Here is a 118,747-nt window from a genome sequence, read left to right as displayed (position 1 = left end):
GGCCCACTGTCCCTATTTTACGAAGCAGGAGCACCTTAGGTCCCTAGCACGCCTTTATCCGGCCACTACAGAAAGTCCTGAAAGGGGAAGTGGCCGTGGGCGCCGGTGCAGGCAGGGCTACTCCACCGAATCCCCTGGCTGGAGGCAGAACCAGCTCCATTCATACCTTCCCCCTTCCACCGACTAGACCCCCTCAGACCTGGGGGAAGGGCCGAGAATGAGGTCTAGATCTGGGGGGTCATAATGCAGATGTCACTCACTGAAAAGGGATTGGAGGAAAAAAAAAGAAAGAAAAGGGATTGGGGGACCAGGGCGCGCCGCCTGTACCGCAGCCGACCCGCACTCGCGAAGGTCCCCGCCTCGACCTACCTGAAGCCGTACCCAGGGCGGCCCGCAGCCCCGGACGCGCGAGCCCACGCGGGGGCCGCTCTCCCAAGGCGGGAGCTGGTCCCCGCCCCGCCTCCTCGTGGTGCTGGCTGCAACCGCGGGTGCTGCGGCCCCTTTAAATCCCGGCCGCCCCGCCCCGCCCCGCGCCGCCGACTCCGCGGTGGCCCCGGATCCAGGCCGGGCCGCGGCTCTCGCCGCCCAGCCCAGTCCAGTCCGGCCTGGCCCAGCCGCGGAGCGAGGCCCCGTGCCCGCGACCCGCGCCCAGAGCCCCGGAGGAGCCGACCCCAACCCTGCCCGGCCCCGGGCCCCGCCCCCCCCTGCCCCGGGGCCGGGGCCCCCGTCGCCCCCCCCACCTGGCCCCGCGCCCCGGCCCGGGCCTCCCGGGCCATGCGGCCTCGGCCCCGCCGGCGCCCGCCGCGCACCCGAGGAGATGAGGCTCCGCAATGGCACCTTCCTGACGCTGCTGCTCCTCTGCCTGTGCGCCTTCCTCTCTCTCTCCTGGTACGCGGCGCTCGGCGGCCAAAAAGGTGAGCCCTCCCCGCCGGGCCCGCGCCCCGCAGCCCGTCCCGCACCTGGGAGCATCTGGGGGCTCGCGGCCGAGCGGATCCGGGTCCGGGCAGTGGCCGCGGGAGGCGGCCGGAAGCCGACGCGGGCGCCCCTTCCACGCCCGCTGGCGCGGGAGGACGCCCCTCCCATCCTCGCCCCCATTTGTTTGTTGCCGGAATAACGAAATTCTCTTCTGCCGGGGTTGGGCCACTTGGCCCTGCAGTCGCCAGGTTCCCCATGCGGCTCTGGGACCCGCCTTCGTGAGTACAGTTACGCACATGCTGGGGGTGGTCGCTTCCACAGGCCAGCTGGGGCTTGGAGTTCTCAGAGAGGGACAGAGATACAAGGTCACGGAGGTGGTTGTGCCAGGTGCTTCCCAAGGCATCAGCTCCATGCACCTGGGCTAGAACAGGTACTGTGTTCCTGAGAGAGGTGTGAGGGGGCAGCCAGACATCCAGGCAGTGCCCTCCCCCTCACACCACCCGTCACACCAAGCCACTGTGGGTGCTGCTCCCTGGGGCCTCCGCAGCCCTCCTCCATGACATCTGGCCCCAGGACAGCTGCACAGGGCCCTGGGTACTGGGGCCACCTTCCTGTGGCTGCTGTAGGAGTGCATGGAGGTCTCAGAGCAGCCAGCGCAACCCCAACTGTCCATTAACTCACTTTGTGTGGTCTCACTGGGGCATCACTACCACCTGAAGTTTGGTCAACCTGGCCAGCCCACCACCATGGCCCTCTGAGTCTTGCCAGCACACTTGGGGATGGGGGTTAGGGGAGGCAGGTCCCCTCACCCCATGGCTGGAGTTGCTTGGTGTTGTTTGGGGTGGCTGGGGTTGAGGAGGCCCTTGCAGGCCCTTGTCCACCCAGAGGGCAGCACAAGAGGCACCGGGAAAAGTGGCTTCCTTCCTCCTCCTGGACTTCCTACAGAAAGAGTAAGCAGGGTCTGGCTGAGGCCCTCCCACCTCCTGCTTCCGTTTCCCTACACCACACTACATGAGGCTGGGGAAGGAGCTAGAGCCTACCTGACCCTCCAAGCCCCAGCAACCCCCCACCTGGCTCCTGCCTGCTCAGCCCAGCCTACTGCAGTCCTCCTGTTTAGATGGAGGTCAGGGGCCCTGAGGGAATCCCCTAGGGCTTGGTGCCAGGAGGGCATGGCTGTGGCAGAGCCTCTGTAGGTGGGGTGTGTCACCCTGGGAATGGTGTTTTGGACCCCTGAGAGAGTGACCACATAAGCAGACTGGCATGGAGGCCCAGGTAGGGCCGTATCTGATGGGCTGGGGCCCATGTGTCCGCTTGTGGGAGGGATGAGCCCCTGTACCCTGTCGTTGGCCAAGCCGCACTTCCTGTGTGACTCCTGCAGCAGCCACAGGCCCTCAGTCTGATGTCAAGAGCTGCAGCACAAGCCCCACCAGGACACCTTCTCTGGAGGCCTGGCTAGCCACAGGGAGCCAGTGTCCCTGTGTGTGTTTGTGTGTGTGTGGAGAGGGATTCCAGTGGCCTAATTTAGGGCCGACTTTCCCTGAGGGGAAGCTTCAAGGAGGCTGGTATCCAAGGGCCTGGGAGCAGGAGAGTACCCCCAGCCAAAGATTCGTGGGGCTCAGATGCAGGGGTCCTCATCTCTGAGGCACAGAAGCCCAGGAGCCTGTGAGGTGTGGTCAGGGTGTGACCTGGGCCTTTCTTATCGAGGGCTGTCACTCTTTTGGGGGTCTCAGTAGGGCCAGGTCTTTGAAGGCCTCAAGAGAAGCCTGAATCTGGGCTAATATGACCCCTTCTCATTCTTACATGTAGACAACCGTATTAAGCCGGTGGGAAAGCCAGACTAAGCCAGGCTGAGGCCAGACTGGACCCTGGCTTCCAGTTTGCAGCGAGTGGGGAGCTCAGGATAGGATTGGCCCAGGCACTGATACTTAGGGGAAAGGTAGAGGAACCCAGATCTGCAGGAAGGGAGAAGGTGGGCAGTGGGCCAGAAAGGAAGGAGGCAGCAGGAGCAGGTGGCATCCTGGAAGCCCAGGACCAGAAAGGACATGTAGGCCTTGGCAAGACGGGCCCTGGATATGGGTTTCACATCCAGTCTTGACCACTTTTGTGCAACAGCTCTGCTAGCGCTCAGACTGTAGCCCTCAGCCAAGTGTCTGCTGAAGGCCCGTCCCCAGGGAGGACAGCTGACCCTCCTGGGGGCTGGCTTCAGCCACACGGCCCTCCCCAGTGCCCCAACAACCTGGACTTCAGCTATGATGAACACCCCTCTTGACCACTGGGAGGGTAGGTACAAGTCCTGGAGGGAAAGAGAACACCTGCCCCCTCTCCATGCCCCGCCCCACCTCCCTGTTAACAGCAGACCTGCCCTGAGCCTGGCTCTAGCCTGTTCTCTTGAGCCAGTTTTCCCTTCCCTAGGTACAGGGCATGAGGTCTATTTCTTCAAGAAGAGACCTGGGAAAGACTGTGGTCCATGGGCCTCAGGTGTCCGGATTACTCTGCCTTCAGGTGGGGGGAAGAGTAGGAAAGCTACCAGTAGTGTGGCTGCAGCTGCCGTCCTTCCTTGGGGCCAGCTGCGCCCAGGGGCAGGCCCCTCACCCCACTTCCCTGGGGTAAAAAGCTATGGATTGAAGGACAAGCCAGGTTTCCTCAGCCCCAGCTCCCAGGAACTTCTGCCCTGTCCCCCAGAGGCCAGGGGCTCCCAGGCCTTTGTCCATCACTTGAGCTGCCTTCCCAGCCTACTCACTACTTCAGTCCAACCGCCCAGCCCATGCAGCTTGGGTGCCAGGAGGGCCTTGCAGAGCTCTGGCCTAAGGTTCAGCATATGGGGAGGCAGTCAAGAGCTTGAGGTTCTGGCTTTGACAGGCAAGAACAGAGTGGACCCATGAACGAGAAGCCAGGGATGAGGGTCAAGCTGGGGACCATGCAGGTGGCAGGCAGGGCAGGAGCAGGGGCCTGCTGCCGAGGGACCGTCTGCAGTGTTCAGGGACGTGACAGAAGGGTCAGTGTGGGCAGGAGCCAGGCCCAGGAACCCCTGGGGCCCATCATCTCTTAGTATACAGGAAGCTCAGGACCTAGGTGGAGGGAGGTCGCTGGGAAGGACAGCCAGGGGAGGGAGCAGGCTGTGCCCAGGCCTTGGTGGTCAGAGTGATTCAGGGCAGCAATACCTAGCCCTGCCCACGTGGCCTGTCCACCTGGGCAGGCTAGCCTACTTAGAGATCAGAGGAGGTGTAGGGCGACAATGGGCAGTAGTCAGAGGGGGGATGAGGCCTTCTCAGCCTCCCCCTACTTCACAGAGGGCCCCACTGCAGGGGGCTGCCTTGGGCAGGACTCAGTGGTTCCACTGCACTGGGGTGGGCAGCAGGGAGCAATAGGTAGGTGGGTAGGGACTCAGGCAGGAAGGAGGCCACCTGCCATGTCCAGGTGTCCAGGTGGCTCTGAATTACCCCCTGCTGGGCCTCAGCATCTCCAGCCCCCACACCGACCCCCTGAGGGCTGGCCCTGAACTTTGTGTGTTGGCCACTCCCATTCAAGAGGTCGGGTTTCCAGGGTAACCTGGCCTTGCAACCCAGCTGCAGTGCTGGCAGATCCAGTAACCTGATTCTCCCCTCCTTGCCCCACCCCCCAGGGCTGTCCCCCAGCTCTGAAGCTTAGAGTAGTGGCCTTTACCTTTAGCCCCAGGTAGGCTGGGTGTGGTGAAGGAGATTGGGCAAATTGGGTGTGGAGTGCTGCAGAATGGGGTATGTCCTGAGGTGAGCAAACTTTGCCTTGGCTGTGACTTCTGGTACCCACAGCTGTGGGGAGTAACACCATCCCAGGGCGTTCTGGGGGCTGTGACCCCACCAGGGATCAAGGAGCAGAAGAGCTGTCTGGGATGAGAAAGGAGTTCTGGAAGCTTCCTGGACTTGGAGACCAGGACTTGAAGGCTACATGGATGTTCATTTGGCCCAGAGGAGGAAAGGGGTCCGGGCAGAAGAGACCATAGCATGAGTGATGACGTGGCCATTAGGCAGAGACAAGGAGCCGTGTGTGACAGCAAATGAAGAGGGCAGAAGTGAGACCAGAAAGGCCTGGAGTGCACAGCCTACCAGGACCTGCTGTAGCAGCCACAGGCAGAGATGCCACTTGTCTCATTCTTGTCCACTGGCCCTGTCCAACCAGTGGCACCAGATATGGGCACCCCAGGGACCCCTGTCAGCTGTTAGGCAGCACCACCTCTGTGCTGCTCCTGGCCCCTGCACCCCAGTGTCCACAGCTGGGGCCCAGCTGGAGGTGGTGACAGGTCTCCAGAGAAGCAGGCCTCAAGATATTCGGGGCTGGTCCCCCAGGGCCACTGCCTCACTGAGTGACCCTGGACTAGTTTCTCAACATCATTTGCTCATTTGAGCACTGGGGCTGTAGCTGTAGCAGCCTCCCCTGCAGCTGGTGTGATGCTGAGGAAACCCAGAGGTGGTGCCTAGTGCAGGTTGCAACCAGTGACCACCATGAGGACAGTGATGGATGCGCGTCAGGGGCACACTGTCACTGACCCTGTGTGCAGGCTCAGTCCTACTCGGAGGATGGAAGGAGAGTCCCGGGAGGTTGTCCATCCCCAGAGCTGCCTTGAGGATGGGGCTGCCTGTGATCTCCTTTGTGAAGGAGGGTGGGAGTGCAGAAGTGGAGAGGAGGGAGCGGGGAATGCCGGGCACTGAGAAACTCCTCGAGGAAGGGCTGGGTCCTCGTGCCGTGGATGGGACCTTGGGTGTCCTATGCCTGGAAGGAGCAGATGATGCAAGAAGCCAGAGGGGGTTCTGGGAGTCACTGGATGGAGAGGATTCAGCCTCAGACTATTGCAGCCCCTGCTTAGGATTGTCCCTCCTGGGGCTAGAAGTGGTCCTGCAGCCCTCCCACTTCAGATGCCTCCTCAAAGGAGAAAATAATGGGGTAGGAAGAGAGTACTAGAGAGGGCTAATCCCCCAGTGGAGGCTGTCTCCCCCATATGTGTCATTGTAACTTCAAAGTGACCTTTATGTAAACCCAGAGAGCTCCTAAGTGGCAGGCAGGGGCACAGATGTAGATGGGCTGTCGCACAGATTGGCATGCACACCTATGCGCTGACACCCTCAAAGGGCTGTAAGTCAGCTCTAGGCCGCCTCCTGGTGACAGCGTGTGGACCACCCACAGGCGATGTGGTGGATGTGTACCAGCGGGAGTTCCTGGCGCTGCGTGACCGGTTGCACGCAGCTGAGCAGGAGAGCCTCAAGCGCTCCAAGGAGCTCAACCTGGTGCTGGACGAGATCAAGAGGGCCGTGTCGGAGAGGCAGGCGCTGCGAGACCGAGACGGCAATCGTACTTGGGGCCGCCTAACGGGTGAGCAACGGAGTGGGGCTGCAGGGCAGGAGGGGCTGGTAGCAGGCCGCGCCGTCTGACTTGCCCTTTCCCGACTCACCCAGAGGACCCACGACTAAAGCCGTGGAACGTCTCACACAAGCACGTGCTGCACCTGCCCACCGTCTTCCACCACCTGCCGCACCTGCTGGCCAAGGAAAGCAGCCTTCAGCCGGCCGTGCGCTTGGGCCAGGGCCGCACTGGAGGTAGGGGCGGGCGGGAAGGGGCGGGGCGGGGGCGGTCCGCTGTGGTGCCCGATCGACCTCCCACCCCCACCCCCTGCAGTGTCGGTAGTGATGGGTATCCCCAGCGTGCGGCGAGAGGTGCACTCCTACCTGACCGACACGCTGCACTCGCTCATCTCGGAGCTGAGCCCGCAGGAGAAGGAGGACTCGGTCATCGTGGTGCTGATCGCGGAGGCGAGTGAGCTAGGGCGCGGGGTCCGGGGCGCGGGGCACATTCAGAGGACATTTGGCACCAAATAAGAAGGAGAAATGAAAAGAGAGCAACATTCCAGAGGGAAAAGCTATCAGAAGTTCAGTCATTCACAAATTTATCAAGATAAAAAGTTAAAAGGAAAAAACATTTTAGCACTCCTTCATGGAGATGCCAATTACCTAGTGTACCCTACTCCATGGCCCAAGAGACCCTGAAGGGCTTTTTCTGAGGCACCTGTGGCCCTCAGGATGGATGGCTCACTCTCTCCATGTGTGGGGTTATCTGAAGCCTTAGCCCCTTCTTTCAGGCCATTCGGGGTGGCAACCGGCTTAGGGAGGGCACTTGGTCTCCCCACAGACTGACCCACAGTACACCTCGGTGGTGACGGAGAACATCAAGGCCTTGTGAGTACTGGCAGCCGGACACAGCTGGTGGAAGGAGGACCCTTTGCAGGGGGTGGGGCAGGCAGGTGCCTGCCTCCCCCACAAGATAGTGCCCTGTCTGGGGGAGGGTGCTTCCCCTATTGGCTGAAAGACCATGGGTGTGCAGAGGTGGCCCAACCCCTCCTGAGCCCCACTGACTGAGTAGGCTGCCTGTGGTATGGACTGGGCCTTCCTGTCCCCCAGGTTCCCCACAGAGATCCATTCCGGCCTCCTGGAAGTCATCTCCCCTTCCCCCCACTTCTACCCTGACTTTTCCCGCCTCCGAGAATCCTTTGGGGACCCCAAGGAGAGAGTCAGGTACTAGCACTGCCTCCTTCCCGTACCCCCAGCAACCTTCCCACCTGTGCAGAGAGCCCAGTCTGTTGGCTGCAGTGCCTCCATTTCTCCATTGGAGGACCCCTGCATGGGGGGAGGGTTCTGTCTCCAGTACAGCTGTGGCAGCCACACTGGAGGCGGACAGGTCTGAGCTCCTGAGGCCCTGCCCCTGGCCCACAGGTGGAGGACCAAACAGAACCTCGATTACTGCTTCCTCATGATGTACGCGCAGTCCAAAGGCATCTACTATGTGCAGGTCAGCACTGACACCCTGCTCTGCCCCGCCCCCACCCCGGCTGGGCCTGGGGGTGCCCATTCTGAGTCCCGGCCCCCACCTGCCCCCCACTATGCAGCTGGAGGACGACATAGTGGCCAAGCCCAACTACCTGAGCACCATGAAGAACTTCGCACTGCAGCAACCCTCAGAGGACTGGATGATCCTGGAGTTCTCCCAGCTGGGTTTCATTGGTGTGCCCCTGCCCCCATCCCATGGATCCGAACAGAGCCCCTCAGCCCCACAGCCATCAGCCCCCATCCCGCAGCAGCATGCTGGGAGCCTTTCCTGGAGGGGCCACTGCAGTCCCACCTGAACTGTTCCCACCCACCCTCTGCGACCATCACTTCTGCCCCCTAGTGCCTTCACCTGCCTGCAGCCTGCCACAGGGTTTGCTGTGGGCCTCCCCAGTGGCTCCCACAGGGAGTAAAAGGAAGTTGGGCAGAGCAAAGGTGCCCACTCAGCACCCCTTTCCCCTCACTCCTTCCCCAGGGAAAATGTTCAAGTCGCTGGACCTGAGCCTGATTGTGGAGTTCATCCTCATGTTCTACCGGGACAAGCCCATCGACTGGCTTCTGGACCATATTCTGTGGGTGAAGGTCTGCAACCCTGAGAAGGACGCGGTGAGCAGGGGCTGCCCAGAGGCGGGTAGGGTGGTGGTGCACGCCACCCCCAGCATGCCTGTGTCCACGGCCGTCTGGCTGTGGGAGGCCCTGTCCTCAGATGCAGGGTTGCACTGAGCCCCACGGTGCTGCCCCCTCCACTCTGCAGAAGCACTGTGACCGGCAGAAGGCCAACCTTCGGATCCGCTTCAAGCCGTCCCTCTTCCAGCATGTGGGCACTCACTCCTCCCTGGCGGGCAAGATTCAGAAGCTGAAGGTGGGCTGTGCCCCATGTGAACCTGGCTGAGTCCAGGCAGAGCCCGGGCTGGGACGAGGGGTGGGGGTGAGGGGGTGGCAGGGCAAGTCCACTGTAGTAGTGCTCCAGCACCGCTGTCCTTCCGGGGCTGCAGGACAAGGACTTTGGGAAGCAGGCGCTGCGGAAGGAGCATGTGAACCCGCCAGCCGAAGTGAGCACAAGCCTCAAGACATACCAGCACTTCACCCTGGAGAAGGCCTACCTGCGGGAGGATTTCTTCTGGGCCTTCACGCCTGCTGCGGGGGACTTCATCCGCTTCCGCTTCTTCCAGCCCCTGCGTCTTGAGCGGTCAGTGCCAGCACCCACATGTCCACCTTGGGGAGGGGTGGGATGGCTACCAGGGCACAGGTCTTGCCACAAATTTTTGTGACCCCCATCAAATTAGTCAACCTCACCATGTCTTAGTTTCCTTATCTGAAGAGTGGGGCTCATAACAGTAGCTACCTTGTAAAGACTATGTCAGGCAGTGCCCAGAGGAATGCAGTGACATTGCCTATCACCATTGTCCCTATGAGAAGTCCCTGGTGACCTGGCACAGCCCACCAGCTGCCCCTGGTGGTGGCCAGCCTGGCCCAGCACCTGGGGCTGAGGCCCAGTACTTTGGCTGCTGGGCCATGCTTGGGTAGTGCCCCACCCTGCAGCCACTCACAGGCTTGCCTGGCCGCAGTTTCTTCTTCCGCAGCGGGAACATTGAGCATCCAGAGGACAAGCTCTTCAACACTTCTGTGGAGGTGCTGCCCTTTGATGTGAGTGTGGCAGGGTGTGGGTGCACACAGAGACCGGCCCTTCCCACAGCCCCTCGCTTCATTCAACCCCTTGATTTTGCCCCCAGAACCCTCAGTCAGACAAGGAGGCCCTGCAGGAGGGTCGCTCAGCCAGCCTCCGGTACCCACGAAGCCCTGATGGCTACCTCCAGATAGGTGAGTAGGGTCAGGCGGGGAGAGGCTGGACTGAGCAGGGGACTTGGGGCAAGCTCTCAGCAATGCCCTCCCCCAGGCTCCTTCTACAAGGGTGTGGCAGAGGGCGAGGTGGACCCTGCCTTTGGCCCCCTGGAAGCACTGCGCCTCTCCATCCAGACAGACTCGCCGGTGTGGGTCATTCTGAGCGAGGTGAGACAGGACAGGACAGGGCAGGGCGCAGGGAACAGCAGCTATTCCCAGTAGCTAGATGGGGCCAGCTCTGCAGGCCCTGCTAACCCTGAGCCGACTCTTCCAGATCTTCCTGAAAAAGGCCGACTAAGGGAGGGCTTCTGAGGACTGGCCCTGAAGCCCAGGAGGCCTGGGATGTCTTCACTACAGCCCTGGGAGGGTCAGGCGCAACCGACCCAACCTGAAGCGTTGTCCCTGGCACTGCTCAGTGGCCTGGGGTTGCCGCTGGCCCGGAGGCCCCAGGAGCTGGTGCTGCCCGCCCACTGGGCCGAAGGAGGAGGCAGCGGTCCCCACACTGTGCCTGAGGCTGGCCTGTGCCGCCCAGAACCGTTCGCAGCCGGCAGGCTTGAGCCAGGCCGTTTTAGAAGAGCTTTTTCCTGGGCGCCCACTGTCTCCGGCGCGAACACTGGAATGCATATACTACTTTATGTGCTGTGTTTTTTATTCTTGGATACATTTGATTTTTTCACCTAAGTCCACATATACTTCTATAAGAGCGTGACTTGTAATAAAGGGTTAATGAAATGTGTGCCTCACACTGTGCTCTGAGCTTCAGCTGGTGGGGGAAGGCCAGGCGCCAGGTGATGCCACCCCAAACCCAGCTGCCACCTCTGGGCAAAGCCACGGAGCCAGACTCTCCCCACACACAGCTCATGCCCATTTCCCCAGGACCCTCCAGTCTAGGCCTGGGCCACCTTGAAGGGTCTGCATACTCGACGTTGGAGCCGGCTTGGAATCTGGGTGTGGGCTTCCAAAGCCATCCAGCTCCACGAGGTCCACCCCAACCAAGCGCACCCCCAGCTCTCATCACCCCGAACTACTAGCGGCAGAGTCTCCCAAATCGAACCCATTCTCACCTCATTCCGCCTCCTTCGAGGGTCTCAACCCTGCCCTCTACGGTCCCCAAGGCCCCATTCATCCCCCGCTCTGACACATTTTAGGGTCTCCTGCCCATCTCAGGGCCTTTGCCCACACTGTTGCACTGCTTGCAAAGTTCCTCTGCCAACTCGGCTAAGTCACCTGTTGAGGGATATTCTGCCCAGACGGCAGGCCCTCCCGGGGTCTGGCCCTCCAAGGCACCCGGACGTTTTTTTTGAGAGCGCCTATCACGACGACACTGACCGTTTTTGTCGTCCCCAAGGCTCCACGGCAGGGTGTCCTGAACATCTACACTGTTCTAGACGGCAGAGAACGAGTGCTGACAAGAACGGGTCCCTGGTGTAGGGTTATGAAGGCCAGGGGACATGTAATAGAGTGGCTGAGGGGCAGGCTTCAGAGGAGGGAGGCAGACAAGGAGGGTGCGGGCAGCAGGGAGGAGCCGTGGGGTGGGGGGAGGGTGAACCTGGGCGGGATAGGGCGCCCGCGGGCCAGCCGTGTTGCTCCAGGAGCTGAGAGCGGGGCGGAAGAGGAAAAAATCGAGCCCCTGTCCAGTGGGAGGCCCCTTTCCTTCCACGGCCCGGCCCCTACCACCCCCGGGAACTCCACCCCACTGCTGTGGCCGGGGGCTGAGTCCCTTCCAGGCTCCACAGCCCGTGCAGCGCGACCCCGTCCAACCCAAAGAGCGTATTTGGCGTCGGGTCATAGGCATTTTTATTAGAGACTGGGACGGTGGGCGAGCACCCTCCTGCGTCCTCCAGGAGTCTCCGGCTCTTCTCCAGCTCCGCCGACCCGGTTCCTCGGTCTCAGGCCCTAGGCAGCAGTGTCCTGAGCCGTCCCAGAAGCGCAGCGCGCAGCGCGGCCGGGAGAAAGTGGGCAAGCAGACCAAGTGCCGCCAGAGCCACCAGCAGCCAGAGCACGCGCGCGCTCGCATACAGCGGGGCCAGCCTGTGGGCGGTGCTCAGCAGTGGTGAAGCCAGGCGGCAGCCGGGTCCCCGGCTCGCGGCCCCCGCCCCTCCCACCAGCCCGGTCAGGACTTCCACCAGGGCCCCGCCCCCCCACAGGACCCACCTCCCACCGGTTGCCGGGTTCTGCCCGCCAGTGTCTCCGGGCCCCTGCAGTCAAGACCCCGCCCACCAGCCTCCTTTCCGCGCCCCAGTTCTCACCTCTGCTGCGCCGAGCACGAGTAGCCCTGAAAGTAGCGGAGGCGCGCGAACAGGTAGAGCAGGCCGCACAGGGCCGCCGCACCTGGGGGAGGGACGAGCGGAGTCAGGTGAGCGCACTGGCTCAGGGACCCCTGGGGTTCCAGTGCGTGCGTCCCTGCCCCGCGTCCAGACCTTCGTGGAAGAAGATGCCGGCCACCCAGAGCGTGGCGAGAAACAGCGGGAAATACTCGCTGCAGTTCACTCTACGGTAGGGGCGGGGCATCACGGTAGGGTCCGTGAGGGAGCGGGCGGGGGACGTCGGACCCTGCTCGCCCCGGGCTCTCTCGCTCCCCGCCTAGCGACCTCCCGCCACGCCTCACTGGGCTCGGTAGACGCGCTCGAACTCAGGCGGGCCGGTGGTAAGCGGCGGGGACACGCGGAAGGTCCTGCGCGCTGAGATCACCTTCAGGGAGAAGTAGGCTGAGGACGAAGGAGACGGGAGTCAGGTCTGGCCGCCGGACTCCAGCCCCTTCTCGCGGGCCCCGCCTCTCATCTGGCCCTCACCTTTTCTCCTCCCATCTCCATGCTTAGTTTTTCACGACCCCCCTTGAAAGCCCTCCCGAGGGGACCTCCCCTCAACGCTCGTCTCTGGGCTCGCCCTCTGTCCATGACGTTCAATGGGCAAGGCAGGGTGCGGGCCTGGGGTGCCCTGTGAGTGTAGGGGGAGGAGGATACCGGTCACAGGGACACCTGCCATGGGCGGGTCACTCAGACTTTCCTTCTGAATCATTTGACTTGCAAAATGCAGGCAAATACCCAGCTCCCTGTCTCTGGACATGGACCTTGGCTTTGGGGTCCTTAGACAGGGAGTGCCACTAGACAGAACCGGCTGCATTCTTCCAGTTGCAGGGCAGCACACACCCTGTTGCTAGCAGCCCATGGTCCCCCACCTACAAGGCCTCCTGACCCTGCCTCAAGCCAGAGTCACTCAAGCCTGGGTCCCTGTGCCTCCAAACTGTGGCATGGCCTCCTGTCTCAGTTTCTATATTCAGACACTATGGACCCTGGCCTAAATCTGACAGATACACTCTCCCCTGCCCCCAGGTGGTTGCAGCTAGTAGTCTTCTAGTCTAACCCCAGGTTCCCAAGGGCTCTGCCACCCTTCATTCCAGCGTGGGTGGGTGCCAGAGTGGGTTTGCCCTAGGGAATCTGAGTGCACAGGGGCCCTTCTCTTAACCCCAGGCCAGGCCCTCACCACACACACAACCCCATGCTGGGTGCCCCCAACTATCTTCCCACAAGTCCTGTGGCCCTGGAACCCTTGGTGCTAGGCCATCTGTGAACATATCACATCCCACGTGCACTATGAATGCTAAGGGTGGCCATGCCAGCACAGTGTAGGATCTGTGGGTACATGAGCAGGGGCTGAGGGCCAAGCTTGCTGGTGTGGCTGGAGATGAAGTCTGCTCAGCCCTCCAGGCCCTTCCCCAAGCTGTACCTTGTCCTAGCCCGTGTATGCTATGGAGTAGTGGTGTCCCAAGCAGTGGGGCTATCTGGCCTGGGAATGTGTCCTCTAGGGCCAGTCTGAGAAGGGCTCCAAGCAGGCACCTTTGGGGCACCAGGGGAGCAAGTTCCAACCATGTCCAGCTCCACATGGTCCCAGCATGATGAGGGTGCCTTTGGAGACAGGGTCAGGGGATAGGGCTTTCCAGAGAGGGGACACCCAGAGAGGGGACAGTTGGAGAGAGCAGGGACTGGCTGGAGCAGGGCTGCACCAGGCCCATGGCTGTCCCACTTCTGTACCCAGTACCAGACTACCCATTCATCCTAGCACACACCCCCAGGTCCCACAACCCAACGCAGATGGATGCCTACCTACTTCCTGAAGCCCCTAGCCTCCTCTGGGGCCACCACCCCAACCCCAAGCCAGGTACCTGACATGCCTACTTCAGTCATCCCTCAGGGGCTTTTTTCTATTTCGCAGCCCCTATCAGCCTTGGTCCCTCTCCAGCATTCACAGTTTGCCCTGCAGACATTCCTCCGGGGCTTGCCCGCTCCCCATCTGGGGAAAGCCTCCAATGGTAGAGTCAGTGGGGTCAGAAGAATTTGAGCACCAGTTTGAGCCAGGGGCCCCACCTCTGCCCCTCACCTGGGCCTGGGCCCTCCAGTACCTCCCCAGGGCTTGGAGGGCAGAAGACAGAGTGCAGGGGTCTGAGGCCCACCCACCTCCTAAACAGTAGCCAGCCCACCTTGCAACAGGACTCCCAGGAGGGTGACGGTGGCCAGAAGAGCTACCTCGTCCTTCATGGTGCCGGTGGGTCTGTCAGGCTGGCTGGTGTGTGAGAGGGCTGGCTGCAGAGCTCTTATCAGCGCAGGCCTGGCTGCTGCTCAGAGAGGGCTGGCCCAGGAGAGGAAGACTGGCAGGCTCTCCCCGCCCCTTCGCTCCTTTGCAGTGTGTGTGTGGGGAGGGGGGGAGTTAGGGGAGGGGCATGACCATGGCCAGAGAGAGCCAGGGAGCCTGGTCAGACTGAGCAGGGGCGGAAACCAGACCAGATGGAGTCTGGGCAGGAGAGAGCAGCTGGCTGGGATAGCCTGGCCACTTCCTCCCAGTCCTTCTAAGTCCTTCTGTGCCTAGCCCTGTGCTGAGAGAACCCAACCTGCCTATCCCGGCGTGCTCCAGCCTCAGATAGGTCCAGCCCTCATGTTATTCCAGTGTCCCAGACCCTGCGTCCTCAACGGGTCCCAGTATGCCGTCCAGACCTCCCCTTGTCCTGGGTCTGGTTTCAGGAAACTAGAGGCTCCTACCCTAGTGCCCACTGCCACCACTGCCCATCTATCCCCAAATCCTACACATTCTCAAAGACAAACCCCAGTGACACCTTCCAAGCCCCAGCCTGCCCCAGTCATATCTCACCTGGGAACAGATCACAGGTTCCTTATGTGTTCCCAGCCCTGACCTGCCACCCACTTATACACACCCACTTATCTGTTTCCCCGCCTCCCAAATGGCTGTTTTATAATATGCAACTCTGACTGCAGGGCCATCCAAGCACCCAGCCCACATGGCACAGCCAAGTGTTTTCTTTGTCCCAGGAAGCCTGATGCCCGCCAGCCCCACTGCTGCCTGGGCTCCATGCACCTGGATCATTCCGAAGGCTGCCTGGCCTGGCAGGGTGGGCCAGCCCACTCAGGACAGCTGAACCTATCCTTTCTGGGGTCTCTGACTCTGGAACAGTCACCTGCCACTTCCGCTTGCCCAGCATTTTTCCCTCCAGTCAGGTCCTGTGGTTTGGGGAGAGTTGTCTCCACCTCCTAAGCCTGTGGGAAGGACAAATGAGCCAAAACACTGTGGAGTCAAAGCTGACTCAAGATGGTGAGGTGCAGTTCTGGAAACTTCCTTAGAGCTTTGGGGAAGAGTGTTCAGAGTGAGGAGGTAGATTGCTGAGGGCCGCTGGTGGCCGTACACTGCCCTGAGAAGGATGGAGCCTATGCAGGGCCACCGTGACAGGAGCGAGGTCACTCATGTCCTGAAACCCTGGGGCCACCTTGCCTGGAACGCTCTCCTGGCTGTTCAGCTTCTCCGTGTTGTAAGATGGCCACTTCTCCTTTTGGCTCACACTGGTTTGAGGTGGGTCAGTGGTGGCGGAGTCTAGACAAGGCCACAAGCAAACACAGGCCATGCCGTGGAGGCGCAAGAACAGAGCAGCTGGGTCTCCGAGTAACTACTGCTGGAGCAGGTCCTAGGCCACTGTGGCAGCCTGGCACCCCTCAGCCTCCGTACCCTCGCCACCCACCTGGCCTCCTTCCTTGCTGCCCCAAACCCAGGTTCCAGCCTGAGGGCTGTATTGTCTTCTGGATTCCCCAAGAACCACTTTTACCCTCATCACCTGGCCAATGCTCAATGGATGCCCTTTAGCCATCCTCACGCTCCCCTCCCCCTGCCTCAAACCAGCTGCTCCACAACTGAGGGCTCTGCAAGTTCCTCAAGGGCAGAGCTGGGTCTCCAATCTGTGCCCTTCTTTGGACCAGGTCTGATGGCAGCAGTAGTAGGAGCTCAGTGACAGAGAATGACTGATAGATCTTCAGAAACAGACTAGAGCACGAGGAGGCAGACACCCGATGCATCAGCCCTCTTCTTCCCTGAAACCTGCCCTGACCACAGCACTTGTTCTGGGTCACCTGAAGGGTGGGACACATGCTGGCAGGAAGGCTGTGCATGGTTGTGCATACATGCAGTGTTTTACACCCATGTGTCTCTCTCAACACTCCAGTGCGCTCGAGTGTACCAGAGCTCATCCATGGCCCGTGTGTGTGTCCCTGAGTCCCTGCATGTGTTCAGGCCCTCCTCTCTGCCAAGCTCTTGTTTCCTCTGAAGCCCAGACATCCGCCCTTCCGAGCTCATCCCCTGCCCTGGCAACAGGAAGCTGAAGCCTAACATCAGCAGCTTCTGAGGAAGTCCCTGGGCATATTTCCAGGCAGGGACTGGGGTCTCAGTCCCTGGAGTCTTCCTCAAACCCCTGGGTCTACAACCCCCTCCCTCTGAGCCTGCCGAGCCTCTGGGGTTCCTTCCTGAGCTGGGCCTGCTTAGGCTCACAGAGGTCCAGCCTGAGGCTCTCAAGGCACCGGCCATGCCCCCACCCCCTGGGCAGCCCTGGAAATGCCAGCATCCCGAAGGAAGTGCAAAAGCCCCCCCCTGAGCCCCTACAGGACGTGCTTCTGTGACTCAGGACCCATGCCCTGGTACTGCAGCCCCTACATGACCCTGAGGAAACTTCTGGAAGCATATCTCACCAAGGATCTCTGGGGAGTGCAAAGTCCAGCAGAAATTACAATTTCAGGATGATAGGCCATCATGAGCAGTGCACAACTCAGACCCTAAGCTTAAAAAACAAAAAAGATTTATTTTGAAATTATTTTAATTACAAAAAGTTGCAAAAATAGTACAGTTCCCATATACCCTTCACCCAGCTTCTTCCTCTAATATTAAAGTCTTATATAACCACAATCCCATTATGTAAATTAAGATACAATACTATCAACCATTTTACAGATCTTATTTAAGTTTCACCAATTGTCCCACTAAAATAGTATAAAGACCTCAAAAACATTATGCTAAGTGTGCCAGACACAAAAGACCACATATCATATGATTCCTTTTATATGAAATGTCCAGAAAAGGCAAAACAATAGAGACAGAAAACAGATCAGTGCTGGCCTGGGGCTGTGAGTGACGGATCTGATTGCAGTGAGGAAAACGTTAGACCTACACTTTGGTGATGTTTGCATGACTCGGTAAATTTACTGAAAATCATTGAATTATACACTTAAAATGGGCAAATTTTACGGTATGTAAACTATACCTCAACAAAGCTGTTTTAAAAAGAGTTTTACAAAGGCTGCTTATATAGATAGCTTCAACCGTTAGCATGTTATATAACAGCATACATGATTAAAACCAGGAGAGTAACTGATCCAAGACTATTAACTAACCTATAGACCTTATCCAAATTTCAGCAATTGTCCCAGGATGTCCTTTTTCTGGTCCAGGAACCAGTTCAGGATCATATGTCCTGCGTCTTCTCCAACCCAGGATGATTGGACGGGTCCTCAGTCTGTCTTTGTCTTCCATGATCTTGACGCTGTGAAGAGCACCAGTGAGTTCTTCTGTAGATGGCCCTCAATTTGGATTGTCTGATGTTTTCCCATGAGTAAATGAGGTTATTCATTTTCGGCAAGAATGCCACAGAAGTGTTATATGGCCTTCTCAGTGTCTCACTTCAGAAGGGACACATCTTTTCACAACCCTAAGCTTTCCACGCAAGGAAATAACTACCGTGATGAAGGCACATCTTGCTCCTGACTTAATCCATCTTGTCCCCTGCCCTTTGGGCACCTGGGCCCCCATGCACCCCCAAGACGTATCAGCACCCTTCCCTAGCAGCCCTTGTCCCTCTCCATTTTCCTTTTTGTGTTTCTATGTCCCCACACTTCCAGGAGTGCCTTGGAGGAGATGATTGTCTTCTGCCTGGTCCCCAGGCCCCACATGTAGTAGGTGCTCAGGTACCTATAAATGAGCAAATGAACAGCTGCCCAGCTAGCCTGGCTGCCCTCCCTCCCCTCTTCCCTGGGAAACCACTGAACTGTGTCCATAGTTTTGCCTTTTCCGGAATGTCATAGTTGGAATCATACAGTGTGCAGCTTTTTCAACTTGGCTTCTTTCACTTAGTACTATGCATTTAAGGTTCCTCTGTGTCTTTTCGTGACTTCATAGATCATTTGTTTTCAGCACTGAATACTATCCCATTATCTGGATGTGCCATAGTTTCCTTATCCATCACCTACTCAAGGGCATCTTGGCTGCTTCCAGGTTTTGGCAATTAGGAATAAAATCCATGTGCAGGTTTTTGCGTAGACGTAAGCTTTCAGTTCCTTTGGGTAAATACCAAGGAGCACAACTGCTGGAGCCTATGGTGAGACTATGTTTAGTTTTATAAGAAACAGCCAAACTGTTTTCCAAAGTGGCTGCACCATTTTGCGTTCCCACCAGCAATGGGTGAGAGTTCCTGTTGCTCCCCATTCTCTCCGGCATTTGGTGGTGTCAGGATTCTGGATTTCAGCCATTCCAGTAGATGCATCGTGCTATCTCAGTGTTTCTTCATTTGCATTTCCCTGCTGACATAGGATGTAGAGCATCTCTTCATACGATCACTTACATTTATATATCTTCTTTGGTGAGATGTGTGTTCATGTTTATTGTCCGTTTTGAAATCAGGTTGTTCATTTTCTTGTTTAATCTTAAGAGTTCATTGTATATTTTGGATAACAGTCCTTTATCAAATGTTTTTCCCAGTCTGTGGTTTTTCTTCTTATTCTCTTGACAGTGTCTTTCACAGAGCAGACATTTTTTTATTTTAATAAAGTTCAGCTTATCAAGTATTTCGTTCATGCATTGTGCCTTTGGTGTTGTATTTAAAGTCATCACTATAACCAAAGTAACTTCTAGGAGTTCTACAGTTTTGCATTTCACATTTATATCTATGATTCATTTTGATTTAATTTTTGTGAAGAATGTAAACAAAGTCTCTGTCTAGATTCATTTTTTTGCATGTGGATGTCCAGTTATTCCAGCACTATTTGTTGAAAAAGACTGTCTTTTCTCCATTGCATGGCTTCTGGTGTTTTGTCAAAAATCGGTTGACTATGTTTATGTGGGTCTATTTTGGGGTTTTCTATTCTGCTCCATTGATAAACAAATAGTTTTATTGTTGTTGTTTTTTGTTTTGGTTTTTTTTTGGCCAATACAACACTGTCTTAGCTTACTGTAGCTTTATGGTAAGTCTTGAAGTCAGGTAGCCTCAGTTTGCCAACTTTGTTCTTCTTCAAGATTGAGTTGGCTATTCTGGATCTTTTGCCTCCTCATTATAAGCTTTAGAATTAGTTTGTTTATGTGCACAAAATAATTTGCGGGCATTTTTTTTTTTTAACTGGAATTGCATTGAACCTATAGATCAAGTTGAGAAGAACTGACATCTTGACGATATTGTCTTTCTATCTATAAACATGGAATGTCTCTCCAGTTATTTACTTCTTAGATTTCTTTCATTTGAGTTTTGAGTGTAGCTTTTTAGGAAGTTTTGAAACCAGGAATTGTGAGTCCTCCAAGTCTTTTCTTCATGTTCAAGATTGTTTGGGCTAGTCTGGATTGCTTGAATTTCCATCTGAACTTTAGGATTATTTTATCAGTTTCTACAAAGAACTGGCTAAGATTTTGGTAGGGATTATGTTAAATTTGTATATTAATCTGGGGATGTTGCCATCTCAGCAATATTAAATATTCTGATCTGAGCACCTGAGATTTCTTTCAACTTACTAGATCGTCTTTAAATTTCTGTCATAACAATATTTTGTAGTTTTCAGAGTATGTTTTGTGTTTCTTTTGTTACATTTATCCCTAAGTATTTTATTCTTTTTAGTACTATTGTAAATAGAAGGGTTTTCTTAATTTCATTCTCAGATGTACATAGAAATACAAATTATTGTGAGTTGATCTGTGTCCCTTAAACTAATTGAACTTGTTCTATTCATTTTTTAAATAGATTTCTTAGTATTGTCTATGTATAAGAGCATAAGATCTGCAAATATAGTTTTAGTTCTTCATTTTGCATCCTTACATTTTCTTGCCCAATTGCTCTAGCTAGGACCTTCTGAAATGGCAAAAGCCCTTATCTTGTTCTTGATCTTAGGGGCAAAGCATTCAGGGTTTCACTATTAAGCATGATGTTAGCTGTGGGTTTCGTAGATGTCATATCAGGTTGAGGAAGTTGCTTCTCATCCTAGTTCATTAATTGTTTTTATCATGAAAGGGTGTAGGATTTTCTTAAATGCTTTTTATACATCTATTGAGATAATCATGTATTTCTTTCGCTTGTTTTTTATTACGATAGTGTATTACACCAATTGATTTTTGAATTGTAAATCAACCTTGCATTCCTGGTACAATTCCCACTTGGTCATGGTGCATAATCCTTTTCATATGTTGCTGGATTTGGTTTGTTAATAAGTGTTGAGGATTATTAATATCTTTCTTTAAATTTCAAAAATAAACTTTATGTCACCACCATTAAAATAGTCAATATTATTTGTCATAAACAGAAAATAAAACAGTGTAATTCAATTCTGGCCAGATAGTCTTATTAGCCCGGGGCTTAAAGCCGATGCTTTGTCATGTCATCAGCGTTGTTGTTAACAGAAATAGAAGGGACAATTTGTGCATCAATAGAGAATAATGGCTGTGATTTATTGAGACATATCAAATACATGAATATTGAAACATTCATGATTTTGTAATGATACTTAAAAACCTCACTGAACACCTTTGGAGGTTGTTAAAGGACTAACTCATTTACCTAAGAATTGACAAATAAAGGTAAAGAAATAAGCATATGAGATAGTCAGTCATGTTCAGCCACAAGAGGAGACACAGGAGAGGCTCAAGGGAACAAAGTTCATCATTCTTACAGGTTCTGGAGACACAGGGTCACTAGGGAAAGCAGCAGGGTGGTCAGGAGGCGGAAGACAGGACTAAGAGGGAAAGTCTTGGTCAGAGCTTCTATTGGAGTTTTCACAGGAAATACAATGCACACAGGGGTCAACAGTTTAGGATTGGCTAGTTGGAATAATTTCTGTGGGCTCTAACTATGAGGGTGGTCTCTAGTTTCCTGGCACCTGGCCCTGGGATAATTAAATCAGATGATTGAATCAGTTGGAGGAGATCTGGCTCTGAATTGGTTAGTTTGCATATCAAAGAGCTGCTCCCAGCGGAACTTCCTATTTCTAAGTTGGTTAGCCCCAGGATGGGAAGTCTTCCCTCAGCTAGAAAGAAAGGGTTTTTAATATGGCAAAACATAGCAAATTTGAAATATGTATGTACATATATATACACATATACACAAATGTATATTTAAAATATATATACACACATATATTTAAATTATACTCATATATACATACACACATAAATATATATACAAATATATTTAAAATACAGAGGATGCCAAGAAAATGTATACACATTTTAAGAAAGGAACACTGTATGAAAATTGTAATACTCAATATATACCAATAACAAAAGACGTTTGACTTCCGCAATTACAAGAGGTGCTCAAAGTGGTTACCATCAGCATCCAGACACTTCTGATTACGGCAAACTACTGCTTGAGCAATGTTGACCGAAGTGTCCACTTGTATACATTTTTTTTTGGCACTCCCAGTATATACATATATATAAATACATATACATAAAAGTATATTTAAAATATACACATATAGGGGCCGGCCCGGTGGCTCAGGCGGTTGGAGCTCCATGCTCCTAACTCCAAATGCTGCCGGTTCGATTCCCACATGGGCCAGTGGGCTCTCAAACACAGGTTGCCAGTTCGACTTCTCGAGTCCCGCAAGGGATGGTGGGCTCTGCCCCCTGCAACTAAGATTGAACACGGCACCGTGAGCTGAGCTGCCTCCCGGATGGCTCAGTTGGTTGGAACACAGGTTCTCAATCACAAGGTTGCCAGTTCAACTCCCGCAAGGGATGGTGGGCTGTGTCCCCTGCAACTAACAATGGCAACTGGACCTGGAGCTGAGCTGCGCCCTCCACAACTAAGATTGAAAGGACAACAACTTGACTTGGAAAAAAAATCGTGGAAGTACACACTGTTCCCCAATAAAGTCCTGTTCCCCTTCCCCCAATAAAATCTTAAAAAAAACAACACAGTATGTTACTTTAAAAAAAATATATATATATACACATACACATATACCCATATATATACAGACATACAGATATGAGGTCTGACAAGTTCACGAACTTGTTGCAACGATGTTACTAACCTTTTTTTGATGTCAGAGGGATTGTTCATTATGAATTTGTACCAACTGGACAAACAGCTAACCAAGTTTACTATTTGGAAGTGCTGAAAAAGCTGCATGAAAAGTTAGACGACCCGAACTTTTCGCCAACGGTTCATGGCTCTTGCATCATGACAATGAACTAGGTCACACAGCACTGTCTGTGAGGGAGTTTTTAACGGGTAAACAAATAACTGTATTGGAACACCCTCCCTACTTACCTGATCTGGCCCCCAATGACTTTTTTTTTTTTTTTACCTGAAGATAAAGGAAATATTGAACTGAAGACATTTTGGTGACATTCAGGACATCAAGGGTAATACGACGACAGCTCTGATGGCCATTCCAGAAAAAAAGTTCCAAAATTGCTTTGAAGGGTGGACTAGGCGCTGGCATCGGTGCATAGCTTCCCAAGGGCAGTACTTCGAAGGTGACCGTAGTGATATTCAGCAATAAGGTATGTAGCACTTGTTCTAGGATGAATGCACGAACTTAATTGTCATACCTTCGTACACAAAAGTATATTTAAAATATATGCATATATATGTACATACGCACACAAGTATATTTAAAATATATACATACATATACACACAAGAATATTTAAAATATACATATATACATACATACATATACACAAGTATATTTAAAATAATACATACATACAAGTATATCTAAAACACACACATATATACATATACACAAGTATGTTTAAAATAATACATATACACATACATATACACATAGTATATTTAAAATGTACACACATATAATACAGCACTTATCCTGCTTTGCTTGTTCATCTGTATATTGGCAACTAAATAGTAGTTGGGGGAAAGTTATAGCTTCATGGATGAATTCTAGATAACACATGAAGTAGGAATGAACCTGTGATGACATTATAGGTCTACATGATTACCATCTCCCAAAACCCATAAGTGGCAGGTTGAAAGGGAAATTTATGAGGGAGGGGCAGGCTGTTAGCACCTGAACCCCTCGTCAAACGTAGCTTTTCTGTTAGTGGAACGAGCAGATGTTATGTTGCCTCCGGACTGCTGCAACAAAAACTCCCACTCTCCCCTCTGAGGTTTCCTGGGTGGAACTTCCTGTTGCTGGAAGTAGGTGGCACAGAGGACACAAAAAAGCCCAGACAAATCCAGAATGTGAGTCCGTTATAAAGGAGACACCACCACCACCACCGTTCTTGTGCTAAGTGGTGCTGTGCTGATGGTTATGTTACACTTCCTGCTGGGTGCACCCCAGGGATCCTGTTTTACAGAAGGTGTAGCTGAGGCTCAGCACTGCAAAGTTTGTGCCCAAGGTCACAGGTACTGGAAGCCCAGGCTGCAGGACTTCCACTACCTCACCAGTCCCGAGAACTATGGCTGTGTCTCATGCTCAGCACTGCATGCCCTCAGCACTGAGTAGGTGCCAGGTACTCTCTCAACAAGTTGAGAAGAGTGAATGCCACAGCTCATGAGGTTAACTATGACAATGTCTTCATTGAACCTCTAACTTGTACAGGTGATAGTATATAGTACAAAGAAAACTTCCACAGGGAGGTGCTCTGGTGACTTGCTCAACATCATCTTCCTCCTCCTCCTGTTGCTCCTCCTCCTCCTCCCCCTCCTGCTTCTCCTGCTCCTGCTCCTCCTCCTCCAGCTCCTCCTGCTCCTCCTCCTCCTGCTCCTCCTCCTGCTCCTTCTCCTCCTCCTCCTCCTCTTCCTCCTCCTCCTCCTGCTCCTCCTCCTGCTCCTCCTCTTCCTCCTGCTCCTCCTCCTGCTCCTCCTCTTCCTCCTGCTCCTCCTCCTGCTCCTCCTCCTGCTCCTCCTCTTCCTCCAGTTCCTCCTCCTGCTCCTGCTCCTCCTGCTCCTTCTCCTCCTGCTCCTCCTCCTGCTCCTCCTCTTCCTCCAGTTCCTCCTCCTGCTCCTGCTCCTCCTGTTCCTCCTGCTCCTCCTCCTCCTGCTCCTCCTCCTCCTGCTGTGCCAGATGGGGTATATTATTTGACCATATTAACACAAGCTTGAGTAGAAGTGCAGCCATTGAATGTGTTGTTTTCCATTCTATCTGAAAACAGGATTAAAAGTTATTCGTATTCACGTAGGATGGACAAAATTACAAAGTTACAGTGTTGCCTGAGGACTACTTTAGTTGTCCCACCCTGTAATATGTAGGTTGGAGGAAACTTGACTCTCTGATCAGCCCCCAACATCACATTGATGATGTCGTGTGAACTGGCCTGATGAGTAGGAAGGGCTGAGCACATCAGAGGCCTTGGTAAGATACATGCCTCCAGAGGGTCAGTGAGGTGGCTGGTCAGCCGCGTGTCACACATCCACTGAGAAAATACACAGGAGTTTGGGCCACTGACCCCCTCCACAATCAAAAATCCATGTATAACTTTTGACTCCCTCTAAATTTAACTACTAATACCCTGTTTGCAGGAAGCTTTACCAATAACATAAACAGTTGATTTACACATTTTTTTATGTTATAAGTATTATATATTGTATTCTTACAACAAAGTAGTTGAGAAAAGAAAATTTTGTTAAGAAAATCCTAAAGAAGAGAAAATATATTTATAATATTTATTAAAAGGGTTCATATCATGCAATCTGCCTCTCCTTTCTTTGGGGGCCCACGTAACAGGTTACTAGGGCTTGACCAGAAAATTCCAGACTTGTTGATTAAGATTATTTTCCTGGAAGAGGTTGAAACTGCAATTAGATCAGGTACCAAATCTAGGTTTGGTGTTATGGGCTTTGGGAAAAAAAAAAAAAAAAAAAAAAAATATATATATATATATATATATATATGTGTGTGTATATATATATATATATAATATTCATGTATTGTATATATAATACATATGCTTTATTATATATAATATATATTGAGGGAGACATAAATATATACATGTACTCAAATATATTTCTATCTATGTTAAAAACCATGAGTTTGCCCTGATATTTTCAGTTCTAAATATAAAACCAGAATCTTTTCTAGCCGTCCTCCTTTCCCTATTTATAACTCCAACTTTCTCCAACAGTGAAAAATCTGGCTCCCTTTATCCACAGTGTTATTTACTTATTTGCACAGACAACAGCCTCAGAAATGCTACCCCTCGCCTTCAAAAATCTATCCCCTTGAGTTAAATATTTGTGTAGTGTTCCTTTTGTGTGCAATCCGAGGGCATATAGTCCAAATGTTGAAATATTGTTCCATTCATTTGTTTCTTATCCTTATGGATTTTTTAAAAAGAATGTAAAATATTATTATTATTATTATTTTTCAAAGAATTTAAAAATTTGCCTGGTCCAAGTGTCTGCTCAGAGATGCATCTCTGTCCTTCCATCCCACCCCACCCACACCTCTAGTAACTCGTTGGTTCGGTTTCTGGCTTATCTCCCGTGTTTCTTTGGGCACAAATGAACAGACATGTAAATTTTCTTACTTCTTCTTTCTACATGGAAGGTAGCAGCTGAACATGCTCTTTTGCACTTTGCTAAGCCTGGCTTAACACAACCCCCCGGATAGCTCACCACAAACTTCACTGCAATCCTCCCCTCTTTTTCTTCCTACAGCCATGGCCGAGGACCCCACTGTAGAAGGGACCCTAGTTATGGGCATTTAGGGTGATTCCAACATTTTGCAATTACAGGTGAAACTTCAATGAATACTTAGGTTGTATTTTTTTAATATAACAATTTTATAAAATCTGAATTTCTGAATAGTTAATACATTTTCTTGATTCAAATATAAAAATATAAAACCCAGGTACTATATAATTCTTTATTAAATAGATACTGACTTAAACATCATAGCCAAAAAGACTTTTTGGAGACATTCACTGAAATTCTCTACCTGGCAGTTTTAAAAGAGCTTAAAATCAGTTAGAAGGAAAAAACCCACAACACTGAAGATGTTCGTTTTCCAGAAGATCCTTACACACGTCAGGAGGCCACGGTGGTGGGAAATAGCCTTTCTCATCCAGAAGGTTCTTCTAGAGGCTGAAGGAGGGTGGGCTTTCAATTCACTTGTTTGGGGCCACAAAAGGCTTTGAAATGCTGATCAACTTATCATCTCTTCAACAAAAACACACGCAAAATCTTCCATTTGTATTGAGCGAGGTCTTCAGAAACAGGAATGCAGGAATATCTTGGGGGCTGGCCAGGCAGCACTACCTGTAAGACAGGTGAGGGGTGCAGGGCTGGGTAGGGGCTGAGCTATGACATGGCTGCAGCCTCTGCAGCCCACCCAGGCCAGCAGGTCTGGCCTCTGCACCTACAGCAACCAGACACTGAAGTGGGAGAGAATCTGGACCTGGCAGCATACGGGCCCACAGGCCTCAGACCGCGAGTTGAGCCCATGTGCGCACAACAGCTTAGGACTCTGGTCTCTTCCTGAGACACTCCAAAGACAGTGAGTGGGACACAGGACAGCCCGGTCACCACAGCTGCTCTCAGGCTTCACCGCCTTCCTCCCACTATTCAGTGCAGACTGCCCTCATATCAGCTTCATGGAGGGACATTTAGACTCGTGTCATATCCCCGTGGGTCTGAGCCCCCGGTCACCAGGCGCTACCAGTGTAGGTTGGCTGTGCTGATCCATTCACCACCAAGATTGGACCAAGAGGTGCCCTGGGGGTCAGCTGGGTGCTGACTGCATTGTCCCTCCTCCCCTGATGGTCAGGGTCACCTCCTCCAGCCAGCACAGCCTCCTACCTCTGCTCTCTTGGCATGAGGAGCTCAAGGGACCAGGCGGCAGCCGTTCCTTAAAGCTTAACGGGACTCCTATTGTGTCTGCTGGAGGATGCGGTTTCTCTTGGGACCCACAGAGTCTGAAGCTGCAGGATGGGAAGCATAAGCTCCCGCAGAGAGTCCGGGGATGGTCAGCAAGGGTGTTCTCCTTGTCTCCCGTGGTCCCTACCTATCGGAGACACAGCCTCATGTCCCAGTCACTGATCTAGGGCTCACACCCCTTCCCAGATGATGGCACCCTGTCCTCGCAAGGTCTTATCACCAAGCTGGCCTCTGAGCTATACTTTCGAACAGCCTTCCCATCACTCTTCAGGTTGGCAGCTTCTGGTGGTCTGGAGGGGATAGCACAGTGGACTCTGCTGCGTGTACCCACATGACATTGCTGTGGAGAGGGTCCGTTGGTCCAAGGTAATGCCAAACATTGGCCCCTTGGACAGTAGTGCTGGTCTAGGCTCACCAGCCAGACACACAGGCACACCTGGACCCTGTCCATTCCAGGAGGTGTGAATGGCTGGTACCAAGGACATAAGTGAGACTGAGAAACTGTCACAGACTGGGAGAGACTGGGGGGGCTTGACAACCTGGATGGGATCTTGAACCAAAAAAAAGGGGATTAAGGGACAACTGCTGAAATTTGAATAAGATCTGTTGATTAGTTAACAGTCTCTGTTTCAATGTTAATCTCCTCTTTTTAATTGTACTATTGTTATACGCATAAAACGGATGTTAACACATGAGGCAGCTATTTTAAAAAGCAACTTTATTGAGGTATATATTTTATGTACCATAAAATTCATGCATTTTAAACATAGAATTCAATGCCTTTTAGTAAATTTACCTTTTTGTGCCAGCACCCCCGTAATCTGGTTTGAGAACATTTTCATCACCCCGTATCCCCAGGCCACCACTGATCCGTTTTCTGGACATTTCATATAAAGGGAATCATGTGATATGTCTGCCACACTTAGTCTAATGTTTTTGAGGTCTTTCTACTATCACAACTTTTTGTGTAAGTCTGAAATTACTTCAAAATGAAAAGCTGGTGGGGTGGGGTGTGGAGGGCGGGGAAGAAAAGATGAGTCGCTGCCCCTTCCAGCGTGGGAGGGACCAATGTACCACCAAGTGGCAGGGTGGGCATCCAGCAGAGCCAGTCTTGGCTGCTGGGGCCATGAAGAGCCCCCACCACTGGCACCATAGCTGGTCCGTCATAAGCCCTTTTCCAGCCCTGGGGGCGGCTGGTGGCAGAAGCTGGTTGGTGCCCATTGAGACTGCAATTTAGATTCAACTTGGTTGAGTTTGCTGTAGTCTGCAGACATCTCCAGGGCCCATCGATCGGCTTTTGTAGGAACCAGACTGGTGAGTTCAACGGGCACATGGGAGGGATCCCACCACTCCTGCTTCCTACACAGCTTTTAGGGTGGTATTAATCTCTGCCTTTCCCTTTGGAATGCAGTGTTGCATTTCATACACTCTTGGCGGGTAGGAGCAGGTTCAGAGGCTTCCACTTGGCCGATGGGAGGGCTATGCAGTAGACAAGGGTGTCCATTCCGATTAAACATCAGGGCCAAGGAAACAAGCAGGCAGGACCCAGCCGTCCCTCTGTGACTGGGGCCTGGGCCAGGACTCCATTAATTGTGTGTGGCTCTTACTCCCTTAACTTGACTAGGGTGCCATGAGGACACTTGACATCCCCAGGAACCAATGTCAACTCAGGCCTCGTATCCAGCACCCCAAAGCAACCTAGAAATTCCTCTTCTCTGGGATATGGTTCTCTGAATAACTGGCGCAGGTCCCTGTGGGAAGCACCTGGAGGGTCGTTCCTGCATCACTCACGGTGATGTTGATGAAGGCTTCCTCGTGGGGTCCCTTCTCACCTCTGGCCAAGGGATTCTGAGTCTGATAACTGCCTCAAGTCTGAAAACTGGGCAATGTTCTGTAACTTTGTCCCGGGGCAGCTTTCTTCAGCCATCCAACCAGGGACCCATGGTGGACTCCTGGTTGTATAAGGGAAGCCAGCGCCAGGTCAGCTGCCCAGCCACTTGCCCCCGGCTACACCACGACCTGGCAAGAGCTTCCTAGCTCTCTGTGGGTCTGTTTTCCAGCCTGGCCCACATGACAATTATGGCTCCCTCCTGCCTCTGAAAGGTTCACGCTGCCACGTGGCCGTTGCTTTGGGATCTTCTCAACCCCATCGCTTTCTGCTACTGTGCTTTCTGTCACAGCCCAGTTCTGTGACAACATCTGCTACTGTCAGTCTGGGTCTCGGAGGAATCGCCACCCAGCTTCTCAACGATCTGGTACTCCTTTCCAGTGCACCCTCTTTTTGGTAAATGGATGTCCTCTGGTTCCTTTGTCAGAACCTATTTGGCTGATGGGTTTTGTGGCCCATCACTGATGTGGAGTGTGTCGCTGAGCGCTCGGCCCTTCCTATTCTGCCTGCTGCAGCGCTCCAACATTTCTGCTTCCCTGGGCCTCGGCCACGGCTTTCTCAATGATTCCAGAGTAGGTCCTGTGTTACAGCAGGCGCTCCCCTATGGATAAGGGCTCCCTGAAGCAATTTCCTGTTCATGCCACCCCCAGCCCAGCCCCTCCCCTGCACACTGCTGCTCCTGCCTGGTCACCTTGGCAAGGTCCTGCAGTGCCTACAGCATGTCCTTTTCCTCTCTTGACAGGCTGTGCACTTCCCCAGCCAGCTTATGTTATTACATGATCCTTGTTATTGGTTGGGTGGCGAGGAGGGAAGGTATGGAGCAGAACCCAAGGGGAGGTGACAGAGGCCTATGCATGATTTTCAAGCAGGAGGAAAGCACCAACCCTTAAGAGGAAGGGGTGGGCCCGTCTGCAGGCCCAGATGTTTCAGGGGCACCTGGCTTTCAAGGCTTTCTAGGGCATCAATCAGATGTCCCCATCCCAAGTGTCGGCGTCCCTCTGCTTCCTAACCAGGACAGTGACCTTGATGTAGCAGACGTGGTGGGATGAGAGTTCAACCTTCACACTGAAGTCCTGGCCTGGTCTCCTTAGCTTAGTCCGCTGTCTTTATAGGCTGGGAAGGAGGCTCTCTGACTTCACAGTTGTCCAGCTTTTCATTATCTTTCTCCAGTGGATCACTGACAGCCCCCCAGGAACAATCCTCTAATACAGGTTTTTAAAATTTTTATTCTGGTGAGAAGACTTAACGTATGTACCCTTTACTAAAGTTGCTAAGTGCACAATACAATGCTCTTGACTTGTACAGCAGCCTCTAGAGCTGATTCATGTCTTCACTGCGACCTTAAGCCGGTTAATTAGCATATCCCATTCCAGCCCCTCCCAGCCCCGGCAACCACCACTCCACTCTTTGATTCTATGAATCGACTATTATAAATACCTCACGTAAGTGGAATCACACAATCTCTGTCTTTTTTGGCTGGCTTATTTCACTCTGCATAATGTCCTCAAGGTCCATCCATGCTGGGGCATACTGCAGAATTTCCTGTTTGTTTTTTTTTGTTTTGTTTGTTTTTTACTATTTCCAATATTCTTTATTTCTTTCTGGTGATAATTTTTTTCAAGTTTCCATCTAGTATTATTTCCTCCACCATACATTATGTTCTTTGTATTTCTTGTAGTACAGAACTTCTGATGATTAATGCTAGTACTTTTTTTTCTAATCTAAAACTGTCTTTATTTCATTTTCATAATTTCACTGGAAAAGTATATATGTATATATATATATATATATATATATATATTTTTTTTTTTTTTTCTTCAAATTTATTTATTTATTTTTTAATTAGTTTCAGGTGCACAAGACAAAGCAAAACTTAGACGTTTATCATTTATATCCCTCACACTGTGTGAACCCCCCTCCCCCCATCCACTATCCCTCTGTACGTTCCCCAAATTAATTTTCAAACCCCCATGACCATCTTGTGGTTACCGACTATTTTTCAAAACCTCTCACCTTCCCCTTATCCCCACCCCCGCCTCTAGCAACCCTCTGTTTTTCCTCCATGTTTCCAAAACTGTCTCTGATTAGTTCATTCACTTATTCTTTTCTTTAGATTCCGCATATAAGTGAGATCATATGGTATTTGTCTTTCTCTTTCTGACTTATTTCACTTAACATAATGTTCTCTAGGTCCATCCATGTTGTTGCAAATGGTAAGATTTCTTTCTTCTTTATGGCTGCGTAATACTCCATTGTATAAATGTACCACAGTTTCTTAATCCAGTCATCTACTGATGGGCATTTCGGTTGTTTCCAGGTCTTGGCTATTGTGTATAGTGCTGCAATAAACATAGGAGTGCATAAAGATTTTTGAATTGGAGTTTTGGATTTCTCCGGATAGATACCTAGGAGTGGGATTGCTGGATCATAAGGTAGTTCCATTTTCAGATTTTTGAGATACCTCCAAACTGTTTTCCATAGTGGCTGCACCAATCTGCATTCCACCAACAGTGCACCAGCGTTCCCTTTTCTCCACATCCACGCCAGCACTTGTTGTTTGTTGATTTATTGATGATAGCCATCCTGACTGGGGTGAGGTGGTATCTCATTGTGGTTTTTATTTGCATTTCTCTGATGGTTAGTGAGGTTGAACATTTCTTCATATGTCTGTTTGCCATCTGTGTGTCCTTTTTAGAAAAATGTCTCTTCATGTCCTCTGCCCATTTTTTAATTGGGTTGTTTGTTTTTTTGGAGTTGAGTTGAGTGAGTTTTTTATAAATTTGTGATATTAACCCCTTATCAGATATATCATTGGCAAATATCTTTTCCCAATCAGTAGGATCCCTTTTTGTTTTATTGATGGTTTCCTTTGCTGTGAAAAAGCTTTTTAGTTTGATGTAATCCCACGTTTATTTTAGAATTTCCTGTTTTTAAGGCTGAATGATATTCCATTGTTTGTGTAGACCCCTTTTTTGTTATCCGTTCATCCATCAATGGGTGTTTCCACATTTTGACTATTGTAAATAATGCTGCAGTGAACACGGAAGTGCTAATATGTCCTGATTGATTAAATACCTAGAGGTGGGATTGCTGGGTCATATGGTAATTCTATTGTTAATTTTTCGAGGACCCTCCATATTATTTTCCATGGTGGCTGCACCATTTTGCATGCCCACCAACAGTGCATGAGGGGTCCATTTTTCCACATCCTTGCCGATACTTGGCCTTTGTTCCATGGGTCTTATAATTATTCCTTCCTTTAAACTTCTCCGAAGCCTAGGAGGTTGTGTTCCCCTCCCCGTGTTCTATGCTGTATTCCATCCTGGTGTCCCCAGGTTGAAAATCCTTTAACCAACGGCTCTCCACGCCCCACACTTACCAGTGATGGGCCCTCTTTGCAGGGTGGCTGTCAGTGCAGGGCTGGCTCTGAGAGCACTCTCAGGACTGGGCGGAGGGAAGCGGGACTGAGATGTGGTTGCACGGCCTCAGATGATCCCAGGGGCCTTCAGAGATGTCCCACAGTGAGGGAGGATCTGGGCCTTTGTACTGCACACTGACCAGTCTCCAGATACGGGCTGCCCTGGAAAGGGGCACAGCTGTAGGCAAGGCAGCTCCCTTACCCCGAAGGCAGGTCCCAGGAAGCTTCAGCTGTCAGTGGGCACAGCCAACATTCTTGGCGTTTGCAGGAAGGAGCCCCTCGGCCCTGAATGGCAGCTGAGCTCTCACTGTCCCGAGTGGCCAACTCGGGCTCAGACATGCCACGTTCTCTTGCTCTAGTCATCTAAGAATGTCATGGGGTGGCTAAAGGGTGGGATGGATGGAGAGGGTGCCAACAGAACAGGCAGGAAAAGATAGGTTCAACGGGACGAATGAGAGGCAGCTGCAGAGTTTGACTCATTGTGCCTGCAGCTTGGAGGGTAACATGACATAGTAGGTAGGACGGTAACATCTGCGCTCTTGCCTTGGACGCCCACTATATGTGGCAGGCTCTGCCCCGCAGTATAGCAAAGAGCCTTGGTGCATTTGTAAGCCCCAGGCACTTTTGCCTTGGTGGGCCACTTGTATTTTTTTTTTTTTTTTTTACTGCATTTGTAAAAAAACAAATACTATTTGAATAAGGACTTTTTTCCCTGGTTTTAAAATAAAATATTTTCGAGGAATGGCCCTGGTGTCAGGAGTGCTGAGTCCAAAGACGGCAACTATATAGCGCAGCTAGAGCCTTCATGACTCAGTAATTCCACTCTTTCCGTAACCTTGAGAAGTTCTGCTTTTTCCAGCTACGAGTGCAGCCTTCTGCATGAACTCCGTAAGCATCCTGGGCACAGCTGTTCCTGCTTCTGCCCGCAGCTTCCAGCAGGACGTGCTCCGTGTACCCAGGTTGGGGGAGGGTCTGAGGTTTTTCCTTCCAACCTTCATGAAATGGTCTGCACGCACTGCCTAGAGTCTCCAGTACAGTTTATTGCAACCATTCAGAGAGCACATGATCTGAAACGTCAGCACAGCCAATGCACAAAGCAGCAGGTGCATTACCAGCAGGAAGAGAAAGTGGAAAGAACCAGTCAGGCAGACTCATCCCAGCAGAAGACCAGCTGTTTCCTAGCCTTTGCCCACCACCCTGTGCCAGCCAGGCCCTGCGACTTCTAGTTGAGTTTAGCCACCAGCCTGGACCAAGTTCACAGGCAGCCACCACCTTCATCTTTCGACAGCTTTATAGCCAGATTGCCACTTCCAGGCCCTCTGCAGCTGGCTACCCTTCAGGTTGCCTTATTGCTAACGCTGCTAACGGCAGCGGCGGTCCAACCCCAGGGACTGACATGAGACCGTCTTGCCCTGGGCACCTCCCTGGGCGGGGCTGCCAGAGGCCCAGAGTGTTGCAGCTTGCACTGAGCCTGGAGGCCGCCCCCCCCCCCCATATGCAATGGTGTACCCTGGGTGTTTTAAACTGAACACATGCGTCAGCATGTTAATTTTGCTTTCTCAGCATTCCTCCCCTCCTATTGGCAGTGCCTCTTTCCCTTGGGGAACTTCTCCCATCCCCCCCCCACCCCCACCCCCCGCGCTGGCTGCCTCCTTTCCAGCACTCAGCCTATGAAATGTCCCCTCCTCCAAGGGGCCTGCCCTGACCTCCACATCTTCGTTGTTTTGGCCTCCTCTCCCCCTTGCGGCCCCAGCCTCGTCCATGTCCATCTTATCATTGTTTCAGTTTCTCCCCGACACTTACCCCTGAGATCAACTTGTTGACCTGCTCATGACGCTGTGTCACACGGACTGTGGGCTCCAGAGAGCAGGGGCCTGGCCCTCTCAGACTGCCGCCATCCCCGCTCCAAGTGTAATGCTTGGGCCCAGCACGTGCTCTGTAAACATGTGCTGAGCCAACTGTCCCTTAGGGAACTAGTCTCATCGCCCCCAAAGCCTGGCTGTTGACCCATGACAGGCACGGGATGGTGGCAGAGCTTCAGAGGTCGGGAAGTCTGGCCCTTGCCACTCCCGAGGCCTGGTTGTTCAATGCCCCCTTTGATGATGGGGGTTACCCGATAACCTTAAGAACAAGCTGGGGGCAGGGAACTTGAGGTTTTTAGTAGCCACATTTCTTTTCTATTGGCTCGCAACATCAGAAGCCCAACAGCACCATCAGTCCAAGTTACCATCTTGAAAACCTTCCTAAATATTTAAAGGAACTGCTTCGGGCCTCAGCGGACGAAGCACTACAGGTGACTTGACCATCCTGACAGCAGTTCTGATGGCTGCTCAGTTACCTAAGCGGTGCTACTGTACCGCCACTGAGCTACAGCCTTTTTCTGCATTCAGAATTGTTTTTAAGGATGGCTTCTCAGAATTGGACTTACTAGGTTGGACAGACGGCATGGACATTTTAAGGAGCTTGAGACCTTTTGCAAAATTTGTTCCCATGACGGTTGTACTAGAGCCAGGACGGTGTCACCCATCTGTTACCCCAACAGAATAATCTCACTTTGTTCTAATTTGCACTTCTTTGATTACTGATGAGGGTGAAACTTCCCTGAAACACAATATTGAAATTAGGCCAATTAAAAACCGTACAACGGCTACTGCACAGTCAATAGACTACAATATAATGTAAACATAACTTATATGCACTGAGAAACCAAAACAATTCATGCGACTGGCTTTATTAAAATACTTGCTTTCCTGTGGTGGTCTGGAAGGAACCTACAGGATCTCCGAGGTCTGCCTGTAAAACATTTCAACTGCGAAGGACCTGAAGTATTCCTGAGTGACGTCAGTTCTAATTTCATGTATCATCATATAGTGCAAGTTACTCAGAGGTAACCAAACACCCTCTCCCCACCCCAATGCTCCTCCATATGTAAACAGCTAAGTCACAAAGGAAAATCAACCACCAAACAAGTCATCACAGCCCACCTCCTTCTCGGCTGGCACAACCTCATGAAGGCAATACACAGGCAGTTTCCATACTAGCAAAATACTTTTATTATTCTATAATGATAAAACAGAAAAGTCAAGATTTCTTTTTGGTGTATACCAGTTAAGGGAAGTAGAAGAATAAGGGGATTAATAGGGTTTTTGTGTACTTTTGATGACAATAAAAAGTTCATACCAACTGTTCGCCATAAAACTTAATCATAGCCCCCCCGAAACACATATATAAAGGATCATAGTTTTAAAATCTATAAAAGTAAAAAATATACAGTCAGAGCTCTAACGCTTATTCCATCTTTAATATAAAATTGTAAACATTTATTTACACAAAGCAAATGTGTGTCACAAAGTCCGAGCACCCTTTTCTTTTGAGTCATGGCTCCTGGAAGTCGGGGGGGGGGGGGGTCCTGAAGCGGAGTCCTCTCCTCCTGACTCCCCAAAAACCAGGTTCATAAATAAAGCCACGGGCAGCTCCCTGGGGGGACCCCAGCATCACATTTTATTGCTCTGACACTGCAGCAAGTGAGCAGCCTGCTGTGTGGTGGCCCCAGGACTAAGGCGGGGGCAGCCCTCCCTGGGGGGGGTGGTGCCCTGGGGACAGAGGTGAGCAGCAGCCAGAGGGACACCAATGAGGAACAGGGCCCACCACCAGCCTTCAGCCCGCTTTTTTTGGTAGAAAACCCGCGGAAGTCACCCTCTTCCCCTTCAGATTGGGGAACTCACTCGGAGGGTGGAGTCTTCACTGACTGATTCGTTCCCTTCTTTGAGAGCTAAATTCAGCATCTGGGGAAAGCAGGGAGGGCGGTTCAAGGGGAAATGGTCCAACACCACCATTTGTGGGGGCACATGGCTACTAAAGAAGAGGATCTGAGGATCCAAGTACCCCCATGAAGGCACTGCTGGTGCAAAATCACGACCAATGTGTACAAGCCTCTATTCCTCACCACAGCCACTCAGGCTGGTCGCATGAGTATCTTCCTTGGCTCAATTCTTTACATATGACGCTCCTTGAACACCCATTTTGAGACTCCAGAGAAATAAAAACGGACTTGCGGTTTCTCCAGAGACCGCTCAGCATAGAAGCCACTCTTTAGGGTACCCTTTTCTCTCCAACATTCTGTGTGAAGAAGGGCTCTCGCCCTGTGCTCACCATTTTGTTTTCCTGATACCGAAGTGCTTTCTCCATCTTCATTTTCCACAAACAGGCCACATGTAATACTCTGTTTTGTGGACTCTTAGCTTAGTCAAGTCTATTAATTCATAGACCTTAAAAGAGAAATCCACTTGAACCTTCAGAAAGGATGCATTAGTGTTATAAAGCAATTCTCTTTAAAAAGTGCAAGTCATCTAATATGGGAGTGGCAGGAGTAAAACAAAGTGGAATTCCTCCCTCAGCCGGGCCTCCCTGTCAAACAGGGCACCTCTCTGATCCTCTTTTCCGCAATGCTTTCCTTCCTGGGAGGGGTACCCTCCTGCTGACCATGCTAGGGCTCCCTAGGGAATTTTAGTGACTCTCTCTTTTCCCCTCCAATTAGTAAATCGTTGCCTTAAAGAGATTTTTCCATTTGGGCTGAAGAGAGAAAAAAAAGCGGAGGCATAAAGAAAGGCCATGGGAACTGAAGACGGGGTGGAGAAAAGACATCTGTGCACAACTCAACGACCACCTCCCCAAGCTGGTAAAATATAAGCTGTCAGAGAAACTGCAGAGAATGGAAGTGACGACAGGAGGGGACACAGGCACCCCAAACACTCCATGTCAGCATTTAGCCTGGGGGCTGCCTGGGGGACTCTCCAATGCTAACCTGGAAGAACAGAGTCTGGGAAGAGAGCTGCTGGAAAGATGGCATCTGTCACTAGCTCTGCCATAGCACAGCACCCGCTCCTTTTTGGCACACGCAGTCACAGCCTTCACTTCCGGAAATGATTCCCTAGTGACCGCCCCCTGCCCCCAGCCCCTGCAAGCTGACGCAGAGCAGGAATAAAAGAGGGTGTCCATCAAAAGGAAGCCCCAGGTTTCCAAAGCCACTTAACCAACTTCACCACCACCTGCCCTAAGCTGTTTTAAAACCTTTACAAAATTTAATCTTTTCTATGCTACAACTGCAAATAGTTCTACATAAAGTTTCAAGAAAAACTTGTCCCCAACACTGGGGCAAGAGGGGGATCTTGGATGAAGTCAACATGATGGCACAGATGTTTATAAGCCTGAAACCATAGGGTCTCACGATTATAACTATTGGTTTTTCGGTCACTTGGATAGAAAACCACCTGTAGAACCCTGTCCTGCTGTCGCAACACCTGGCAATGACACCAGCAGATGGTCGGGGCCAGCCCGACAGACCACAGCTGCCGAGTCGCAGCCGTGGGCTCTGCAGACCCCGGTCAGGCTAGGCCTCGGCCCCGGGCTCTGCTCTGCCCACCGGCACCCTGGGCCATGGGCTTTTGGTCCAAATAGTTGCTCACTGTTGAATATGAGAACAGAAATACAGGATGTAGGAACACTGACAACACCACAAAGGATTCCACTACTGAGGCCCCAGAAGATCGTCCAGGTCGTCCATCCACTCTTCCGAAGTCCTGTTCTTCAGCAGCGAGTCCATCAGGTCAGCGTCTCCAGCCATGCTGGCCAGCCCGCTGCCAGCCGGCTGCCCACTGTAGGCAAAGGGCAGCTCCTGGGCTGCGGTCCGCACGGGGTAGGCCTGGGTGCAGTGCAGTCCCGCCCGGCCACCCATAGGTGGGGCAGGGCTCTGGCTGAAGGCCCCCAGCTCAGGCCCGCCCGGGCTCAGGCCCGGCAAGCCTTGCTGCGGGGCTCCCTGGGGAGGTGCCGGGGCGGGGGCACTGGTCCTCTGCTGCGCACTCATGGGTGCCAGCATGGGCCCTGCGGCAGCTGCTGAGCTCATGGGAGCCATGGGCCGGCTGGGCATCGCCTGGGAGAACTGCGGGCTGGACATCTTCAGGTGAGCCTGCTGCATGTGGAAACCGGAGGCTGCAGTGAAGGGGCTCACAGGGCTGCTCCCTGCGGTCTGGCCACCCAGGCTGGGCATTCCCTGATGCTGCCAGGGAGCATTCTGGCCTCCCATGGCCGCTGACACCCTTGGGACCTGTGGCTTAGTTAAACCAGAGTTCAGGGTCCCCTTATTGTGCTGTTGGGAGAGGCCAGGGCTCCCCAGAGAGTTTTGTCCATAGGCAGCTGAGACTGAGGTGTTCTGGCCCACGCTGGTCTGCCGTGGCACGTGGGCATGTCCGTTGGTGGCCTGTGGTGGGGGCTGGGCAACTATCTGGGTTATGCCGGAGGCCATGCCATAGAGGCTGCCCTGCGGTATGCTCTGGGGGCCAGTGAACTGAGCCACACTCCGGTCCTGCTGGCCTGAGGCGGAGGGGAGAGAGGAAACTGAAGTGTGTCCAGGGCCCATTGGCATCAGATTCCCGGCCTGAGGGAACACTCGAGGACAGCTGGCGTTAGATGGACCCAAGTTGTTCATACCAGGCACGGCAGCAGAGGACCCTGGAAGAGAGAGAAGATCCTGCCAATCGAGCTGGTGTGCAGACACCTCCGAGACCCAGGGTCAGCTGCTCTCCTGTGGCGGCAGCGGCAGAGTCAGAAGACCACTTATCTCATGGTCCCTGCAGCTTCAGAGAACAGAGCCCTGCGGGCCCATGGGTGACAGGTGGGAGAGAGGCCGGTCTGGAGTAATGAGGAGACTATGACAGACTCAGAGGAAGGGGTAACACCTGAGGGGCGGGGAGCTGGTGCACTGGACAGCTCCCCTGCCCAGGTCTATCCCATCTCTGCTCTGCAGCAGGACCCCAAGAACCTGGGAGCTGCCTCTGAGAGGTGAAGACTCCGTGTGGTGTGACAGGGATCCCACAGGGTGCTCAGCAAGCTGTGGGAGCACAGGGGACAGACGCTCAATAGCTGCGGAGATCTGGGGAAGGCAGCAGACACGGTGGCAAACACAATGGGTTTTAGAAGGGTAGAAGTTTAGAGAAACATTCTTCTAGACAGAGAAAAGAGCGTGTGCAAAGGTACGAAGTTATGAAAGGGTCTGTGCGGGGAAAGAGCCCAGAAGCTTAGAGACAGAACTGCAGGGACAGTCCCGGCTGGACTCAGAGCTGTGGCTGCTACGTGAAGGATGGGGCTGCACAGCCAAAGGGGAACTGGACTGCGACCGTGGCCGAGACCCTGCTGGGCCGGGACTGTGCAGTCACGTGGATGAGGGTGCACAGTGAGCACTGGACGGTGGGGTTGCAAGGTCAGAGCGTGTTCTTCTCATCACCGCAAATGACAGGTGGTCACGGCAGGTGGTCACAGCAGGGAAAAGCCCAAATGGTGACCAGCAGGTGCTTACCGAGCCCCTGCTCTGTGGTGGGCGCTGTGCTGGAGGCGGCGCAGAAAGGGACAGAGAGGTTCTGTCCTCACGGAACTTGCCGTCTGGGGCTCTGCCTTAAGCAATGGCCGCATGGTGACACTGAGGCGGGTTCCTGCGCAATCGCTTGGGGGTTGGCCATAGTGGAGTACTTTCTTTCTCCTCTCATTCTCTCCACTAGCACCTAACTAAAAACTGAGGAAAAGAAACAGTCTACTTCATGTCCACTGAAGCCCACAGCCTCAGAAGGGATAGAGGCAGGAAAGCTGGCTGAGCCCAGGCTTCTGAGATGCCTGCCGACTTCCTCTCCGCTCCTGGTCAGCACATACATAAAACTCCACCTGTCTCTTCCAGAACCCAAAATGTCCTGTCTAGGACATTTTACAGTGAGAGTCACTGACCAAGAAAAGGACAGGTTTTGAAGATATTCCAAGAAGAGCTAGGAAGGTGGGTACAGACCACATTTTACTGCATCTGTCAACTGGCATTTCTGTTTATTTCTGGAGTGACAGCCTGAGCAATGGCAGCCAGGTTCCCTCGCATATCTGACACGTGAAAGCTGAGACCTCGGAGTGCCTCCTAATATTTCCTGGTCAACTGTCCATGGCTGGTGCTGCCATCCATGACACCAGAGTGAGTGGACAAGAAGAAAGAAAAGAAGCAACGGCCACACAAGTTCATTAAGTCTCTCCTTACCTAGAAAACAGGAAAAGGTCATTTTGCAGAAGCAAAGAACTTTCATAAGAATTACACAAGCTATTTCCCATTGATAAGGTATCTTCCAACTAGAAATGATTTTGCTTCAAAGACTGTACAGCCAGGGACCCAGCCAAAGCATTTGGCCAAAGCGGTCTGCCCCTGTGAGCCTCTCCTCTTAGCCAGCAGGGTGACTAGAAACCAGCCTCTTTGGCTGAGCAGAATGAAGCTTCTGTGAGCAGTAAACCCATTGAGCACCTGGCATAAAGCCAGGGAGACAGCAGGAACTCAGCACAAGTGGGTGGAACAGACCGTCTGCCCTCCAGTGCCTGCCTTCCCCTCCCCCCACCACCATCTCAGACACCCTCACCTGTGAACTGTCCAACTTGCTGTGGGAAGGTGCTCTGCGTTGGGTCTTGATACTGGGGTGGTGGGCGGGTCAGATGGCGCTGAAACTGCTGCTTCTCCTAGAAAATGCCGAGAGCAGAAGACCCACATAAAACAGAGTTAAATCGGAGCAGAGAGGACTGTCCCAGTTTGTTTCTCACAGCTGGACTCCTGGGGGACCATGCTCATGACCTCATCTGGGGACTTATAATAAACCCCATGAAACTGAAGGATGGGGCAGAGCTAGGGGGCAATAATTAAGAACAGGTAGTATCACCAGTTTTAAAAAATGGAGGGCAGATCAGGGAAATGCAAATCAAAGCCACAGAGATATACCACTTCACACTCACTAGGACGCCGGCGTGGTAGGTGGGGAGGTGGAAAAAGGGGCACTGCACACTGCTGAGGGACACAGTGCTGCAGCGACTGTGGGCTACAGTCCAGCAGCTCCAAAAGCGAAACGTGAGAGTTACTGCACGAGCCTGCTATCCCACCCCAGATATGTACTCAGGAGAATTGAAAACCTATGGCCACAAAGTTCAGGAAACAACCCAAATGTCTATCTCCAGATGAGTGGCTAAATAAAATGTAACACATTCGTACAACAGAGTATTATCCATGCTACAACATGGTTGAAACTTGAATCCACTTATATGAAATGTCCAGAAATAGGCAAATCTTTAGAGGCAGAAAGTAGATTAGTGGTTGCCTAGGCCTGGGGTGGGGAGGATAACTTTTAATGTGCATAAGGTTTCTTTTTAGGTGATGGAATGTTCCAAAATTGTGTGATGGTTGCACAACTCTGAATATACTAAAAAGTACGGAATTATACACTTTAAACGGATGAACTGTATATCATGTAGATTATACACCAATAAAGCTGTTATTTAAAAAATGGTAGAACTGGAGCATTTGAGGTCTTGCTTCCCAGCAATTGTCATCAGTTTTGTCTCAAACTCTTATAAAAATTCTCAGGGGAAAAAAAAAAAAAGGTAGAACTGAGGTAGTGATGTGGGTTTTAAAGCCCCTGTCAATCAACTAACCTCCAGATGGCTAGTTCTCTTACGTCTGAAAGCTGTAATTTAAAATCCCGTGAACTCCTACAGCCTTGGCACCTGTACACTATACTTGGTGATCACGTGGCTGAACTATAGGACTTGGATGGGGCTTGTTGGTCCTGATTCTATGGCCCCAGGACCTCAGGCAGGTCTCCATCTCCCCGCTTCTCGTTCTGGCTTGAAACAAACTGCATCTACAACAAACCTGGGTCCCACAACAAACCGGGGGGCCAGGGGGCTCAGTGCTTTGGCAGTTGCGGACAAGGGACCTAGAAAAATGTCCCTAATACACAATTTTAGCCACAGATTCTGCCTTCATTAATTCCCACTAAGTGACACAACGCTGCTTCTGACACAGGCCACCACTGTGTGAGAACCACCACACTCCTGGACCCCGTTTAATGTCCAACATGCAAATGAGCGCGCATTCACACCAGGCCCCAGGAGGCGGGCAAAAGCGGGAGCAGGGTTTTCTCCCACCTTCCTCTTACCTGCTCTGCCAGAAGGTGCTGCTGCCTTTGCAAAAACTGCTGTTGCTGCAAATGCTTTTGCTGCTGCTCTCTCTGTTTCTGTTGGTCCAAAAGCAACTGATGCTGCTTCATCACGGCTGCCTGCTGCGGGCTGCTCAGATAGGGGGCACTGCCATGCGTGATGGCTGCAGACGCAGTAGGTGGCTGGGTCCCCACGCTAGCGGCCTGGGCTGGCACAGGGACGCTGGGAGGGTTCTGCTCCTGTCAACACAGATAACAGGGTCTCGAGTCAGGCGGGACATGGTGAAATCTATCAGCCCTGCCTGACCAAAGTACATGAGCTGCGCCCAGTGAGCCTGGTTCCCCGCGGAGGACACCAGGGCAGGCTGAGGCCAGGGAAGCGGACATCTGAGTATCCAGGCACAGCAATGAACAGTCGCTTCCTGTGACTGGCCAATGGCAAGGGTGTGATTTTACATGTAAGCTCGTAATTTGCACACACCAGTTTCTGTAGGCAGCTGTAGCTTATATAGGCTTGTTCCCTGGAGTGCGTGGGAACAGGTGGGACCCCGAGGAGGAGCTGGCTCTCGGAGGGACTGCGGCTGATGGGGACAGACCATGTTCCAAGTGTGCCAACTGTGGGTCCTTGCTGGTGGGGTTGTCCCTGACCTACCGGAAATGGTATCGTTTGTCCACTCATGCTCAAAAAAGACTGAGTATCACTGAGAACTTTTAAGGAATATTCTCTTTCAATACAAGGACCAAAAGTGAGAATCATTTCAAAGTTACCATAATGTTATTCCAGCATCACTGACACGTGAAAGTGGGAAACTGAACTCCCAACAGGAAACAGGCAGAAAGCTACTGTCATTGAAACAAGTTCAACTTCTTGAGCCTCTTTCGAGTCTTTATTCGTTAGGACATTTAATCTTCACAAGATTCTAATCTTAGAGCCCACGGGTTCTGATGGTGCTTCCTCCCCCCAGTCACAAGGTTTTGTGAGGTGCTGCGATGGCGGTCGTCACTGCCACTCTTTCTCAAGGTTGCTTTTAGTGGCTGTTAGCCATTTAATGGCTGAAATAAGTGGAAGTTTCAACACTTGCAAATGCACACTCTGTGGAGAGATGCTGAAACTGCCTCCAGTTTGCAGTTATTGGATACAGTCATGCGATGAGTACCCTGCACGTAACTTTCTCTTTTTTTATTATTATAATGTGGGTATACTTATGAATATTTTTATGGCTTATGAAAAATACATAATGCCAAAATTCCTTTCCAAAACCAGTGTGCTCATTTATACACACTCATCAGTGTATGAGTTAGCCTACTTCCTCATGGTATTTTACCAGCATCGTGTTTTCTAATTATTTTAATGTTAGAGTGTGTTACAAATACACAAAGGTACACACACAGGTATTCAATGCAGACTCGCTTATGGCGGTGCAAAACAGGAGACGATGCACGTCACACAAGTGTCATCATACAATTGTGAAAAAGTTTCAATGGATACACACGTGCAGACGTGGAAGAGAGTCGAGGCCACACTGTGAAGTGAGAAAAGCACGTGTGCCACACTGCCGCTGAGGAAGCCGGGGACAGTTATTACATGAGGCCTGACCCCTGGGAGGTATCTAGGGAGGGGCATCTTAGAAGCTATCTGAGCAGTGTAGAAATACAAGTTATAACTATGACCATGACCACACTGGCACTTGACCATTCTCCACCCTGCAGAACCATGTGTTTGCATGTCAATGACTAAATACCCATGGAGTTTAGATATGCTGGGAAGCAGCACTCACGAAAAAGGTTTAGTAAAGGTTATGTGCTTACTAAACTTAAGGTATTTTGAACAGAGATCTGAAAGGTGGTTAACATGTTGCGTACGGCGGGGTTTAAATCCCTCATGAAGATTCTCATGATCCGTATGCAAATGACTTAATTTAAGTTGTGTGGCATGAAAGGGACACGAGGCCAAGTGCAGGTGACCCCCAAACGTGTGAATAGTTAAAACCAAGTTAGGAGGGAACTTGACCCTACTTGTGTTTAAGCATCAGCCCTGCTTTGCTCGCTCATTCGCACTCCCTAGGGGAGTCAAAGGACAGGTGCAGCTGCTCCCTACCTGCTTGCTTTTGTTCCCCAACTACCTGGACCTGGTACCCAGGCATGCAGAGTCCCAGAGCGAAGCCCCGCTCACCTGGCTGGGTGGGACCAGGGATCGGAAGGGCATGTTTCCCGGCTTTGGTTTCATCAGAAACAAGGAGCTCTGCTCATTGCTCAGATGTGGCAGCTGCTGGGGAAGGTAAGCCATGAGGGCCGTCTTGCTCTGGCCAGCCCCAGGGCCACCTGGCCCGCAGTCTGCTTTGTAATGAGAAAGGGGCTTGGTATTGCCATAGTCCAGCACGGACGCTTGGCTACTCCCAGTGCTCTGGCTCAGGTTACTTGGCGGCTGGTGACTCAGCAGGCTCATGTGGCTGGGCTGCAGGTAGGGGCCTCCGGGACGAGGGGAGCTCTTGCTCACATTGGGCATCATGAGCAGTTTGGGGTTGGGGAAGTCTTGCTTGTAGCTGGGAGGGCTGGCAGACTTCTCCATGGGATAAGGGACATTTAAGGGGCTATGGGAGGGACCTGTCTGCTGCCATGTGGACATCTGGCCTGGAGCTGGTCCTGGGGTGGCTTGCTGTGAATTCTGGAGCATCTGCTCGCGCTTCTGCTTGGCAGCCATCTGCTGGAGCTGGTGTGCAGAGGACAGCTCTGAGGCCCCTCCTGGGCCCTGGCTGGGCAACACCACACTGGACATGGCTCTTGGTGCATTCTGGGCCTGCGCTGATGCCGGCATCAGGCTGGGACTGGCGGTGTCCGCCCCGGGCTGACCAGGGGTGTGGAACAGGGGCTGAGAGCCCCCAAGGCTGGATGCATCTGTGTTCACAGGGCCGGATGAAGGCCCCAGAAAGGTCTGTCCTGCAGACCCAGCCCTCACTGGTGGAGAGCCTAACTGTTCTTGCTCAAAGGCTGCTGGAGAGAACTCTGTCTTAATGTTGAGGCCCTGCGCCATGGGCGGCTGCGTCGCAGCTCCAGGCGGCTCGGGCTCCTTCTTGTCCTCAAAGTCCTCGGTAAACAGATCCTTCATGTCTTCGTCGGGCACCGACCTGTTCAGCTCCTCGATGAGCTCCTTCCACTCTTGCTCGTTAAGGTTGAGGTCAGGCATGAGGTTGCTCTGGGATATGGAGCCTCCGGCCCCCGTGATCATGCAAGGCAGGTCATCGACTGGCTCCTGCTTCAGTTCTTTACTCAGGCTCAGCGGAAACGACTCGGCGGGGTTGCTGCCTCCGTTCAGGTGGAGGCTTGAGTCTGCCAGACACTTCTTGTTCACGGAGTCCAGCCCCAGCGAGTGCTTCCCGCTGGCCTGCAAGGCCTCTGCGCCAGGCTTGTCAGGCTGGCTGAGCGGGGAGGCTGGAGGCAAGCCGTTGGAAGACACAGCTACTCCCAGGGGGGCCTCCCGGCGGGTCTTCTTGTGCCCAGGAAAAAGGTCCCCATAGCCATTCTGCTGATCGCCATTCTGAGGGGAGGTGGCGCTATCGAGATTTCTCTTTACCGGGTCGTGGAGATGCTGAAAAATAAGGAGAAGAGTGACTTACGTGCGCAGCACCATGTCTGAGGCCCCCCTGCTTCGCACGCTGACTGTGACAGGGCCCTGTCCCTTCAGTGCTCCCCTGCTCATCGTCCTGCCCATGTTCCACTCCTCACTCTGGGGACACCCTTCATTTCTCCTCTGGGTTGCCTCTCCCTCACTCAGGTCCTGCGGCCTCACATGAGTCAGGACCACTAGCTCAGCTGTGGAAAAGTGACCCAGTTGCAGCCGACAGGTCAGTTCCTGGACTTTGGCCATACCCTCCTTTTGGAGGGCACAAGTCTGATGCTGCCCAGTCCCCTAGTGGGAGGGTGTGCCCAGGAGCGGGGATGATGAGAAAGGGCCAGAGGACACACACTGTCATGCGGGGTGTCATGTGGGCTGTCAGCTCCCGCTCCCCAGATAAGAACGCAGGACATGGTGAGGCCAAAAAGGAACACCCACAGAACCACAGATAGGGGAGTCATACCACTATATTCTTGCTGGCAGCTGGGTTGGAAAGACAGGAAGCAGAAGCCACACTATCCATAACCTGCTGTCCACTTCTCTCTGTCAACCCACCTCACTTGCTAGCTGCAATCCGCTGTGCTAACCGCAATACACTCTTGCAGGCTCAGCCACCATCTTCTTGCTAGCCCCCATTTTTTGCTAGTGTAGCCACGGCAGTTATATTAGTGGCCAATGGCTCACTGGTTACAGCTGATGGCCATCCAATCACAGCTGATGGCCATTTACTACCTGAGCCAGCACCTTTCCACGTGAGGCCGAGAGCCTGGAAACTGCACTCCTGGCTCTGTCCCCACATATACACATTCTTGAGGGCATTGTGTGAGTCCAGGATCTCGCTGTACCTGAGACCAGCCACCTCCCCTGCCTTGCGCCTATGGAAATCAATACATTTCTTCTTGTGTCTAAGCAGGTTTAACTGGGATTGCTGCTGTTTTCAGCCACAGGATCCTGGCAGTACAGCCTCCTCTTCAGGTGCAGCAGGGGCTGGCCACTGGCACCAGGCTCCATCTTGTTGCACAGGCCAGTGTTAATGCCCTTCCCAGCCTTTCTAGGAGCTGACCCGGCCCCTCGCCTCCTCTCCCACCGGGTGCTTCCTCGCAGGCCCTATTGGCCCCAGATTTTGTCTCACTCTCCGCCCTGCCAACCACAAGCATCTTGTAATCTCTTGGGCCCAGGCACCAGCCTTCACAAACCCCACTTCTTATCAAGACCATCTGACCGCAGCTGGGTCTGTCTGCATCGTTTTTCTCACTTCCCCCTGCCCTTCTCAACTAGACTGTTCAACTGATCTTATATAAAAAGTCTGCCTCGTGTCAGGGACAAGCGCTGTGGATTATCAAACGGGGTGGTCCCCGTCCTCATGGGCTCCCAGCCTTCTAGGACACGGGACATACACGAACATGGCTACAGAATGAGATGAATGCCCTATGCAAGCAGTTGAGCAGCAAGCACCCTGAGCGTTCAGGGGCGGGCATTTCCTGAAAAGAGTGTGACAGGGGAGTGGAGAGGAGAGAAGGTGCTATCTCCCTACTATTTCCCCAGCCTCGTTTTCAGCTGCCAGGGCACGATTCCTCCACTAACAGTTGCCTACACTCAGCCTCTAAACACAGGCTGTTCCTTTCCTATGTCTACTTCTGTTATGTTTCTGTCCTTCATCCCAACCCCAATTCCATCCCTCTTTCCCTGTGACCCTAAGCATCTACACTGAGCTGTTTACAAAGTTCCAAATAACACTTTCATTCTTATCTCTAAATAGATTTCAGAGGAGTCAGACAGGAGCATGCAGCAGTCTGTGCTGCTGTCCTCGGCTGCAGAAAGAGGCCACACGGACCCACACACCGGCCCCTGACAGGAGCGTGCATGCAGGAGTATTCTGACCTAGGCTTCCTGCCCAAGGCAGCTCCGTGGGCACCGGCACTCACTAGACACAAACGAGGAACGAGCAAGAAAACGAGGGCAGCTTTCTCAGTGTTAGTCCCAATTCGAATGCTCCCATTTCTCCCCCTACTTCAAGATTTTCTTACTTCTTAACTGTTAAAGCCGATTGTACAGTGCTCTAAAATCCTGGCTGAGTCAGTATTTCTTTAAATCAGTAACTGGGTACCTAAGTCTGCTCAGAAAACCTACCGTGTTTCCCCGAAAATAAGACCTAGCCGGACCATCAGCTCTAACGCGTCTTTTGGAGCAAAAATTAATACAAGACCCCGGTATGGTATATTATATTATTACATTATATTGCATTACATTACAATATATAAGATGCAGTCTTATAGTAAAAGACCGGGTCTTATATTAATTTTTGCTCTAAAAGACGCATTAGAGCTGATGGTTCACCTAGGTCTCATTTTCGGGGAAACACAGTAGGAATGTTCAATAAATGGAACTGTGGTGCAGAGATGTAAGCAAAACACCATTCTAGGACCCAACTCAAGAATGGGCCCCTCCAACAGCCGGACAACCGCATTACTTTCATGCAGGTTCTTCTGCTTCCTGCTGCCACCTAGTGGGGAAAGAGGGAAAGGAACCATGCTCCTAAAACGGACCCTCTAAAATAAGATTCACTGAAAAGTTTCCTTTAGGGAAGGTAAATTCACACCCATTTGATTTGTCAGAAGGAAACCACAATCAGTCACTATTTTTTCTTGGGTTTTTATTCTTTCTATTATTTTCTTTTTAGAAAAATCATTTGTTGCTCCGTGTCAGGTTTGGGCTGTCTTTAAAACTATGAGCTCAGTTTTCCATTTTCCTAAGGAGGAAGATGGAAACCTAAAAGGTCAAGGCACTTGATGAGTCAGCTGGTTGTCCCAGATTAGAAACAGAATCCTTCTGTGCCCTAACAATTATAAAAGCTACCACTCCCTCTTTCAATATCCACACACAAACAGCTGCAGACAAGTTCCAAAGTAACAACTCAATTGTGCAATACCAATTGCTTTTAGCCAAAGGAAACACCGGGGCCATTTTCTCAATCATTCTCAAAATTTAACTGGAATGATGTAGGCGGGGGTGGGGAGTGTGGAATGTGGTGGCCCTGGCATTTTTCAGCCTTGAGCTTTTTTTTAAAGATTTTATTGGGGAAGGGGAACAGGACTTCATTGGGGAACAGTGTGTACTTCCAAGACTTTTTTTTTTTCCAAGTCAAGTTGTTGTCCTTTCAGTCTTAGTTGTGGAGGGCGCAGCTCAGCTCCAGGTCCAGTTGCCATTGCTAGTTGCAGGGGGTGCAGCCCACCATCCCTTGCAGGAGTCGAACCGGCAACCTTGTGGTTGAGAGGACACTGGACCACGTGGGAATCGAACCGGTAGCATTCTGAGTTAGGAGCATGGAGCTCCAACCGCCTGAGCCACCAGGCTGGCCCCCAGGCTTGAGCTTTTACAGGAGTTGCCTGATATGTGCAGGGCACTGTAGAGGAAGGCGAGTAAACCAGAGCCTAACCTCCAGGAATTCACAAGAGATGGGAAAATGGCTTGAGCAGATTGTAGAGACCTAAGAACAAACACAGTATGCCCTTGTCATGTACTTCTGGGTGCTTCGCTCAGAGGTTCCTGACCTAACTACCCAATGGTCTTGTGGAGCACAGGGTTTCAGGAGGCTCCCGCGCAGGTAGCGTCGTCTGGTGCTCATTTCCTTCGCAAGGGAGTTTTGCTGAACAATGCTGCATCCTTGATGGTCAGCTGGAGGCCCCACACGCTCACTCAGGCCGTCTTCCACCCATGCACGCTGCAGGCCTGACTCCCACCCTGGGCTGTACTGAGAGGGGGCCCCAGATATCAACGCTGCTCCCAGTCAAGCCGGAGGTGCAATACCTCGTGGACACCTAATCAGTGTCCTGTCACCCTGCTTGGCCCACTAGGCTTACAGGATAGTCCCTCCACTCTCTCCCGCTTTCACCACCCAACACTGAAATTCCAGTGTGCTTTGTGATCAAACGCCCCCAAATGGTAACATCTGTGCTCTTCCACTGGATGTTAGCAGATGCGGCTGTTTTAGACAGAGCTGGCTCTCTCATCGGTCTCCTCACACGTGGTTAGCCACCTGGGGGCAGCGACCAGTGCTTCCTGCCCCTTCGCACTGGGCATTCACTCTTCCTCTGCCTCCCTCTTCTGTCATCCTCCTATCAGCCAAACACCGCCCACCCCCACCTGACAGCCAGCATCTTGGTCCACTGCAGTGGGGCTTCCATCCTTCTGGGAACTGATTGGATGTTGGATGTGGGGAGGAAAGAAAGGGAGGATTCAGGAAGACTGCTTTCTTCAAGGTTGGCAATGAGCTTCATACTGTTAAACGCAGCCCACATTTTTTTTTTTTAAATTGGGTATTATTGGGGAACAGTGTGTTTCTCCAGGGCCCATCAGCTCCAAGTCCAGTCACTGTTTTCAATCTTAGTCGCAGGGGGTGAAGCCCACCATCCCCTGCGGGAATTGAACCGGCAACCTTATTGTTGAGAGCTCGCGCTCTAACCAACTCAGCCATCCAGCCGCCCCAACGCGGCCCACATTTTCAGTCTTTCCCGCTCCCTTCCGTCCACCATCTGCCACTTAATAATTCCCTTCATCTTTAAGGCTTTCTTTCGTCATATTTCTTTACCACATCATCTTGCTTTCTCTTCTACTTCTCTGGTTGTTTCTCCTCAGTCTCCTTTGAGGTGGGTCTCCCCTTCAAATAAATATCAGAGTCCTCGCCTCTTTCCACTCTTCACACACTCCGAGTGATCTCATCCATTCCCATATCTTCAAATTCCTATGACTGAATATCACACTCAGAATAACCCACCTGCCCAGGGACCCCGCGCTGATCTGCCAGCCCTCGGCCCCTGTACCCTCCTGTCAAGGCCCTCCCTGTGGCGCACCAGGCTGGTCACACCGGTCTTCTCACAGTCCCTCCAATGTGCCTGCTCATTCTGCCTCAGGGCCTTTGCACTTGCTCTTCTCTCTGCCCAGAACACTTCTTCCCTCTGATCTTCCCAGGGTGGCTCATCTCATAATTCAGGTCTCATCGCCTCAAAGTCATTCTCTGATCAGCTCCTCCACAGTCCCTGTCTACCCTATTTCCTTGTTAATTCCCCCACTGGAAGCACTCATTTGAAGGGGCACAGCTCCCCTCATTAGAATGACAAGCAGAGCCCACAGCACCTGGAACAGTGCCCATCACCTGCTAACCTACTTGGGAATGAACGTGCTACCTCTAACCTCCCGTCTGCAGAGCTCCAGGCTCCTGTCTGCCTACCTACCTACCTGGTGTGCTCCTTCCTACTGGGGCACCACAGATACCTGACTAAATCTCCAAACCTGAAGCAGCGTCTCCGTTTGCCTTTCCTCTGTTCCTGCCTCAGAGCATGTCACCACGACCCACCCTGTCACATAAATCAGAAAGCAGAGAGCCGCTCTTCCCCCATATCCAATCAGCACCCCACTCCTACTCAGTCCGCCTCCTTAGCATTTCCTGAATCCACACACTTCTCTCAGTTCACTCACACCAACTGCTCTGGCTTGAATTATTTTAACTCCGTCTAAAGCTAGTCTTGTCACAAACCCCATGCTCATCTACGTTCCGCGTATGATCAGAGTGATCGTGCTGAGGGCAAATGTGATCTGGTCACTCTTTTCCCTAAAGCTCTTCAATGGCACCTCGTTGCCCTCACGTCTTCAGAAGCCTGACTCCAGCTCTGGCATTAGTGTGCTCCCCATCAAATGCCAACCACACCTGCGCGGCACGCCAGTGTGCGGCTCACTGGAACTCCTCAAAAATGAAGGTTGGAATATACAAAATCCTAACTTTTTAAGGTAGCAATAGTTAAATATTGGCAATTTGAACCTAACACCATGCTGGCTTTTCCTTCTCTCCCAGCGTCCTGTACATACACTCCGGACCCTTAGGACCCTTGTGGGAAAAGACCCTGTCTGTGGATCTATGTTCATGAATCATTCAATGTTTCAATTTGAGGAAACATCCTGGAAATCCATTATCAAGTAGCAACTTCGTAAGGCACAGACGTGAGTGTGACAGGGACAAGTCGTGATGTCCCAGAATGCCTCACTGAGCACTTGGCCCCTGCACGTCCTACTCCCCATTTTGTTTCAGAATCTCACTCCACCTTCAAAGGCACCCTGAGGACCAAGTCATTACTCCCGTTTCATGGCAGATGATGTGAGACTCCGCCAGCTTTCCTGAGGTCTGAGCATTCATTCAGAGGTCCTAGGAAGGGTCTGCGGCCATGCCCACGGCCATGCCCACAGCCCTGCCCCGCCCCCCACCGTTAAGACTGAGGCGAGGCCCAGATTAATTCCACTTCCACCGGGGGCTGAAAGAGGAGTGTGCTATGAAGCACAAGCGGCAGGGAGTGAGTCAGAGTTTCGAACAGTTAAGAAAAAATGCCTGTCCCCTATGTCAAGCATGAAGAGCCCCATCAAGGTGCTCTCACCAGAAAAACAGGCTGTGCTCTGAGGAAACTCCACACACCACAAATGTTTCTTTGTAAAATATTTAAAGAAAAAAGGAAAACTATCACAGAACCATCTATAATCTGCTACTAAACGTTCCCACTTTTAAGACCTTATTTGTCCTCAGAGTTTGGAACCTCACTGATTTAGAAGCATGGGGGACACTAAAGAGGTCTTTAATCATTCCTTGCCAGTGAACCCGCCTAAAAGGACACGCCGAAAATGGCAAGTCTTGAGAACTGCGTTTCCCAGAAAACTTTAGTTTGGTGCCTAGACATTTTTACCATCACTTTTCTTTTTATTTTTAAAGAATTGTAGATTCACAGGAATTTGCAGACAGTACAGAGAGGTCCTGTTACCCTTCACCCAGTTTTCCTACACACACACCCCCGCCCCCATGGTTGTATTTTACATAATTAAAGCACAATATCAACCAGGAAGCATGTGTGTGTACAGTTCTGTGTCACTGGAGCACGGGACTATCACCTCTTTGGATAGAAAGCTTAGCTCCGTATTTTACACAGTGTAATCTCTTCCTGCCTGATTATAAAGCAGAAACAAAGCTGTTCAATAGACTGGTTCTTCTATTTGGCAGGCAGTCCCTGTATGCTCTTTGCTGTGGAAAAGCCACTCTGGGAAGCCCTGTGAGGCTCAGACAGTCACGCGATGCACATGTGAACAAAGCAGCCTGTGATAACTGGCTGTGCAGCTCAGCCAAGACAACCCCTTCCAGAATCTGCCTTTTTGACCTGCATACTGGAGACCCTGGGTAAGATGATCTAAACGGTCATAATGCCATCATGCTAACTAACATCAACTATTGCCCAAACGGGAAGATGCCCTTGGGGGTTCATGCAGTACTCATTCACCCAGATCCTACTATGTGCCAGACACTGCCCTACAGAGCTGTGCACAAAATAATGGTAAATTCAGATATAAACTAGGTTTTTACTACACTCTAGGAGGGTACTAGGAAATGGGGATAAAAAGATAAAACAAGACAAAATTCTGCTCCCACTAGCTGGGTTGTGATGGAGAAGCTATGATGGCAGGTCAGAGTATCTATGCAGGCAAGAGAAGGGAGGGCAGGGCAGACTACATGGAGAAGGGGACACCTGAGTTACGTACTAAAGGAGCAGAGAAGGCATCCAGAAGAGGCTTCCGGGCTGCGAGGCAAAGGCAAGGATACACAAATGAGCTCTGAGTGGGAGTGGACAGAGGGAGGCAAGCAGGAAAAACAGGAGTAGTTTATCTCTGCTGAAGTGCTGACAGAGAGCGAGGCTGGGAATAGACCGCGATTTAATGGAAAATTTCAAAAACCACACAAAACTAGAAAGAACAGTATATCGTCATCTGTCCATCACCTAACTTAAACAACTGTTAGTATTTGACCATTTTGTTTTATTTCTACCTTCCTATGCCCCCGCCCCCAAAATTGTATTATTTAAAAAACAAATCCTATGCATGTCATTTAACCCACAAATGTTTCAGTAGGTATCTCTAAAAAGAACTCTTAAAAATATACATGTGTGTATATCACAATACCATTATCACAACTAAAACATTAATAATTCTTTATTATCACCACCTCAAACCCTTAGGATGGCTACTATCAAAAAACAAAAACAAACAAAAAAACCCAGAAAATAAATGTTGGCAAGGATGTGGAGAAACTGGAACCCTTGTGCATTACTGGTGGGAATCAAAATGGTGTATCTGCTATGGAAAACAATACAGTGGTGGTTCCTCAAAAAATAAAAAAATAGATTTACTATATTATCCAGTAGTTTCATTTCTAAATGAATCCCATTTCCAAACAAGCTGAAAACAAGGACTGGAACAGATATTTGTACACCCATATTCATAGCAGCATATTCACTATAACTAAAAGGTAAAAGCAACCCAAGAGTCCATCAATGGATGAACTGAATGGATACACAAAACGTGGTATACACATACAATGGAATATAACTCAGTCTTAAAAAAGCAAGGAAATTCTGACACCGGCTACAGTATGGATGGACCTTGAGGATATTAAGCGAAATAAGCTAGTCACAAAAGGACCAATACTATATAATTCCACTTATATGAGATATCTAGAATAATCAATCAAGTTCACAGAGACAGAAAATAAAATGGTGATTCCCAAGGGCTGGGGGAGGGGAATGGGGAGTTAGTGTTTAGTGGGGACAGAGTGTCAGCTTTACAAGATGAAAAAAGTTCTGGAGATGGATGGTGGTGATCAGGTTGCCCAAAAGTAAGAATGAATATACTTAATGTCACTGAACTGTACAATTAAAAATGATTAAGATGGTAAATTTTATGTTACGTATATTTTACAATTTAAAAAAATTTTAATTCTTTATTATTAGCCTGTATCCCATTAGTGTTTTTGTCTCATTCATACTCTACCCAATGTAACCTAGAAATCACATCGTTTCTCCTTAAATACTTCTGCCTGTACTGCTGAAATACAAAAACTCTTTTAAAAATAACCATGACACCCTTACTGAATGTTAAAAAAAATAAAATTGTTGTTAGAGTTGGTTTATTCAAAATCACTGCATTTGGTAGACATGCTCTTAAGACTCTTTCAATGTGTAACCATTCTCTCTCCATTTTTTTCCTTTGCCATTTATCTGTCCAAGTCATTTGACCTGTACAATTTTCCACTTCCATAGTTGGCTGACTGTATGCCCCCATACTGTCCTTTACTAGTTCTTCTATTCTCTGTATTTCTGGTAAACTGGTAGTTGGACACCAGATCAGATGCAGATTTTGACGTAATTACATATGGGTGATGTTGTGTTGCATGTCATTTTAAAAGGACGTTAATAGATGAGGTCAGATTTGCATTTTTATAAGTTCTCTATAATAACTGTGTGGCAAATGGATTTCAGGGAGGGAGGCTCAGCCAGAGTGACCAGGCAGGAAACTGCAGAAACAGTCTGTGAAAGAGATGAGACCTGAGTGTGGGTACGGGAAGGAAGAAATGATTTCAGAGGAAGGGTGGAAGAAAATTCAGCAGGTCCTGAGGGCCAATTTTATATTGGGGGTGAGGGTTTGGGGACACGGGTAAGATAGAGAACAAAGGAAAAGCAGGGTTTTGGCAGAGGAAGGGGTTAGTTCAGTTATAGCCACGAAGAGATGTCTGGACCATGCAGGGAAGTCCAAGAGGAGGTGAGGAAGTCAGATTAGGATTTAGTGGAGACTGTCATCAGCAAGGCATGAGGCAGGAGCAGATCCCATCACTCAGGACGGGTGAGAAGCACCCGAGGGGCGGGTGAAGAGCCCATAATGAAGGCAGAGCACAAAGTTAAATGCATCAGAAAGGTCCAGGAAAAAAAATGGCGAGGCCTGCCATTGCAGCATCAAGCCAGTGGCTGGAGGTCATTCGAAAATGGTATTACAATGCTGCAGGGTTCAATAAACTGGGGTTAACGCAAGATAATACCTGTAGTCGATGAGGTACAAGAACACCTAAGAAGGCTTCCTGAGAACTTGGATGACAGGAGGTTTCGAATTAAGAGACCACTGGACCTGACCATGAGGCAGCAGATTTTGCCTAAAGAGCAGTGGACAAAATATGAGGAGGATAAATTCTACCTTGAACCATATCTGAAAAGGGTTATTGGGGAAAGGAGAGAGAAGAATGGGCAAAAAAATAATCATGTAATGGAAATATGTGAATGCAGCTGTCTTCCAAGTATTTTTATGATGTTGGTTAAACCTGAAATGTACAATTTAGAATCATCTGGGCTCAAAATATATTACTTTAAGTAAATGTCTACTATAATTTTTAAAAGATCCAGAAAGATTAAAGGCTGAAGCTGTCCAGTGGGTCTGATAACTAATGGCTCACTGATGATGGTGCCCAGAGCAGTTCCAGAAGGTTGACTGGAGTAAACACCCTTGACTGAGAAGTAACTGGGAGGTGAGTACACAGAGTATGGATTGTTCTTTTCCAAGTTTAGTTTTAAAAGGGAGATAGAGAGACAAAGTAGTTTAGTGGTTGCCTGGGCTGGGAAGGGGGTATTGATGGGTGACAGCTAAGGGATGTAAGATTTTTCTGAAGTCATGAAAATGTTCTAAAATCGATTGTACTTATGGGCACACAACTGAATTGTATGCTTTAAATTGGTGGATTGTATGATATGTAAATTACATCTCAGTAAAGCTGTTAAAATAAAGTTGGGGAGAGAGACTGGTTGATAGCCAAAGAGGGTCAAAGAAGGGTTATTATGGAATAATACTTGAGTTCACTTAAACAATAGCAGACAACTACTTGTTGACTAGCCTAGATCCCTCTAAATGTCTCGGGAACTTTGTTATTCTATGAATCCAGTCGGGCATTCATATGTGAGTATGAAAAAGATGTGTCACGACAACGACTGGAAACGTGCCCACCGCTCTGCTTCCAGGGAGGTTCTGACTTAATGGAGGGTCTCCGCATGTAAGAGTGACGCCCTTCCCTCCCAGAGCCATGCCCTCCACCCCAGCCCACCTTGTCAAGGTCCTTGTTCATTCAATCACCACCTTCTCTGTTTTCCATTCATCTCCCTCCTTATCAGTTCTTTCCTCCCTAAGCACTGACAAATGCTCAGTACCTCCCATCTTAAACTCTATCCTACCACAAGCATGTAGCAGTGTTAAGAGCTAGCCCAGCTTGAATCCTGGTTTGGTTGCTTAACTGTTGTGCTCACAGGCAAGTTACTAAACATCTTGAGAAGCTTTAGTCCCTCATCTGAAAAAGAAGGGGGAGGGGAGAGGAGTCACTTCCTGGGGGGCTGAGTCTTGCTGCCACTTACTGAGTAGCTGATAACAGTCCCTTCAGAGCTTCTTCAAAGATGGGGCTCAACTTTGTCATACTCACCAAGGTGACCTCCAGGTTTTTAAATCCAAGGGACACGTATCAAACTGTATGTATTGATCTTTTGGAGGCCCTGAGCTCCAACAACCATTCCTCCCATCTCCACGCAGCGTCTTCCTCCCTTAAGGCCCACAGACTCCTCTCTGGACCTGCTCCTGCCTCCAAGGCCACTCCTAGCAGGCTGGCCCTTCTCATGCCTCTTCCTTCAGGGATGACACCAGCAGGCCTTCATCCCTTTTCACTGCTGTCACCTCATCCACTCAGGGCCTTGGCCACAGCCTAACCACCCGACAAGAGCAGGCACTTGAATATTTATTGAGTGGACCGTCTTCTTTGTGCCCCCGTGTTCTAAATTTGTACGCGACTGGAAACTGGGGATCTGTGCGGGGATGCTCGGCGCTCTCCACACTCAGCACCTGCCTCCTCCCTGACCAGGTGCAGGGCTCAACCCTGTCCTCTCAGGTGACCCACCTGCGCTCTGCTGAGTCTACCTTCTAAATCTCTCTCCGGTGTGAGCCCTCCAAGCACCACCTTAGCTCAACTCATTGGTTCACCCAGATTACTGCAGTAACTTCATGCTGAGCGCTCTCTGTTCTCTCTGTCCTGCCCGCCATGTCATCAGTGTGCGCTCTATAATCACATATCCGAACGATTTAAATTACTTCTTACTTCCCCATCACTTACAGATGAAGTTCCAATTCCTTAACCTGGGACATAAGGGCCTGTCTGATCTGATCGATGACTTGTCTGATTAATCCCCTGCTGTGCCCTTAAGGCCCCAATTTAAACTGAACTCCTCAGGACTGAGAATATACCTCTAGCCTGACGACCTCCTACGAGTCCTTTAAGATTTAGCTCAAACATCAGCTCCTCTGTGGCCTTTCCCCTGCCCATGGACCCCACATAGTCAAGTTGCTACTCTACCCCTAGCGCTCTAACAATGCTTGTCCATAGTACTTATGTTTCCCATTCCTGGTAAAGCGCTGCAGTCATACTATAAAACCGAGACCTGCCTGCCTGCATCTCTCCCGGTCCACAGAGGACAAGAGCCTTGCCCTTTTCATCCACAGAGCCAGGTCCACTGCTCAGCAAGTTACAGGTGCCCAGAGACCGTTCCCAGAACAACCGCCCACCTTCCTCGTCGCTCCCCTTCCCGGTCACTCTACCGTTCTTTAGCCTCATGGATATTTGTCCTTCGGTTTCACAGGTTCTCTCTACCCAATAATGGAGGCAGTACTAGTTCACTTAATTTTCAGGACAACCTTCAGAATTAATGCTGTACTATTATCCCCAATTTCAAGATCAAGGCACTCGGGCTGAGAGAAGTTAAGAACGTGGAAAGTGCGTGCCGAACCAGGTTGTGAATACAGATCTATTTCAAAGTAATTTCTCAAAGTCCAACTTTGGTGACTCCACCAAATGTGCCTTTTTCACCTTAAAACTTCCCAGTGTATTTACTTACCATCATCAACTATTTCCTTTCCTTCTTTGAGAGGAAACATCTCTCCTTGTGAAGATTTAACTCCTTTCAGCTCCACCTTATTCCTTCTGGATCGGCCTTATCAGGGCTTTTTCCCTTGAAACGCTTCCTCTCCACTCAGTGACTTAAAACTGTTTTGTTCTAAGAGCAGTGCTCTCGAAAGGTGCTCCAGCATCACTTGGGAACCTACTGGAAACGCAAATTCTCAGACACTACCCCAGGCCCACCGACTCCGGAACTTGGGGGAAGAGGGGCCCAGGAAACAAGCTCTCCAGGTGTAGGCCCACTAAAAATACACAGGTGAAGCTAATTTTAATAATATATTTTATTTAACCCAATATATTATTTCAAATGTAAGTGATACAAAAAATTAGAGATATTTTAGTTTGCATTCTTTTTGGTACTAAATTTTCAAAACCCAGTGTGTAGTTCACACCTTTGGTACAATTCAATTTGGACTAGGAGCATTTCAAGTACTTACAGCCCTCCCCGACTGGCGGCTACTGTACTGGGCCTAAGTTTCCAGGCTACTGGCCCTGCACCGGCTGCGGCAGCAGGTTCCTTACTGCACACGGGGCTCCCCTTGCAGCCGGTTCTCCCATGTCAGAAAAGCTGAACTCCACACACCAGGCCTCTGCACAGGAATTTCCTGTCTGAAGTACTCAACCTCGCCCTCCTCTCTTTCTCCCAAACTCCTTCTCATGATCTCGTTCAATGTGTTCAACAAGAATCCATCAGAGCTAGAGTTCACTTAGCCGGCCTGCCGCTGCCTGGGTCCTGGGGAGGTGGCAGGGAACAAAACAAACGCTTACTCCCTTGGAGCCTACATTCTACTTGGCTTTTGCTCCCGAGAAGATCGAGCATGGAAAGAAAGGCAGTTTGTGAGGCTTATGGTTTCAAATAAGGTGCTCAGGAAAGGCCTCATGGAATGAGAAGTACGAGCCAAAGTCTGCAGATGAGTTGTGCCAACATCTGCAGAAAAGGGTCCAGCAGTGCGAGAGGCCAAGTGGGAGCATGCCTAGTGGAGACGCGCCGGAGACCGGGAAGCTGGCAGGAGGGACCAGAGTGCCAGACTGCACAGGGCCTGTGGGCCCTGGTTAAGGGGTGGCTTATCCCCAGGTGAGATGGAAAACCGGCGGTGGGGTCGGAGCAGGGGAAACAAGATCATTCTGGCTGCTGGGTGGAGAGCAGACTGTAGGAAGGTGAGGGCCAGCATGGAAACGGATTAGGAGGCAATCATCCAGGTAAAAGAAACGATGGTTTAGACCAGGGTGGTAGTGGCACAGATGCTAAGAAGTGGCCAATCCTGGATGTGTGTTCAAGGTGGAACTGCTGAGGTTTGCTGAAGGGGTTTGACCCAAGGGCCTCTGGGAGAAGAATGTCTCTGGCAGGCTGGTGTGTGGCTGGTGAGAGCAGTAAGTGATGGCAGGTGGCAGCAGAGAGGCCCTGGGGAGAGGCCATGGACGTGTGAGGTTAAGGATGGAGCGGGGCACAGAAGTGGTTTTGCCAGGTGCACAGTGAGCTCTGTTCCTGAGCACAGCCCTGCTCTCAGTAGCACGGAGCATGTCGTGCCCACCTTTTTAAAGTCTTTCTCAATTCCCCGAGGTGACCGCAGAGTTTGCCACTGGCTTTTTGTGCCATCCTCTGGTGTGACGCATATAAAAGCACAGCAGTAGTCAGTCTGTATCTCTCTGTCAGCTCCTAGGGCCGGGTTACTCATTCACGTCTGTCCCCCAGAACAGGACTTGACTCATCATTGCTTAGTAAACAGACCCCTAAATTCTGCCTGTTGATTGGGGCTGGCTAGTTTGCCAAACCAGAACATTCCATGGTTGGCCTGGTCTTTTCGTAAAAGCTCATGCCTGATTAACAGAGGTAATCAGGAGATCAAAAACAACAAAATGAACATTTAAAAAAAATCTCCTAAATCAATAAGAGCTACCATTTATTAAACACCTGTTCTGTGGTAGGCAGAGCAACTGCAAAGCAGATGTTATCATTTCACAGGGAAGGAAACTTAGGCTTGGCCAGTAGAAAGGAGAGTGAAGAGGAAGATCAGCAGTAACCATAGCTCAAAAGCTCTGTGTGTGTGTGTGTGTGTGTGTGTGTGTGTGTGTGTGTGTGTGTAACAGGGAGTGACAGTGATGGCTGCTCCCATCTTAACAATCCTAGAAAGCACAGTAGAGAACTCTGGGGGGTGTGAGCTGCAAATATCCACCTGCAACTTCATAGCCCCCAGGGGTGGCTAGCTGCCTGCCACACTAAAGGCTGGTACAGAACACAGAACACATGTAAATTCTCAACTCTCCACTTAACTTATACAGGCTGCATGCATGTGCTTACACTGTACTACAGAACCCAACTTCTGACACGGATGGTAGACTTTCTCTAATAAAAACGCTTAGGACAAAAATGTAGAAAGGTCATACTCTTGACGTGAAATGGACAACCTTCAGTGTAAACTGTCAATGGATCAGTGGGACATTGGGACATTAGCAGTGCACCTCAGGCCCGGCCCCAGAGGGGTTGCAGCTCAAGAGCTCTGCAGACTTGGAGCAGGGGTTAGCCCTGCATCTCATGTCCCTGCCACTCCTCTGAAGCTGCCCTGCCACAGGTCACCAGCAAGGCCCACATGGCTGAATACAACTTCCCAGCAGCCCCTACCCGTAGGCGCTCTCCTGACCTGGCTCAGTAAGCGGAATCTCAAAAATCAGAAACTCTTGATTCATCCCTAGCTCCTCCCCCAACTCCTAATCAACTGCCAAATCCTGTTCACTTTACCATTTCAGTATCTAAGGAATCTGTCCTTCTGTCCCCACACAGCCACTTACTAGCTCTTCCTACTCATTTCTTGCTAAGACCAGTAAAATAGCCTTATAACTGGTCTCTCTGTTGCCAACCTTCTACCACCTGTACTCGCCCCCCACATCCGCCCTCTACGCCACTGCAAAGATGACCTAAGGCACAGATTTACTCAAGGTTCACCATTATTTCAATCCTTTCATTGGCTCTCCACAGTAGGTAAAAAGAATCAAGTGCAAGCTCCTTGCCATGGTATGCAATGATTGATTTTATGCATCAATTTGACTAGGCCACGGGATGCCCATATATTCAGATTATTTTGGGTGTGTGTGAGGGTGCTTCTGGATAAAATTAATATGTGAGTCTGTGGGCTGAGTAAAGCAGACTGTCTTTCCTCATGTGAGTGGGCCTAACCTAGGTAGTGAGGGGCCTGAATAGAAAAAGCTGGTAAGAGGAAACTCCGCCCACCGGATTGCCTTGAGTTTTAAAAATCGGTTCTTTTGGGTCTCAAACCTGCCAACACTCGGACTGGAGCTGTGCTGTCGGCTCTCCGGGGTCTTCAGCTTTCCGACTGCAGATCTTAGGGACTCGTCAGCCACCATCACTGCATGAAGCAATTCATTAAAATTGATCAATCTCTCTCTACATATCTATCACTATATCTCCTAATGGTTGTTTCTCTGGAGAACCCTGACTAGTGCAGTATGCAAGACTTTTATGATTTGACAAGTTTATGTCTCCAGGCTTACTGCTCAACCCACCTTTGTCATATTATACTTTTCCTTTGCAATTAAAATGTTTTTCTTGTGAAAGGTATCTTACATATATGCATACACAACAGTGCAAAAAGTAGTAATAAAATGAACACTGTGCACCAACTGCTCAAGTGAAGAAACAACAGTACCAGCACTTTAGAAACCTGGCACTCAAAGTGTGGTCCTGGGACAGCACAACTGGCATCACCTGGAAGGTTGCAAATGCTGACTCTCAGTACCTCCACCTCTGCCTTAGCATCCCCTGTCTAACAGGATCTCCAGGTGATTCAAAGACACATTGAGGCTGAGGAACTCTCCTTAGAAGCCCCTCCATCCTCTCTTCATGCTCCCACGCCCCCCAGATATAACTAATATCCTGACTTTGTGTTAACAGCTGTGATTTGTAGCTCCACCACCCTCATGTAACCTACCCCCACAATAAACCACCTTGTCTTGAAGACGGAGCGCAAGCGCACAGCAGCCAGGCAAGGACAGGGCAGCACTGCCCTGCTGGGCGGAGGCCCCAGGAGGAGGTGAGCGGGACAGTCTCGGCTCAGGGTCTGACTTCCGCTTCTCTGGGAGGTGACGAGACCCTTTTTGGGGAAGTCATGAGTGAGGTCAGGAGCAAGTCCTGGGAAACAGGGTTCCCCACAGTTGGGCACCTGGCAGGACTGTGGGGTGGACCAGGTGTGGGACTGCAGCAGGTGGGTGGGCAGAGGGAGTGGGTTGCCCTGCACCCCCTGCTCCTAAGCCCACCGTGGACCCCTCAGCTCTCAGGGAAAACTGAGAGCTTTCATCAGTGACATGTGTGTCCTCGGGAGAATCCAGGCCAAGTTCTCCTGGGCGTTCTGTCCTCGGGTTAAGAAGATGGCCTGATGGAAGTGGGGGCCTTGGTGTTGACACTGTTGCAGTAGGGCTCAGATGCCTCCAGTCTGGTGCCGGGCTGTCATCCTGGGATCACCTTTCATGTTCCTCCAAGGGATCCCTTGTCATCTCGTGTTGGGTGTCTTGCTTCCTGTCTCTCATGTCTGACTCTTTCCTGATTTATTCTTTTAATTTTGGTATAGTACTTCTTATAGCAGCTTCTTGAGAAAGGACATGTGACAGTCAAATTTAAAAAAAAATTCATCTCTGAAAACGACTTTATTCTATATTCTTGTTGTATACTTTGGCTAGGTATTGAATTCTAGGTTTGCAATCATTTTCCTTCAGAAGTTTGGAGGCACTGTACCACCGTCTTCTTGCTTCCCATGTTGCTGCTGTAAGGTCCAAAGACACTCTGATTCTTGACATGTGACCTAGAAACCTCCCCACCCTGCAAGCCTACCTATAGCCCCTTTTAAACCCAATGTTCAGAAATTTTATGACTGATGTAGGTCTATTTTCTTCCCCAGTGATGGGCACACTGCATGCCCTTTTAATCTGGCAACTCATGTCCTTCAGTTCTCAAATTATTTTATTAATCATTCCCTCCCTGTTTTCTTCCTGCAATTTCTGTTATTCAGATGTTGGGCCTCCTACGCTGGTCCTCTAATTTTCTTTTCTATTTTCCATCTGGTTTGTCTTTTTTTCCCTCTCTCTACTTTTTGGGAAAATTGCTTATATTTTATATGTATAGTTCACACATATATTTCATATTTTAAAAATATTTCCAAGATTTTGCTTTCTGAATTTAAAAAAAAACTTTTGTTCCATAAATACAATATATCCTCTTATCTCGCTCATTAACATCTCATTGTCTAAAGCAAGTCCTAAGTCCAAGCACCAAATCAAGGGACGGGGAAGTATACTCTGCCTGCTAAGAAGCTATGGCAAGGGTGTGGGTTTATAATATGACCTAGAGAATAAAGAATTGAGAGCAAATATTAACCTACCACCACACAACTAAAGGACATGACATATTCCCATCAATACAGTGACTCATTTCAGCAACAATAAGGGACAAACATCAGAGGAGGTGAAAGAGGGTAGAGGCAAGGAGATGTATAGTTAAAAACTGTTCTAAGTAATTCTTATATATGCGCCACTCTGACACAGAGTGTCTTTGAGTGAAAAATATTAACCAGCAATTTGTTTCTAAAAAAACTTCCAGGTTTTATAAATTTCTTCCCCATGTATGATTTCATCTGCAAAAGCGAAATGTCATAGTGGAAAGATAAAGACCTTTGGTATTGGACTTTGGTTTGAACTTTGGTCCTACGACTGAGCTGGCAACCTTGGCAAGGTAACCTGTGAGTCTTACTTTTTTCCCCTTACATGTAAAATTGGACATAACAATATCTACCATATGAGACTGCTGTGAGGATTAAATGGCAATATATTTAAACAGCCTGGTTCTTTTAAAATTTTATTGTGATCTGACCAGCGAGGTTACTTATATCAAAGCAGGCCTGATAATGGATTTCGTGGTCCTAACACAGCACATCACATAAAGTAGTTCCCCCTTATCCGTGGGGGATACATTCCAAGACCCCCAGTGGATGTCTAAACCACAGATAGTACCAAACCCTTGTATACTATGCTTTTTCCCTACAAATACATAACTATGGTGAAGTTTAATATATAAATTAGGCAGAGTAAGTGAATAATAAAACAGAACAATTATGACAATACACTGTAATAAAAGTTATGGGAATGTGATGTCTCTCTAAATATCTTATTGTACTGTACTCTCTTCTTATAATGATGTGAGGTGCTAAAATGCCTATGTGATGAGATGAAGTGAGGTGAATGAAGCAGGTGTTAGGCTACTATTTACCTTCTGAGGATACGTCAGACAGAGGATAATCTGCTTTGGGTGATCCTGGATCATCGAGCCATGAAGATGTCAATGGCTAGATTTCAATTTAAAACTTATGAATTATTTCTGGAATTTTTCATTTAATATTTTCGGACCACAATTGACCATGGGTAACTGAAACCGTTGAAAGCAAAACCTTGGTAACTGAAACATGGATGGGGTGGGGAGGGACTGCTACAAGCAGCAGAGGCAGCTCAAGGCAGAATCCCAAGACAACTGCCTCTTTCCACAGTGTATCACCTCCAGCCAGCTCACGGCTTCCTTAAGGGAAAGGTCCTGATATCATTAGCGTGTCAGCAACACTTGGAGACTTAGCTTTCCCAGTAAGGGAAGAGATGCTTTGTGGTCTTCTGGCTTTAGAAAAACTGCCCTGTTTTACCTCCCGTGAACCTCAACCCTCAGAGAGAGAGCCTAGACTGTGCTAGATTGGGTTACCTGCTTGGAAGTAAAATTTTTCCACTTAGTTTACAATCTTTGGTCTCTTAGAACTTTTTTTCCCCTTAACACCCTTCAAAGATGAGGAATTTGGAGCAGAGAGAACGAGTATCATGCTTAAAGCCATACAAATACTTTAAGCCAAAACAGTCATTGCATTTAGGTTTTTGACTTCTGGCCCATAATAACCTTCACCCTGTCTGTATGCAAATATTGAATTATCTTCCTTCTGCTCATCAGCACCCCCGTCCTTCCCTGAGACACAGGGCCTACCGTCTTTTTTGTTATTGTTTAGATTAACACACTTTATTTATAACTGTATAGCAATAAAGATACTACTATATAGCAATAGAGACACAAACTTTTTCCTTGTTTTATATTCACGCAGAGAATCACAAACTCTATCACATCTTTCTCTCTTTGACTTTAAAATGACTCTAGTCTGTCTAATTTCATTGCCTTTATGAAGAAGCCCTTAGAAAATTTTCAGGGCATGTGGTTTGTAAAATCATGGTTTTTGTCCTATAATTTTTCAAAAATTGTGGTCAAAAACCCATATCACAAAATTTACTATCTTAACCCTTTTTAAATGTACAATAGTGTTAACTATATGCACACTGTCCTGCAACAAATCTCTAGAAGTTTTTAATCTTGCAAACCTGAAACTTTATACCCACTGAATGAATGATTCCCCCTTCCCTCCAGCCTCTGGCAACTAGCATTCTACTTTCTGTTTCCAAGGGTTTGACTATTTTAGATACCTCATATAATTGAAATCATACGGTATTCGTCTTTTTGCAACTAAGTGATTTTACATAGCATCATGTTCTCAGGGTTCATCAATGTTTTGGCATATAACATGATTTCCTTCCTTTTTAAGAGTGAATAATATTCCATTGTACGTATATACCATGTTTTCTTTACTCATCTGTTGATGGAAATTTAGACTGCGTCCACCTCTTGGCTACTGTGAATAAGGCTGCAAGGAACATGGGAGTACAGATCTGGGTCTATCATCTTACCTCTACCAACTCCATTTTTGAAATGACCACAGCCTAAAAACATACAGCTTCTCATTCCCTTCCACAGTATCATTACTAGTCATTCAATCTATGCTTCTGACTGCTAAACATGTGGCAGGTATGGTGCCAGACTCTTGGTCTTGCTCTCAAGTTGCTCATAGTCTAATGGAGCGCAGTAAACACACTAATTAAAGCTCCGTGGGACTGTTCTGACAGAGGTTAAGGACCTAACCCAGCTTGAGGAACGACTGAGGGAAGGCATCCTGGGGGAGACGACACATGAGCAAAGTTCTGACGGCTGAGCAGGCAGACATTATGAGACTGGGGAAGGACAGACATGGGAAGACACTAAGAGAAATTAGGCTGTTTTCAAAGCAGTGCATCGAAAGTACTACTTTGGGGATCTTGGGTGTATTGCACATGGGCTTCATCCCCATGGTTGCAGGCGCCATCCAGCAACATGCTATTCCACCAGGCATGGTCCAACTGATGCCACTTCAACTGTGTGTCTGTACTGGTCTGTCAGCTGCTCTGCTAGGCAGCAAGGTCGTCCACCGCCCATAAGAGCCTTGAGAACATTGGTTGCCTAAGTTTGGCCGGTGAGTTGGGATGCTTTGAATTCAGATATACCATAGAGCAGGAAGCAGGAGAGGTGATATTTTTTCAATTAAAAACATCATCCTTCCACCCTCAACTAATCAATCAGTGTATAGTAGCTCCTTGAAGGAACATCCCATGAGACAGCAGAGAACAAGGGTAAGAAATATGAAGGCAATGCATCGTATCTGACAGGCAATAAAACTCATGACAAGGCTCCATGCTCGTGAACTCTCTCCCTTGGAAGTGAGGGGCTTATCATGGAGACGTAGTAGGTACAGTTGAAAAATGAAGTCAAACTTTTTCTCACAGAAAGCTGAGTCTGATTTGGCTGATAAATTTGACAACGAAGACAAAACTGGTTTTGCCAATTAGGTTATACAGTAGACATTTTCCACACATTAAACAAGATATAACAGCACTTCTAAGATTTTGATGAAAAAATTATCTAAAGCAGACAAAAAGTATTTTATCAAAAACTACTGTATTGGCAAAGGTGTACTAAAATAACAGCATTTTGATTTTCCTAACCAATTTTGAATGTATTAGATTAAACAAGGTACCTCTGTGTGAAAGAATAACAGGTATATCTAATAATAAATTGGTAAAATTTGGTAAAGCCTTTGTGTTATATTTATCAGTAACTGAGAAAGTAAGTAACTAATAACTAGATTTATCCTTTTATAAGTCAAGATGGTTTCTAATTCTTTGCTTTCAATAAATTAAAGGTGTATCCAACCATGTTGTCAGCTAATTAGTAAATTAATTTCTGATGATACATCATTGTGATTTCTGGCATACAACTCAAGTTTCAAAAAAATTACACAACATTACCATACTAAATTTCTTCCTTTCTTTTATATTTATTTATGTAAACAAGGATTTATGGGACTTAAATTTATAAAAACAAAAAATAGAAATAGAATCGAGAACTATCATTTTGCCAACAAATACATCTATGCTTATGTGAACAAACTCAGGAAGGGGAACCCTCATCCATCTCACTAAGGGAGGCATTTCTAATAAACTTGTACTTTTTTGATTAATAATTAATTACAAAAATGTATAATGCATTTATTTTGTTGTGTACTCAATTACTATAACTCAACTTATTGAAATAAACACTCGTTAATACTCAGATGCTACACCTAGCTTTCATATATAAATGCTTCATATACAAATGCTACATATATTCTTCTTCTGTATAAATTAACTTGAAAAGAGCAAAAATATGCATAGAGCTTTATGGTCAAAGTAAATTGAAAAGTTTTTAATTTCAATTTTTATATCTTGTTTTTGTTCTAGAAAAATATGCTAATCAAATAAAAAGAACTGCAAGCATTCATTATGTTAGAATAAAACTACAGGGGGTCGGACCTGCGGCTCAGGTGGTTGGAGCGCCAAGATCCTAACACCAAGATCACCGGTTCAATTCCCACATGGGCCAGGAAGCTGCGCCCTCTACAGCTAAGATTGTGAACAATGGCTCTCCCTGGAGCTGGGCTGCCCTGAGCAGCCAGAGGTTGGCGTGGGCTGCCATGTGCTGCCACCGGCTACTGTGTGCCGCCATTAGTGGCCAGTGGCCAGCGTGAGCTGCTGCTGTGAGCCGGTGACCTGTGACCGACTGCCTCAGCTGAGGGGGAGGGAGGTAGCGCAAGGCTCCTAATACCAGCATGGGCCAGGGAGCTGTGTCCTACACAACTAGACTGAGAAACAATGGCTTGACCAAAGGGGTGGGTGGGTGGTGGAAGAAGGGGAGAAAACAAAAAAAGAATAAAATTACGTGGGGCAAGTGTAAAAGAAATACAAGTTCCAGGAGAAAAAGGAATGATTTTAAATTTTTGTTAAAGAAAAGCATTCTTTAAATAACTGATGAAAGCATATTGTTAAGGTATTCAGATTCTACTAGCTACATTTTAAAAAGTGATGTAACCTTTTTATTTTTAAATGTTAATATTTATAATTGTCTGGAATTTATATCCCCTTCAACTATAAATAGTATTTTTGCCCCTTTTCTTTTCTTTTTAGAATAGTTGATTCACATTAAATATATGCAGCACTTTATAAGACTCCATGTTATATAAATTGCTTATTTCATATATTTTACTTAATAAATTGAGTTATGATAGTTTGGTATACAATTGATCAACATAATAAATGCACTATAGATCAACACAATAAATGCATTATAATTTTTGATAAGCTTAAAAACTTCGGATGAAAAGCTTTAGATGTCAGCATAAAAATGTGTGAGGAAATTCACAATATTTCACAATTACTTGGTCCAAATACCTATTATCAAATGTACAACTTTTCATGATTTGACTCCTACGTTTCCAGCTTTATCTTCCAGGTTCAGGCACTTCAAGCCCCAAAATCAAAGAACTACTCATTGTCATAATTTTGTGCTTTGGCTTAGTTTCCCAAAGGGATCAAAATCTTATCAGATGCCTTTGATAAGGCTCAGGTCCCCATTGCATATTAGCGTATTAAAGGTTTGGAAATGTCCTAAATAAGGACACTGTTTAAGTCTGTTTATCCCACTGTCTCCTAAATTTGTTCTCCTCTTTTAATATGGCATTGAAATCAGTGTTCCATTGAACACCCTTTGGGAAGAGCATCTGGCAAAATATTAAGACGCATTTAAAAGCCAAATTTTTAAAGCTTTCCAAACCTCACCCAAAGAGGCATCCCTTCCCCAATATTCCCACAGGCTTTGAAACCCCCAACATGGCTTTGAAATGACCTATTTACTACCTACTTCCCATTAGGCTGCCTGACACAGATCCTGTGCCACCACAATTCCCGGCTCCCAGTAGGAGCTCAACGTTCATTGAACAAATGAGCACCTGAGAGCTGGAAGTGAAGGAAAGGAGTGGGAAACTCCCCGGTTTCCACTTTGGTTGCATGTGCTGGGGAAAACATTCCAAAGGAATGTAAGATTGACAGGAAAAGGGAAGAGTCCATTTTGGACATGTGGAAACTCAAAATGGAAATGTATAGTAGACATTTGGAAATATGGATCTGAACCTCTGTAGAATCTAGAAATTTGGAGAATCTTACAGGTGATAAACGAAGCTATGAAAGTCAATGACATTACAAAGTAGAGGATGGAAACATAACTATTTAAAAAGTGAGCAAAGTTTCTCAAGCCAAAAAAACTCAGAATTCCCCTCAACACTCCGCCTCCCTCTTGCCCCCATCTACTCCATCTAGCCCGTCCCCAAGCTGCTACCTCTACCATCAGGAAGTGCCCAGAATCCATCTCGTCCTCTTCATTTCCTCTACTACACCAGCCCCAGCCTGCACCACCGCAAAAGCCTTAACTGCATCCACTCTTACCCACACCAATCCCCACCAGCACTAGAATGACCTTTAAAAAATAAGTCACATCACGTCATGTTTCTGCTTAAAATCCTGCTATTGCTTCCCACTGCACTTGATCTGATCCTTGCTCACCCACCTCTCAGACCACCTGCCTACCGGCCACACTGATCGCCTTTCTGTTCTTCATGCAAGCTCAGAAGGTTCCTGCCTCAGAGACTTTGTGCTGGTGGTTCTAACTGGAATGTTCTTTCTTGAGACTTTCGGCTAACGGATGACCCTCCTGTCCTTCAGGCCCAAATTAAGACAAAGCATCTCATCTAAAGCTGCTACTATAAATCGCTCAGTATCACACTACTCTTTTAATTTTTCTTAGGATTTATTATAATTTAAAACTAATTTTAGGGGGGCGGGGGGTGGAGGGTGGGTGATGAGGGTAAGGGGGATCGAATATATGGTGATGGAAGGAGAACTGACTCTGGGTGATGAACACACAATGGGATTTATAGATGATGTAATACAGAATTGTACACCTGAAATCTATGTAATTTTACTAACAATTGTCACCCCAATAAATTTAATAAAATAAAATTTAAAAAAAAGGAAAAAAAAGAAACCAAACACCTTAAAAAAAACACAAAACTAATTTTTATTATTTCTTTGTTTTACAGAAGGAAGATTTATTCAAGCAAGAGAAGGGTCAGTTGGGCAGTCTTCTGGAAACTCTAAAATTAATTTTTAAAATTATCGATGAGATAATTTCCTCTATGAAAGCAGAGTTTTAATTTGTCCTGTTCACTGCTGTATTTCTAGTGCCTAAAATACGCTCTGGCCCACAGTAGGCACTCAAATATTTGTTGTATGAATTAATATGGGAAAGCAGGAAGGAGACTGAGAAAAAAACAGAAAGCTGGAAAGAAAATAAGAAGAGAGTAGGAGCTCAGAGAAGAGTCTTAAGGAGGAGGAAGTCAAGAGGAATGATGACTAAGAAGCCACTAAATTTGGCAATTCCATCTTTGGTGTCCTTTCAGGGGGCAACGTCGGAAAAGTAGAAGAGGTAGAAGGCAGATTACAATAGGCTGAGTAAATGGGAAGTTCAAGGAAAGGGCAAAGGGAAGGAAGAAGATGGAGTGCGAGTTTGAGGGTGAGAAAAGACAAAAGAAAGGGGAATATCTGCTTGTGCTTTCAAGCTGAAGGGAAGGATGCTGTGGGAAACCGGATACTGACAATAAAAAAGGAAAGAGGGTGCTAGGACAAGGTCCCAGATGTTATAGGAAGAAATGGGATCCTAAAGCCACATTAGTCATCTTTTCTCTAAAACTATCCCACATGATTACAGCACAATGTCTGTTTTATGTTCAGAAATATCTACTCCCTAGAAATAATGTATTTGAATAATTCTTACATAATTTTGGTCTACAAAATCATTATTAAAAACGTGCACATACTTCTTAACTCTTAGAAGGTATACACTGGGGTATATGGAAGTAGAGAGCCATGAGATGTGCAATGTCCTCTCAGGTGGTTCAGAGAATAAAAGTTTTAGAGAGGGAGAGAGGGTATGTGCAAATGATAAAGTAAATGGGGCTCACTGGTGACAGTGGGTAGAATCTAACCTGTTCTTTATACTACTTGTATAGTTTTTGTTTTAAATTATGTATAAATAAAAGTTAAAGAGATAGAGGAAGAAATTTTGCACACCTAAGCTAAGCAAGGAAGGCAGTTTCCATGAAACTGGAAATTTGGCATTTTTCTGTCAAATTTCTACTTTTAGACTATCAAGCAGCACAAAATAACAATCGTAGATAAAGGGACGAGGCATAAACCTTTACAGCATTTTGTTAAAAGAAAAAAGTTCAAGCTATTGTAAAAGACTATTTTCATTACAGAATGAATACATGTATAAAGTGGGGTGGTGGTGTAATTCTCTATAATCTAGTGTTCCTAATAAAAAGTCAACCATAACTGTCATTAGAAAACTACTATTTGGTTTTTAAAGAGCACACACAGCATGAAGAAAACCTAGTAAGGTCATTCCTTGACAACTAGATAGAGTCTGAAGCACTGTTTCTGATCCATCTTTAACAGAGTAAGCAGACAGTGGTTAAGATTTTGCTGCGGTGGGATATCCTAAAAGGAAAAAACCTACAGGTGAACTCTATTAGTTAATTTGATCCCTTTTCAAAAAGCTGCACAAATGGTTTGTTAATGGTAACTGTAGCTATCAGATAGCCGCCCAACAGTACTACAATACATTTGGGGGAAAAAGAAGAAATAATATTCCATATGTTATTCTCTATATATATAGATTTGATTTATTTCTATATTTGTATCAAATATATATAGAATTGTCAAAAATAACAATGACCGTCCCTCTCCCTGTGCAAGCTGTGCTCTCTCTCCAAGTCATATCCTACCCAGGCAAGGTCTCTCTCCCGTTGTGAAGTGAAGGAGCCACTAAAATGGAAAATGCCACTGTTTTCTTAGTGACATTGATCTTCCATTCCTGCGATCCCATTCCAAGGCCGAAGAGCATACCCAGAATCACCTGGAAAGTGAAGTGAACAGGGGTCCTCTTCCTGGTAGGGAGACAGAAGAGCACTTCCACTCTAAAGGTGAAACTCATGAAATCCATGCGTCAAGATTTAATGTGATAAGACATCAATGTAACACGACACATCTAATCAGGCTGACACCCAGAGGAATAACCGACAAGCCAGATTCAAGTTCGAACACACTCAAAATTAATTTCTCTTCAAACAACATGCCTAATCTCTCCATTAATTCAGGACTAAAAATACCATAGGGGGTCTAAACTCCTACTCTTTAAACAAATTGAATCACTACTAATATGCTTTCTAGAGGGAGTTCAAGGCAACTCTTTGTGTGTAAAACCAAGACTTTTATGAGCTTTCTTTACTTTAACTAGAATGACCACCCACTACTCTTGAAGTCCTTCCTTAAAACAAGTTGTTAGTAAAGGAATCATGAAGTTAAGCCATTTTGCTTTTGAGATTAGTGCATAAGAGGATAAATTACTGAATAAAGTGTACTGCCAAGTTTATTATCAATCATTCAACAAACACATGCTGAGAGCCTAAGAAGTGTACGGAACTCTGAGCCAAACCTCTCCCTGCCTCCCAGGGCTTACAGTCTAGTTAGCAAGATATGACCAAAGTAGTATGTGACTATGTGCTAAAAATAAATATCAAAGACAATACATTTCCTAAATGTTTTGGCAAAGTTGATTCTGACTGCTATGGGCTAGTGTGGTCAGAAACCAGCTTTCAAGAAGAGGAAGATGAGCTGGACCTGAAGGATGGCAGGATTCTGAAAGGTGCGGAGGAGGGTCCTTGCAGGCAGCCTTTCCATTTGTGAAAATATTTTCACATCCACAATCACTTCTTTTGAGTCTTATAAGAATCATGGAGGATAAGAAGCTAAACATATCTGCGGTTTACAGATGAGAAAAGTGAGGACCACAACCCACGACTAGTTGTAGGCAACGCAATGTCCAGCAGCCCAGGCTAATGTTACTATTCAACCAGAGAACAGGGCCTGTGGGGCACACAACATTTACAGAGGAAAAGAGAGGCCAAATACCTGAAGACTAGTTAGGGAAGAGCACTGCCATATAGCCCAAGGGATAGGTAATAAAGGCATGCATTCAAAAATACACAGAACAAATTAGATTGGTAACATTTGTTTAAACTTTAAATTACCAAGAAAAAAACAACAACAAAACTTTTGTCTCCCTTTTATAAATCAGTTTCAGGGAGGAAAACCTCCCTGAAATAATTTACCAACAAACTCTTTAATATTATCAGAAATTTTAAATAGGCTTATAAATTAAAACTGAATTGTCAATAGCACTGCTGTAATCACAAGTTCACAAATTTCAGGGCAGCCCAAACAAGGAATACTTTAATGCAACACAAACAGCGGTACTACGCCTTTTAGTAAGGTTTCCAAAGATTTTTGGCTTTTTCCATTCAGAATAGTTTCATTTGGTCAACTAAAGGACAGCTTATTTCCATATATAAGTCCTGTCCCAGCAATGAGCAAGGATCCAATAAACATTTACAAAATAATGAGGCCACTCTAAGGCCAGCGTGCTCAAATACAATTCTCAAAATTTCTGAATCAGTCTAGAAGAAAAACCTTTCAGCTGCCGTTCACCAGCCTTCCCAGCCGACGCCTTAATGTAAAGTCTCTACGGTCATGTTTAGTAATGTAAAGTCATGTAAAGTCTCTACGGTCATCCCATAGTAATGCCACAGTGTCATTTCCCGCAGGTGACAACCGCTCGGTCCCCGCCAGATCAGCCTCTCCCGAACCAGGCCCCAGGAGCTGCAGGCACTGGGGCGTCTCAGAGCGGCCCGGGCGGCGGCAGGGGACGCTCCCTGCGCCCTACTCACCGCGACTGGGCGGCCGTGCTCCGGGCCGTCGGCGGCGTCGTGGCGCGGGGTCGACGCGGGCGGCGGGGCCGCGGCCGCGGCCGCGGCCGGGGCGGGCGGTTGCCGGTGCTTGCCGGCGCGCTTGGCCTTGGCCTGGATGCAGCGCTGGTGCAGAGCGAAGGTGTGCTGGCGCTCGAGCTCCAGGCGCTCGGGCGACACGGCCTCGTAGCGGGCCTCGCAGGTGCTGTGGTGGCGCCGGCACAGCTCGATGCGCCGGCGGAGGCGCTCCATGACCGCGCTGTGCCGCGGCAGCGCAAACTCCGCCATGGGGCAGGTGGGCAGCACCATGGGCCGCGGGCAGCACGGGCCGGGCCCGGGGCGGGCCTCCCGGGCCGGCTGGCACTGCGGGATCCGCTCACCGCCGGCGGCCGGCCGCCTCACGGCCGCGCCATGGCCCCGCGGGCCGCGGAGCCGGCTCGCGCGCGGCAGCGAATCTTCCTCCGGCCCGCTCGGCCCGACCCCGGCCGGCGCTCGCTGCCCACCTCAGGCCTCGGCCTGGCCCCGCCGCCCCGGGCCCATTGTTTTCCGCGCCGCCGCCGCCGCCATCTTAAAATTGTTTTCAGAGCTCTCGGAAGAGGGCGGGGCCCCGGCAGGCGACCCCGGCGTCACTGCTGATGAACAGGAACTGCGACCAATCAGAGGAGAAAGAGCGGGCCACCAGAGGGGTGGGGGCAAACACACCGGAGTCGCAGAGGGGCTCCCCAGCGGAGTTTAAAAGGAACTCTCCAGTGAGAGGCGGGCCTCGGTCCTGGGCACGCAACTTAGTGCGACTGACCCCGGCCTGAGCACCGCCCCTCGCCGGAGGGCCCTTCCGGGTCCGCCGTGGAAAGCGGGGCAGTAGGCGCTGTGCAACTGGCCAGACCCAGACGCCGCCTGGCATCACGGCTCTTCATCATTCTCTTCGGCAGGCGTTCTGAATTCAGCTTTGGTAAACTCGAAAGTAGCCACGCTTTTTCAGTATCAGCTGTTTCTCTTCGACCTCATTCCTTACATCCAGCCTCATAATTGGTCAGAATTGTCTACGAGTGAGCTGGAAAAGGTTACCTCTTGCACCATTCTGAATCATTGAGACTGTCAATTTCCACTTCATATAAAAATTTGAACACATTTCTCAAGTTCAGTTACTGCTTACCAAAAAAAAAGTAGCCCAGCATACGAGGCGAGTGTGCAAATCTTATCTAACCAGTCAAAAAGGGGGCTTGGCCTACAAGCCTTACATTTAAAAGATTGTGTTAGGTAAAAGCCAGTCACTCAACAAAATCCAACCAAAGGCAATCACGCGCTAGTATTATAACTACGTAGTAGGCAAAGGGGGTGGGAGCCTAGGAAAACAAACCTGGAGCAATAAGTTAGCAATAAAACACGATGGTCTGTGGTGAGCCAAGCGCTATTAGGAACCCTAACTGCTAAAAAAGATAAAGGGGGTTTGAGCCCTCAACAGTTCAAACATTTCTTACAGCAACTTTTTACAAGGGCCCACGAAAATATTTTAAAATCAGGGGAAAAAGTCCTTATTCATAGTATTTTTTATACAAATGCAGTAAAAAAAATATAAGTGGCCCACCAAGGTGCAAGTGCCTGGGGCTTACGAATGACACACGGTGGTCCTGCTTTTTACCAGTCTTCAAACAAATTTTACACCAGAATTAAATGATTTCCTTCCTAATAGGAAATAGTAACTAGGAGCACTGAGTTTTGTGTACTTCAGTAAGCAATCCAAGTCTAATAATAGTACACTAAAAAGTATTGTCCTTTCAAAAACCTCCCTGAAATATGTAAGAATATGTAAAACATGAAATCCGATTCTGAACAAAGTTTTATTTTCTAATACAAATTTAAAAGTTCAGTTGTTCCCACAAATCTTAAAGAATATTATCTACAAATTACCCTCCCTTTGTGAGCTATTATCCCTATGATACAACAGAAACTAGTAAACCCCAATCCAGCAGGAAAAGGAGGCAAAACCTACAGTGAACTGATTGGATCCAGCTAGCTTTCCATATCAGACGGTTGCCATGTCCTCAAATTCAGCTAACCACCAAGGATCAAAACTATGGAAAACAAGCTATATTGTTGCTGACACCTGTTCTATGTAGTTAGGCCTAAGATTGTTGCTGGTTGCACCTGTATTGAACATGTACAGACTTTTTTGGGGTCATTATTCCCTAAACAATACAGTATAACTATTTAAATAGCATTTGCACTGTATTAGGTGTTATAACATAAAGATGATTTAAAGTATATAGGAGGATGTGTGTAGGTTATATGCAAGTACTACACAATTTTATAGAAGGGACTTGGGTGTCCTTGGATTTTGGTATCTGTAGGGGTCCTGGAACCAATCCCCCTCAGATACCAAGGGATGACTGTAATTATTCCACTGCCTGTAACAGTTTCTGCATGTTAGCAAACTCTTATGTAGTGGCCAAATAAAGGAAGATTAACCCACTTTGAAACAGTAAAACACGCGAGTGGAAGGTTACTATGAATAAGTTCAGTCAAAAGCAGATGCTTAACACAGGGCTTTAATGTAATACCATTTAGTAACGTGACAATTTGAGAAAAGTGGCAAGTATTTTGTGGACAGGAGAAACTGAGGAACACATCTGATAGAGTGGGCATTGCACAACAATGGGACAGATAACCAGCATGTAAAATCATAATGTAAGTGCCTTTTAAAGAGAGCTGAAAACTGCTGCTGGTCATTCATTAATGTTTCAGACATTTAATCAGGAGGCTGTACTTTCAACAAAAAGCAAAAACGTGAACCAAGACTTGTTTTGTTTTTGACAAACTTTGCTTAACAACCTTGGCAGGCAAATGAACACTCTAGTGATTTACACTTGTCATTCCAAAGCTCAATTGAAGAAATTAAGTGAGGAAATGAATTATCAACAGAGAGTGAAGACGGCCGATTTCTGGAAATGCAACAATCCCACACATTTGCTCCAAGGAGAAACCTTCAGACATATTTTCAGGTCTTGCTAAGTAACTGTTTATTTGCACTCAATACATTTGGGAAAGTCTGCTACATAGCTAAGGTCACTGTGACCACAGACAACAGATGAAAAGAATAAAGCACTGAACAGCAAGAAAAACATATCCAACCCTCATAAAAATTTAAGTGAATGAGTAAAAAATTGAAGATAAACAAAATAAACAGATACAGCCTTCATCTTTTACAAATATACTTCCTCCCCAATATCTCCCCAATATAAACACTGTGGAGTGTTTATATATTCAGTGCAAGGAACAGTATCATCGGTACATTTGAAACACCTCTCAAGAAAGAATAAAGCTAAGAGATCTAATTCTGAATACACTTCAGTGTGGTGTAATAATATTATTACACCACAGTGATGGGGGAGAGGCTCTGATAGCACCCATCTGCATTCCATATGAATAAACAAACCTAACATCACTTTTTTAAAAAAACTCTACAAGCCACATACTAAAAAAAAATTTCTTTTCAACAGGACTGTTTTGTCACGTAATTTAAGACGCAACTGTTACATGAACTGCAAATGAAAAAAAAAACGTTTAGCAGCTACACAAATCAGGTAACTCATGCTCTATGTCGCTCCTCCCATCAATACTTTTAGCCTGTGTTCAATTACAGTCAATTCTGAATTGGCTCGCCTCTGGATTGGATGCCCCTTAGGCGTCCTTTTTTTTTTTACACAGAGTAAAAGAAATGGATAAAAGTGAAAGATTGTATTCTATCTTGCACTTTGACCCTGGAAAGGTGTGGGCCTGCTTAAAAAAGCAAGAAGAAACATACAGGCAATCACAATAAAGCTTAACACTATGCAGAGCTTATAATTATTTTCAGCAATGGATTGCAAGCTGCGCTGTGAAGAAATGCATAGCAGGAGAAAGCTGGAAATTTGGGGAAAAGGGAAGGAAAACAGTGTTGACACAGTGGACGATGTGATGAAAACATCTGCATCTACTCTGGATCTTACATGTCCTGGTAGTAGTCCTTAAAAAGCCACCGGCTCGAGAAGGCCGGAGCCCAGACACTGCCAAGGTGGAGTACGAGGTCCGAGTGCCACATTAGGCCACCTCCTCCACTAACTGCAAAGCTGTCTGGGAACTGAGCTGTTCCAAGGGCAACAGAACACACACACACTTAAGGTCTAACCGACATCAAGTGAAAAGATTTTTTCCTTTTTATGTCTATTTTTAATACAATTTAAACAGAACCTTTATATAAATTTGGGCTTCCATCCAATCCCTCACCTCAATTTCCTTAGGAGGAATTGAGTCATGGAAGCAAGCAACACAAAATTGTAACCACAAGTGACTGCACTTTAAACATGATTATCAATTTTAGGGGACAGAGACACATGAATGATTTGTAATACCAAACTTAAATGAAATGGGTTACGAAAACTGCAATTCATCCCCCTAGCATTTCTATAGGTTGGTGTTATTTCTGCAGGGACAGATTAATATATTAAATTAAGCCAAGATTTTGAAGACTGGCAAAGTTCTATGACTCTATTTTAAAAAACAAAGATGTTTAAAAACAAAACAAAACAAGTTAGTTGCTTCATGTTACATTTCACAACCATTATGCTAAATGCTTTCTTTCTACAAACACAGGGTCCTTTATGTCACAACTGCACTTATTTACTGCTAGATGTTTAAAGTTACACGGGCTAGTGTTTGACTGGAACCTGTTGAAGGTGACATCTGGAGGTTTTCTGAGTTTCAACCTAAGGTGTGTCAAGTCCTCTCCTAGGACCACACTTGCAGGGGAAGGGGAGGGAGGAAATCACAGATCAAGTTCTTAAGATAGTTTCACTCTCTTCGCGGTTTTCTGTTTCTTGGTGATCTGTTCAAAATTTCATCCTCCTGTTGGTTGAAAAAAAACAAGAAATTCACTAGGATTAGCATTAAAAGGATCAGACACCATGCCTTCACATGTTATCTTGTTTAATCCTAAATGATCTACTGGCCTGTGGGCACATGAGCCCCATTTTGGGGCTGAGAAAGTTGGGTTTCATAGAGACTGAAGACTATCCAAGCCGAGTGCCACAATACTCAAGACTACAAGCCCAGTGTTTTTTTCTATTCTACACAGTGACTTCTTAGTGTGGGAGGAAGCCTGGGAATTTATAAAAAGGCATGTGAGAATGGTCCCTACCTGAAAGAACTCTGCATTCTAGTTGAGACAGAATATACCCATTGAAAATATAAACAGCATTGACCTTCATCAGTAGGAGCGCTGAGCTGTGGGCGCTATAAATGGACACTGGGTAGTTCTCCAGGAATAAACAGAAGGGAGCTGAGAAGTGCTTGGAAAAGGCACCTTGGTAGGAAAGGTGTGGACTACTCTCTTTCCCTCATACCTCATAACCAATCCACCAGAAAATCCAGATCCAGAAGCCCCGAGTTCTCACACCCTTCTTGCCCATCACCCTGCTCAGAACCACCGTATCTAGCTTGGATTATCACAGCAGCTTCCTAACTAGTCTCCCTGATTCTCCCTGCTCTGTAGAAAACATAGCAGCTGGAGTAATCAGACCGGGTCACTCCCATTTCACTAAGAGGAAAAGCCAAGCCTGTTCAAAGCCTAGGAGACCCAATTAACACTTTGTAAGCGGGCATTTTCCCGCCAAATCGCGTCGCAACGCGGGGCTTTTTTGACATTTTCTCGCCAAAATTAGACTTTCCATAAAATATTCGTATCTTTAGATCTATTTGATATTTTTCTATGAAACTTTCAGTGTTTTAGTTTAAAAAGAGGTGCAAAATATGTGTTATTCTCGTCTCCCACGCTTTGGTATAAAAAGCGATATGACGAGTTCACTCGTTTCCCGCAAAAAATGTGTTTAAGTGAGGACCTAACCTGGAGCCTTTCCCATACCCCGCTTTTCTCTGCTTGCTCACTCTATCGGCCATACTGGCCTTCCCGACGACCACTTCAGGCCCTTGTACTGGCTGTTCTCTCTGCCAGGAATGCTCTTCCCATAGACATCTCCATGGAAAAGTCCTTCTTGATCTCTTTCAAATCTTCACTCAAATGTCACCTCTTCAACGAGGCCTACCATTTTTAACACTGCGGCCTACCCCACCTCCAGCACTTTCAATACCTTTTCCTGGCCTACTTTTATTTTTCATGGCCTATCGCTTTTTAGCATACTGTTCATTTACTTCCTTTTGTCTACTGCTTAGTGTTTCCTCCCACTAGAATTTAAGCTCCCCAAAGGCAGGGTATCTTTGTCTTGTTCACTGATGATGCTTGGCACATAATGAGCACTCCACAAATATTTGTATTCTGAATAAATTAATGAATCCATGAGCAACAGGGACAAAAATTTTAGAATGCAGTGATTTGTGCAAGAAATACTTTTTAGGGGCAGTGAGGAGAGGTGGATGAAGAGACAGAACGGTAAAATAAAACAGTTGCCATCTTAGAAAGCATTTTATTTGTTTTTCCCTATAATCTTCTACTTATTCTAAAAATCATTTTCAGCACAAAAAAAACTTGTGAGATTCAGATGTAATGTGAAGTTGTAACATGCTGATCTGTATTTTTAAGAAATTTCACTTTTGCAAAACTGGCTATAACAGAATTTACAGCTACAGCTATTAAAATTACCCTATGAAAATACTCCCTCTACTTAACTGTACCTTAAAATAGAAAATGTACCCCTTTCTGTTACCTCTGCTTTAGGTTTCCTATCTTCCTCCTCTTGACTGACAGTGCCACCATCTTCTTCAGCATCACTTTTTTGTTTCTCTTCTAAGACAGAAGTCAAAGTAAAACAACTGAGCAAAACCTTACACTTGTTTTCAGTAATTAGACAATTAGCATTAGAACGCACCTAAAACCACCTTTACAGTAACTCGCTTAGAGGGGTTTGAAACAACTTAGGGTCTGGGCTTAAAGCAGATACTGTGGGATCTACTTCTTACCAAGTTTCTCTTCACCTTCTTCCTCCTCATCTCCCTTGTCCTTTTCCTCTTCCTTCTCTTCTTCCTCCTCCTTCACATCTGGCTGAGGAGCATCTGTCTTCTTGTACTCCACAGGACTGGACTGCTTCTGAAATGTTCCCAGAGGACAACAGTTTTGTCCCCACTGTTATGCAGCATGTTAGACAACAACTGAATGCCTATGAGCCATGCTCTGTACCAGGCTGCAGACTGGGGCAGATACACAGAAGTGCGTAAGGTGGCCTTCCCGCCCTGGGAACTTTCCCTTGGGTGAGTGTGTGGGGTTCAAGACAGAGGGAACAGTACGAACAAAGGGGTCAGGCAGAAACGTGCAGGTGTAAATAGTCAAGATGACTGAGGCACAGATTTGCGGAATAGTGGTGATGCTAAGGCTGGAAAAGGCACTTTGGGACCAAGTTATAAAGCATCTTGAGTGCAGCAAAGATGCAGGTGAAGCAACATCATTTAATAGAAATAGAGAGCCTAGACAAAATTTTCTTCTCTTTTTGATTGCATGTGACAAAGGATGAAAAAGAAAAACTAAAATAAGGCTGTACTACTCCCACATGTATTTTTTGGGGAAAAGCGTAGGGATGCTGAGGGAAGAGTGGGTAATGAGAAATCAAGAATGAACTATAAAGTGTATAAATAGAAACATCTATGCCAGAGGAAAAGCTGGTTTGTGCCCAGATGGCTGGTTTTATACATAAGTGTTTTTCTGTTGTTTCCCTCCCCACCCCAGAAAGCTGCTGCCAAATATTAAGAGTAATATAGTTATTCTTAAACACTACTAGAAACAGAGGGCTACAAATCCTACTCCCATCTGGGCACAGCCCATGGCCACTGAGAGTAGTGAATAAGGCTTCAGAAGCCAACACCAAACGGGGCCCAGTCACTACTGAGTTGCTACAAAGAAAACCTCAGGCAACAGATCTTAGTTATTTTTTTTTTAACATCATAAGAGTTCGTTCTAAAAGTGACTCAAAACCAAATCAAACCTCATACCTTTCCAGAACAGCAGAAGAGGATAACGAGAAACACAGGCAGCGCTACCGTCAAAATGTAGACCACCCAGAGCCAGGGACGCTCCTCCGCTGCCTCAAGCATCTGCCCCACTACACCTGGCTGGAAAACAGGACAGAACGACCTTAAGTTCTGGCTTTTGACACCAATACAGTCTGCACCGGACTGCTGTTCAGTGACTGTGTGGCACGACTCAGGCTCCGTTCAAAGAGTTCAAGCCAAGATGTTCATACAGCATAAAAAGGAAAGAAGAGAAAAGCCTGCATTTTCCTGTTGTCCTTCTCATCAAGGTTCATTTCCCTTTCACAGGTGTAAAAGCTGGTTTCTTAATCACCAGCAAAAGGCTCTCTTAATTTCAGGAACCAGTGTATGAAGAATTTTTTTATCTTAATGTCTCTAGGTCTTTAATTCACAGCTCAGTCATATGACCAACTGCTTAAAAATTCCACACAGTGGGTAAACCAAGATTCAACAGTTAAGAGTGCATTAAAATATACTCTGAATGGCAAATTTCGTTAAATATATTTTAACACAATAGTAATAAAAGTTCCCTACATGAAACACAGAGATTCTAAAGCCACTGCATCAGATTAATGTAATCATGTCCCAAAACCCAATATTTTGTCTTTAGCAGCCGTAAGATTATTTTTTATGCCAGTATGCCCAAATAAGGGAAAAGACAAACCCTAAAAGATAGGTTTTCACAAAAGTAGCAACTAGTTACCTGTAATTACTAGTATAAATGCTCAAGAAACAGCCAGCACAAACCTCGGCAGCCCCATCGGCAGCTTTCTTCAGACCCCATCCATCACTGGCCCAGTCATCAACTACTCTTCGATCGCCACAAACGATAAAGTTGTCAAAAAAAATGTCCGAGGTCATGGACCACAGTTCCAAACCAACAGCACTAAAAGGAGTCATTTTGAAAGGTTCCAGATCTTCAAAGAAATCTGGATTTGGTATTTTCCGGGGTTTCCAGATTCCCTAGAGAAAAATGTTTTTAAAAATAATTCAGGTAATGATCAACACAATTTACGGTTAACCTAAATAAGAATTAAGATGAATTCTGCATGATAAATGAAGATAAGTGCCAACTTTGTGAAATTTAATTGAGTAACAGGAAGAAAACAATAAATGCTAATGTTTAAGCCCATATACTCTGCCTCTAAGATGTCTGGACTCCAAATGCTTTCCATTTCTAGTAACATCCACCTTGATTCAAATCAACACCTCACTCTGCCTGGCACATCCCAACAGCCTCTATCTAGTCTTAGCAGCTAGTTTCCTCGTGGAAGTGGGAGCATATGTGGGTGTAGACTTCTTTAGTGGTGATTTAAAATGTACGTGGTCAACAAGCCATTTCATCTCGAGGTAACTACCTAGAGAAACGGCCACCACGTGCACCCAGACATGTACAAGGATGATACTGCACCAAGGACTCAACAAGCAGAAAACGGCCACCCGCCTAAATGGCCGTCAACAGAAGAGGCAAAGGGCAGTGTTTTTAAAGGGCAGTTTTTAACCTTACTGTTTGACTGCACAATTAAAAAATACATTTTAAAACAGAAAAGTATACACATGGCATATGCATAGACACAGACCTAAACCTTACATTTTGAAGTGCAACAAAGTGGAAATTAATGATTATAAATCATTTGACTAGGATGGAAACAGAAACGAGGCCAGGGTCTGAGTGATTACACATCCATAGTAAACATGAAGCTTTATAACATCACTACCTGTATTCTCATCATCTCATTTGAACCTCACAGTCTTTCTCCAGTTCAAGATACTGAAGTCAAGCAACGAGCTGACTGGTGGTTGGGAAACCGACTCCCAGTCCCCTATCCACCCCACCACACAGATTGCCAATTTGCATCCTGTAGCTGCAGCACCGCACCACACGATAGCAGGGTGCCCAAATTGCAAGTCGGCCATTTTCTTTCTTTGCTTTTAAACATAGTTACAAAGCAATTATGAAAGCTCTTCTTTCTAGTTTCTAGGTTTATCTTTTCAACACTGAACACATTAATTTATGAAGTTTACTTTGTAATTCAATAGCTTGAAAATAGTGATCAACCTGGTGGCCTCACTGCAGAGAAAACCTCTATTTGAACACAAGCAGATCAATGAAGCACATCCAGGGCACACACCTGATAGTTAGGATTGTCAATCATGGGGGGCTTCCATTTGCCCTTATAATTAGGGTTGTCAATCATAGGTCGCTGCCAGACACCACACCCAGGGGCCGACTCGCACTTAGGGTTGGCAATCTGAGGAGCCTCCCATTCTCCATCCATATCTTCATCCCTGTGGAGACATAAACCAATTACAAACAGGTTCTGTGATGCAGGATTGTGAACTGCCATCCCCGGCTCCCTCGAAGGCCTGTAAGAATGCTTTCAGTGTCATACTATGAGCATCATCTCGTTTCTGCATTTCTAGTAACAAGGAGTTTTCACAACGTTAAAAGAGAGACACGAGGGGCGGCTGGATGGCTCCGTTGGATGGAGCGCGAGCTCTGAACAGGGTTGCCGGTTCGAATCCCACATGGGCCAGTGAACTGCGCCCTCCTCGACTAGACTGAAGACAACGAGCTGCCAGAGGGGCGGCCAGATGACTCGGTTAGAGCGCGAGCTGTCAGAAACAAGGTCACCAGTTCAATTCCCCCACGGGATGGTGAGTTGCGCCCCCTACAACTAAAGATTGAAAACGGCAACTGGACTTGGAGCTGAGCTGCGCCCTCCACAAATAAGATTGAAGGACAATGACTTGAAGCTGATGGGCCCTGGAAAAACACACTGTTCCCCAATATTCCCCAATAAAAAATTTAGAAAAGAGATACGAAAATATAATTAAATCTGTTGAGCTCTACACTTAAGTTTGGGCACCTGGCGGTACTCGAGTATAAACTGTTAGTTGCGTCAATAAGGAGCCTGTCATTTAAATAGCTGACTAAGGCACTCACCAATCCTCTGGCTTCTCCGCATCTGGGTCAGCTACATATTCAGGCTCATCATCCAACCAGCCGTCAGGCTTGGTGGCTTCTTCATCAGGAATCTTAGCAGGGGCATCTTCATCCCTTAAACACACAAGAAAAAGCCAGTTACAACAACACTGGCCAGAGAATCATAGTGCGGTGCCAACAGGGCAATCTAAAAATATTTAGATCTTAATCTCCAAACTTAAAATTCTTCCTAGAAATTATTTGTAAATCATCTATCTAATGAGGGCTGAGTATCCAGAATATATAAAGAACTCTTACAAATCAATAATAAAGAGACACCCCAATTTAAAAAACGGCAAATAATTTGGAAAGACATACAAATGCCCAAAAAGCACATGAAAAGATGTTCAGCATCATTAGCCATCGAGAAAATACAAATCAAAACCACAATAAGATGGCACCTCACACCCACTAAGGATGGCTATAATAAAAAAAGACTGACAAAAACAAGTGTTGGTGAGGTTGTGGAGAAAACGAAACCCTCATACATGCTGGTGGGAGAGCAAAATGGTACAACCACTGTAGAAAACAGTGTGGCAGTTCCTCAAAAAGTTCAACACAGAGATACTGTATGACCCACAATTCCACTCCTAAGTATATACCTAGGAGAAATGAAAATGTATAACCACTCAAAAACCTGTATAGGAATGCCCATGGAAGCATTACTTAAAACCATAGCCAAAAAAGGAAAACAACCTAAATGTCAATCAACTAAGAGATGGATAAATAAAACTGGTATTATCCACACAATGGACTATTTATTCAGTCATAAAAAGGAATGAAGCACTGATAATGCTCCAACATGGATGAACCTTGGTAACATTATGCTAAGTGAAAGAAGCCAGACAAAAGGTCACAAGTTATTCTACGTGCAGAATACGCAAATTCATAGACAGAAAGTAGAGAATGTAGAAATAGGGAGCGACTACTTAATGGGGATAGGTTTCTTTCTGGGTAATAAAAATGTTCTGGAATTAGACAGTGGTGATGGTTGCATAACAATGAAAGTACACTAAGTCACTAAACTGTACAATTTAAAGGGGTAGATTTTAGTATGTGAATTACAACTCAAAATAAGAGTTCATGAAGAAGTACCTACTTTTAAAGTTTCACACAGTTGCTGCAAGATGGTGCCACTTTAGTTGGAAAGCAAGGACATCATCTATCCTTGCTCAGAATTATGCTTATTTTTGAACTATGCTATTTTAAATTAATTGTGTGAGAACTGAACTTGTATAACATTTTAGCTGACCCTTTTAAGCGCAACATTCACACCCTCACCCTCAAAATAAAACAGCTAGGCCGGCCCTGTGGCTCAGGCGGTTGGAGCTCCGTGCTCCTAACTCCGAAGGCTGCCGGTTCGATTACCACATGGGCCAGTGGGCTCTCAACCACAAGGTTGCCGGTTTGATTCCTCAAGTCCCGCAAGGGATGGTGGGCAGCGCCCTCTGCAACTAAGATTGAACACGGCACCTTGAGCTGAGCTGCCGCTGAGCTCCCGGATGGCTCAGTTGGTTGGAGTGTGGGCTCTCAACCACAAGGTTGCCAGTTCGACTTCCAGGATGGTGGGCTGTGCCCCCTGCAACTAACAACGGCAACTGGACCTGGAGCTGAGCTGCGCCCTCCACAACTAAGACTGAAAGGACAACAACTTGACTTGGAAAAAGTCCTGGAATAAAAGTCCTGTTCCGCTTCCCCAGTAAAATCTTTAAAAAAAATAAAAAATAAAAAAATAAAACAGCTAGTTAAGGAACACAATACTGAACAACAAGGCTGAGTCCAAAACTAATGTTCACCAAATACACAAATAAACTTGGCATTTACACAAGGTGTAGCATAAAAGTTCAGGTACCCATATTTTAATTTTAAGGAAGGAAAAATATCAACTAGAATTTCACTGCCAAGCTTAAGGGGATACCTTTACAAATGAAGATCCGCTGTATCATTTGCTTGTTCACTTTCTGACATTTCCCAAAGTCACTGTATCGACTTCACACATGGTCACATACAAGACACTCCCCAGTCTGTCCCCTACATCAAAGGCCACATGTACCCCACTGCCCTCACACATATAGAGCTCACTCCTGCTCTCCTCTGCTTTAACACCTCAAGTTCTTCAACCAGGAACACCATTTCCCATCTTCACCACATAGTTAACTCTCCCCACTTCCTAGTCTCAATTTGATTGGCGCTGCTCTAAGAAAACATCCCTGGATTCAGTACACCTGGTGCCTTGGTCACTGAGTAACACCTACTATTAGACCACTCACATATGCATGCCAACTTCATTCACCTGCCTCACAACAGAACTGGGAGCTGTGTGGGCAGCTGGGGTCCTGTGGCTTTGGATTCCACCACCCAGCACAGAGCAGAGATATCTCGAATTTTGTTTAAATAGGAAGACTATTTTTCAAATTAAAATTTAAAACTTCAGGACTCTAGCTTCAATGTGAATTCACACCCTGTTTCCCCCAAAATAGGATCTAGCCGGACCATCAGCTCTAATGTGTCTTTTGGAGCAAAAAGTAATATAAGACCCGGTATTATATTGTATTATAATTATAAGACCGGGTCTTATATTACTTTTTGCTCCAAAAGACACATTAGAGCTGATGGTCCGGGTAGGTCTTTTTTTTGGGGAAACACGGTAGAAGCACTGGAAAGGCCAGGCCAAGAGACCCAAGGTTTTGCCACAAACCAACCGTGTCAGCCACAAGCAAACTCTTATCAATTTCAGCATTTTGTTGACTGCAAAATGTGGAGGCAATCCAGGTGATCAATATGGCCCCCTTTCAGCTACAGTGGTCTATAGTTTTCCTACCATTTATTTAGACTGACTGCATCACAGATTACTGAAATTATCAGATCTCAATCAACATTCAGCTGTTCAAGCCATATGGAATACACAAAATGCTCTGCTGTACTCAAAGACTCACCAGTCATCTGGTTTGACAGCATCAGGATCTGGTATTTTTGGTCTTTCATCCCAATCTTCGGGCTTCCGGTCTTCTGGGTCTTCAATTTCACGTGAAGGATTTACAGGAGGAGTCATGTCATTTAGTAGATTTCCACTGTTCACAAGAGACTGGTCCACTAATATTTCAAAGCTATTATCTGGATTCAAGACTGAAAAACAATTAAATACAATTTTAAAGAGTTAACTAACCACTTATTCCAAGCTCTCCTTACCACAAGTTACCACAAAACAAAAGACTATTTTTCTAACAGAAGCGGAAGGAAGCACAGAGTAAAGACCTCAGGCAACAGAATCAGAACAGGGTCTTGGGGCCTTCGGCCAGTTAATCCTCTTTTCCTTATCTGTAAATCCTACAAGCTCAGATCTTTAGGAATTAAAACAGATAAAATTTAAAACACTAAGACTTCATTTAAGGACATAAAAAACATCCAAAAACCCAAAGGTACATAAACTAATGTAATACTGGCCTGACACAAATGGTTATACACCAGTCAATAGGCAAATAAATTTATAATTATAATCATCCCAGTAGAAAAGGTCCATTTCCTCACTTTTTGAGTTGCCACCAAAATTTCAAATCACACGAACCTTTTTATTTATTAAACCACATGTCTACGTATGGTTGTACTTTTGGAGTCCAATGGAGAATGAAAAAACACAATTTTAAATCCATAAAGGCATCTTAAGTGTGACTTAGGCTAAAGTCTGGATCCCACACCTAAATGTCTCATTGGCAACTGACTGGGTCACAGCACTTCTAAATACCATATTTACCCGAAAACAAGACCTAGCCAGACAATCAGCTCTAATTCGTCTTTTGGAGCAAAAATTAATATAAGACCTGGTATATCATATCATATATCATATAAGACCCAGTCTTATATTATAGTAAAATAAAAACGGGTCTTATATTAATTTTTGCTCCAAAAGACACATTAGAGCTGATTGTCCTGCTAGGTCTTATTTTCGGGGAAACATGGTACTATAGAAGACAACAGAATACTATGCCATTGCTCTCAATGGTGATGAAGGTAGCAGTGTTATCAATATGTATTCTCACATTTGTAAAGTTAAGAGAGCAAGTGAAATATAGGATGTTTAACTTTCAATGAAAAATTACATGTGTTTATACATGTACACGTGTTTATTCACAACTGGCTAAACACATATCACAATGTTAGTATTTCAGATAATTCTGAATGTCTTTATATTTATTTCTATCTTCTGAATTTGTATATTGAATATGTATTACTTTGTTACATAAAGAAAAAAGGTCAAATATATGGTGATGGAAGGAGAACTGACTCTGGGTGGTGAACACACAATGGGATTTATAGATGATGTAATACAGAATTGTACACCTGAAATCTATGTAATTTCACTAACAATTGTCACCGCAATAAATTTAAAAAAAAGAAAAAAGGTTATTTTATTCTTTCAGAGGCATGTCTCTATGTGATCTCAAACCAGCAGAAAAAGCTTCATTAAAATAAAAAAAATCCATTTCAATGTCCAAATGATTAAACTCAACTGTCCAGGTGTTGGAGCATCCAAGCAAAGTTCAACTAAAAGGTAATTTGAAAATACTGCATATATTTCTACTGTATGTCCTGTGACTTAACATTTTATCAACAAGAAAATAAACAAAGTGTAGAAATGAGGGCATCAGTGAAGAAGCTCTTTATGGAACATAAAATTGCTTCAAACCCCAATTCTCAATTCAAACTGGAAGAGAAACTTTTTTTCGTGCTGAGAAATGAAGCTCATTTCACCACTAAGATACTAAGTCAATAGAGACTCTGATTTGCAGGCTTGATTGAGTCTTCTCCAGGAGTGCAATCTAAGCGAATGATAAACCTGTAGGGCCATAAAACCCCCAAATTAAAGGTTTTCCTTACTTAATGTATAAAGATGTGTTTTCTTATCAGTAAAATAGGTCTTCAGATCTGCATCTGGCCTCTTAGCGTGCTTTTCTTCATAAATGCCTGTTTTGGGGTTTTTGTGGCGGAAGATGAAGTGCAATTTATAGTCCTCTCCACATTTATCTGGACCAAACATGATCGTGTAAGGGGTCTTGTCATGGAACTCGTCCTTCAGAAATAAAAATGGATTATTTTAAGTAAATCAAAGTGTTCAAATAACTTTTCAAAAGTGTGTTACGTCCTTTTATAAAATCCCAAATAAATTAGTATCACATTACAGGGAAAGCTGGTTTGTTTATGAGGTTCATCTAAATACCAGTGAAAAGGAATAACCAGCAATTACCAGGAAATTTTACATGAGAAAAATAATGCATATATATCTAGATAGTTACTGCTTCTTTCATAAAACAAAGAAATACGTTTGCTACAACTAACAATTACACAGAACAGAAACCAGGGATAAGACAGAACAGCTCTGAAATTCACATTTCAAATTAAAAGCACAGAAATGTCAGTCATTATTCCCTACCATCTAAAATATTTCAACAACAGAAGAGGCCTTTATTTTCACAGGTCTTACAAAATTTTCTTTCCGTTTCTCTAAGACTCTTAAAAGGTAATTGTGGATGGCCACATAAAGAAATAGGAAGTACCCACCAGGTTGAGTTCTGGGGTTTTGGAAAGCAGTTTCACATACGCACCACCACATTCTATTCCATTTTGGAAATTAACCTCATACCTAATTTCAGAGAGAAAAGCAGAAAACCATATGGCACTTTGAAAGATCAAACTTCTTATTGATTTCCCCTTTCCCCATCTTGGTCACAGGTTTTATCAAAGGTCGTATATTTATCCTCAAGAAAGATTCCATATTCTGTTACTTTTGAATGGCTTCCCAATCCCCTCCCCCTACACACACAAAATAAGTAAAATAAAATGAAAGCTTAATGCAGATTTCCAGCAAGTATTTTTTGCGAAGTCCAGAAGTTCATTTGCTATCAAGAGGAAGACTATGCAGTTTCTTTCAAAATAATTTATTGGGTAGGAAAAAGTATTAGATTACAGGATGCTTAAATACACTAAAAAATCCGTATTGTAACACAATAATTCTCATAGTTTGATAATGACTTCTGAGATCACCCTTCCTAGAAAGCTTCTATAGAAGACGTGCTTCACTTACTGAACAATAAGAGGCTTGGTATCAAAGAGGAAGGGCTTGTTCAGTTTAGCGGAGATGGCATGATGCTTGGCCCGAGACATCAGTACAAGTCCTTTATCACCTGGAAGCTTTGTGTCCTTCATTTCATCTACCTCCCATTTTCCTACAAAATATACACAAAAAGGTCCACTCCTGAACTATACCTTGAAGGATGTTTAAATGGTAACAAACAAAACTCCAAGTTGTGCAAGCATATCATACTGGCATATTTTAATATATTCCATGTACCTATGGGAGCTGGCCTAGTAATATTAAACACACATATATTTGACAAATATTAGGATATGGTTTTTAAAAACCTGTAGCATATTTATTTTACTAATGCCTAGAAAAGACCTTCCACTTCCAACATACAACAGCACAGCTGATAAATTACATGTCTATTTTATGGCCTGAGAGAGACAGGTCTAACCCTATAAAACATAATGGAACACATAAAGACAGCAAAACTTCTAAGGAAAAATCTTAAAATGTATATATACTCCTTTTAAACTAGTCTTAAGCGATACCATGGAAACACTTCAAACCTCAATGTGTTATTATATTTAAATCAAATTTAAATCTCACCGTCATATTTGGCAATTTCATCATCAGTGTCATCTTTCTTGGCTTTGGATAAAACCCACCTATAATTAAGACAAACCCCAACATTAAGATCCAAATGACAGTTGACCTGTGAAAAGCAATGTAAATACTAATAAAAGCAATTAAATACTATTTAGGAAAAACTATTATTTTCCTTAAAAAACACACACAAAAAACCTAAAAAAAAACAACAAAAAAATAAATACTAAAAAAAAGGAAATACTATTCAGCTCTTCCTTGCCTATTTAACCACTCTACTTTCAACTTTTAAATCTGCCATATTTAAGTAGCGATATTGTACTCAATTCACAAACTGGTAAGAAGTACCAAACCCATGAAAAAATTCCACCATTTTTTAAGGCTCAAGAGAAAAAAATTTTTCTCAAAAAACAAAACGTACGGTGAAGAGGAGGGAGAATGAGAGTGAGAACCACCTCTTTAAAAGATGACTTTCCCAAACAGGCATCAACAGGGGACACAAAAATTAGACATTTCACTATGTAAGATGCTATACTTAAAGAAATCTAGTATTCCACCTTATTTACATGATGTTTGCCTCTAAGATTTTTTTCCCCCGTAAGAGACACTTACCCCGACAGAGTTCCTCTGTCAAAGGAATCAGCAAAATACACTTCCCCTGTTGGAATGGGAGCTTTGTAGGTGACCTGTGTTAAATGTAAAAATGAATTGAGAATTGACATTTTCAACAACATTCCTTTCTTAGTAGGATTTATTCTCTTGGTTTGCTTCCCATTATCACAAAACTTTCATAGCTGGTCCTTGAATTCAATCCATATAATTTATCTTTGGCAAGATGTAACAAAGGCTGCCAGAGAGATCAGTAAGTATTTTAGCAGATTTGCTCTCCCTCTGAAAAGGATGCAAATGTATCTTCACCCTCTGATTCTCTCAAGAAGTAAGGCAAATAGATTCAAAGACCACGTCAAACCTTGGGAGATGGAGGAGTGCTGGTCTCTGCTTTCGGTTTCGAGTCTTCTACCTCTTCAATGACATCATCAAGGTCATCCTCAATATCAATCACATCGTCGTCATGTCCCTCGTGAGCCTGAATGACAGCACTTCCAAGGACCAAGAACATACACAGCAACCACTTCCCTTCCATGATCTACATAGAAAAAGAGTAAAGAAAGTCAAATGTATCACCTCCTTTTAAAAATTGTGTGAAGACCACGAACCCCTCTCTTATTTTAAATTAAGGCTTTCAAATTAGAGCTAAAAGGAATTTTATTGGGAATATTTCATTTTATAGATAAAGAAAGCCCAGAGAGATTCAGGCGTTTTCCTAAAATAAGTTAGTCAAAAGATTCAATTTCAAGAAAATTTCAAAAGAAAACTCAAACAATTGTCCTCACAGAATATGTTAGCTACACAGATCTAGAATGTTCAAATACAATTTCAAACTAACCTCTTGCATTTGTAAAAAGCCTGACAATGGGCAAAAGCCCCTTTCATGTATTAATTTATAATGAGCACTGATTAAAACATTACAATGAAATTAGACACTAGCCTCACATTACTTAACACAGATACTGCTGCTGTTGTGCAAAGATCAAGTGTAGATATAGTTTTAAATGAGTGTTTTAAGACTCAACAACAAAAAATATTAAACCAAGGACCAGCTACTTTTCTCTCTTATTTTCTAAACACTTAAGTGCCTTTAGTATTGTTGTTAGACTCTCATGGGTGGTTGGGGGTCCTCTTTCCAAGGACCACAGGAACTGAGCCACATGGATGCACAAAACATGGTAGTATGTAGTACAGAATTCCAACTCTGTATGATGAAGAGTTCTGGAAATGGAGGTGACAGGTACACACTAATGTGAGTGTACTTAATGCCACTGAACTATACACTTAGATGGCAAATCATATGATACGTGTGTTCACCACAGTTTTAAAAAAGGGCTTAATTTTTTTGGTCTCTTGTTTACAATGGAGACCTTTGTTTCTCAGGCAAAAACAAAGAAAAACAGAAAAAACTGAAGTCGGAGCTCGTTCATCAACTTCAATGGCCCCAATTCACAACCATGGCTGCCATCTGACCAACTACGTGTATAGGAAAAGTGTAAACAGTTATTCTAATGCTGAATTCAATGCCTAACTCCTTGTAAACCCTAACCCTTTAAAGTGAGTAACTCAGCACACAGAACTAGACTTCCGTGTATCATTTGGTGTATCTAGCATCTTAGGACTGTGTTCACAAAAATGGAAGAAGGTCAAGTTCGCTAGATTTCTAAATGTTTAGAACTCAATAAAACAAAAGTGCTCAATAAAACCAACCTTTCTGGGAACTGGTATTTTTTAGAAGAAACGCTCTATGTCAACATTCTGCTATGGTTTCTTACATATGTGCAAAATACCAGCAATCTTTTATTCACTGGAAAGACTCCTATTGTCTGCCGTCAAAATAATATACTTGGCGTAGCAATATGGCTTTGTTTATTTACAACTACAAGAGGTTCTCTAAAGCCACACAGGCTGATTCAACACTTTTATCTAAATCAACTCTACACAACTCCCAAGTTCTCTCTCTCACAGAAGCCATGCTGTAAATGGTGGTTGGATTCCCAGGGATAAGCTACAAACTAAATTAGCCCAAAACATAGCTAAAACAACATATGGTTACAACTTTTTAAAAGTAAAACAAAATGTGGTCAAACCAGCAGTAATTAAGTAAAGCACAAAACCACAGGATTAATTAGGGCCAAGTATTGGTGCTGGAAGACTTGCACAAGGAAAAGCTAGTCAGGGAGATGGTCCAGTCAGCTATACTTACCTTTAAAAAGGACAGGACTGATTGTTTTCTCAATAATTTTTAATTTGCTGATATACTGGTGTCATGGACTGAATCACGTTGCCCTAATTCATATGTTGAAGCCCTAACTCCCAATGTGACTATACAGTAGTACCTCGGTTTTCCAACGTCTCCGTTGATGAACATTTCGGTTTACGAACGCCGTAAATTTTATGGATCTATGGTATCATTAGATAGTAAAATTCATGCTAAATTTGCAGTTTTAGGGGTTGATTTTAAAGGTCTGGAACGGATTAATCCATTTTGCATTACTTTCTATGGGGAAACCGTGCCTCGGTTTTCGAACATTTCAGAACTTGGGCTTCCGGAATGGATTACGTTAGAAAACCAAGTACCTCTGTATTTGGAGGTAGGACCTTCAAGGAAGTAATTAAGTTCAAAGAGATCCTAAGGGTGGGACCCTACTCCAGGAGGACTGGAGTCCACATAAGAGTGCTTGCAGAGGAAAGTCCGGTGACGACACAGAGATGGCAGCTCTCTGCTAGGCAAAGACAAAGTATTCACCAGAAAAGGACCCTGCTGACACCTTGATCTTGGACTTCAGCCACCAGATCTGTGAGCAAATAAGTCTCTAGTGTTTAAATCTCTATTGTTAAGTCTGATATTCTGTTATGGGAGCCAGAGCAGACTAATACAACTGTCCTTAGGTTTTTAAGCATAATGCTGTAAGACAGGCAGCAGTGTCACCTGGGGGCTTGTTAAAGCAGGCTGCTGGGCCTTACCCCGAGCCCGTCTGGGCTGGGCCCAAGGCCCAGATTTCACCTCCTAACAAGTTCCATGGGATGCTGAGGCTGCTGGCTCAGAAACACACTTTGAGAACTAGTGATCGAGGTTTATGAACAGTCCATTTGCACTTTGTGTTCCAGTTTATAAAGCACTTTCACACACACTGCTTCATGTAAGACTCCCATGAGGTATTACTCTCATTTTGTTTTTACACATTAAGAACTAAGACGTAGTGAAATTCGAATAACCTACTGATTAGCACAACTAATAAGTGAGTCAAAGACTCCAAATCCTGTATTTCTATTACTAGACCCAATGTCACTATGTAGCTGAATAATGAGGGGTGTGACAGAGGACAGGAAGACCAGTCAGGCAGAGCTGGAATAGGGGGTGTTCAGGGGAGGTAACGAGAGGGAGGGTGTGACTGCACAGCACCAAGGAACCTGGGAGCGAGGACGCATCCCCACAGGGGGAAGCAGAATGACCCCATTAGAAAGGAAAAGTTTTCAGGTCGCAGCGGCTACAGGCCAGTCAGGAACAGACAGAAAGCCGCAGCAAACCAGAAGTGTACTTCTCTCCCACCACCATTTCCCCTACACCCTGAGTTGCAGACCTACTCTTTTAGGTAAGAGAAGTAAGCGCACAGCTACTCACCCATTATTTTCACAATATTCAGAGGGTTGTTAAAGCTATGAGGAACAACTATTGCCAAACCGTGACAAATTGGTTCTCACAGCTGCGCACTTACAAGCCTCAGCCACTGCTGGCTTTACCTATGATGTTTTAACAACTGTAATTTGCCAATACTCCCAAGAAAATGCGACAATAAACAGGTGTAGTTCCAAGAGCCACTATTAAGCCATCTTAAATGTTCCAAGTGTTGTTAGAGACCTGTCCACACTTACAATTGAAGACTGTATTTTAAGGTGATCTTAATTTAATACTCTGCTTTGCTACGGAAAATCTGACATTATCAGGAAACAAAATCTTCCCTCATTTCAGTACTACCCATACTCCTTGTATCAAATGGAGTCCTTTTAAAAGGTATATATTTTTACATATTTAATATAAATTAAAAATTAATATAAACACATACCTACTGGGTAGGTATATATAAAAAGGATACTGCACTATTATGCTCATTAGAAGAACACACAGGAGAACATTTAGCTGATTTGGGTTTGACAACAAGTTCTTAACACATCAAAAGCAAGACACATGGGGAAAAAAATCAGTAAGTTGGACTTTATTAAAATTTAAAACCTCAACTCTGAAAAACATGTAAGAGAATTAAAAGACAAATCTGACCCAGAGAAAAAATTTGCAAAATGCCTATTTGATAAAATACGTATCTGATCAGACTGATTTCCAAAATATACAAAGAACTCAAACAACAAGAAAAACCACCCAATTAAAAAATGGACAAAAGATCTGAACAGACACGTTATAAAAGAAGATGTTCAGATGGGAAATAAGCGTATTAAAAGATGCCCCACGTCATTTGCCATTACATAACTGCAAATTAAAATGAGATAACACCATACATCTATTAGTATGGCTAAGATTAAAAACAAAAAGCTGGCAAGAATGTGAAGCAACAGAAACTCACTGCTGGTGAAAATGCACAATGGTGCAGCCACACTTCGTAAGATAGTTGGGTAATTTCTTATGAAGCTAAACACAGTCTTACCATAATATCCAGCAATTGTGCTCCTAGATACTTACCCAACTGATCTGAAACCTTACAAATGCACAAAAACCTGCACTCAAATGTTTATAGCTGCTTTATCCATAATCACACCAAACTTGAAGAAACCAAAACGTTCCTCAGTAGGTGAATGAATAAACAAATTGTAAGACACCCACACAATGGAATACTGGTTCAGCAATTAAAAGAAATGAGCTATCAGGCCACAAAAAGACTTAGATGAATCTTAAACGCATACTGGTAAGTGAAAGAACCCCGTCTGAAAAGGCAACATGCTATATAATTCCAATTACATGGCATTCTGAAAAAGGCAAACTCTAGATATAGTAAAAGGATCAGTGGTTGCCAGAGGATCGGGCAGGGGTCAGGTTGATAAGCACAGTGAAACTAATCTGTACGATGCTATAATTATGGATACATGACACTATGCATTTGTCAAAACCCATAAAACTTTACAGCACAAAGAGGGAATCTTAATGTATGAAAAAATTTAAAAATCATCTAGGAGTTCGAGTGATCCAAGGACAGTATGCAGGATGTGACAAAACAATCGAACTGTATTACAGATATATGAAACAACTTCACTTAAGGTGAAGGGAAAAGATGCTGAGCAAAGTCACTTTGGAAGTGAGTACAATCTGTAAAACCAGACCATACGATAGCACTTTTCTTAGCTGATAGTTGTTTCACGTTGAGTGTGAAGGTTAACAATCCCAATGCTGAGATACATGTATATTGGAATGGAATTATTAAGTAAAGAAATGGTGGAAGCCATTTTCATGTTGGATGTGGGAATTTACAGATAAGCAAGAGAAAGAGGCCAGGGTAATCCACACGGTAATGGGCAAGAGCTGGAGACATCAGAATGAAATCATGTTTTGCTTAATACAGAGGGTTACATACAGAAATACTTATAGATATGTGCATATATACCAGTTAGTTTACACACATGTATTTCCTTGTCCTGTCAGCTGAGAGGGCCTAGAAGAAACTACACCCCAGTAGCAATAAATACACCTGGTACTGGGATATTGGTTTCTAATCATCTCCAATAAAAGGAAACGGGGCTCCTTGGAGAAACACCGGATTCTAGAATCAGGGCAGAAAATATACAACATGAGCCTGACGTATCTTGTAGCGCCAGAAAGGAAAGAACGTTCAAAAAAGATAAAACAAAAGGCCCACAATTATGGGGACTGTGTCACTGAACATAAGGACTCCGAACGGCCAAAGTGGGAACAGTACGAGCATTTAGTATTAGATCATGCCAAAGTATAAAATAAATGCCCATAAACTACACTGATAGGTATGACTAGGTAAATAAATAAATGGGAGAGAAGATAAATTTCCTGTGCAGAAATATTCCAAGTAATGTCTGTAGCTACTCCATTCTCAAGGCATTGGCGCCTAACACCCCACTCCTTCAGTGTGGGCTGCACATACTGACTTCTGTCCAGAGGCCAGACAGATGGGAAGGGGGAGAAACAAACTTTACAGAAAAACCTGGCAAACACACCTTAGCCAGGTGATCAAGGTCAACATCAACAGTGACAGGTCATGTTGATAGTATGTGCCCTTGATACAATGTGATGAAAACAGTACTTTAACCTCTGTGGTCTTCCTCCCCAAAATCCATATCCCTAGTCTAATCATGAGAAAACATCAAACAAATCCCAATAGAGGGACACTCTACAAAATAACCTGACCAGTAGTCCTCAAAAATGTCAAAGTCATCAAAAACAAGGAAAGCCTGAAAATCTGTACCAGCCAAGAGGAGCCTAAGGAGACATACTGTAATGTGGATCCGGGAACAGAAAAAGGACAGTGGGTAAAAACAAAGGGCATCTGAATTAAATATGGACTTTAGTTAGTAATTAGGTATCAATATTGGTTCATTAACTGTAATAAATGTACTTTCCTAATATAAGTTGTTAACAAGGGAAACTGGGTGTGGGTTATATGGGAATCCTCTGTACTATTTCCGTAATTTTTCTGTATATTTAAAACTGTTCTAAAAATTAGTTTATAAAAAAAGAAAAAAAAGGATATTCTACTATTATGCCTCAAATGGTTGATCTTCCCACTCCTCCCCAAAAATCCTTGGGCTGAAATGTGCGCGTACTGTTGGAACCTAGTCTAACTCTCCTTTTGTGAGAGGAAGCTGAGGTCCAGAAATTAACTTGCCAAAAATCAGATACTGGCAGAATCTGGATCCAAAGCCAAGGTTCCTATCTCCCAATACAGTGCACCCTACCTGGTCTGGTAATTCTATACTGTTTTTGTCTTAAAGACACAAAATGATTTTCCACGTATTTTAAGGTGTAAGAGGATTTCGTAGGGTTTTGTCACTTTTTAAGTCTTCATTTGTCTTCACATTTACACAATCCTAAACAGAAGGCATACTTGCTTCTTTGTTACCCACTGTTTCTAAGATTATCAAGAGGAAATATGTAACAAGTGGCTCAACAGTAAATGTTTTTAAAAAACAAACACACCGTCCTGTCAACTTCCCCCAAACTACAGATCAGGTGGTCCCTAGATTAGGAATGCTCAAGCATACAAGTGAATCAAGATATTACCTTTAAACCAAGTCACGCTGTCCTGTACTGAGAAACATTTACCGCATCTCCTATATTCCCTTCTACTTCCCAGTCCCTGCTCATTAAGATGCATTAGCTCCTCTAGGGCAAGGGTTCTTGCATTCCTGAGTGACATTATAGCAGTTCCCCCCCCAACTGTTATTTGCTGCTTGAAAGCAATTATTTTCTTGAAGCACTTCATTTTCTGGTTTACTTTTAGGAGCCATTTTCTCTTTCTCTCATACTTTTTATAACTGCCAGATTGTTACCTTGAACTCTACAGCAGCTGGGATGCAAATGCTGGGTGGATGTGTAACTCATAACTAGGTGACTCAGGGCTATCCGACTCTCACAGTGGGCCCATTTAAACTCCAGTCTTGGCCAAATCACTAATTACTGTACTATAGGCATAGGGCTCCAGGACAGCCAGCAATGAAAAATCAAAGCAAGCACGCAGTAGAGACACACAGATGTCAAATTATAATCCTGTACCCCTGAAAATTCTGTTATTAACCAATGATACCTTAATACATTCAATTAAAAACTAATGATATTTGAATAAAATATGGACATTCGTTAATAATGTTTCAATACTGGTTCATTAATTCTAAGAAATGGATCATAATGTGGGATGTTACCAGAGAAAACTGGATGTGGAATATTTGGGACTTCTGTGTGCTATCACAATTTTTCTGTAAATTTAAACCCTCTAAAAAAAAATTAATTAATGTGTTAAAAACCAACGACAAACCTGAAAATCTTTTAATATCTTTGAATCTACAGAAGTGGACAACTTTTCTCAAAAATATCCTTGTTATATGCAATGTGAGTTTTGTGTGGCTTTCTTATAATGATATCCCTTATGTAAGCAAAGGCTAAGTCAGTAAAACCAATACTATGGGGGCCAATGCTGTAAATGCCAAGTTCCGATTTCTGTTGATGTAGACCTTGATCTAAAAATAAAACTTACAATATTTATGTTCTAGAGAAATGAACAGATGGCTTATCCTTCAAATACTCATCCAGAAATCTCTTAACTGGGCTTTTGATAAAAGTTGGGTGGCAGAGTTCAAGACTTTTTTGGCAGTCACAGGCTTGAACTGTGGGAATTCTGTGCTACAAAGGAGTCAAAGGAGAAAATGCATCTGATGCACATCAGAGAGCCTAAAACTCACTAAATGCAAGTTTGCTGATGGAGTTCAATTCCATAAGCGCCAACTAGATAATTATTATTATTATTTTTAAAGATTTTATTGGGGGAGGGGAACAGAACTTTACTGGGGAACAGTGTGTACTTCCAGGCCTTTTTTCCAAGTCAAGTTGTTGTCTTTTCAATCCTAGTTGTGGAGGGTGCCGTTCAGCTTCAAGTTGTTGTCCTTTCAGTCTTAGTTGTGGAGGGCGCAGCTCGCCTCCAGGTCCAGTTGCCGTTGCTAGTTGCAGGGGCGCAGCCCACCATCCCTTGCGGGACTTGAACCGGCAACCTTGTGGTTGAGAGGACGCACTCCAACCAACTGAGCCATTCGGGAGCTCAGCGGCAGCTCAGCTCAAGGTGCCCTGTTCAATCTTAGTTGCAGGGGGCACTGCCCACCATCCCTTGTGGGACACAAAGAATTGAACCGGCAACCTGTGGTTGAGAGTCCACTGGCCCATGTGGGAATCGAACCGGCAGCCTTCAGAGTTAGGAGCATGGAGCTCTAACCGCCTGAGCCACCGGTCCGGCCCCGATAATAAGTATTTTTTTTAAGAACTGGTCTCTAACCTTCAGGAGCTCAATCTATACAGGCATACGAAATCTGGAAACATAAACATTTTTTTTTTACAGATTAAAGGTGACCTTGATGACAGTGTATATTTGCCCATGTTTGCAGACTTTATGAATTTACTACATTAGTTCTAAAAATCAAGTTTTTTGGGCTTTTTTTGTTAATATCAAAATACTCATTATAATCTATCTTTTATCTAATGTTAAAAAATGCACACAGGTTTGCTAGTACTACTTAAGACTCATGCTACTATTTTCCTTCTATAAACAACAATGCCAAGAGAGTGAAAATTTCAAAAATGAATTACTGACAGAAAACTACATAGAACTATGTACACACAAGGGTATGTAAAGCCTGGTGAAATCTGAGTAAGGTCTGTAGATTGTCCCAATGTCAATTTCCTGCTTTTGATATTGTACTATAGTTGTGTAAGATACTACCATTGGGGGAAGCTGGGTGATAGTCAAAATGGATTTTTGCAATCTCTTGTGGGTCTGTAATTTTTTCAAAGTTAACAGCTTTTAAAAATATATATATTATTGGATCATTGAAGACGGTTCTTTAAATTTGATCAAAGTTGTCTAGAAACCAGCTTTAAACTGACCTGGTCCTCTAAAGCACAAAACAACAGAGGAAGACTCAGAAATGTGCGCTGGATTAGAAATTTAAACTTGAAGAGGTAAAGTCTTTCTCCCTTTCTTCCAGTTGATAAGGGCTTTGCTTTTAGTAATTAAATATAATTATCTACCTATACCCAAATCAATCTCCACCTTCTGGGATCACATGGACAAGTGTACACAAAGCCAAGAACACGGGAACCAAACACATGCACATGTATAATATACACTTACAATATAAATGATTTCGGACTTGCTTCTAAATTTCCCAAGGACAGGGGAAAAAGCCCAGCACTCAAAATCGGAGGGTCAGGAGGATTCAAGAGCATCTAATCTACTCTTAATTTCAACCCACTCTTAACTCAAAAGAGTGACTTTATCTTGCGTTCTGGAGATGGAAGTTTCCTATTTTAAAACTGATGATTCAGAAAATTAGTTCCTTATACTCAAGGCAGTATGATATATATATATATATATATATATATTACATATATAATCTGTCCCATCAGAGAAACCTGGGTCCCTGACTCTCCTGCTCCTCTCTGTGGCTTTGGTCAGCTTACTGAACTTCCAAGAGTCTTCTGTCCTTATGTTACGTGCATAATAGTACTACTCACTCAAAGGCTCGCTGTGAAAACATACAAAGATAATACAAAGTCTATCAGATAGACATCAGAATCTAGTACTTTATAGGTATACCCAAGTGGTTTGTTCTTTGACGCACAGAAGTACAACCAGTGAGTACATTTTCAATTCTCATACTGGACCAAAAGGTCTAATATGCCTGCCTACTCCTCCAACATATTTCAACAAAACTGAATGATTTGGGGGGTGGCTGGTTAGCTCAGTTGGTTAGAACACGATGCTTCTAACACCAGGGTTGCCAGTTAGATCCCTGCATGGGCCAATGTGAGCCGCGCCCTCCACAACTAGACTGAAACAACTATTTGACTTGGAGCTGATGGGTCCAGGAAAAACACTTAAAGTAAATAAGTTAAAAAACAAAAAACAAAAACTGAATGATTTTGCATAACAAGAAAAACTCGCTTTCCTGCAATTACATTATATGATTTCTTCTTTAACTCTTCCTTGCAATAGTGCATATACAATCTTAACATTTGGATATGGAAATGTCCATGTTTATCGATTTCCCCCCCTGCTTTGTCACAAATTACTTTTCTTTATGAATTCTCCTAAATTTATTTTTGGTTAATAATTCTGTTCGCAGCACACATTCTAAAAAAGATAGTCCATATTAATTTACTATACACATTTAATAATGTACATGAAACTTCAATTGAACACAAAATACTCTACAGAAACAGACACATTCTGCATCAAATTTTAGCAAATTCAGACAACTATTTAGATCAACTTTAGGAATGGGCAAACACTAAAGAAATATTAAACTTGTCACCTTCAAAGGCAGAAGCTTTATCCTCAATTAAGGGTCCCTTATTGAAGGGACCTATTAAAGAAAAAAACAATTCTGTTAAAGAAAGAGATCTTTAAAACAAATGGAGGTTCAGATTATTTTTAAGTTTATTAAATAAAAGTTTTTGTATTTTATCTTTGTGTCTACTTTTGCATCTATTTTCATGAGATATTGGTCTATGGCTTTCTTTTCTTGTGAAGTCTGTCTGGCTTTGGTATCGGGGTATAATCATTGGCTTCACAGAATGAGCAGGGAAATGTTCTCCCTGTTCTTCTATTTTTTTTTTTTTTTTTTTTGGAAATTTGTGAAGGATTGGTGTTAATTCTTCCCTAAGTATTTGGTAGAATTCACCAGTGAAGCCATTTGGTTCTGGGCTTTTCTTTGTGGGACTCTGTTGGTAAATTCCAACTCTAATTCCTTCAATCTATGAGAAATTAGAAAGAGGAATAGAAGAAATGATCTAGCTAACGTTCTTGGTTTTTTTTAAAAAAGTGATTTTTTTTTTTTAAAGGAAGTATGTAACAAAAGGTGAGGAGGCAATCTTTCATGTAGGCTACCCATTCATCTTTTTAAAGTCTTTTTGGGTTTAAATATCTTAGGTTGTCTGATTTAATCCTCACAAAAATCCCAGGATGTTCTTTCATACCCATGTGACACAGGACGAATTTAAGACTAAGCACATAAGTTACACAAACTGTCCAAGGTCACAGTTAGACATACAGTATTGTTTATGAGCAGGAACTCATCGACTACTTAGGTAGTAACTTGGCATACTGGGTGAATTACTCGTTTCAGGGCCTCAATGTCTTCAACTCTAAAATGAGAATAATAACATCACTATATACTTCTTAGGGTTGTGGTATAAACAAAATGCATGTGAGGCGCTTACGAAAGTGCCCAGCTCACAGCATATGCTCAGTATCAGCAGTGAGCTCTATTACTATGGCTGCCAAGGGGTGCCATTTAAATTTTAATGGTTCTAAAGCTCTAGAGTTTTAAGGCAAATAAATTGTTCAATCTTAGACTAGAAAGGAAGCAGTTAAAAGATCTGATTCCGGTCACAGATAGACTGTTTTACTTTTACTACCCTTTTGTGCCTTCTGATTTTACCACGTGCTAGTCAAAAAACAAAAGCACTTAAAGGGGAAAAACATATATAAAGTTCCAAGTGGTCTTTATTGTAAATGCTGATCCATTTAAAAAGAGATTCGTACTATCTTTAGTTTTGAATTTTGTTTTTCAGACAACATGAGAATTGATTTTTCCATAGTACATTCTTTTTCGTTATAAACTACATAGGTTTAAGATGTGAACACTCAAAATATACTGAAGATCGTCTAAATTCTTTAGAAAACAAAATTCTCCAATTTTCACAGCTCAGTATTAAGCTTAATTTAAAAGTACATTATGTTGCAGTAAACAAAGCATTTAACCAGCACTTTCCTGACAAAGTTCAACAGCAAGCTACACATAGTTTACAACTCTGTTTAGGCACTTTTAGTATTTCCTGGGAATTGTTCTGAGCTGCCAGTTGTTTGCACAGTTCATTACACTATTCAAAGTAATTTCATGTTCGTCATCCTAGCTGTCCCTCCCAATAGCCCCCTAATGGTAAGGTAGACAGAAGACTTCTCATTTCCATTTTAAAGATGTTTAACCAAAGTATTTCATAAGCTAGTTACCCATGCTGGGCCTGGAATGCAAGTCTCTTGAGCCTGCACTGATGCTTACCAACTGTCACTTCATCCCTTTAAGCTATTTGTGGGGCATAGTGAACTCTGTAACAAAAAGGATGCAATAGCCTGATTGCCAAAACTGCAGCAACAACTTGTCAAAACGTTTACCCTTTGTGGTCCTTGAAGATAATGTGCTAGTTGACACTGTTGAGTTAAGATAAGATAGTAAGATGTAGAGGGATGCTGACACCCATTTTCAAATATGTCAGAAAATGTTTGCTGCAGGACACATTCACTCCCATGCAGTTCACCCTAGCCTTCTTATGATCGTTACCCGGCTTGTTTGCTTGTGCACCGGGGTTGGAGCGCAGAACTCCCACCGTTCTCTACCTCTGTTCTAAGTATAATTATAATGTATGTACAACATGGCAGTGATTCTATTCATGACCCTCAGACACTGCTGGAAAAAGACTAAGCTACAGAACCGTTTTAAATATCAACACAATTCTTCCCTTAAAAAAAAAACCTTTTACTTATTAAAAATATCAAGCAAAATGTTCCATTTCCTAAATGAGACTTAACTGTGGCTCACCTTTGTCCTCCTCAGCTTTTAATATTCAGCTCAGTTTAACTTCCCTCAACCAGCATTCAGTGTCATGCTCAGCAGTTGATCCACTAGGTCCAGTTTTTTCCTCTCGTTGCCATAAATATGACTGCAGGCCATGGGAAACGGGACTTAACCAACTTTAAGAGTAGGATGTCTGTCAGTGTGGAGGACCAACAGCATCAGACTATAATTTATTGCAGAAATTTGTTGTGTAGTTAATATGTATCAGATATCTTTGCCCTATTTTATACACACCTTAATTTAATTCTAGTAACTCCAACAGGTATTATTATACCAATCACTTGGGGAGAAACGTGGTACAAAAGGTAAGTAAATTGCCCAAGTTCACACAGCAAAAAATGGCTGATGAAGGCCATGAAACAGGGCCTTAACCTTAATACGCAAACTGCCTAGCCCTCAACTATAATCCCAATGTGATCATAAAATTAACTGTATGACCTTGGGCCAGTCATTTCATGGCTTTGGGCCTGCCTGTTCCTCCACTATCAAACGACCTGCCACAGTGAGCTTTTGGGTGCTTCCCTGCTTTTAATGTCCGGTGAATTTGCGACTGGGTTTCACCCCACCCCGGAACAGGTGAAAATGTTAAAACAAGTTTTTCAACCACTGCGTGTTCTAGCACATTCTCTTCAGGGTGCTAGGATCCAGTCTTCGCCCTGCGGTTTTATTTTCAAATATTGAACCTGTAACACTAGTCCTAAATATTGTCTCTCGGTCCGATATCACCTTTCCCACTACTAAGGGTAGTGACTAAGCCCGATCCCACTCCAGATCTATACCCGGTTACTCCAGCCCACCTCGAGGCTTCTCAGGCAGTCAGCAAAAGGCCTGAGAGAGCCCTGCAAGCAAAGCCATAGAAAGAAGCTGGCTTTCGCTGAGGTCGAGGGAGGCTTCAGGGCACCTGCCACGCCTCCCAACCCCAGCGGCGCGGCCTGCGACTGGCTCCCCAACCAAGGCGTCCCAGGTTCAGGCTCGCCCCTCACGGCCGGAGCCGAGCGTCGGCCCGGGCCTGAGCCCTCGAAACCCAGCCCGACCCCTCGGCCCCGGCCACGCCCGACCCCTCGGCGGCCGCGGGGCCGCGCACCAAGGCCCCCGGGGTCCTCACAGGCCCAAAGACACCCGTAGGCCTCCAGTCTCACCTCGAGCCTCCCCGAGACCGCCGGCGGCGCCCGCACCTCCTCCTGCCCGCACACCTGGCCCCACGCTGCAGGAGAGACAGCAGCAGAGGCGGCACGACCGTCACGTGCCGCAGAACCGAGAGGCCTAGGCTGCCGCTGCACCTCGCCAGCGAGCACCCCCGCACGAAACCCGGCCCCACGTCCTCCCCTCGCTCCTGAGTAGCTACGGCTAGTGCCAAGTTCCGCCCCCACCGCGCCAGCTCCGGAATGCGGTTGGTCAGTGTGGCCATCGCTCTAATCACCTTCCCATACGCCCCCTAGGGCTATTCTTCGTGGAGTGTGGGGGTTGGCTGGGAGTGAGGCAGGAAGTGGCTGTTGGTTGGGCGGGAGGGGAAGGGGCGGGCCACGGCCGATTGGGCACCGCGGGCGCGCGCCCTGGGGCGGGGCCGGCCGGGCAGGCGTTCTCGCGCCCCGTTGCCCTGGTGTCTTAATGGGCAGACAGCCGGCGTTTCATCCCACCCCTGTAGTTTCGACCCCTCGGTTCCTGGATCCGGACCTGGATACGGGCATGCCGTTCCCTTCGCTGTGGGGGCAAATGGCAAGCGGCTGGAGGAGTGGGCGGCCTGGCGGATCATCGGGAAGGGCCATTACCCCTTGTAGCGAGTGCGAGGCCCAGACAGGGTGCAGGCGGAACCCGCACCGGCTCCTTCGGCGCGGCCTGCAGTTGCCTGCACAGCGCTGTGTAACCACGCGTCACCGTTCCTGCAGAGTCATCGCTCTGGGCCTAGCAGAGTGCGGCCTCCACTTTACCCATGGAAAACTAGAGTCCAGAAAGCTTTAATCCAAGGTTTTTTCAACTTTCAATTTGTGATGTTTCCTGAAGTACAATTAGACATAAGGTCACAGACACATGGCAGGATTGAGAGAAAAGGATGGTGCAATGGTAAAAGATTTCAAACACACCACAATTTTTTAAGCCCACTTTTAGCGTATCTTCGCTGGTCAATATGCCGCATCAGGAAATGGAAGTAGCTTCAAGTTTTCTTAGACCCTTATGGGTCCTGGTCTCTGTCTTCCGTTTGTTTGGATACCCAGAGGCTGAAATGGAAATGGAAAAAACGAGAATCAATAGGTGTATTACCTATCCTAGAACAAGCTTTATTCCCTCATGCCACCCAGTAGGGGAAAAGAGGTGTTAGAGTGTGGTGTTTGCATGTTTGCATGAGTTTAATATTCTTAAATTCCCAGCCCCAAAATTTGCGTAACGGAGTTTTGCTTTCTTGTTTACTTGAGGACGTGGATATTCAAGGCAGCATAATATTCTGGATGCCACATGTTCCAAACAACGAGCTTAAAATGTAGTTACAGAAACTATGTGAGCAAAAGAGCTACTCCAGCAAAGGTATATGCTAAAAGATGGTGGTACTAAACAGAATTTGGTGGGGTTTTGAGTTGGGAGGAACTGCTTTTCACCTGTAATGGACCGGGAAATAGGTAAGATTTGAGCTGGGCTTCACAGGATGCGCAGGATTTCTATAGGTGGAGAGTTGGAGGAAGGCTTCTTTACATGAGGGAACAGCATATGGAAAGGCAGGAAAATGGGTATCGTGTGTTTGGGAACACCATGTATGGGAGTGTTTGAACTGAAGAAAGGTGCTCACGAAAGTCAGCTCCAGAGTTGGTTAGGAGCAGACCTTGAAGGCCTAGCCAAGGATTTGTAGGGAGAGTTTTTAGATTTGGATCACGATTTAGATGTTTTTCAATCATTATTTTAATATTATTCAGGGAGGTCTAAAAGAGAGAGAGACTAGCAGCTGTGAGGCTGGATAGGAAGCCACTTTTTGCAGTTGATTAAAGTGCAGGATTAGGAAATGGTAGGTTTATGGAAACAAAAGCATTAACTGTCGATGCTAAAGAATGGTCCATTGAATTCAGGGGCTAGGGAAAGGGCAACCAAAGCCAACACTAAGAGTGTGAGCCTAGGGAGGCCGCATAGCTCAGTTGGTTAGAGCCTGGTGCTCTTAACAAGGTTGCCGGTTTGATCCCTATATGGGCCACTGAGAGCTGTGCCTTCCACAACTAGACTGAAACAGCTACTGGAGCTGATGGGTTCTGGAAAAACACACTTAAATAAATGAAAGTTAAAAAAAAGAAAAAAAGAAGAGTGTGAGCCTAAGTGATGGCAGGTGAAGTGTGGAGCCCCCAAAAAGAGGGAATTCATGCTTGGCTGGTCCTGGGGATCCTGGGTCTGGGCTCAAGACACAGCAGGCTCAAGACAGTGCAGGACTGGAAGACCTGCAAAGGATCCTGCCAGGGATTTTTCAGCTAAAGCATAATGTTTCAAAGGAGGAAGCCAAGGACAAACTTCCAAGGACAGAAATAAGATTTCCTTTCCTTCCTCTCCTGTCCTCTCCTGTCCTCTCCTGTCCTCTCCTGTCCTGTCCTCTCCTCTCCTCTCCTTTCCCTCAATTTGAAAGCAGTCACTGTTTATTAACTGACCAAATTACAAAAATAATCATGGTAAACATCTCAGTTCATCCTTCTAATAAACCTGTCGATCCAGTTTCTCTTGGAAAAGATAATTTGCAGGCCGCAGGAAGTTGAAGGTTTTTCAACGGTATGGATCTCATGAATCAGATCCTCCATGCAAATGATGCCATATTTACCATGAGACGGAACAGTCTAAGTGTTATCTCAGGGCAATTCACTTCCTGTTGATTTTGCCATAACCACACTTATAGATCCATTCATTTCTGACTTCAGGTTTGGGTACCCCCATGCAACATATGGTTGCACGCCCCCAGCATGTTAACTGAAGTTTTGTTGAGCTTAACAAAGGTGCCATTGAAGATCCAGTGAAGGCAAAGAAGCTGCAACACCTTTCAGATCCTCATCTATGTTAACATTGAATGCTTTTAATTCCTGAGTAACATTCTATTGGACAAGTATGCCATTTGTTGCTTTTGAATCATTTGTTGCTTTTAATTCCTGAGTAATATTCTATCGTATGAATGTGCCACAGTTCGCTTATCCATTCATCAGGTAACAGACACCTGGCTGCACCCAATTTTTGGTTATATGATATAAACCTGCTATACACATGGTGCACCACTCTTTGTATAAACATATGTTTTAATTTTCCTTTAATAACCTTTTTCAAGGTCTACTACCTCAGTTGGTAGTTACGTCCTCCGGCTGCTTCCTGAGAAAGACTGTGTAGTAGTTTTTTGGAAATCTTGCACATCTAAAATTGTCTGTATTCTGCCCTCTGACAAGGAGAAAATTCTGAAATGTCCTAAATTAAATTACAGCACACTAAAGGGTGGCAGGAAGAGACAAGAGCGATTAATCAAATAAAAACTGCAGGGCAGGGGCCGGCCCGGTGGCTCAGGCGGTTAGAGCCCCATGCTCCTAACGCCGAAGGCTGCCGGTTCGATTGCCACATGGGCCAGTGGGCTCCCAACCACAAGGTCGCCAGTTCAATTCCTCGAGTCCCGCAAGGGATGGTGGGCTCTGCCCCCTGCAACTAAGATTGAACACAGCACCTTGAGCTGAGCTGCCTCCCGGATGGCTCAGTTGTTGGTTGGAGCGCGGGCTCTCAACCACAAGGTTGCCAGTTCAATTCCTCGAGTCCCGCAAGGGATGGTGGGCAGCGCCCCCTGCAACTAAAATTGAACATGGCACCTTGAGCTGAGCTGCCACTGAGCTCCCAGATGGCTCAGTTGGTTGGAGTATGTCCTCTCAACCACAAGGTTGCCGGTTCGACTCCCGCAAGGGATGGTGGGCTGTGCCCCCTGCAACTAGCAACGGCAACTGGACCTGGAGCTGAGCTGCACCCTCCACAACTAAGACTGAAAGAACAACAACTTGAAGCTGAACAGAACCCTCCACAACTAAGAAAGGACAACAACTTGACTTGGAGAAAAGTCCTGAAAGTGCACACTGTTCCCCAATAAAGTCCTGTTCCCCTTCCCCAATAAAATCTTTAAAAAAAAAACACAAAAACAAAACAAAACTGCAGGGCAAAACCAACAAAACTGCTTACATTCCTGAGTATATGTTGAAACTAAATTAACTTCCAGGTGACTATTTGTACAATTATCTAAAGAGAAAGTCCAGTCACCAGTACTTCTTGCTTACACCTTCTGGACTGTTGCCCACCATCAGTCTAAAGGAGCAAACATGTCTTCCTCACAGATTCTGCACATAACCCAGAACTCTTCCCGCGTCACCATCTCCCACTCTTTCTATCTAGAACCAATGTAAATTCTTTCAAAACAACGTACATGTTTCTTCCCCAAACTGTTTCCATAAAAGCCCATCAACCCCAGGATTGCAGATATCTTGCGTTCTCCCTGTGGCCCTGCTGGTGGTGATTCAGAGTGCATGAGCAGGCCCTGGTCCTTTTCTGGCTAGTGTTTTGGCTAAGTAAACCCCTTCCTTCAGAAAAGCTTTTGGCCATGAAATGTTTTTTAACACCTTACATCATTTTTTAAAATCTTATTGAAATATAATTTACATACCATAAAGTTTGCCTACTGTAAGTAAAAGATTCAATGATATTTAGTAAATTTATAGAATTGTGCAACCATTATCACAATCCAATATTAGAATATTTCCATCACCCAAAAGTTCCTGTGTACCCATTTGCAGTCAACTCTTAGCCAACCTCAGGCAACCATTGAACTGCTTTCTCCGTCTATTGATTTCCCTTTTCTATATATTTCATATAAATGGAATCATACAATATGTGGTCTATTTGATTTCTTTTACTTAGCATAATGTTTTTGCAGTTGATTCATGTTGTAGCATGTATCAGGAATTCATTTCTTTTTATTGCTGAACAATATTCCATTGCATGTGTGGGGGAGGCACAAACTATCCTCTACCCTCAAGGTTCTATCAGCTGGTCTAATAATCAAATAGACATGAGACAGATTAGCAAGAGAAAATAACATTTAAATCACACATATGTATGGGAGCCCCACATACAGGAGAGGTTCAGAGATAGAAAGGGAGGTTGAGATACATAAGATACCAAGCAAGAGATGATGTAAGGTGCCTTCCGGGCCTCAAAGGGTCATTGCAGGATGATAAGAGCAGGCACTCAATAAATAGAAGTTTGCCCTGCCCTACAGATAGGTCAAAAGAAGTTCTCTCTGATAATCGCTTATGGACAAGGCCTCTAATTCAAATTCTTCTAGGTAGTTAAAAGAGAGGGGCAGAAGTTTCTCTTGAGACTAAAGCTAAAATTGCCTTTAGCTCAAAGTAATCTGTATACCACTGAGGCACATCTTGGGGTGGCTCATTCTGGACCCCCACACATGGGTATACCACATTTTGTTTATCCATTGAACAGCTGATGGACATTTAGATTGTTTCCAGGTTTCAGCTATAATAAGTAATGATACTATGAACAATTGTACACGAGTCTTTTTTTTTAATTGGGGAAGGAGAACAGGACGTCATTGGGGAACAGTGTGTACTTCCAGGATTTTTTCCAAGTCAAGTTGTTGTCCTTTCAATCTTAGTTGTGTAGGGCTCAGCTCAGCTCCAGGTCCAGTTGCCGTTGTTAGTTGCATGGGGCGCAGCCCACCGTCCCTCGCAGGAGTCGAACCAGCAACCTTGTGGTAAAGAGGACGTGCTCCAACCACCTGAGCCATCTGGGAGCTCAGTGGCACCTCAGCTCAAGGTGCCACGTTCAATCTTAGTTGCAGGGGGCAGAGCCCAACATCTCTTGTGGGACTTGAGTTGAACCGGCAACCTTGTTGAGAGCCCACTGGTCCACGTGGGAATCAAACCAGCAGCCTTCGGAGTTAGGAGCACAGAGCTCTAACTGCCTGAGCCACCAGACCGCCCCCTGTACACAAGTCTTTATGTGGACATAATTCCATTTTGTTTGGGTAGTACATCAAGATAGAATTGCTGACTTGTATGGTAAGTTTGACTTTTTGAGAAACAAAGTGGCTGCTTTATTTTGCATTCCCCTGGAAGAGGGTTTCAGTTTCTCCACATCAGCACCAACAATTGCTATTGTCTGTCCTTTTGATTACAGCCATTCTAGTGGGTGTGTAGTGTGATATCTCACTGTGGTTTATTCCAAATCCAGGAGCTCCCTCTGGCAGTGAAGCCATTGGCTTTTGCAGCCTGCCCTGTCCCGGTACAGCTTATCCTGCTGACCAAGCTGGGGACTGTGAGCAGCCCCAGGCAAAAATGCCACAGATTGTTACTGTTCTCACCCAGGTTTCAGCAGTTATTCATGGATGAGTGCGTCTCAATTTCTTGGTTGCTTTTGGTCGATTTCCAGAGCCCTGTTTAAAAATTATTTTCTCCAGTTTTATAATTGTTTTCTGGAGAGAGAATTTGCTGACTTTCTCACTCCACCAAACTGCTATTCTCATACTTTTAGTTTAAGATTTTTTAATCTCTACTTTTCCCTGTTTCCTCTAAGTCGCTTTTTTTTTTCCTTTTTTTCTGTTTGCTTGCCTTGGTCTCCATGTTTTACATTGCAAGGCTTGTTTGCACATTAGCTTTTAAAACCCCAGTGCCCAAGCTATACCCACAGAACATTTCATCAGAATCTCTGGGGGAGGGCCCAGCCATTTGAAAATCAAAACAATTAAGTGAACTATGAAACACTGAAAAATACAACTGTCAACACATTTTTAAAAAGAAAAATAGAAATTAATGTCTATACCTGTAAAGAGAAAACCTACTGTCGTGCAGGAGACCCTGCTCGCTGCGCCATTTGTCATGCGGGGGACCCTGCTCGCTGCGCCATTTGTCGTGCCGGGCGTCAGGCGGAGTCTCTGCTCCCACTCCCCATACAAGAACGCAGGATATGGTGGGGCCAAAAAGGAACACCCACGGAGCCATAGATGGGGGAGTCATACCACTATATTCTCTCTGGCGGCACTATACTCTCAATGGAGGCTGGATCCACACTGTCCGCAAACCGCCATCCACGCTTGCCAGCCCAGCCGCCATCTTCTTGCTAGCCCCCATTCTTCTCTCCCTTCTCTCTGCTAGCGTAGCCACAGCAGTTATATTGTGGCCAATGGCTCACTGGTTATAGCTGACGGCCAACTAGCCACAGCTGATGGCCATGCAATCACAGTTGATGGCCATTTACTACCTGAGCCAGCACTTGTCTATGTGAGGCCGAGAGCCTGGAAACTACTTTCTGGGGCTCAGTCCCCACACCTACACTATTCCATGTTTCTCCTGTACTCTCACACTACTACCACACTCACACTTCCTACACAAAATGTGCGGGGTTTCCCCCCACCAAGCAATTCTCTGACACCCACTGGATGTCCTACAATTTAACTCAATTCTGATACTACCTACCTGGAGACAGCATCAGATCACACAGAGTAAGAACTCAGTCCCAAGAGACCCCCCCCCCACCTTCAGGTGCCAATCACATGTAATGGGTCCCAAGTTACCCACAACTTCTGCCGAACTTGGATACAAATCGGAGGTTCCCATGACCCCCTCCCCCTTGGATTCGGTTATTTGCTAAACAGCTCACAGAATTCATGGAAACACTTACTGTGGGGGAGAGAGACTATTCTGTGATGGAATCGCTGCCTGTCTGCTGGACCTGCCAGCTAGATCCGGGCCAGAATGGAGACTGCTTCCCGAAAGTCCCTTCAGAGACTGTCCCATGGACCCCTCCCCGTGTCCCACCTCATGCTTGTTCCTGGAAAAGGTCGTTGCACACACATCCCACCTCAAGCATATAAGGCGTTTTCCCCTTATCTGGGGCAGGTCACACCCCAGTGCCCCATTCATCCTGCCCTGTCCTTAGTGCCTGTCACGTGGCCTGGAGGATATCCATGTTATCTCGCTCCCACCCAAGACGAGCCACCTATGTAGGTTCTCTTAATAAACTCTTGATATAATGCTGGAATTGTCAGCCCTCACTATGGTCTCTTGGCCCTGGGAAATTTTACATAACACTCACATTTACCAGTTTATTAAGGATATGATAAAGGATACAGATGAACAGCCAGATGCAGTGACACAGGGCAAAGTCTGGGAGAGTCCCAAGTGCAGGAGTTTCCGTCCTGTGGAGTTGGGGTGTGTCACCCTCCTAGTATGTGGATATGTTCACCAACACATGGAAGCTTCATGAAGCTAGTACTTCAGTAATTTTTTTTTTAAATTAATTGGGGAAGGGGAACAGGACTTTATTGGAGAACAGTGTGTACTTCCAGGACTTTTTTCCAAGTCAAGTTGTTGTCCTTTCAATCTTAGTTGTGGAGGGCACAACTCAGCTCCAGGTCCAGTTGCCGTTGTTAGTTGCATGGAGCGCAGCCCACCATCCCTGGTGGGAATCGAACCAGCAACCTTGTGGTAGAGAGGACGTGCTCCAACCAACTGAGCCACCCGGGAGCTCCGCGGCACCTCAGCTCAAGGTGCTGTGTTCAATCTTAGTTGCAGGGGCGCTGCCCACCATCCCTTGTGGGAGTTGAGGAATCGAACTGTCAACCTTGTGGTTGAGAACCCACTGGCCCATGTGGGAATCGAAACAGCAGCCTTCAGCGTTAGGAGCATGGAGCTCCAACCGCCTGAGCCAACAGGCCGGCACTTTCCGGGATTTTTATGGAGGCTTGATCAAGCATTAACTCCATTTCCAGCCCCTCTCCCTCTTCAAGAGAATGGGGGAGGGAGTGCTGAAAATTCCAATCCTCTAATCATGGCTTGGTCTTTCTGGTGACCAACCCCTCATTCAGGAGCCCACCAAGAGTCACCTCATTAGAACAAAAGACGTTCCTATGACCCAGGAAATTCCAAGGGATTCAGAAGCTCTGTGTCAGCAACAGATGTCAAAGACCAAATATAAGAACAAAAGATGCTGCTAGTGCTCTTATCACTTAGGCAAGTACAAGGATTTTAGGAGCTCTGTGCCAGGAACCGGGGGCAGAGATCAATATACATGTTTTCTATTATCTCACAGTGACAAGATTGGAGAAGGAAGATCTCATTTAAAGTAGAATTCTGAGAGCCAACTGATAAATATGAAGTGAGCGCTAGTGTTGGAAAAGCATCATTTGGCAACCATAATAGTAAAGATTGGATCAGGCAAGAATCACCAATGGATGTTAACCATAGAGGGAAATTTTGATGACGACCAGGATATTTAGGTCGTCTTGAAGTATCTGCCCACAATAGAGAAGGCTCCGTGGCAATACTTAAATGCAATACCTATTTCTAGATGGGATCTGATCCTGGAGGGACAAAAATGCTATAAAGGGGCCAGCCCGGTGGCTCAGGTGGTTGGAGCTCCGTGCTCCTAATGCTGTGGTCACCGGTTGGATTCCCACATGGGCCAGTGAGCTGCGCCCTCTACAGCTAAGACTGTGAACAACAGCTCTCACTGGAGCTGGGCTGCCGTGAGCAGCCGGAGGTTGGCATGAGCTGCCAGCTGCCACTGGCTGCTGTGTGCTGCCGGGAGCAGCCGGCAGCCGGCGAGAGCTGCCATGAGCTGCAGTGAGCAGTCGTCGACTGGAGACCAACTACCCCAGCCGGGAGGAGCGCAAGGCTCATAATACCAGCATGGGCCAGGGAGTTGTGTCCTACACAACTAGACTGAGAAACAACGGCTTGAACCGGAGTGGGCGGGGCGGGGGGGGGAGGCAGAAGAAAGGGGGGAAGAAAAAAAAAGAAGAAAGGGGGGAAGAATGCTATAAAGGACATTATGAGTGAACTGATAAAAATGAAATATGGATGGTCATTGTGGGGACAGAGCCCCAGAGAGTAGTTTACAGGCTCTCGGCCTCACGTGAGGGGGTGCTGGCTCGGGTGGTGAATGGCCGTGGGCTGTGGCTGATTGGCCGTCGGCTGTGGCCGGTTAGCCAATTGGCCGCTGGTATAACTGCTGCTACGGAGGGCCGAGGAGAGCGGAAGAGGAGAGCCGAGAGAGAGGAACAGAGTCGAGAGAGTGGAGGAGAGTCGTCGGTCGGTCGGTTGGCAGAAAGGCGGACGGCAGGTCACGCGTCCGGTGAACCCAGCCTCCAGTGAGACCGTGGTGGTATGACTCCCCTACCTATGGCTCCGTGGGTGTTCCTTTTCGGCCTCACCATATCCTGCGTTCTTGTGTGGGGAGCGGGAGCAGAGACCCCGCAGGCCGCCCCGCCTGAAAGATGGCACGGCGAGAAGGCCTCCGCGCACGACAAATGGCGCAGCGAGCAGGGTATGGTACCGGCCGAAACTCACCGAAGGATGGTCGAGCAGTTTATGCGTACAAAAGTTCAGCTTCGGGAGGCCCGCGAGGAGCTACGCCGGGAGCGGGAGGCACGATCTGCCTGGGAGACTCGAGCCTCCAGATGGCACACCTCCCTCTTGGCCATGGACGGCATTGCCTTCATTTTGGTGATCTGCTGCGGCCATAAGCTCCGAGGGTGGTGGACATCTTACACCGAGGCCTCCACCCACTCAGACACCTGGCACAGTGAGCAAGATTCCGACCAGGTAGGAATGGCGTCTGACTCTGGGCAGGAGGACGTGTGGCCCCCAAACAGTGTATGGTGTTCGGTGGCTACTGTTCTCAGGAGTTGGACCCCCAAGGAGGGGTGGGAGGACATGGACGGCTCTCCGGCCACTGTGGAGAGGGCCCTGCAGGCTCTGGCTGAGCGGTTGCCGGAGGAGGAGAAGGCTACAGCCGGCTGCGTGGGCTGGATGTTCCTCACGGCCTTGAGTCTCAACACGGAAAATGGGCTTAATGAAGTGTCCCGGGTGTCCCGGTTGGAAGGGCTGGAAGCCCGGGTCCGCCTGTTAGAACAGGGGCCCCAAGGTGGAGACTCTGAGGCAGAGGCGGAGGAAGCAAGTGGAGACAATGTAGCTCCCAACCCCCAAGCCCGGCCAATCTTTAAGCAAAGGGTAAAACGTGAGCAACCTTTGGGCCCTGGGGGCGTTGCTGCCGGCAACCCAGCTGTGACTGAGTTCACAACCTACACCCCATACACTCCCACTGAGTTGCAGGAGCTAGGGATGCAGTACAGACAGCGCCCTGGAGAGCCAGTCTCGGCTTGGCTAT

At 46.6% G+C, this 118,747-nt stretch overlaps 4 protein-coding genes and 1 pseudogene across 5 annotated transcripts; 2 read left to right on the top strand and 3 right to left on the bottom strand.

Moving 5' to 3' along the window:
* Window positions 1–471: 471 nt before the first annotated feature.
* Window positions 472–10,348, top strand: MGAT4B (alpha-1,3-mannosyl-glycoprotein 4-beta-N-acetylglucosaminyltransferase B). The gene is made up of 15 exons (XM_019716978.2): window positions 472–914; window positions 6,073–6,258; window positions 6,342–6,482; window positions 6,562–6,695; window positions 7,072–7,118; window positions 7,341–7,454; window positions 7,653–7,728; window positions 7,826–7,940; window positions 8,239–8,369; window positions 8,518–8,625; window positions 8,759–8,952; window positions 9,332–9,410; window positions 9,497–9,584; window positions 9,661–9,773; window positions 9,880–10,348. Exons 1-15 carry the CDS (start codon window positions 818–820, stop codon window positions 9,901–9,903), a joined length of 1,647 nt encoding a protein of 548 aa, XP_019572537.1. The 5' UTR covers window positions 472–817; the 3' UTR covers window positions 9,904–10,348.
* A 1,037-nt stretch (window positions 10,349–11,385) lies between these two features.
* LTC4S (leukotriene C4 synthase) lies at window positions 11,386–14,272 on the bottom strand. The gene is made up of 5 exons (XM_019716955.2): window positions 14,083–14,272; window positions 12,214–12,313; window positions 12,026–12,096; window positions 11,855–11,936; window positions 11,386–11,636 (listed from the first exon to the last, which is right to left on the bottom strand). Exons 1-5 carry the CDS (start codon window positions 14,138–14,140, stop codon window positions 11,495–11,497), a joined length of 453 nt encoding a protein of 150 aa, XP_019572514.1. The 5' UTR covers window positions 14,141–14,272; the 3' UTR covers window positions 11,386–11,494.
* Window positions 14,273–35,374: 21,102 nt separating this feature from the next.
* On the bottom strand, window positions 35,375–75,515 carry MAML1 (mastermind like transcriptional coactivator 1). 2 transcript variants are annotated; one of them, XM_019716939.2, is made up of 5 exons: window positions 74,904–75,515; window positions 44,520–45,932; window positions 42,347–42,586; window positions 40,781–40,877; window positions 35,375–38,852 (listed from the first exon to the last, which is right to left on the bottom strand). In XM_019716939.2, the coding sequence occupies exons 1-5, from the start codon at window positions 75,228–75,230 to the stop codon at window positions 37,873–37,875; spliced, it is 3,057 nt and encodes a 1,018-aa protein (XP_019572498.2). In that variant the 5' UTR covers window positions 75,231–75,515; the 3' UTR covers window positions 35,375–37,872. The 2 variants fall into 2 exon arrangements, with proteins under 2 accessions (XP_019572498.2, XP_074169435.1); XM_074313334.1 differs by lacking the exon at window positions 74,904–75,515 and adding an exon at window positions 58,733–58,757.
* LOC141567192 (cytochrome b-c1 complex subunit 7 pseudogene) lies at window positions 55,748–56,177 on the top strand (annotated as a pseudogene).
* Window positions 75,516–77,449: 1,934 nt separating the features above from the next.
* Window positions 77,450–108,027, bottom strand: CANX (calnexin). The gene is made up of 15 exons (XM_019716979.2): window positions 107,725–108,027; window positions 93,570–93,746; window positions 93,212–93,285; window positions 92,603–92,661; window positions 91,997–92,138; window positions 91,474–91,555; window positions 90,793–90,985; window positions 88,854–89,043; window positions 85,879–85,992; window positions 85,064–85,220; window positions 83,679–83,894; window positions 82,893–83,012; window positions 81,870–81,996; window positions 81,617–81,696; window positions 77,450–79,802 (listed from the first exon to the last, which is right to left on the bottom strand). The coding sequence occupies exons 2-15, from the start codon at window positions 93,741–93,743 to the stop codon at window positions 79,749–79,751; spliced, it is 1,782 nt and encodes a 593-aa protein (XP_019572538.2). The 5' UTR covers window positions 93,744–93,746; window positions 107,725–108,027; the 3' UTR covers window positions 77,450–79,748.
* Window positions 108,028–118,747: the final 10,720 nt, after the last annotated feature.

Source organism: Rhinolophus sinicus, linkage group LG10 (genome assembly GCF_036562045.2).
Source record: "Rhinolophus sinicus isolate RSC01 linkage group LG10, ASM3656204v1, whole genome shotgun sequence".
NCBI lineage: Eukaryota > Metazoa > Chordata > Mammalia > Chiroptera > Rhinolophidae > Rhinolophus > Rhinolophus sinicus.
The sequence above is the reverse complement of the archived record's forward strand: the minus strand, read 5'-3'. Positions and strand labels throughout refer to the sequence as shown.

What these genes read in the sequence shown, in the direction of transcription:
- MGAT4B (XM_019716978.2), top strand. Translation starts at nt 818, where the DNA reads ATGAGGCTCCGCAATGGCACCTTCCTGACGCTGCTGCTCCTCTGCCTG. An exon ending in GGCGCTCGGCGGCCAAAAAG is followed by an intron (nt 915 to 6,072) that starts GTGAGCCCTCCC and finishes GACCACCCACAG; the next exon opens with GCGATGTGGTGGATGTGTAC. An exon ending in TGTGGGTCATTCTGAGCGAG is followed by an intron (nt 9,774 to 9,879) that starts GTGAGACAGGAC and finishes CGACTCTTCCAG; the next exon opens with ATCTTCCTGAAAAAGGCCGA.
- LTC4S (XM_019716955.2), bottom strand. Translation starts at nt 14,140, where the DNA reads ATGAAGGACGAGGTAGCTCTTCTGGCCACCGTCACCCTCCTGGGAGTC. An exon ending in CCTGGGAGTCCTGTTGCAAG is followed by an intron (nt 12,314 to 14,082) that starts GTGGGCTGGCTA and finishes CTTCGTCCTCAG; the next exon opens with CCTACTTCTCCCTGAAGGTG. An exon ending in GAGCGCGTCTACCGAGCCCA is followed by an intron (nt 12,097 to 12,213) that starts GTGAGGCGTGGC and finishes CCCCTACCGTAG; the next exon opens with AGTGAACTGCAGCGAGTATT.
- MAML1 (XM_019716939.2), bottom strand. Translation starts at nt 75,230, where the DNA reads ATGGTGCTGCCCACCTGCCCCATGGCGGAGTTTGCGCTGCCGCGGCAC. An exon ending in AGCACGGCCGCCCAGTCGCG is followed by an intron (nt 45,933 to 74,903) that starts GTGAGTAGGGCG and finishes CTTATTTTTCAG; the next exon opens with CATCTCCACGACCCGGTAAA. An exon ending in AGCACCTTCTGGCAGAGCAG is followed by an intron (nt 40,878 to 42,346) that starts GTAAGAGGAAGG and finishes GGCATTTTCTAG; the next exon opens with GAGAAGCAGCAGTTTCAGCG.
- CANX (XM_019716979.2), bottom strand. Translation starts at nt 93,743, where the DNA reads ATGGAAGGGAAGTGGTTGCTGTGTATGTTCTTGGTCCTTGGAAGTGCT. An exon ending in AACACATCTTTATACATTAA is followed by an intron (nt 89,044 to 90,792) that starts GTAAGGAAAACC and finishes ATTGTTTTTCAG; the next exon opens with TCTTGAATCCAGATAATAGC. An exon ending in CTGCCGATGGGGCTGCCGAG is followed by an intron (nt 83,013 to 83,678) that starts GTTTGTGCTGGC and finishes CCTGTTTTCCAG; the next exon opens with CCAGGTGTAGTGGGGCAGAT.